A 142,894-nucleotide genomic window follows, 5' to 3' on the forward strand; every position below is an offset into this window, starting at 1 on the left:
GGAGGAGTGTGAGGCGATCAGGAAAATGATAGCTACGCAACTGCCTCGAAACGCTCAAAATCATATCCGATTTGGAGAAAGAGATTGCCGCTTTGGACGCTGAGAACACGGCAAGTTCGAGGATGCTGGAGCTCCGAAAGAAGCAGTTTGCTCTGCTGTTGTATGTGGTATGCAGCTCTGTTAAATTCCCCAATTTTCGATTATGTTGCCTGCATTAAGCAGTAGAACCCTTTTGAAATTAGATTTAATTTTGGTTGTATTTGGAGGTGGATGAGTTGCAGAACACCATAGAGGAAGAGCAGAAGAGTTTGGTTGATTAGAGTATACAATGCATCTCTTGGTTTTGCAGTTGTAAGATTGTGTTTTTCATGAATGGGTTTCTATCTATGCATTATCTCTCTTGAATCAGCGATATTTTGAAATTCTTAATTTTGTGCACCTTGTAGATTTTCACCAAGTTCACGTGATGGGTAGAACTTTGCCAGAACTTCTTTCTGGATCAATTTCAGTGTAGTTAATTGTATAAACCTAATACCTGTGTACATTGCATTTGAGTGTAATATTACAGTTTGCATCCAGATAAATATTGAGAAGTCGGAAATGCAATACTTTTTTTTGTTGGGTTTAGGGTTTGCATCAAATAAACAGTTGTATTTGTGTTTGCTTTACAAAGAGAAGGGTATAACTATTGATCACCAGAGAGGGTATAAGTGTTAAAAGTTATTTAGTTAAGTTTAATTAGTTTGTTAATTAAATAATGCTGACATGGCCATGTAGAGACCAAGTCAAGCTGAAATCCTAGAATGTAGAAGTAGTGGTTTAGTCTGTTCACCACGTTCAAATTTGCTTCCGTTGCTTAAGGTAGTTGAACTCCACAAAATCTGCACTCGTGTGTTAGTGGTTATTGTGGAGATTGTTATTTTGTAAGCTTTGTTATTTCAGGTATATATAAGAGAGGAAAACTGCAGTATTCTTGAGCTGTGAAATACGTTTGCTCAAAGAATCCTTTTACGTTCAAGTTAATTTCAGTTTCTCAACATCTGGTATCAGAGCCCTTCTGGGCCTGAACAAACTTGAAAAAGGTGAAAGATTGTGTCTTGCAGCAGCAAGAAACAGTGGCAACAGAGAAAGCCACTGAGAGTTTTATTCAACCAGCGATTCCACGATTTGATGGTCACTACGACCATTGGAGCATGCTGATGGAAAATTTTCTCAGGTCAAAGGAGTATTGGAATCTTGTGGAATCAGGAATTGACGCCCCAGCAGAGGGAGTTGTGTTGACTGAACAACAACAAAAGAGGGTTGCTGAACAGAAGCTGAAGGACTTGAGGGTGAAAAATTACCTTTTTCAGGCACTTGATCGATCTATCTTGGAGACGATACTCGAGAAGGAGACCTCCAAACAAATATGGGATTCTTTGAAGAAGAAATATGCAGGGTCAGAGAGGGTGAAGCGTGCAGTGCTTCAAACTCTAACAAAGGACTTCGAAACTTTACAAATGAAATCAGGAGAGTCCATCACTGATTTCTTTGCTAGAACTCTGGGAATAGCAAGCAAGATGAGATCCAATGGTGGCACCATGGAAGAAGTCAAAGTTGTGGAGAAAATTATGAGATCATTGACTCCAAAATTTGACTACATTGTCTGTTCAATTGAAGAGGCAAAGAACGTTGCTGAGTTACGAGTTGATGAACTACAAAGCTCTTTGTTAGTGCATGAACAAAGACTTAACCGCACCACTGCCAGTGAAGAACAAACAGCTCTGAAAGCTTCCATTGTTTCTGAGTCCTCAAGTTCTCGAGGAGGAAGAGGTCGTGGAAGAGGAGGACGTGGTAGAGGAAGAGGTGGTCGAGGTCATCAAGGAGGTGGACGGTCTGGACATAGAGATGACAGCAAGTCATCTCATGTTTTCAAAAGAGATGATGACTTTGAAGAAAAAGGAACGTACCACTTTGATAAGTCAAAAGTGGAGTGTTATAGATGTGGAAATTTTGGGCACTACAAGAATGAGTGCTACACGAAGTTACCAAAAAAAAAAGGTGAAAGATTGTTTCTTGCTGCTGCAAGACACAATCTTTCACCTTTTTCAAGTTTGTTCAGGCCCAGAAGGGCTCTGATACCAGATGTTGAGAAACTGAAATTAACTTGAACGTAAAAGGATTCTTTGAGCAAACGTATTTCACAGCTTAAGAATACTGCAGTTTTCCTCTCTTATATATACCTGAAATAACAAAGCTTACAAAATAACAATCTCCACAATAACCACTAACACACGAGTGCAGATTTTGTGGAGTTCAACTACCTTAAGCAACGGAAGCAAATTTGAACGTGGTGAACAGACTAAACCACTACTTCTACATTCTAGGATTTCAGCTTGACTTGGTCTCTACATGGCCATGTCAGCATTATTTAATTAACAAACTAATTAAACTTAACTAAATAACTTTTAACACCCTCCCTTAAACTGATTTTACGAAAAACAGTTTAGGATCTCTACACCATCACATAATCATCTTCCTGTTCAATGCTTTGAAATGAACAAACTCCCACCATCACATAATCATCTTCCTGTTCAGTGCTTTGAAATGAACAAACTCCCAACATGCTTCTCAGCTTCTCAAACGCAGGTTGCTTCAAAGGCTTAGTTAAGATGTCTGCAACCTGCTCCCCACTCTTGCAATATTCAAGTACAATCTTCTCATCACTGCACAGATCACGCAAGAAATGATGAGAGGAAAACTAATCGTGTCGTGCCTCGCAACTGGGGCAAACACCTCTTTGTAATCAATGCCATGCTTCTGCTTGTAGCCCTTAGCTACCAAACGAGCTTTGTGCTTGTCAACCTCACTTTTTTCGTTCAACTTTGTTCTAAACACCCATTTAACACCAATGGTTTGCTTTCCCTTTGGAAGATCAGTTAACTCCCAGGTTTGATTCTTCTCAATGGACTTGATTTCATTGTCCATTGCTTCCCTCCATTTCTCCTCTTTAACAGCCTCAGAATATGTGATTGGATCACTATCTACAAGTAATGCAAAGTGAGCATTTTCATCATCAGAACTTGAATAACTTACATCGTAGTCCATCATCCATGCTGGCCTCTTCCTTGAGTTCTCATCTCTCAGATTGTATCTCTCTTCTTCAAACTGTTGAGATGACTGAACTTCAGGTTGAGGTGGCTGCTGGGCTTGAGTCTCAGGAGCTGCTACCTCTTCATTGTCTGAATCATCATAAACTGGAATTTGTTGTTGAACCGATCTGTTCTCAGACCAATTCCACATAGTGTCTTCATCAAATATCACATCCCTGCTTACCACTATCTTCTTTGTAACTGGATTGTACAGTTTGTATGCTTTTGAGACTTCACTTACACCAAGAAAAACACATTTTTCACTTTTGTCATCCAACTTCTTTCTTTTCTCATCGGGGATGTGTGCATATGCTATGCACCCAAACACCCTAAAGTGATCAACCGCAGGCTTCAATCCACTCCAAGCTTCTTGAGGAGTCATATTCTTAACAGAAAATGTGGGACTTCTGTTTAAAATATGAACTGACCATAGCACAGCTTCAGGCCAAAACTTCTTGGGAATTCTTCCTTTGACTAGCAGACTTCGAACCATGTTGAGAATGGTGCGATTTTTCCTTTCACTTACACCATTTTGTTGTGGTGTATAGGCAGTGGTCAGCTGTCTCTTGATGCCTTTCTCTTTGCAAAATGCATCAAATTCCTTCGAACAGTACTCTCCCCCACGGTCAGTTCTTAGAATTTTAATCTTCTTTTCTGATTCATTTTCAACTAGAGCTTTGAAGCTTTTGAATGCTTCAAATGCCTCTGATTTTTCCTGCAAGAAATATACCCATGTCTTTCTACTAAAATCATCAGTAAAGGAGATGAAATATTTCTTGTTACCATTTGAGATGGGATTTATTGGTCCACATAGATCAGAGTGAACCATCTCCAGGATTGATTGAGCCCTTGCTGCCTTGCCACTTGGAAAAGAGTCTCTTTTGTGCTTCCCAGTGATGCATTCTTCACACATCTTTGATGGAGGAGTTATCTCAGGTAGGCCAGTGACCATCCCTTTCTGGTGAAGTGTTCTCAAGCCATTAAAATTCAAATGGCCATATCTGTAGTGCCATCTCCACGGGTCATCTTCTTTGGCAAATAAGCAAGCCTGCAGAGTCTTGATTTTCAAAGGAAACAATCTGTTGGAAGACATTTTTACAACAGCAATGGACCCTCTTTTTGGGTCGTACACTTCACACTCTCCTTTATAGATTGTAATCCTGTAGCCTTTATCTTGTAACTGACCAGCACTCAGCAAATTTGTCTTCAAATCAGGAATATAAAAAACATTTGAGATAGTTTCAATAAAGTCATTTTTAGTTTTGATTTGAATATCTCCCTTACCCATCACTTTCACTGTTGACTTGTCACCAAAACTCACTACCGTGTGAAAGCTTTCATCCAAATTAATAAAGGAAGACTTACATCCACTCATGTGATTGCTGCAGCCTGTGTCCACATACCATGTCTCCTGATCAGTTTCTGTCAGTGCATGAAAAGCCATCAAAAGTGTCTCTTCCTCCTTCTTTTTCTCCACAAAATTTGACTTTTCTCCTTTTTCTTTTGGTAACTTCGTGTAGCACTCATTCTTGTAGTGCCCAAAATTTCCACATCTATAACACTCCACTTTTGACTTATCAAAGTGGTACGTTCCTTTTTCTTCAAAGTCATCATCTCTTTTGAAAACATGAGATGACTTGCTGTCATCTCTATGTCCAGACCGTCCACCTCCTTGATGACCTCGACCACCTCTTCCTCTACCACGTCCTCCTCTTCCACGACCTCTTCCTCCTCGAGAACTTGAGGACTCAGAAACAATGGAAGCTTTCAGAGCTGTTTGTTCTTCACTGGCAGTGGTGCGGTTAAGTCTTTGTTCATGCACTAACAAAGAGCTTTGTAGTTCATCAACTCGTAACTCAGCAACGTTCTTTGCCTCTTCAATTGAACAGACAATGTAGTCAAATTTTGGAGTCAATGATCTCATAATTTTCTCCACAACTTTGACTTCTTCCATGGTGCCACCATTGGATCTCATCTTGCTTGCTATTCCCAGAGTTCTAGCAAAGAAATCAGTGATGGACTCTCCTGATTTCATTTGTAAAGTTTCGAAGTCCTTTGTTAGAGTTTGAAGCACTGCACGCTTCACCCTCTCTGACCCTGCATATTTCTTCTTCAAAGAATCCCATATTTGTTTGGAGGTCTCCTTCTCGAGTATCGTCTCCAAGATAGATCGATCAAGTGCCTGAAAAAGGTAATTTTTCACCCTCAAGTCCTTCAGCTTCTGTTCAGCAACCCTCTTTTGTTGTTGTTCAGTCAACACAACTCCCTCTGCTGGGGCGTCAATTCCTGATTCCACAAGATTCCAATACTCCTTTGACCTGAGAAAATTTTCCATCAGCATGCTCCAATGGTCGTAGTGACCATCAAATCGTGGAATCGCTGGTTGAATAAAACTCTCAGTGGCTTTCTCTGTTGCCATTGTTTCTTGCTGCTGCAAGACACAATCTTTCACCTTTTTCAAGTTTGTTCAGGCCCAGAAGGGCTCTGATACCAGATGTTGAGAAACTGAAATTAACTTGAACGTAAAAGGATTCTTTGAGCAAACGTATTTCACAGCTTAAGAATACTGCAACAGAAGCTGAATATGTAGCAGCAGCTGCAAGCTCCTGTCAAGCTATGTGGCTTAGGAAAATATTTGAAGTGCTTGGTAATGTTCAAAAGGGACCAACAACCATCTACTGCGACAACATTTCAACTATAAAGCTATCGAGGAATCCAGTCATGCATGGGAGAAGTAAACACATTGATGTACGTTTTCATTTCTTGCGTGATCTGTGCAGTGATGAGAAGATTGTACTTGAATATTGCAAGAGTGGGGAGCAGGTTGCAGACATCTTAACTAAGCCTTTGAAGCAACCTGCGTTTGAGAAGCTGAGAAGCATGTTGGGAGTTTGTTCATTTCAAAGCACTGAACAGGAAGATGATTATGTGATGGTGGGAGTTTGTTCATTTCAAAGCATTGAACAGGAAGATGATTATGTGATGGTGTAGAGATCCTAAACTGTTTTTCGTAAAATCAGTTTAAGGGAGGGTGTTAAAAGTTATTTAGTTAAGTTTAATTAGTTTGTTAATTAAATAATGCTGACATGGCCATGTAGAGACCAAGTCAAGCTGAAATCCTAGAATGTAGAAGTAGTGGTTTAGTCTGTTCACCACGTTCAAATTTGCTTCCGTTGCTTAAGGTAGTTGAACTCCACAAAATCTGCACTCGTGTGTTAGTGGTTATTGTGGAGATTGTTATTTTGTAAGCTTTGTTATTTCAGGTATATATAAGAGAGGAAAACTGCAGTATTCTTAAGCTGTGAAATACGTTTGCTCAAAGAATCCTTTTACGTTCAAGTTAATTTCAGTTTCTCAACATCTGGTAATCAAACCTGGGAGTTAACTGATCTTCCAAAGGGAAAGCAAACCATTGGTGTTAAATGGGTGTTTAGAACAAAGTTGAACGAAAAAAGTGAGGTTGACAAGCACAAAGCTCGTTTGGTAGCTAAGGGCTACAAGCAGAAGCATGGCATTGATTACAAAGAGGTGTTTGCCCCAGTTGCGAGGCACGACACGATTAGGTTAGTGATCTCTCTTGCAGCTCAAAATTCCTGGCAAATTTTTCAGTTAGACGTGAAGTCAGCATTCCTGCATGGAAACCTGCAAGAGGAGGTGTACATTGATCAACCACCTGGTTATGAGAGAAAAGGAGAAGAAGAGAAGGTGTTCAAACTAAAGAAAGCACTCTATGGACTGAAACAAGCACCTCGAGCTTGGTACAGTCGCATAGATGCTCACTTTGCTAAGCTTGGATTTCACAAATGTCCTTTTGAGCACACACTTTATGTCAAGACTGAGGAAGAAGGTAAAATACTCATGGTTTGCTTGTATGTTGATGACTTGATATTCACTGGAAGTGATGCTAAAATGTTTGATGAATTCAAGAAGTCTATGATGATGGAGTTTGAAATGACTGATCTAGGATTAATGCACTATTTTCTTGGATTGGAAGTCATTCAAACTACTGCTGGTAATTTCATCTACCAGAAAAAATATGCACAGGACATTCTTAACAGGTTTCAGATGGATGACTGCAAGCCATTTGGAACTCCAGCTGAATACGGCTTAAAGCTATGCAAAGACAAAGGTGGAAAGGAGGTTGACAGCACTTTCTATAAACAGATAATTGGGAGTCTCATGTATTTAACATACACGAGGCCTGACATCATGTATGCAGTGAGTCTTGTGAGCCGATATATGGAAAAACCAACTGAAATGCATCTCAATGCAGCAAAGAGAATTCTCAGGTATGTAAAGGGGACAATTGATTATGGTGTGTTTTATAAAAGGGAAGATGGTTCTGGTTTTGTTGGGTACACAGATAGTGACTATGCAGGTGATATAGATGATCGTAAGAGCACTTCCGGTCACATATTTCTGCTCAACTCTGGTGCAATATCGTGGTCCTCAAAGAAGCAACAAATTGTGACGCTTTCCTCAACAGAAGCTGAATATGTAGCAGCAGCTGCAAGCTCCTGTCAAGCTATGTGGCTTAGGAAAATATTTGAAGTGCTTGGTAATGTTCAAAAGGGACCAACAACCATCTACTGCGACAACATTTCAACTATAAAGCTATCGAGGAATCCAGTCATGCATGGGAGAAGTAAACACATTGATGTACGTTTTCATTTCTTGCGTGATCTGTGCAGTGATGAGAAGATTGTACTTGAATATTGCAAGAGTGGGGAGCAGGTTGCAGACATCTTAACTAAGCCTTTGAAGCAACCTGCGTTTGAGAAGCTGAGAAGCATGTTGGGAGTTTGTTCATTTCAAAGCACTGAACAGGAAGATGATTATGTGATGGTGGGAGTTTGTTCATTTCAAAGCATTGAACAGGAAGATGATTATGTGATGGTGTAGAGATCCTAAACTGTTTTTCGTAAAATCAGTTTAAGGGAGGGTGTTAAAAGTTATTTAGTTAAGTTTAATTAGTTTGTTAATTAAATAATGCTGACATGGCCATGTAGAGACCAAGTCAAGCTGAAATCCTAGAATGTAGAAGTAGTGGTTTAGTCTGTTCACCACGTTCAAATTTGCTTCCGTTGCTTAAGGTAGTTGAACTCCACAAAATCTGCACTCGTGTGTTAGTGGTTATTGTGGAGATTGTTATTTTGTAAGCTTTGTTATTTCAGGTATATATAAGAGAGGAAAACTGCAGTATTCTTGAGCTGTGAAATACGTTTGCTCAAAGAATCCTTTTACGTTCAAGTTAATTTCAGTTTCTCAACAATAAGTACTTGTGTTTGCTCATATAAGAGGACCGCCTTGAATAATCCAAAAGACTAGCTTACTTAATTTTAAAAAAATCAGTTTTGAAAACTGTTAAATGTAACTTTATGCAATGTTAAATCAAACATATCAAAAGAAATAAATATCATAAAACATGTGAAATTTGAAATATGAAAAAAAGTGAAATCATGCGATTTGGGGATTGGGTTCTATTGGGTTGGAGGCGAAGCGGGTTACGAGCTGCATTTTGGGTTTTAAAAGCCCAATTCCGGATTGAAAACCCATCCTTGACTGGAAGGTTGCAAATTTCTATATGGGGAATATTCGCTGGTAGATTCTTCATCCTCCTAAGTGTAGTAATGGAGGGGTGTTAGACAAAAGATCTCTTCTTAGCACAACGTTACACAATTATCATCTTAATAAGGGAGAATTTATGAACATTGGATTATAAAATGCACATCCATTGTTAATTCCTGCATAAGCTTCGCGATTGAGTTTGATAATTTTTTAATTCTCATTTGCATCATCGATGGGATTTGAAGTTTTGAACCCACATACTGTCTTTCTCTGCCATTTTGGAAAATAAATTATTATTCTTCCATTGTAATGGACAAATTTAAACGTTGCTCATCAAAATATGTCTCAATCACTGCCTTAATATATAAATGCTAGGCAAAAGAACCAGAGCAGCGTCCAGTTTATTAAATCAGATACTAGCTACAAGCCTAGGACAGAGAAAAGCAGAAGCTTCACGGAAGCTAAGCGGCTGAGCTCTTTGGTGGGAAAGTAGGGGGTTCAAAAAGATTTCAAATTCCTGCATAATGCGGCTCCTGCTACAATAGTGGGGAGACTAAACGTTTGCTAAACAAATCTTCCTCCATGGTAGATTTGCTTTCCCTGTTCCCCTACATTGAGAGAGTATGTATAGCTTGGGACTTTAGGAAGCAATGAAATGGGGATAGTTCGAGGCTTGGTATTGAATTTGGTGTTTATGTTCTGGTACATTTTTTTTTATTTCTTTTTTGTTTTAGATAGCGAATAATCCATTTTGCCTATGGACTCTGTATGTAGATGGAGTTTCGCTATGCCACATTAGATTTTGTTTCTTAGTATTTGTGATTGATCTTGATATTTGATGGGGATCGGGATCCGGACACAGGTCACCAACCACATACACGAGCACCGAAATCTAGGGCTAGTGCAAACTCACATATATCGTAGCAAATCCATGCCACAAATAAACTATTTTATTAATCATCAACATATCTCTATCCTACAACTATTACATTAGCCTTATTTATAGGCTTTACAAGACTTGGGCACCAAGGCTACTTGGTCCAAAAGTAAACTAATTAGTTATAAAATCACACATAAATAATAAAAGATATCCTAAAACTACCTAAATAAGAAAATAACAATATATCATAAAATAACTAATTAAATGTAAAATATCTATCTTGATCCACCACTATGCTCTTGCATCAGACTCCCATGGTTGGAAAGAATTCGTCCTCGAATTCAAGCCTTTGATTGAGGAAAATCCGAGTAGAATCTTCAATTGCTTCATATTAATTCTGGATCTTTTAGCATCCAATTGAAATCTTCCTTTCCAAATAAAAAGATATTTGGAATATTTCGTTATTCTTGGCTTCTTCTTACTCCCTCTAAGAATGCAAAAGTTTCTCTCTAGGATCTTCAACCGATTGACAAAATCAACTAGATTTTTGGCAACCTTCCAAGTGAAAATATTAATGCCCATAAAATCAATAATATCTTCAAAAATTTTCTCAATTCTCATCTCTTCACTGTGCTGGTCAATAAATTGCTTATCAAAATTGCTCTGAACACCCAAACAATTTTCATTGCAATTTTCACAGTTACAAGGATCAAATATTGGAGGTAAATCTAAATTTAATAACTTTGATGAATAACAAGATGCACCAAAATTATCAAATTTATTTATACCTTCAAAGACACAATGAGAATAACCGTGCCCCTCTTCACTTGACTCACACAGCGGAGCGCAATAATGAAAAGGGTTATCTCTCTCGTACTCCCCGTCGAGACTCTCACGGCTTAGAGTGTCGATGCGAGCTACTCGGTTCAGATAAGGGTTCACACATCCCTCCCCGTCAGAACTCTTACCTATCTGGGTTCGAGCTTCAATGCGAGCAATGCGTTCCGTAAGTTGCCGTAGCATCCTCCTAATTTCCTCCATGTCGTTGTAGTTGTTAAAACGACCCTCCATCCAAAAACGTCCCCGATATAGCAGATCTTGAGCCATAGCTCTGATACCAATTGATGGGGATCGGGATCCGGACACAGGTCACCAACCACATACACGAGCACCGAAATCTAGGGCTAGTGCAAACTCACATATATCGTAGCAAATCCATGCCACAAATAAACTATTTTATTAATCATCAACATATCTCTATCCTACAACTATTACATTAGCCTTATTTATAGGCTTTACAAGACTTGGGCACCAATGCTACTTGGTCCAAAAGTAAACTAATTAATTATAAAATCACACATAAATAATAAAAGATATCCTAAAACTACCTAAATAAGAAAATAACAATATATCATGAAATAACTAATTAAATGTAAAATATCTATCTTGATCCACCACTATGCTCCTGCATAATTGATGGGGATCGGGATCCGGACACAGGTCACCAACCACATACACGAGCACCGAAATCTAGGGCTAGTGCAAACTCACATATATCGTAGCAAATCCATGCCACAAATAAACTATTTTATTAATCATCAACATATCTCTATCCTACAACTATTACATTAGCCTTATTTATAGGCTTTACAAGACTTGGGCACCAAGGCTACTTGTTCCAAAAGTAAACTAATTAATTATAAAATCACACATAAATAATAAAAGATATCCTAAAACTACCTAAATAAGAAAATAACAATATATCATGAAATAACTAATTAAATGTAAAATATCTATCTTGATTCACCACTATGCTCCTGCATAATTGATGGGGATCGGGATCCGGACACAGGTCACCAACCACATACACGAGCACCGAAATCTAGGGCTAGTGCAAACTCACATATATCGTAGCAAATCCATGCCACAAATAAACTATTTTATTAATCATCAACATATCTCTATCCTACAACTATTACATTAGCCTTATTTATAGGCTTTACAAGACTTGGGCACCAAGGCTACTTGGTCCAAAAGTAAACTAATTAATTATAAAATCACACATAAATAATAAAAGATATCATAAAACTACCTAAATAAGAAAATAACAATATATCATGAAATAACTAATTAAATGGTAAATATCTATCTTGATCCACCCCTATGCTCCTGCATCAGACTCCCCTGGTTGGAAAGAATTCGTCCTCGAATTCAAGCCTTTGATTGTGGAAAATCCGAGTAGAATCTTCAATTGCTTCGTATTAATTCTAGATCTTTTAGCATCCAATTGAAACCTTCCTTTCCAAATAAAAAGATATTTGGAATATTTCGTTATTCTTGGCTTCTTACTCCCTCTAGCAATGCAAATGTTTCTCTCTAGAATCTTCAACCGATTGACAAAATCAACCAGATTTTTGGCAACCTTCCAAGTGAAAATATTAATGCCCATAAAATCAATAATATCTTCGAAAGTTTTCTCAATTCTCATCTCTTCACTATTCTGGGCAATAAATTGCTTATCAAAATTGCTTTGAACACCCAAACAATTTTCATTGCAATTTTCACAGTTGCAAGGATCAAATACTGGAGGTAAATCCAAATTTAATAACTTTGATGAATAACAAGATGCACCAAAATTACCAAATTCATTTATACCTTCAAAGACACAATGAGAATAACCGTGCCCCTCTTCACTTGACTCACACAGCGGAGCACAATACTGAAAAGGGCTATCTCCCTCGTACTCCCCGTCGAGACTCTCACGGCTTAGAGTGTCGATGCGAGCTACTCGGTTCAGATAAGGGTTCACACATCCCTCCCCGTCAGAACTCTTACCTATCTGGGTTCGAGCTTCAATGCGAGCAATGCGTTCCGTAAGTTGCCGTAGCATCCTCCTAATTTCCTCCATGTCGTTGTAGTTGTTAAAACGACCCTCCATCCAAAAACCTCCCCGATATAGCAGATTTTGAGTCATAGCTCTGATACCAATTGATGGGGATCGGGATCCGGACACAGGTCACCAACCACATACACGAGCACCGAAATCTAGGGCTAGTGCAAACTCACATATATATCGTAGCAAATTCATGCCACAAATAAACTATTTTATTAATCATCAACATATCTCCCCTACAACTATTACATTAGCCTTATTTATAGGCTTTACAAGACTTGGGCACCAAGGCTACTTGGTCCAAAAGTAAACTAATTAATTATAAAATCACGCATAAATAATAAAAGATATCATAAAACTACCTAAATAAGAAAATAACAATATATCATGAAATAACTAATTAAATGGTAAATATCTATCTTGATCCACCCCTATGCTCCTGCATCAATATTGGATGCATATGTGCCTCTCCTTAATCTTTTTATTTTTTTTTATAACAAGCGGTGCCGAAGCCCTATTCAATTGGGTATGGTTTTTCAGGGTTTAGTATTTGTGCTGTAAGAAGTACAGAAATAAGGTTGTAGGCTGCACTTTTAGAGGAGGTGAATGTGTTGGGACTTCCTCATTATCCAAGCATACTTATCCTTCTTTTAGTGGTAATTGGTCTTCGAAAAATGAACAAAAAGTATGGTAGTTTTTTCTGAACTTCTTGATGAGGCCTTAGTGGCTTACTGGAAGCATATTTTTTATAACGTATTTGAAGTGGATTTTAATGTATCGGAAGTATATTTTAACGTATTGGAAGAAGATTAGAACCATGTGCATGTTTGATAAGGTGTTGTGAGATGGTATGTATGGAGAGAATGTATCTAGGTTCCTCTCCAGAGCTTATTGGTTGAATTGAAGTAGATTACAACAAAACATTCCTTATGTTACAGAAAGGAAAACAGAAAAAAGAAATACAAAGTATAAAGTGCAATCTAGATCCTAACTCTTCTTTGCATCTTGGTCACACACACTATGATCATTACATAGAACATGTCTTGTACTTGTCTAGAAATTGGAAATATGCATGTCTTCATGTCTTAAAACACTAAAGGACCACAAACTCCCCAAAATGTAACACCCCGACTCCAAATTTAATATCTATTTTAATTGATTTAAAGTAAAATTACGAATTTACCCTTGGGGTAGGGGTAAATTGGTCATTTTCTCATCCAAAAGGATTTTGGGACAACGACTGGTATTTTTGGGTAGGTTGTACTGAGACGGCTTCGTAGACACGCGGTAGGCTTGAAGCGGAGTTGTAACGAAGATTTGGCGATCAAAACATTATCAGTGGCAAACCTGTAATTATTTTGAAAAGAGTTAGAGTAAAAATCTGATTTTTCATTTTTACCTCACTCTCTGATTCTCTCTCTCTCTCTGCACGCGCGACCTCCCCCTCCCCTTTACTGTTCACGGAGACGGAAACCACCGCACCGCCGCCACATCCGACCACCCCAGCCCTCGAGACCAGTCCCCTTCGACTCGTCCTGAAGCCCTAAACTAGAATCACCCAGTCTCCCAGTAGGAAAACTTGAGAATCGCTGACGATCTCGACTGGTTCAAACTGGAGACTTTCCATCGTCGCGCCGCCGTCTCCGCCGCCCAAACCCGGTGATTGAGGTGAGGATTCTTCCTCTTTTTCCGAGTTCTAGGTGACTGATGCATAGGTTTGGATCAATTTGCTGGGTAGAAACTGATTTTGTAAACCTAGGTTTTGGTCGGATTTTAAGTGAAATTCCGGCCAGCTGCCGTCCGAATTGGACCTCCCCGTAGTTGAATGAAGTGATCCTGACCTTGAGTAGAAGCTAGGATAGGAAGGGTGAGCTCGGGTGTGGAGTTTTTCCGTCACCGAAATTTACTCTACACACCCACGCGCTGCCGGCGCGTGAGGCGGCATGTGGGCGAGGCTGGTGAAGTTGCAATTTGACCCGATGAGATCTTTAGGTTGTTACGAGTGCATAGGATTCCACGGATCTCAATTCAGGTGTCGTTTGACTATCGAACGGATTTTCGCATATTGTGCGTTATCCGGGTTCGATAGGTTATAACCGTTAGATCTTTTTTCAAGTAAAATATGTTGTTATAGGTATTCCCAGGACCGTGTAGGACTTCACAGATTATGAATCGAAGCCCCGAATGTTTCGATTCAATAATGCAAAGTTTGTGGGTTAGCGATAACCGTACAATCGTGAACAATTCTTAAACCTGTAATTGAACCTTAGGATACCTCCTTCAACGTGCACATACTGGGAATTTGGGGATTTAAGTATTTAATTTGTGATTTTCGCTTCGAAGTAATTTTATATTAATTAAGGGTTCGTATCTCGAAATAGGTGTTCCGACTACACGTACTCAGCAGGCAGGACCCTCTCGTGGTCTGGCAGCGTGGGAATATTTATGAGTGGACTTTGTTTTCAATTATATGCATGATTTTATTGATGAAAGATTTATGCATAATGTTTTTAATGGTTTATTGAATATATTATATTCATGAGTTGAATTCGATGTTTGTACAGCGCTTTGGTAATATATTGTGGGTTGGGCATATTTGGGTATCGAGAGTATATTTTATATGGATTTTGGGGAAGTATATATATATATATTCTCTATAAGTGAGATACTTGGGTTGTTGAAGTGAGTTGTGGAAGAACTTGAATATGAGGGGTTGTTGAGAGAAGTTGTATGATTACACTATGTAAGTACCTTCCCCAGTTATTAGACTTTTCACACGTGGCGTTGGATGTTCCGGCGTGTGGGAAGAATAGGTTATCCGTCTCACACGCGGCTTGGATGTTCCGGAGTATGGAAAAACTATGTATATTGTTTAGGGTCATCACCCATGGCGTTGGATGTTCCGGTGTGTGATGATCCAGTCTGCGCGCGTATGACATAATTTGGGAGCTACACATGGCGTTGGATGTTCCGGTGTGTGAGCTATGGAGTTTCGTCCCCCGGTTGGACAGCTCATCCCTAGACGCATGATAGCACCTGAAAATCCTGCGGGCTAGTCAAACGATCCCCTAGTTGGATTGTTTCCCCGGTACCTAGGTAGTGTGATGAGTATATCATATAGCTATGTATAGTTGTATTTATATATATATATGTATGTATGTATGTATATGTATAGTTGGGATAGTGAAGAATTAGAGTTTTTCAGTGGTTTGGAAGGAGTTGCAAGATTGTAAGAATGAGGTTTATGGATGAGATGACTTGTGTTTTAAAGAATTTTAAATGAAATAAGTTTTGAGTAATTCAATAATGAATTGTGAACCTGCATGTCTTGAGCATTATTTTTACACGGTGGGGTTACTATATTGTTTTAAATGCAAATCTTGTTTTTGTCCACTCACATGTTTTCTGTTTTGCCCCCCCCAACTAGTAGTCGCTCTAGGAAGCGTGCAAGTGGTGTACGAGGCTCGAACCGTGAACTTTCCTAGTTAGGATTTGAGTAATTTATTTTACTCAACTATTCTTGTAATCTAAATTCAGTAGATGCTCTGTTATCGCCCATGGTAGATTTTAATTGTGAGGCCGGAGGCCATTTAGTATGTTTTGATGAATTATGAAAGCATGCTGCTGGTTAGGATTATTATTTTACGTTTATTGCAGGTTGAAATTTTTGTTGGGTTTGCTTAGTTTACAGGGGAGACTCTGCCAAAATTGTGGTAGAGAGTCTCGGTTTTTAGTAAGTGGGCCCGGCATCGGGAAGATGTCGGAACAAAGACGGGGTCCGCTTTGGCTTCTGGGAAATTCCGAAGCGGGTCTTGTCACAAAATCCCATAATAAATCCAAGCGCAAGTGAAATATAAAACCATGGGATTTCATACCTGCATCAATCCCATTAGTTCCCAGGCACTCAATTGGGAGGGGAGCACCACAAAGTTTCTGGTTTCCCTCAAATGCAGAGGCATTGAAGCCTTGGAGCTGAGTATTTGTTGGTATTAGTCCTTCAAAATTATTGTAGGAGACATTGAGACAAGAAAATAAGACTCCTCAATGATGTTGGGATTTTTCCAGACAAATGATTCATGGATGAAACACTGTAGTACACTGCAATTATTGAACCACAGATAAGTTGAATGGCTATTAAAGTAAGCGAAATCTTCCTCACCCAACCAAATTTTCTAATGAACATCATAGCACAATCCATAAAATGTAAACTCTCAAGAGGAAAAAGGAAATTTACATTACATGTGATGCCAAAACAATTTCAATAGAAAAGAGACTCAAAAGTCAAGGCAAGAAACCGAAGATTCTCCCTAAGAAAGAGCTCAATACGTCCAATACTCAGGATAAAGGACAAGGTGAAAAAAAAAAAAAAAAAAGGGAAAGGAAAAACATGAAAGTCTTTTACAAAATGAAAGGGCAAATGTTTTCCACCAAAAAAAAATAAAAGAAATTTCAAGAAAAGCTTCCGTGGTTTTGGGGAAGTATCATTTTTCTTTACCTTTTTCTTTTCCTACCAAAGTGAACTGGCTCTGGTCTGGTCCATGTTTGCTTACTAAAGTTAGTTAATTCACAAGAAAGTTTAGATGAAAGGGAGAGAAGAGGGCGCTGTAGAGGTGGAAAACCACATCATCCCACAATAAAAAGGAAATAATGAGAAAGGACTAATCACTAATGTTTTCCACAACACCCCACTGAAACTTCGCTGGGATGCGTTCTCTTTCTTCTCACCAAAGTGATTGTCCCTTTTTTTATGTTCTTTTTTTCTTTCTTTCTCTCTTAAGCTTATCAATTCCTTTCTGTGACCAAATGGGGTCTTTAGGACACACAGGAGGCCAAGAAATCCAAAAAGTCCCCACGTGTTGTAATAGTGGAGTCCCCAAAATGCCCCCTTGAATGCCTATAAATACTCCCCCCCTTCCTACTTGTAAATTGAACAACAGAAACGAGATTGAGAAAACATTCTCTTCTCTAATTCCTTATCTTGCTCTTTCTCTTTGCTCTCTACAATTCCCCCTAATTTATAACACGTTATCAGCACGAATTCGCTTTCAAAAATACCAGCTGAGAAATTCTTCAAAGCTTCCATCTTTTTCTTCCACCAATGAAGACTTTCCTGCCCAAATTATTGAAAAGACAGAGAGGCCTTCCAATCTCTCTCCAGAAATTTCAAAACACGGAATCGCTTCAATTTCCATTTCCTTTGAAGATTCAAAGCTGCAAACCCAAGATCACCGTCATCGACAACACCTTCACATTGAGTAACCACCACCACAAAAGCCAAAAGCTTTCGTTTCATTGACCCAAATTGGTTGTGCCCAGTTGTTTTGTTTCTTCGAATTTCATGGCTTCGGCGGCGATATTCTCATCGCTGCAGTGGCGAAGGTCGCCTCGCCGATTCCAAACCGATGCTGGCCTCCACAACCCGCCCAGATATTGAAGTAGCAGTTGTTGACATTTCTGTGTCACGGATCAATGCCTAGAATAGTGATCAGCTCCCCATATATGAGCCAGGCCTTGATGATGTGGTGAAGCAGCGCAGGGGAAAGAACCTATTCTTCAGTACAGATGTTGAAAGACATGTTATGGAGGCAGATATTGTCTTTGTTTCTGTAAACACACCTACCAAAACCCAGGGTTCCTGTGCTTGACCACCATGGGCGTCGTCGTCACCTTCTACTCCTACTACCTCATGTCCAAGGTGCTCGACCACTGCGAGAAGGCTGGCCGCCGCCACATCTGATTCCCCAGACTCACAGCCCTCCACCACCACCGCGCTTACCATGGACTTTCGCATCCGAGTTCGCCGTCTCTAAGGCTGCCTACTTCCTGTGGCTGCTGGTGTTATTGGGGGTAATGGGTCTTCTTGGAATCTGTTTAAGTACAAGCCCAGGAAGAAGAAGACGGTGAATAAGGTTATGGTGTCTTGTGTTTATTCTTCCGTGATGAAAAAAAAAAAAAAAAAAAACACTATGATTTGGTCAACTTCGCAGTCCTTCATCGGCAATTGATGTTTAAGGACCAGTACCTGGAGATTTCGACGGTGTTTAAGGACCCGACCTTAGCTCAGTTGGTAGAGCAGCAGGACTGAAGAAGGAGGGAGGGACTTGGTGGTTGCTTTTCGGGCCACGACCGAAATGATGAGCAGCACCCACTAATAAAGAACAGCACCCACCGAAATGATGAGATTCCCACCACTTTTCAATTATTATCATTCTATATTATTTAATATTAATATTAATGCGTGTGCTAATGGCAGGTCAAATGAAAATACAGTGACAAGCGTGATACCTTACAGCAAATTAGCACTAAGTTGCAGATGGCCCTGCTTCTATAATAATAATATACTATTTGATTGTGGTGTTGATATGAACCCACAAATAATTGCCTTTACTTTATCGCAAATTTACTTTTACTTAAAGTATGATGTGGAATTGACCCTCATACTTTATAAAATTTCATTTACCACACATTTATTTTATTTACTGTATGGTGTAGGTTTATTACCCATACAACAGTATTTATTTAAAAGGGTAGTGCGGGTTTATCGTCCACGCCTTTACTTTTATTTAAATGTATGGAGCAGAATTAGTGCACATACAAGCACATTTACTTTTATTAAAAGTATGATGTGGAATTAACCCTCATACTTTATGAATTTACTTTACTGCAAATTTACTTTTATTAAAAGTATGATGTGGAATTAACCCTCATACTTTATGAATTTACTTTACTGTACATTTACTTTTATTAAAAGTATGATGTGGAATTAACCCTCATACTTTATGAATTTACTTTACTGCACATTTACTTTTATCAAAAGTATGATGTGGAATTAACCCTCATACTTTATATTTCTTTTTATTTAAAGTATGGTGCGAAATTAACGTCCATACAGCAAGTAATTTATTTTATGGATTAAATGTGCTGTATGATGAGTTTTCACAGTATGCAGATCAGGACCAGAAGTTCCTTGATCCTCATCATACAATTACATCAGGACTTGAAGATCCTTGATGATGATGTTAATATGAGAGCTGGCAGTCTCTCCGGTACTATATTGGTAAACATGTGATTGGACTTGAGGATCCTTGATCCCTGACATGTACATAAGGACCTGGGGTTCCTTAATGATGTAACAGTACTGTATTGTTTCATAATGCCGTACACATGGATGATAACTGTACTAGCAAATGTACTGTCCACATGAATAGATACGTATTCATGACTTGATGAATAGTACCGGATATATGAATAGTGACATATACATAAATATTAACCATTTTGGGTAAACCGTCACTATATTCAAAAGGGAACCTGCAGTTCCTTAAACTCATGAATGAGCAATTAAATGAGATGCCAGAAGTTCCTCAAGATATGGACAATTATGTAAGGACTTGAAGTCCAGAAATGTGTACAGAAAATTGTAAAAATGTCCATACCATGAGAATATGTGATTTTGGCCCGAAGTTCAAAATCTAAGGGGATTGAATGTCCATACCATGAGAATATGTGATTTTGGCAAGAAGTTCAAAATCTAACAGTGTTGAGAACCTAAAGTTCCAACAGTTAAATGGACAATCCTTGAGGTATTATTGCAAATTGTGGTACACCACATATTTCTTTGGCATAAGAGAATGATGAATTTAATAAAGTTCGATTATGTTATAATCGACACCTCAAGGAAGAAATATATTTTGTGAATTCCGGTTGTTAAGAATACACCGTGAAATGGATAATATCAGTATAAATCTCAAATGATGAATTGAGGCTCCCCACATATTTTGATATATCTGGGCCGGAAGCACATGGATTCAAATATATGAGAAATCCAGAATTTGAGATTGTGGGTATATAGTAGTTAATGATCTTCACTACTATATTGCGATATTATCGTAGCTTTTACTCAATTCATATTTCATGTCCATTTGAAAAGGGTGAATAAATTTTGAGATTTGTGTTTAGCTCAGGCCAAAAGTTCCGGGCTACCATGCGTTAAAATATGAAATTTTGGAAAGTCGATGTGGTTATTTGAACCTATAAGGCACAAGGTTCCAAACCGTCATTTTGAAAAGACGTAAAAACCACAGATGCAAGTTTAAGAATGTGCGCAATTATTATTACAGGAACATACAACAGATAGATTTTTTCCTGCAATGAAGGTGCAGGCCCTGTAAAATCTATAAAAATACATTATGTTCTAGAAGCCTCTGAAGGAAGAGGACGACGCCTCTTAAGCTTAGCCATGAGCCTTTCATGGTCTCCCAAAATTCTTTCATTGGAGACTTGCAACATGTCTAGCCTCCTCAGTGTATCAACAGAGTACGAACTCACCAGTTTCAACAAGGCATTATTCTCTCCTTTAAGTTTCTCAACCTCCTGTTGAGACTCATGAAGCATTCTTTGGAGAGACGAATTTTCAGTTGTTAAAATCTGAACCTCGTTTGCTCTAGCACGCAAACGATCAGCCATGTTAGAAACAGAAACAACACTCTGAATGCTAAAAGCCAATGAGTCATCAATAGCCTCTTCCTCTGATCTCCCTGTCAACAACATTTCATCCATTGGAGTAATGAAATTCCTAGCTACTATGACAGCAGTAGCATCATTCATCATCACAGAATCATTAACTGTGAGATGACGATTTTTGGATACAAAGGATGGACGCCAAACTTGGGCGTCACTGGTTGTTGTGGGAGTATCATTTAAATTGAAATAATCTGGGCAGGAAGAAGAGGAAGCCATTTTTAAGAAAGTTTTCGAAGAAAGTCTTGAGAAAACTAAAGTTTCAGAAAATGAAGGAAGTTAAATTGCAACGCAGTTGCTCCAATCAAGTTTTGCAAAGGCAATATCTATAGGAGGAAATATGGCTACAGTTTTTCAGGATCCCAATATCTTTTCGGATCCCCATATTCTCTTTTTCTTTCCCAGATTCCAAAACTTCGCATGGCCTCCATTAATGTTTGTCGGCACTTTCGGCGTTTTCAAAGTATTATTTTCGTCAAAAGCCGATCTTGCTTTGCAGATTTCACGGAGCTACTTTTTCAAAAGTATCCCGAGTATCTCGCAATTTTCCTATGGTTAATTTGAAATTCACCGGTTCTACCTATTCATTATATTTGTGTATAAATGTGTTACTAACGAAATTCTCTTTGCAGAAGACATTCAGTTTTCTGCATACCTAGGGATGCGATATCTACTTGTTTTTCTTATTAGTGAGCACTTAATATGCCTGAGAAGCAAGACTATCTCTGATCATCCATTCAGGAAGCGAGACTATCCCTGATCACGTTTCCGCTACATCAGGGAACTGTGAAGGCAACCTTATACTCTAATCTCCGGAAGTTCTTCTAGACTAGAAGAAATGAGAGCTGGTTGTTTGCTCCCACCAGCTTCCTTCCTTGATTGCTGAGCTTGTTGTCTGCTCCCACCAGCTTCCTTCCCTGATTGCTTACCTTCTCTTGCAATCAATATCACAATTTTTTGCATTTTTTCTCTTTTTGTAACTCTCTGAGGATTATTTGTTTTTGACAGAGAAAAGAGTTGTGATGTTGCTCTTGCAGGATATAACTAGATCATTAAGCGCTACATTATATTTACTGGGCCGATACGAGCTTGAATGATACTTGAGAAAAGTTTCTCCCCCCTAAGGATGTAAGCAATACTTGTGTTATTATATGCTTACACACTTATTTGATATTTTATCTTGAAAGGTAACCAAATGGGGAGATAAGTCCGTTCCAAAAGAATGGCTTGTATGTATCCATGAATTATTAATTCAAATTTTACAGATTGCAAGTTGGATACATTGATAATACGCTGCACAGATTAAAGTCCCATAAGAACATAATATGGGTATAGCAGTGATCAATATGATGCACGCCTATTGCGTAGCAAATAATGTGGATTGAAGTCCCGAAAGGACAATCCTCTGACATGTCAATATTGATATTGTGCACGCCTAATGCGTAGCAAATTATATGGGTTAAAGTCCCATAATATGGGTTAAGGTCCCAGAAATTAATTGACATGTATGTATTAATCTGTGGCATGCCTTCAGCATGACAGATATATGGGTTCTAAATGTTCCAACTCCCTAAATGGAGATTATCCACGCCCTACTGCTAAATAACGCTCCAATGGAGGTTATAATCCACATTCTCACATAATAAAAGCCCCATGAAGTGGCTTGGGTACCCAAAAGCAAAGAAATGCTTATAATTGATGCATGCGCATGCAAATGAGAATGGTGGGATCATGAATTGATGAATGACAATTTTTGGTTATGGAGTAGCTACTCAAATCATCAATGGGCTGTGTTGATTGGAACCACGTTCAATTATTAAATGTCGACAATATCATTGGCCAAAATGGAGTGAGGTAATTCCATTATAAATGAGAATGAACGTGAAAGAACAAACCCACAATACGAACCCCAAAAGATGTTAATACTAAAATTTATACTTGGGTGTTCGGAATAAAAGGGAATATACCTACTTTGTCTGACACACTGTTTCTGGCATAAACAAGGAATGTTGGGTTTTTCTCCATATTTACAGATTCAATTGTGCCCCCTTATTACACAATTACGGAGACCAACATATTATCTTTAAGGGTTATTAAATGCACAGAGCATATCGCTAGAAGCGATTCCCTAAAGATGTATAAATAGCTGGGTTAAAGCTATATAATGTGTCATAAAGTTTAATCCCTTTTAAACAAAATCCGTTGAGAGGATTGACATTGCATAAAGCAAGTCCCTAAAGGACATGTGCTTGAAGCACAAAACTTGTACTCAATATTAATATGCATAAATTACCTCAGTGAGTACATTGATTATAATGTGATTGCAACACATTAAAGCTTCTGCAGAATTCAAGAAATATTTGTCTCGATCGAGCATTATGCCAACGAGATTCTTGCTTATACTAAGAAAGTATTGAAGCATTTTTATGAGTCTTATCCGTTGGTCCTTAAATGTTTTTCCGAAAGTATACTAGACCAGATAGAGCTCAGCTCCACACTGTACTCTTTTTCCTTCATCCAGGTTTTTATCCCACTGGGTTTTTCCTGGTAAGACTTTAACGAGGCAGTGTCGCTCAAGGGTTTAAGGTATACTATGAAAATTTTTATGGTCGCTTACTGGACAAAAGCTAGTCCTAAATTTTTCAGGGGGAGATATTCATCAGGGGGAGCGTGGTTTTAATAAAGACCTTCATACACTGTACTCTTTTTCCTTCATCCAGGTTTTTATCCCACTGGGTTTTTCCTGGTAAGGTTTTAACGAGGCAGTGTCGCTCAAGATTGACTCACAGAAGCAGTGTCAACTACGATATTCAGAAAGGTGATCAACAGTATGACTTAAAGATATTTTGCCAAGCATCAGGGGGAGCGCGCTATCAATAAAGATCTTCAAACACTGTACTCTTTTTCCTTCGTCCAGGTTTTTATCCCACTGGGTTTTTTCCTGGCAAGGTTTTAACGAGGCAGTGTCGCACGCACGTCAATATATATAGAATTTTATGTTACACGTTGTTATGTACTCCTTTTCCCTTTGACCAGTTTTTGTCCCACTGGGTTTTTTTTACTGGCAAGGTTTTTAACGAGACATATTCTGTATCATTTGTGGTCTCCAAGGGGGAGTGTTGTAATAGTGGAGTCCCCAAAATGCCCCCTTGAATGCCTATAAATACTCCCCCCCTTCCTACTTGTAAATTGAACAACAGAAACGAGATTGAGAAAACATTCTCTTCTCTAATTCCTTATCTTGCTCTTTCTCTTTGCTCTCTACAATTCCCCCTAATTTATAACACCACGCCATTAGTATAGATATACCTGTCCATTTTTAAGTAACATTAAAAACCTCACATGTGAAGAGGTCATAGTCCTATCCTAAAACGCAATAATTTGATCCAAAAATTCCTACAACACAATATGTTGGGGCTCAGTATCAGAGGTGTGAAGGAAGTTGAGGTTCTACATCAAAACTAATTGGCAATGAGAGGGTTGCCGAACTCCTTATAAACTCAAGTTATGTTCCTTTAACTTTTTAATGTAGGAAGCCTAACACGTGGATAAGACATATTGGCCTCGCTTGGTTCACGGAACGGATTTGAGGGGAAATCACTTCACATGTCATTTCCTAAGGAATGGGAAATGGAAGATTCCTTTTCTATGTTTGGTAATATTGGGAAAGTAACCAGGGGATATCACTTTATTTCATTTTTCATGTTTGTTTTGAGTAGGAATAGAACACAAAGTTCGTATAATTTTCCAAATATACCCATATTAAATCAAATAAAAAAATGCATTTAATGATATATTGTAATTCTAAATTGTTAATGAGGACCAAATGGGCATGAAAAATATGTATTTAATGTTGGCTCATTTCAAGGAAAAACATGAAATATACTGCCAAAGTGAAATGACCAAGACCAACAAAATGAAATGAAATTTCAAGGCAAAAGTGATCTAGTCCAAGCAAGTTCCCAACTTTCGTTTTATTTTTCTAGGGAGGAAGATATTTACATGACAACTTGAAGCTGTCCACTTTAGTAAGGAATCAAATCAATACGAACAAACACTTTAGTAAGGAAATCCACATCACCCCACTATAGAAAGGAAATAATGAGAAAGGACAAATGTTTTCCACAACACCCCACTTGGTGGGATGCGTTCTCTTTCTTCTCACAAAAGTGATTCGTTTTATTTTTCTAGGGAGGAAGATATTTACATGACAACTTGAAGCTGTCCACTTTAGTAAGGAATCAAATCAATAGGAACAAACACTTTAGTAAGGAAATCCACGTCACCCCACTATAGAAAGGAAATAATGAGAAAGGACAAATGTTTTCCACAACACCCCACTTGGTGGGATGCGTTCTCTTTCTTCTCACAAAAGTGATTGTGTCCAGCTTACTGATGCCGAGGGAATTGAACACATAATTGCTAAGTTAATGGCTTGACTTGAGTTTTAAGTAATTGCATTAATACTTACCTGCGTAGCTTCCTGGAACCTCTATCTGTGCTGATTTTTCTTTTCTTTCTAATCATTCTAGTTCCACAATCCCGTGCTCACAGAAGATTTCTTGAAACCACTACTTTCCAATGGCATCGAGCAGCCAAAGGGCCTTCACTTCAGCTACTGCAGTTTGTTCATGGAAATACGAAGTGTTTTTGAGTTTCAGGGGTGAGGACACTCGCAGGGGTTTTACAGACTATTTATACAAACAGTTGGACTGGCGAGGAATTAGAACTTTCAGGGATGATCCAGATCTTCAGAGAGGGGCAGATATCAATCCGGAGCTTCTGACCGCGATTGAACAATCAAGGTTTGCAATCATAGTTCTTTCAACAAACTATGCTTCATCAAGTTGGTGTTTGCGTGAACTAACCCATATTGTTCAGTCCATGAAAGAGAAGGAGAGAATTTTCCCAATTTTTTATGATGTGGATCCCTCTGATGTACGACATCAACGGGGGAGTATTGGGGCAGCCCTCGTTAACCATGAAAGGAATTGCGGGGAAGACAGACAAGAGGTGCTTGAGTGGAGAAATGCTTTAGAAAAAGTTGCCAATCTCGCTGGCTGGAATTCGAAGGATTATAGGTAAACATGAAGACCAGTTCTTGAATATTGCATTTCAGTTTTGCCATGCACTTTATCTACGATGTATTCACCTTATCTGATGATTTTTTTTTTCCTTCTACTTCTAGGTATGATACAGAGCTTATCACAGAAATTGTTGATGCAGTGTGGGATAAAGTGCGTCCCACATTTTCATTGTTAGATTCCTCAGACATATTAGTCGGACTTGATACTAAACTAAAGGAAATAGATCTGCATTTAGATACAAGCGCAAATGATGTGCGCTTTGTGGGGATATGGGGTATGGGCGGAATGGGTAAGACAACCCTAGCTAGATTAGTTTATGATAGAATTTCTCATAGTTTTGAAGGTAGCAGCTTTCTTGCAAATGTCAGAGAGGTTCATGCAACACATGGTCTAGTTCCTTTACAGAAACAGCTTCTTTCCGATATCTTGAGGGAAAAAAATATACAAGTTTATGATGCTTATAGTGGATTGACTATGATAAAGAGGTGTCTATGTAATAAAAAGGTTCTTCTCGTTCTTCATGATGTAGATCAATCAGACCAACTGGAAATGTTGATCAGAGAAAAAGACTGCTTTGGTTTGGGAAGTAGAATCATCATTACAACTAGAGATGAACATTTGTTCGTCGAACATGGGATAGAGAAAGTATATAAGGTCATGCCATTAACCCAAGACGAAGCTCTTTATCTCTTTAGTAGGAAGGCCTTTAGAAAAGATGACCTTGAAGAAGATTATCTAGAACTGTCTAAAAATTTCATAAACTACGCAGGAGGTCTTCCATTAGCTCTTAAAACTTTGGGGTCTTTTTTGTATAAAAGAAGTCGAGATGAATGGAAGAGTGCACTAGATAAACTGAAGCAAGCTCCTGACAGAAAAATTTTTCAAATGTTGAAAATAAGCTATGATGGACTAGAGGAGATGCAGAAGAAAATTTTTCTTGATGTTGCATGTTTCCATAAGTTTTATGACAAGGAAGAAGTGATTGAAATACTAGACAGTTGTGGTTTTGTTGGCACTCGTATTGTGATACATGTTCTTATTGAGAAATCTCTCTTGTCTATTTCAAACACGTGCCTGTCCATTCATGATTTGATACAAGAAATGGCATGGGAGATTGTTCGTCAAGAGTCTTTTGACGAGCCAGGTGGTCGCAGTCGCTTGTGGCTTCACAGTGACATCATTCATGTACTCACGAACAATACGGTAAGAAGTTGCACAAAAAATAAAATACCAAAGCCTTGGATAACATACCATAATTCCATTAATAACGATAAGAGAGACTTGATTATGACACTAACTTTTCTTTCATTCCTATTTACAAGGGAACGGAAACCATTGAAGGCATAGCCCTACGCTTGCATGAATTTGAAGCGGCACACTGGAATCCTGAAGCATTCACTAAGATGTGTAAACTAAGGTTGCTCAAGATTAATAATTTGCGCCTTTCTTTGGGCCCAAAGTATCTTCCCAATTCCTTAAGGATTCTGGAGTGGAGTTGGTATCCCTCCAAATGCCTGCCACCAAGTTTTCAACCTGTTGAGCTTGCTGAACTTCGTATGCAGCAAAGCAAAATTGATCACCTTTGGAATGGAATAAAGGTAAGACTTTGCAAGCTATTTCTTTTCAATCTCAATAAATTGTACGGTTCTTGGAAGTTTATTAATTTAATCTACCATTTTCATGTTTTGTACAGTACATGGTGAAGTTGAAATCTATTGATCTTAGTTACTCCGAGAACTTGACAAGGACCCCAGATTTCACAGGTACTCAGAATCTTGAGAGGCTGGTTTTTGAAGGTTGTACTAATCTTGTTAAGATTCATCCATCCATTGCCTCTCTCAAAAGACTAAGAGTTTTGAATTTTAAATACTGTAAAAGCATTAAGAGTCTCCCAGGCGAAGTAGAACTGGAATCTCTTGAAACATTTGATCTTTCTGGGTGCTCAAAAGTGAAAAAGATTCCGGAATTTGTGGGAGAAATGAAGAATTTTTCGAAGCTTTCTTTAAACTTCACTGCTGTTGAGCAAATGCCTTCATCAAATATACATTCCATGGCGAGTTTGAAGGAGCTTGATATGAGTGGAATTTCTATGAGAGATCCCCCATCTTCCCTGGTTCCAGTGAAAGATATCGAACTGCCTAGATCATGGCATTCTTTCTTCACTTTTGGCTTATTTCCAAGAAAGAATCCCCACCCTGTGAGTCTGGTGTTAGCTTCCTTAAAAGATTTACGCTTTTTGAAGCGTCTAAATCTGAATGACTGCAATCTTTGTGAAGGAGCAATACCTGAAGATATTGGTTTATTGTCCTCTTTAGAAGAATTAAATCTTGATGGAAACCATTTTGTTAGCCTTCCTGCAAGCATCAGTGGGCTTTCTAATCTTTGGAACATCACATTGAAGAATTGCAAAAGGCTTCAAAAATTGCCAAGCCTTCAATTAAACGGACTACTAGATATGTGTGTAAACACTGATAATTGTACTTCCTTGAAAATATTCCCAGATCCAACATCGACGTGCAATGGTTTAAGTTCTATGTCGATTAGTTCTTCCAATTGCTTCAATTTGATTGGCCATCAAGGTTCCAGTTCCATAATATTTTTAATGCTGAAGAAATTCCTTCAGGTACTTCTCCTTCTTCCTCCTTCCTCTTCCCTCTTTAGTTGTGTAGTACTATTTATATCCTTCCTTTGGTGCAGGAAATTCCTCGTTCTTTGGGCATCATCGATATTATAATTCCTGGAAGTGAAATTCCTGAGTGGTTCAATAATCAAAGTGTGGGAGACTCAGTAATTGAGCCACTACCTTCGGATTCTAATAGCACGTGGGTGGGGTTTGCTTTTTGTGCTCTATTTGTAGCTACTGCTACGAAACATAATTCAATCACTTTTCGTTGCCTTTGTCCAGAAGAGAAGACGTGGGTGAAGGTGAAGAAGTGTGGAGTCCGCGCACTATACGAACAAGACGCGGAAGAGCTCAACCGAACAATGAAACAATATTCCAACAGAAAGAATTCTTTTTATGAGGACGTCACAGATTGTGATTTTGACAAATCAGACAAGGTACAAGGTGCCATCACTAAGCGAACACGTGAACAGTACTGTACTGAGACAGGACCAAGCGGTACTGGTACCCTTGGCAAAGAATCACTCTGCAAAAGAATGAAAGAAGACTAATCGTATCCAAATTTGGTTGGGGGAGGAGAGTTCCGTCATCCGGAAGCCTAACGGGCGCATTTTACCGACTGAAGCATTTAAACATGGTTGGGAGACATCTATGTATGCTTAAATTGTTTCTTTCTTAGGCTAAATCTCACATGTGCTGTATAAATTCAATACGTTAATTAGTGAAGCCCTTTTGAGAGATTGACATTAACTCCAATATGACTTGTGCTGCAATTCCAGTACTTCATTTTTCCTTATACAAAAACTTTTTTTTTTTTTTTTTTCAGGCCTGTTATAACCCTTTCAAATGACTCATCAAATGTTACATTCATCCAAATAGTGACTTAATGACATTCAAAAATAGTTTCTCAAATTTAATTTTGCTTCCAAACTAATGGTGTCATGAACTTGAGCTTAATATCATCAACCGACCTTATTTGCACACATATTCAAAGAAATTATGTTTATATTTTATTTTTATTTTTTGGCATATGGAGAGAAGAGGAGTTGAACTTAGAACCTTGGATGTACGGATTAATGCTCTTAAATAAGACAAAATGGTCAATAAGATCTAGCCCAATGGAAAGGACTTTGACTTTGCTGACCAATGGTCTCAGTTTTGAACCTCCATGACACATTAACAGTATGTGTGTGAAAACCCTCCACTTCCAATATCGCTTGAATGGAAAAAAAGACAAAATTATAAAACGATGCTTCTACATTTATATAATTTACATAGTGGTTTTAAATTGGCCAAAATTGAGGTCGTACTTAGTATATATTTATACCCAAAAAATAAAAATCCACAAAAACTATCTATCCCCTTGGACGAAAATTTCCCAATTACTATCCCCTTACTAAAGCCACAAAGACTTCAGCCCGTAGACGTTCCCAATTGAAGGGACCCCCTTTTATCTTCCATTATTTGTTTTAGTTATTTATTTATTTATTGGTCTTATTTTATTTTATTTTATTTTCATAACTCTTAAAAATTCTGGATCCGGTGTAGGTGTAGAAGTGTTTTCCTTTGAAACACACTAAGAAACTACCGTTCGTGCAGACACAACAAACGTCATCCTTCACCGTTGGATCCCACAAACAGAATTAGGATTTGTGTTTCTGAGGATTCGAATTAGGGTTTGACGGCAAATTGCAAATCGAATTTATCCGACACTACAATCACCACGTTTGTATCGATGCTGGTAAAAGGAAGAAAGGTTTCTGGGCGGGGAGAGGCCGTGGCGGCGAACTACGCGTTCGGGCCGCTCGAAGATGACGTAATCATCAAGCACAGACTTCTCACTCGAACCACAACCACAAGAGGCGAACCCCCATTGAAGAAGCTCCAGAAGAAGTTCACATCCCTATTCGTCGAGCTCGACAAGAACGAGGACAACTATGGCGACTGCGACAAGCTGGCCAAAGCTTTCCTCCAAGAGCTCAGCACCTTCGAGATTCCGCTCCTCAAGAGCAAAGCGGTTGTGGATGCGAATCTCAGAGAGAAGCACAATTTTGACGAGTTGAGGGAGGAGATAAATCGGCAGATAGTGCAAGCGCAGACCGACATTGAATTGCTGAAGAAGCAGCTTGAGGAGAGTAAAATCGAAAGAAGGCATAAGGAGGAGTGTGAGGCAATCAGGAAAATGATCGCTACGCAACCGCCTCGGTCCGAAACGCTCAAAATCATATCCGATTTGGAGAAAGAGATTGCCGCTTTGGACGCTGAGAACACGGCAAGTTCGAGGATGCTGGAGCTCCGAAAGAAGCAGTTTGCTCTGCTCTTGCATGTGGTATGCAGCTCTGTTAAATTCCCCAATTTTCGATTATGTTGCCTGCATTAAGCAGTAGAACCCTTTTGAAATTAGGTTTAATTTTTATTTGATGTTTTTGCAGGTGGATGAGTTGCAGAACACCATAGAGGAAGAGCAGAAGAGTTTGATTGAGGAGAAAGAGCACAAACACGGAATGGAGGATGCAAGTGGGGGCTTGGAACCCATGCATGTTGATTAGAGTATACAATGCATCTCTTGGTTTTGCAGTTGTAAGATTGTGTTTTTCATGAATGGGTTTCTATCTATGCATGATCTCTCTTGATTTACAGGAACAGGAATGTGAGAGCGGTGCTTTACAGATGCAATATGTCAGCGATATTTTGAATTTCTTAATTTTGTGCAACTTGTAGATTTTCTTGCATACTGCTTCACCAAGTTCACATGATGGGTAGAACTTTGCCAGAACTACTTTCTGGATCAATTTCAATGTAGTTAATTGTATAAGCCTAATGCTTGTGTACATTGCATTTGAGTGTAATATTACAGTGTGCATCCAGATAAATATTGAGAAGTCAAAAATGCATACTTCTTTTTTTTGGGGTAGTGTCAAATAAACTCTTGTGCTTTTCATTTTCCATGTACAATGGCTACTGTGGCTTTACTCAAGTGGAGAAAATGCTTTCCAAAGTACCTTAGGATGCAACATTGATGCATCGCAGTGTTTTGACTATTTGATGCTAGTTTTTGAACATAAAACAAATATATATTTGTTGTCACATATGCTATCAAAATGCTAAGGGTTTTTGTTTTTATTTTTTCAATCACCCCAGTTGTATTTGTGTTTGCCTTATAAAGAGAAAGGTATAACTATTGATCACCAGAGTGGGTAGTGGGGAGACTACACTTTTGCTAAACAAGTCTTCCTCCATGGTAGATTTGGTTTCCCTGTTCCTATACATTGAGAGAGTATGTATATGTTAAATATGTTTCTTTTAGATGAGATGACTACCTGTTACATTCATGTTTCAAGTGAGAGGTTTTTGGCTAGTTCCTGGGAAGCAAAGTGGCATAATTTGTCCTATAGCTTGGGACATCAGGAAGCAATGAAATGGGGATAGTTTGAGATTTGGCATTGAATTTGGTGTTTATGTTCTGGTACCTGTTTTTTAGTTCTTTATGGTTTTAGATAGTGAATAATCCATTTTGCCTATGTACTGTGTATGTAGATGGATTTTCACTACGCCACATTAGATTTTATTTCCTTAGTATTTGTGATTGATCTTGATATTGGATGCATATGTGCCTCTCCTTAATCTTTTTATTTTTTATAACAAGTGATGCCACAGCCCTATTCAATTGGGCATGGTTTTTCAGGGTTTAGTATTTGTGAGGTCAGAAGTACAAGAATAAGGTTGTAGGGTGTACTTTTAGAGGAGGTGAATGTGTAGGGACTTCCTCGTTATCTCCATGCATACTTGTACTTCTTTTAGTGGTAATTGGTCTTCGAAAAATGAACAAAAAGTATGGTGGATTTTTGTGAACTGTTTGATGAGGCCTTAATGGCTTATTGGAAGCAGATTTTTTATAACGTATTGGTAGTAGATTTTAACGTATCGATTAGAACCATGTTCGTGTTTCATAGAGTGTAGATGATGTTGTAAGGTGGTATGTGTGTAGAGAATGTATCAAGGTTCCTCTCCACATGCATTGTGAATCATGTTGAATCAGGACTGTGTACTGCCTTGACTGAAGTTTAGGTTAGGTACTCAAAAGGGTAATCAAAAAGTCAAAGATATAGACAAATGTACGTTTATTGGACAGATGGTGAGGAAATGGTGATGATATTTTGTACAGTGGGTACAAAATATTGGTTTGGGTCGAGTGAGTGATGATTTTTTGCTTGTATGTTTGAGTTGGATGGCACTCTCGTGTTCAGGTGGAGTGCTACATAGAAGAAAGAGGGTAGTCTTGGAGATAGAATTTGTATAAAGCTAAAGATGGTGTTTAGGAATTTTGCTGTCTGGGTCTTTCATTGTGTGTCTTTCTTTGTTATAAACTGAATGGGTTTTGAGGCATAAGTTTGTGGGGTAAGCCATGGATTACAGTTAGGAGAGACAAGTCTGTAAGGGTTTCGCAGGTTTATGGAGATGCAAGAGTGAAGAAATGGCACCTCTAGCTCTGATTGATCCTTCAATTGTGATATATATTGTAAGTATCAAGCTATAAGGAGATTATAACATGTTTTTCTCTGTATCGTATCGTTTTTATTGTTCTTTTTATTTTTTGTTCATTAACATAAAGAATAGCCTGATTGCTGAAAAGAATTAAGAGATCAATACACAAAAAAGCTGAAATACATGAAGGATAAAGTACAATCTAGATCCTAACCCTTCTTTGCATCGCAGCCACACACACTGTGATCATTACATAGAGTCTGTCTTGTACATTGTCTGAAAATTGGAAATATGCACATCCCCATCTCTTCTTAAACATTAAGGGACCACAAACTCCCCAAAATCCCACAATGAATCCAAGCGCAAGGGAAATATAAAACCATGGGATTTCGTGCCCATTGTCCACATCTTGATTATTCTTATTACCTTATTACCTGCATCAATCCCGTTAGTTCCCAGGCATCCATTTGGGTGGGGAGGCACCACAAAGTTTCTGGTTCCCCTCAAATGCAGAGGCATTGAAGCCTTGGAGCTGAGTACTTGTTGGTATTGTCCTTCAAGATTATTGTAGGAGACATTGAAAAATGACAAGAAATTAAGACTCCTCAATGATGTTGGGATTTTTCCAGACAAATGATTCACAGAGAGATCCACCGTATCCATATTTTTGAGATTGGATATTTGGTCTGGAATTTCTCCGGAGAAGTTGTTGCTAAGATCCAACGCATGAAGAAGCTGCAGTCCACCAATCTCAACAGGTATGCTGCCACTAATGCTATTGTTGTGTAGGTATATCGATGGCGGCAAAAAAGACAAATAGGTGTATTGTAAAGCTTGAGCACCATCAGGTTGGATGAAGATAGGCAGTTCAAGAAAATTATGGTCTACTTGAGCTGCAGCTTGTTCCGAAACCAACATGGGTAGTTTGCATAGCTCCTTTGGAAATTCACCAGAAATTAGGTTGGAGTCAAAGTTCATCTAAAAGAGCCTTGGAACAGTTCCCAACCAACTAGGGATTGAGCCTGTGATTCTATTAAAAGGCATGTCCAAGATCCCTAGCTTTTTGAGCTTATATAACCACATAGGTATTTGACCAGTGAGATCACAATCACCCAAGCTAAAATTCGAAGATTTTCGAATCTGTCGAAACCAACCATGTCTTCATCAGTCGGCATTTCCTCACCTACAAAACTATACGGAAGGAGGGTCGCAAGACTCTTGGAACCCATTAATATCTTCATTGCCCCTGTGACATTTGTCAGTTCGTTGGGAAGGAGGGTCGCAAGACTCTTGGAACCCATTAATATCTTCATTGCCCCTGTGACATTTGTCAGTTCGTTGGCACCAAGCGAAAGGTAGGACAAGGATTTTAATGAAAGAATCTCAGGTTGTATTTGCCCCTCTACATAGCCTAATTGCTTTCAGGGACTTGCTTGGGTAAAGGCTTATTGGCAAGTGAGCACTGAAGGAATTACTTCCTAGGTCAAGTTTACTAAGTTGACTAAGTTTGGAGAAATTTAGGGTGGAGATTTCTCCTTCGAAGTTGTTGAATCCCAGATTCAGTTCTATAAGGCTTGTGCAGTTCATCAAAGATGGGGGCAGAGAACCTTCTAAATTGTTGAAATGAAGGAGCATGAGTTTTAGCGTGGAGAGTTACCTAGTATTTTTAGGTAGCTTGCCAACCAAGTTATTATGCTAGAGGTCGAGGACTGCAAGGTTGGTGAAATTGACAATTCTATTGCTAACGGGTCAGTTAAGCGAATTCATCGGTAAAGCAATTTCTTGAAGTGTTGTTGCATTATAGATATCATCCGGAAGTTCTCCAGAGAGATTATTGTAACCAGCATGAAAAACCTGTAGTTTGGAACATTCCTCTAGTTCGGGAGAAATTTTGCCACTACATTTATTCAAGGAAAAATCTAGTACCCTAATGAAGGGGGAAGAATGAAGACATAGAGGACGCGATAAATCTGGTGAAGGTATTGTTGCTGACAATGAAACTAGTCAAGTTCCAAGCATGTTGGAAAGAACGAAGATGGGATTGCACCGTGGAAGCAATTGCTGGACAAATCCACGACTTGGATATTACTACTGGATGGTAGAGAAAATGGAAGCTCTTCGGAAAGAAGGTTATGGCTCAAATCAAGGATTTCAAGGCGATTCAACGACAAGAGGAATCCGATTTCAAGTGAACCATAAAGTGAGTTGTGTGAGAGAACCAAGGGAAAAGGGAAACTCACCTCCTTTGAGCCCTTTGGAGGGTAAGAGCAATTGGGTTACCCATCCATCTTTACAAGTGATGCCTTCCAAGAGCAACAATTATCAGAATTCCAATTTAAAGTAGGAGAAGACAGATTGAGTGCCAAGGACAGGAGAGAGCTGCGCTCAGTTTGGTTGCATGCATGGTTCGTAGATATATGGTGCTAGAGAATACTAGAATTAAAAAAAAGCAAAATTGCTTTGAGTGATGAAGCTCAACTAGCATGCTTGTTCTTTGTGGAACTGCCATATTTGTTATAGATTGCTGAGAGGCTTGTATATATATACATATACATATACATATATATATATAGACACACACACACGCATTAATGTGATGACCAAACTATCAAGAAACAACGTAAGAAAAGATAAATGATATCCTGTAAAACTCATGGGTGCCATAGAGGATAAATAGAGATGTCTACCTCCACAAGCTACTGGAAATGTTGACATAAAATCTTAATTAATTGAGGAAATTTCTTGGCAGGTAAACCTTATAATGTATAATTTGCAAGCCTTTTCACTTCCCAAATGCCACTAGAACATGGTTACCAGAGAAGTTCTCGGATAATTTTCCTGTGATATATGCATATATGTATAGATTATGCTTTCGCATGTCAAAAATTCCAAGGCTTCCAAGAACTTCAAAGTGTTATTTGATTCGAGTTTTTGACTGGAAATGGTGGCGAGAGCAACATAACAAGGACATTAGTGATTAATTAGGAGTACAGGAAAAGGACTGGGCTCTGTATAATATATAGATAAATCAGCCCTTGAATGCCTTCTTTTCATCGTATGTGGTCCCTACGTACTTTAGTTTTCATGCCATCTTTAACGGCATATTCTTACGTACAGTTTAACGGCATAATCTCTATGTGCAGAAATTCGGGATCTCATTTGGACAACTAATTAGAATCAAACAGGTAGACTATGATAATGATAAAATAGTTAAATACTTTTAGTGAGCTGACGTTTTTTAGGGATGATTTCTGAAGGGAAATGATATTAACACTTCAAAATAGTGATCTTGCACTCCTTTATATTTTATTTTTGGCCAAAAGTCACTTTTAGTCACTGTAATTTGGCACTTCAATCATTTTTGACCTTGTAGTTTCAATTCCATCAAGTTTGCCATTGTAGTTTCATATTTGTAGAAATTCAAGGACATGTTAGTATTCTTGTCAATTTCTTTAACGATGTAAAGGGCAATTTCGTCAATTCAAAACCCTATAGCGTAAAAGCTTGTCTAAAATTCTCCCCATTTTATATTAGGACACAAAATTCAACCACTAATCCCAATTTTTGAAGAAACCTAAATCCAAATGACCAATTTCAAGCCTTAATATGAAATTAGGGGAGTTTCAGACGAGTTTTTATACTCAAGGATTTTGGATTGATGAAATTGCCCTTGCCCCGTCAAAGAAATTGATAGGAATACTAACTTATCCTTGAATTGCTACAAATACAAAACTACATGGTCAAAATAGACGGAATTAAAACTATAGGGTCAAAAGTGATTGAAGTGCCAAAACTACAGGGACCAAGAGTGATTTTTTAGCCTTTATTTTTTAACTAAAAAAGAGGAGTGCATAATATCCAACCAAAAAGAAAAAAAGAACTGCTAATAACATCTCCCTTTCTAAATGGAAAATACAAAAATAGACATTTCAGATTACTGAAGTGAACTACATATGACTTCTTTTTTTTTTTTCCCCTTTTTCCTAAGGTTTTAGTGCAGTAGAAAGAAAATTCAAGGCTCTAATTCTGTTTTCCTATATTTTTGTGGGAAGCCCTCTATGGGGCCTACTTTGCGCTTACATTTTAAGAATTATTGGCCTTTCAAGTAACGTAGACATGAAATATTTCTAGTTTCATTGTTCATGACTAGTGACATTTAGGTCTTCCCCTAGTTGGAAAATATCTTAAAGTTCACGGGATAAAAGAATATCAATATTCAGCCTCCATTTGGTACACCATGCAGTTTAGAGGCTTTGAGGAGGACCACGGGATATATGGCACAACCATTTCAAACACTCCAAAACAGAAGAAGCCCAAATCGAGAATCAAAGTTGCTTGAAACAAGTCATTCTATAATGAGGGCATTATATAAAGACCTTAAATAAAGTTTTATCTCATAATCGTTGGATTAAATTAATCGTTGCAATTTGAGAATAGTAAATTCGAGTTTTGATTTGGTACTACTTCTGAAAGGGTTTGACATACAATTTTAAAAGTGTTTTTGTGGACATAAAAGCGTTTTCCAGCACAGTAGAGAAAAAGCCTTGTAAATATGAATGGGCAGATGAGCCCAATAAACACTTTAGATTTTTTATAAATATTTCAACTTACTTGGGGCTTGTTGGGGGAGTAATTTTGGAGAGACCAATAATCACTGCTATAGAGAATCATTTTACCTTATATTCATTTAAGGACTTATTTAGGAGTGATTTTCGGAGGGCCACAATCACTTGTGGGGAGAAGCAACTCCAACATGCGTCTCCATATATCACTTTAAGTGGGTTTAAATGATTACGGAAAAAAACACCTCCTATATGCTTCTCCATAAAATCAATTAAAACCACTTAAAGTGATTGTTGACCTATCTAGAACTAAAATCAGTCCCAAACGAGCCTTTATAATACAAGCGCTCCTACAAAAATACTTATATGAGCACAAATGTCTTCTAAATGGCCCTAAAATTATCTACCTTTGGTAACGAGATGCATGTACTTTTCTTTTGTATTTTTTTTGTGATTTGAGCTGAAACAAGAAGACATGAGCTCTCGTGCACACATAGAAGAGTGTTAAACTAACTCCTTTTTGGAAGTTGATCCCCTTGTTGAATTCAAGGTGTATTCCACTATAATCCAATTGAACTCGATATGGATATGACAGGCCTAACCCACAAAAACATCACATACACCATGACCAGTAGTCTCCATATTATATTGTGGAGGCAATGCAGTCCCATCCCAGCAAACTCACTCACACAGTGGTGAATTAGGGCAACAAAAAGACGTGAAAGAAATTAGGTTGGTTTTATTTTTGTCCAACATATTGCATATGCTATTAGCTCAATGTTACCATTACTTGTTCTACATGCAGCTCCAGATCAAAGTGGGCCACCGCATGAAACACTAATGCTACGATAATGTTGCTACAATCGACCACCCAAAGGAAAGGACTTTCTTTTTTTAAGTATAACCTAAACAATGAAACGAAAATGAAAGACTTCGTATTAAGTATAAAACTAATGTTATGATTCAAGTCTAGACGATGTAACCCTCGACGAGGAGGAGGAGAAATTTTTGTGTGCGACCGAAGCCTTTAACCAAACGTTGATACACAGAGAGTCCCACCAAATACAAGGGCACTCTCTATATTGTTATAAGTGTGGGACAAAACGAGTTGGCGACACATGATAATCTGTTGTGCTCTCGAAAGTCTATAGCCTACACGAAGTATGAGCTGACTCCCATTTTTCACAATTTTCCATTCCATGCAAAAAAAAGTATATGAGTAACTATACATAGTCTTGTTTTATTTTGTAGTTTTATCTTTTAAGAAGATGAAAAGAGATACACAAAATATAAGTTTGGAGAAGAAGAGTGATTGAACGGAGAAGAGGTGCTCTGGTTTTGAGAGAAAAAAGAGTTTAGTTCTTTGATGCTAAAGGGAAAATCTACATGCATGATTTATAAACGATAAGGCATGATTAAAGAAAAAGTCAAGCATAACTTAAAGACAATCCTGATCTCTTGGACTATAGGGGTCCAAGAGATTAGTGGTCACTCACCGTTGAATGTAAATTCAACGGTTCACTCACTCTTGCACTTCTTTTAAGAAACTTTTTTGAACCATTGAATTAATATTCAACGGTGGGTGACCACAATCTCTTGGACTCCTGTGGTCCAAGAGATCGGTACAATACATAATAATTAAATCTATGATTTCATAACAAGATTAAATCCATAGTTTCACAACGAAAGTTTGATTTCGGAAATAATATGGTAGAAAGAGCGTATTCTATGAGTATATATGTTAGATATAACCAAAAAAGAAAGATTTAGATTGATATCATTCACCCATTGTTTGGGATAATGATTTAAATATACTTTTTCAGCTACCTAATATCCAAAGTTGTTGCTTGGCCATGATCAGGGAGGGGTTTTGGCTTCAAGTAGAGAAAACAATTGGGTGGTCCACTAAAAGAATTAAAACACAGACATTCAAAAAGCTTCTTTGGTACGTTGGCTGTACACAAAACAAAAGTCATTTATTGCTCCAAATAGGGCCATAAAAAAGCCATTTGAGTGGGATTGTGGGACGCTGAAAAGAAAGGACGAGAGAAGATAAAGAACCCTAATTCGTTTTCTTTGACTCAATTTAAAATCAAGGTGGTGGTGGCATTCGTATGGAATGCACACTCCCTTCCATTTTCTTATATTATCCAATCCCCACTCTTTCTTTATCGACACTCAGTGCTTTCTTCTTCAGCAATCCATTGCTCAACTTTTTTTTAGTAGGTTCTTCAGCAATCATACTTAGTATAAGTTGGTGTTCTGTGGCATACATATGATAGGAATTTATTAATCAAATGGTGGTGCAAAAGAATATTACAAAGCAGCTAATTAATATACTGCTGACATGGGAAGAGGGTTTACACAAATATCATTGGATGTCTAGGGTTCGAACCTCTACCCACATGGGTGGAAGTGGAAGAACTCAACCAACTGAGTTATACCCCACTGCCATTATCACATACTAACGCGTGTACTAACACATCTTTCTTGAGCAGATTTGGTGACTCTTGATTTATTGGAATCGATGAAATTTTGTTGAACTTCCACTACGATAATCGAGGATTTCGATTAATTTGGCAAAGCCTTATAATGAACTCTTTTACTAATGGACACTCATGATTATCATATAAGTCATATGAAACTGACAATTTGATGGTATAACATTCAATCTGTTTACTCTTTTATGAACAGATTGGAGCTTCTTTCTTTTTCACAAATTTGGGTTAACTGCAGCACATGTTTATATGAGCTAACATGTATAAATCCCATTGATTTGATGTCTATGGGATCAGGAAATAGTTTAGAATCCACAGAAAATTGGGTCAATTACATTTTATATGTAGTATGCTTCTGGCAAACCAAGTCATAGAAACCACGTCCACTTGATTCTTTCAGATAAGCAAAGCTAATATACCAAAATATAAACTATATAATAAGAAGACCATAACCGAAAGAGTTAGAAAAAGACATAAAGGGAAGGGAAAGCCTTGAATTATTGCATCCGTTTTGATAACCATGTACGAAAGATTGCATAAGGGTTTGTCTTTCCAGCTTTTGTCTGGTTCCATAGTCACGCTTTGCTCATGAACTCGGTTTTTTTTTTTTTTTTAACAGGTGTAACTGCTTAAAAGTATGTCTTTAATTTCCTTTTACGTTTCCTCTTAATCTTGGTGATCATTAAGTTGTTTGTGTTCTAGATCTTTCTATTATTCTTCTTGCTTATCAGTTTTATTCCTCTGATCACATTCGTCTGTTTGTTCGAATTTCCGATCTTGAATTTCTTCTTTATTGTCTTTATTTTGATACAAGCGATAGTCTAAATTAATCTATAAAGAGGGAGATTTGAACATGAGTGCAAGAAGACAGACTCGATCAACTGGCCTAACCCACATTTGCATCTTTAATTTTCTTCTTAATTTCAAATATTAGAAGCTTATGGAACAATTGGCTCAAAGCAAAGCTGGTCGAGATCCACCAGCAATCTCAGCTCAACTTTATTCGGCCCTCAATAATTTTATCAGCTATATTAAATCTATCTATATTACAATATCGTTCTTTTTTCTTTTTCTTTTTCTTTTTAGGTGCTACTTTTTTTTTTCTTTTTATCCTCTGAAGATATTGAGCATTCATACATTTAAGGTCAACACCTAGTAGGATTTGCATCACTAAAACTTTGAGCATTGTCGTGGATCACTTGTATAAGAGAACAAGGTATTAAGGGTATCTGCTTTTAAAATTATATCTTTCTAAAAAGTTTTATTCCCATATGTAAATCAAAAACTTAAATTAATGATTTCTGCTTTCACCCTTTTTATTTTAGAATTAGTTTTCCCTTTTATTTATTTCATCTTTCTCAGATGATATCTCAGTTAAATTCATGCTAATAGGGTTTCACTTCCGTACTGAATTAGTGGACATATCATATGAATTCCACTTTCTACCAAACTACGACGCAAGTCTCACCCATTTGACCACCAAGGCATTTAGTCAAATTAACTAATTATTTTTTAAATATTATTTTTTTTAGATGAAGCAAAAATAAACACACTTGTTCTTTGCTTTTTTTCCCATTAGTGGCTATCCCCCACCTTTGCCTCCCTCATAATTGAACCTTTTCCACCATAAATACCATAGTTGAGTGCGTGTGTCCTCCACACTTCTCAAATCTCTCTCTCCCTCATTTCAGAACAACACATCCATAATCCTTAATCCTTCCCCATTATCCACTTTTCTCATTCATTTTTCCATGGCGCCAAACAGCCAAACATCCCTTAACGAAGTCAAGTGTGCCATCCCAATCACCACAAACGACCTAGAACACCAACAAACCCTAGATCAAAACGAGTTCGACTACTCAAAACGCTCCCAGTGGCTTCGCGCTGCCGTCCTAGGCGCCAATGATGGCTTAATCTCAACGGCGTCGTTGATGATGGGCGTGGGAGCTGTCAAGGAAGACATCAAGGCCATGATCCTAACTGGGTTCGCCGGACTAGTAGCCGGGGCATGCAGCATGGCCATTGGAGAGTTTGTCTCTGTGTACTCCCAGTTGGACATAGAGGTGGCTCAAATGAAAAGGGACGATCAGAACAAGCAAAAGACTCCGGCACACGTGGCGGAAGATGGTGATAGCGAGGGAGACAATGAAAAGGAGAGCCTGCCCAACCCGTTGCAAGCTGCGGCTGCTTCAGCTCTTGCGTTTTCAGTAGGGGCAATGGTCCCATTGCTAGCAGCTTCGTTCATAAGGGAGTATAAGGTGAGGTTAGGAGTTGTGGCTGCAGCTGTGAGCTTGGCTTTGGTGGTGTTTGGGTGGTTGGGGGCTAAATTAGGGAAGGCACCAATTATGAGATCAATGATGAGGGTTTTGGTTGGAGGTTGGATGGCCATGGCTATAACCTTTGGGTTAACCAAGTTGATTGGCTCTAGTGGGCTGTGAAACACCTTGATCTCACATCCATTGTAACTGTGTTATTAGATGTTTCATCTTTTTTATGTTCCCTTTTTTTCTACTTTTGGTTTTTGTGTAATGAAAGATGACAAGATGTGTATAGGGAGTGAGTTTTGCTAATTTTCTTGGTGTAAGTTGAGTCTTAAAAGAAAGGAAACGCATAGTATTATTGGGGAATAAAAGTACTAAAGATCACGCACATAACTGATCATATCTTTTATTTTGAGGAATGTAAGTGGGATTTCCCGGGGCCTCTTTAATTTAATTAACAAAGAACTTATTCTAACACACACTATCAAATCAAATCAAGGTTTGTAATTTGAAACCACTAGTCTGCAAATCAAGACGCTTTTTCACGCGATGAGATTCGCTGTCTCCATTTTCCATGTCCCGTCGTATCCCTTGTATAATTTTTTGACACGTGTCCAACAACTTAACCCTAATATAACATTGTTAACTTGAATAAATTAGAAAAATAAAAACTAAACGTTAAAAGAATAAATATAACCAAACAGCCACCAGTGTCCAACCTGCCACAACCCCTTGTCCTCCTCACTGCAGACTAGCCCTCTCCCCTGAGTCTCTCTCAATCTCCTATCTATGGCAAGCTCACAGGTCTCACATCTTGGAAGGCTTGGGAAAAATGTTAGGATATTCCAATCCTTATGAAAGCAATTTGTGGGTTGATCTTCCCCATTGAAACCTTCACAAATCCATCACTCTTTGAAGAAAAATGGTACCTGGCTTCCCTCCTTCACGTGGCCATGAATTCCGGTTTAAGAGTTTAGAAATTTTTTATTTCTCATACATAATTATATAATCAATCATTAATTAGGATAGAGGAAAATTAGAAATCCTAAAACCTCCCTTTTCCGGTTTAAGAGTTTAGAAAGTTTTTATCTTTCATACATAATTATATAATCAATAATTAATTAGGATAGAGGAAAATTAGAAACCCTAAAACCTCCCTTTTCTTGAGATCAACGGTGAAAAATATGTCATCAAATCCAATTTCTCCAATTCCACTCAAAATATCAAAGGAAAAAAGTGGTGAATGTGTCAGACTTTAGAGAAGGTGGAAGGGTTAGGTGCAAAGTTGATATGATAGACAAGTCCAATCTTTGTGATTTCTTTAACGGCATCGGTGTTCAAGTGCTCTATCATCAACTCCAACGATCTTGACATAGGGGAGGAGGATGGGATGAGGTTGGCCGGCGATGAGGAGGAGAGGCAAATGTTGTTGGTCAGATGGATGTTATATTGGGTTTAAGTATAGGCACGTGTCAAAAAATTATGCAAGGGACACGAATGGGCATGGAAAATGGGGACAGCAGATTCCGTTCCCTTTGCCGCAGAACTAAATTTCGTTGGCCTCTTTATAGTTTAGACTATCATTTTGTATTAAAAAAACATTTGAAAGAACAATAGCACTAAAAAAATGTCATATATTTAATACGTTGGAGGTTGTTATTATGAGTTCCAATTTTAGAAAAAGAAATTACATTAAACTCAAGTAATATATTTAACATGTTGTGGAGGTTGTGAGTTCAAAATTTATGGATACTAGCCTCTCTGCACGCGCTTCCGCGCTTGCGAGAGGTTTTTTTAAAAAAATAAGTAAATTTATTTTAAAATTAAAAAAGATAATGGGTAGTTGTGTTTCATAAAAATAGGATCCATTATCTGCTTTTTCTTTTTCTTTTAATTTTTTTAAATATGAAAAAGTATGAATTTACCATATTATCCTCATTTAATTAATAATTTGAATTCTTAATGTTTGCATTAACCAAGGGCATTTTCTGGTATTTTGAATGTTTCACCATTCTCTGCCTTTTGCTTTATATATATAGATATACAAATTGTAAAATAAATAAAAATGTATGTAGCCTTACTTTTAAGGAAGTGCAAGTTTGCCCACTAAGCTCCTCTTTAAAAAATTTGACCAATAAAGTTATCCAACTTTTTAATTTTGTCATGCTCAATGTCCCTCAAATGAAGGGTGAACGTTCGTGTTTTTGATTTGGAATTTTAACTTGGAACGTATTTTAATATTGGTAAGTACAATTAAACTAAGACCTAATTCGTATTTTTAATTATTTCATATTGTTTTTGTTAGAAAAATTTAGGGGATATGCCTCTGACTCAAATCGGGACACATCTGTAAACTTTGTAACTTTACCAGTACACAAACTACAAGGACACATCTATGAACTTTGTAAATTTCTCTTCGTCTTCTTCCATATCCACTTGTCTCAATCAATGGGACAAATAATCATCACGATATCCGGCACATAGTGTCGCCAACAACACAAAAGTTTTGATAATGACGATATATATATATGACGTAGTGGATAGGGAAAAGGTAATGACTCGACTATAACCGAAAAAGCACCAATTGCATTATTGCAGTATGGGAAAGCCTCGAGTCTTTTGTTTTGATGGATTATGTAGGAAATTTGGGAACGGTTAGGAAAAACATGCCACCTCCATATATATAGGATGGTAATTGTTATATGGGTAACTCGAGTCCTTTTTTCTCGTCACTTGAAACTACAATATCATTAATATCATTGAATTTTTTACGAGTGTTACTAAATCAATTCTAAAATTAACTGAATACATCCAGGGACGGACTAGAGCAAAGGTGATCAATTGACCCCCATAACACCGGAATTCGACACTAGAGAGAAATTTGTTGACCCCTGCAACGGGCTCAACAGCTATGGTTGCCATGCGATGTAAGCTCTGTTCGGCGCCGTCAATGGCTAATTCCTTGCGAAGAAGAAGACCCAACCCTAACTCAGCTTTTGTTTTTCTTAAACGACGTCGGATTGAGATGTCTGAATTTTTTTTAATGAAACGATGTGTTTCGTGTAGTCTGGCTCATACAATAAAGACACCACCGTTTGGTTTGTGAAATCCCCTATTTGACCAAAACTCTGCCTTTTGATTAAATTCCATATAATCCCTACCATCTTCTTTTCATTCATCCAATAGAATCACTGCACTTAGCCTCTATTTTAATGTTTGGAACCTTGTCACTTCTGAGGTGATTTATTTCTAACCACAAAAAATATATTTTTTTATTTTTATATATTGTAATTTTTTTTTAAAAAAAGAGTTCTTTTGAGTTGTTTTATATTTTCTTAATTAAAATAATTTGTCAAAAAAGCTTACGTCTTAATGTCTCGACGCTTAGGTTTTGCCGCACGAAACCAAATGAGATATCAATGATAGTGTTCGCTTGGTTGTTTATATTAAGAAATATGATTTTGCTTGTATTGATAATCAAATCATAATACGATGTTTTCATAATATGAAAAATTGTTGTGGATTATTGTAGTTTGTATGAATTATGAATGCTAATACTAGATTTGTTTTTTTTAAGGGTCTTTTTTGTCTGAAAAAAATGTGAGCTTTTACACGTGATTGTAAAATTATTTTTCATATAATGAATTTTACCTAATTTATATAAGGCCAATGCCTAAAAAATAGGATGTAATTTTACAATCACGAAACGAAAAAACCTCAAAATTACAAAACTATTATTTCATTTAAACTCAATCACAATAACTGCAACTGCACCGTCAAACTCAATAAATGACAGTTGTCCTAAACCAATGCCAAAATTACACAAATTGTACAAATATAGGCCTTTACAAACACACATGAGTTTTACTTGCTGTATGGGTGGACATATGAAAAGAAAACATAAACTAGCTGCAAATTAATGCATGTCATTTTCTTTTTGATAGAAAATATATAGTTCACTACATTCAAAAATCACTTCGTAAAAACTCTCCCTTCCCTTCCAATCCCAATCCTGGCATTGGGGCAAGTATTTTCCATCATGGCTAACTAGTTCCAACTTCTAACCAAGCAAACCATCTAAATTGACTGGTATATATGAACCAGACAAGAAACAAAAGAGTTTTAACTTGGAAAATTAGTTTAGTTAACATAAAGATGGGTACTCAACACAAGTTCAATCAAGGAACTATCCCAAAATAACACACTCCTCTCCAGAGCATCAATGAGTTACCAAAGTTTAGGCTCATTATTTCATCCTCAAACTAGAAGCCATTAGTATATATATTATACATTATGTGGGAAGAGAGACAAACCAACCTTTGATTTTAAAGATCCTCTGTAGATAACTAATTTTGAAGTCAATGGCAATTGACTTAACCTATAATGGTCTATGTTTTGTCAAGGTTTCTGATACCCAAAACAGTAGACAATTATCTGTAGAAACATTTCGAGCTAGGAGAGTCGTGAGAAGGCACACCTAAATTTATATATTTGGCCTTCTATATACTGCAAGATGCTAAGCGATAGGAATACAAAGTAAATAAATCATCATAGATAAAGGGAAAATTACAGTGGTTGTGCGTGTGGCAGGAGGTGAAAATGCCTTCTCACTTGCATCCTTAATTTCTGGTATTAATTCTCGTTGAAGGTGCAGCAGTTCCAAATTTCATTGTCCACAAATGCATATTAATTTCACAGTGATTTTTTTATCAAAGGCAACAAAGCAGGATCTACTTCATCCTTCGACAGTAAATTAACTATCAACTCCATTGTTGATGCATCTGCAGAAAAACCCCTCTCTACCATTGTTTGAATAAGTACCATAGCCGTTGATGTCTGTTTATTATGGATGAACCCTCGGATAATTGTGTTATAGGTGCAACCTTCAGGAGAACAGCCTTTCTCTTCCATTTGGATAAGAAACTTTTCTGCTTCACTTGTTAGGCCCGCAATACAGAGTCCATTAATCATTATAGTGTATGTCCTCACATTAGGTCGAAGTCCTTTTGATGATAAACCACAAAAGAGATCCCTTGCAGATTCAATTTTTCCAGCTATGCACAAACCTTCAATAAGAATATTGTAAATCACAATATTAATATCCAACTTCTTCGCTTCCATCTCTCCAAACAATTGCATTGCCCTAGAAAGTTGTCGGTTTTTACACAGGCCATCCAGTAGAATAGAATAAGTTTGAACATTTGGAAGCTGGCCACAAGCTTGCATCTCGGAGGACAACTTTTGTGCATCACCTAATTTCCCCACTTTGCAACAACCATCCACAAGAATGCTATAAGTAACGGTATCTGGAACCAGTCCCTTACAAGTCATTTCCCGAAGTAGCATCATTGCCTCATCAATATTTTTACGCTTACAATATCCATTTATCAGTGTGCTGTAACTAACAACATCAACCATCGAGCCCTTGCTAAGCATTAGTTCAAAAACCTTTTGTGCCTTGCCTATTTCTCCTCGCAAACAGTAACCATCCATGAGTGAAGTGTACGTAACTGTATTAGGATCAATATCTCTTTGAATCATCATCTCAACCTCGCCTTCTGCTTCCACGACTCCTTACAAAGTGTGTCTACCAAGACGCTGAACGTGAACACATCTGGAAAGATATTTTTACTCACCATTTCATTCAACAACCTTGTAGCTTCTTTCCACTCGCCTAAATTGCATACTCCATGAATCAAGGATGTATAGGTAATGACATTTGGGGCAATCCCCTTGCTCATCATTTCTAAGAAGAGGTTTAATGCATCATCAACTAGTGTATCCTTACAAAGACTGTCAATGATGTTGCTATAGCAAACTACGTCAGGCTTACAAGCTCCTTCGTCCATCTTCCTAAGCACCTGGATAGCTGCACTGTTGTTACCCGTCATGCAGAAACCCCTTATTAGTGTGCTGAAAGTAACCAAATTAGGCTTACAATTACCTGCCTTCATCATTTTGTTGAAAATTCCTGCCGCCTCCGCCACTCTATTCTCAAGAAGAAAGCCGTTGATCAGAGTGGTGAAGGTAAAGACATTTGGTTCAAGACCAAGTTTGAAGAATTTTCCCAATACAGATAAACTGAACCCCATTTGATTCAAATGACAATAACAATTAATGACAATGGTTAGAATATAAACATCACGTCCAATTCTCGACACACCCATTTGGTTATACAATGAGATGACGGCTGAGTAATGTTTCAATTTTGCAACTTGACCCAATATTTGAGTGAAACGAACAACTGAAGGCCGAGGACGCATTTGGAGCATTCTATCAATCACATTGAAAGCATCCTCAACATTTGTGATTTTGGGTGAGTCTCTCACTGGGTTCTTGTAGATTTGATTGGTTTCGAAGGTTGAGAGTGAAAGAAAGCAAAGTAATTGTTGTCGAAAACAACAAGAGTAGAGTTAGAGTGAAGACAAGGCATACCTCTCCATCTCCGACTGCTGCAATAAAAAGAAGCAGCAGCTATATTCCGCATCATCATCTTCAGCATCTCAGTGAGTCAGTGAGTCTCAGCCAACCTTCAACATTTGGGAAGCGAGACCAAATCTCGAAAGGGAGCGGCGGAGATCTCAAGTGCGTGGATGATGATCCAGTCGACAAAAACTTTGTTTCGATGAGTTTCGAATTAGATTTCCTTTCTAATTGCATTTAGGCAACTACTTCGAGAACAATGCTATGTCGGGAAAGGGTTGGGCTTTTCTTTTTTCGTCATTTTTACAAAAAATTTATTTCAGTGGGTTAATTGTTACCAATGAATTAAATATAGAGGGTTAATTATCTCGAGTCGTCGTCAATATTTTTAATTTTTATCCTTACGGTGCCATATGTGGAGTTTTTTAATAAGCACGACATGTATGTTAATCGATTCCTTTTTCCAGTCCAAAATGTATAAATCAAATACTTTTTAACTAGATATGCCATCAAGAAAAATAGGAAAATAATAAATAAGAAAAATAGGAAACAATCTGTTTGTAATCGGGTTTGGATACAAGGCCTAGTTTTCAATTGCAGGGATGAATACTCAAGAAAGTAAAGTGGTTGATTTAGCCAATTCGTTGGGTACTGGACTGGGGAGTTGGCGTTTGAAATACAAGTCCCCAATTTAATCTATCAGCAGCGAGGTGAGTGCATCAACCATCAAATTTAAATTTACTGTTTGGTATTTGGGAGAATTGTGTTGCATTATATAGCCTAGTACATCAAATGCATTAAAACCCTATGCAAATTTTAAATCCAACTTGTCTCGCTAATTAGTGCCACTACTGATAAGAAGAACAAACACATTGTCTTTCGCCTACAAGGATATCCTATGCCTATCTTCCAACATTTGAGGAAATATCAAAGTGAGAGTAGAGAGAGATGGAGCCAAATCTCATTAAACGCCTATTTGACACCAGTTTTAGCCTCATGTTGGATTATTAATTTTCATTTCTTATATCTAAAATGGTCACGAGGAGCAAAATAACATCCTAAAGATAGAAACAGCCAAAAACTTTTCATAAAAGAGTCATGTCTCTTGAGGCAAAAATGAAAAATGAAAAATAAAATCCTTCAAGTATATGTATTTTATCATCAGCAAAACAAGGGATAAGATGCTTTTCTTGCCATTTTGCTAGCTTCTTCGCTGTCGATTTTCAGCTCTTTCCCGAGTTTTACCTGCCAGCCCAGTAGGGTTTTGAAGAGGACACAACTAAGCTTGTTTGCCATGAAAATTTCAATATTACTCTTCGAAAGCGAGCTCACGTGCACCTAAAATACATTTTCCATCAACAGACTTGTAAGGTGGGTATTATAACCTATAGAGACTAGAGTTCCAAAAAGATACGGATGCAAACTACAAGGGCAAAACAACGTAGTGTAGCCTAACATGATAAAAAAAAAAAATCAGAACAGGCCCAACTTTCAACTCTGGAAAAAGGACCTCATGGAAACACGAGCTGGAACTACTTTTGCTCCCTCTCCACTCTCCACATATGGCATTTGAACTTGAGTGCCTAAATGTATTGGTGTCGCTTAAAGATCAAAAATCTTTCCACAAGGAATCTCGGCATTCTCTCTGATTGCCGCTGAAGTCAGTAAAGCCCACAGGTGTTGTGTTATAAAAGAACTGCTCCGGTATCGCATGAGCTTCACTCATGGTATCTCGAAAAGTTTCTTCAATTTCACAACCAGCTTCCATTCGTCAATTGATAGCTCATCCTGAATATTTAAAATTACAATTAAGAGCCACAGTTGACATAGTCCGAAAAGTGAACTGTACATGAAATTTAAGCTTACCCGGTAATTCGCTTTTAGTATATCAATCGACCTCCTTGAGATATGACTGACAAGTTCATCTTCAATTTCAAAATGCCTACCAAACATCTTTTGCTGTTCATCAGAATTTGTCCCAACTATCTGCAAAAACACAAAGAAAAGACTGCGATAAGCACTATGCCAAGGAAAGTCAGAAGCAGACAGGCACCAGATCACCCATAAAGCAATGATGAGCATGGGTCAAATGCTAAAAGCCAACAAATAAAAGTAAAAGCGAAGGCCATTAATGCATCAAAGGGCTAGTTGCAAAATCAGAATAGTGCTTCTGTAGGACTTAACCTCAATGGAATCAAACCCCCCCCTCCCCTTCTCTCAAAACAGTAGTTATTAACTAGCTTGATGATCATAGGGAGTTTTTAACTGATGTCTAGAAATTCTTTTATGCCTTTCCTTCCAAATGGCATAAACAGCTTCCAAAAGGCAAAGTTTTTTTTACAAGAGTTTCCCTTTTCATTGAGCTACAGCCCCAATCAACGAGCCATGACCATGGAGTCTATATTTTCAAATTACTTAAGATTCTAATATTAAAGGACTACTGAACCCAGTGAAAAATTTAAGTTGCGCAGAAAATATGTGAGCAGTTACTTGTAATACATCAAATAATAGAACTTACACTTCCAATGATAATATCGAAAAGTATCAATCTGTGTATAGCTTTGCTTCGTCATTGCTTATACAAAAGAGCATTGATCTAACAAAAACCTATTATCTAGAACAAACTATTCATAACAAAAGTCATAAAGCCCTATAATTTTTGACAGGGCAACTCCATATATTTACCCGAGGCAAGAACAGCAACAGCTACAAAATTGAACTTTTCCGACTAGTGACACATGAGAGAGAGGGAGAGAGAGAGAGAGAGAGAGAGAATACGTATACATACAAGTGTCAAAAGTTATCATACCTTAATGGCTACCTTCAGCCCCTTCTTCGCTATATCAACAGGTTTGTGGTTATTTTCAATGGATGCAATTCGCCCAATAGTAATAAAATCCCTTTGCGGAATACAAATTGGAGTCCCAACCTGCACAAAGATCACATAATATAAAGACAGCCAGATTTAATTAACAAACATTTAATTGATCTTATAAAATAACACTTTCAAAAAGTTCCTGTGAAGGCGCTGAGCACTATCTACACCCCGGAACATAATACACATGCTTTGAAAGGTTGAGGAATGTAACACATGCTTTGAAAGGTGAAGGAATTAAACACATAATAACAGGAGTGGAACTTATTCATATTAAACCAAAAATAAACTCGCAAACTTTGATCATACATGATTCAAGAACTAGTATTAATAAAATGAAGATAAAAAATTAGGAAAAACCAAAAGAGCTAGCTCTGGAAACATCAAATATAATTTACCAGCATCTGGGGATGAGCTTTCAGTGTAACAATATCTAGAACGTGTACTAGTTGTCTGGTATTTCGGATGATAAAGCATAAATACCACACAAACTAAAATTCTCATGAATTTTGAAAATTAATTGTTGTGCACATTGTTTAAACAAAATATATTGCACGTGAAAGTGCATGAGAAACCTTCTGAGAAATTCCACTACTTAATCCAAGATAGTAGTCGGCAATAAAAGGGCTTTCCCGCTCAGGAGTTACATCCTTAGCTCCGCCAAATAATGAAAAGGGGAACCAGCAAAACATTGGCAGGTTCCACAGGAACACTCGAGCTTTTTCAGCAAGATCATTTCCACTGCCTACTTTAAACATTCAACAACTCTAATAATTCATTCGGTGAAAATTACAGACTATCCTTCTACTTGGGGCAATTTTCAACATTGAGGTCTCAGCTCAAGTATCTAAGCAAAATAGAAAGAAAAAAAGAATCTAGAACAGAAATAAAAAGAGACAGACACAAATTAAGATGGTAAAAAATTAACCAAACACTCCTAAACAGTACTCTGAGAATAAACACAATGGGCTCTTCCCAAATGTATAGACATGTCATGCCACGATAAACTTAAATTTCAGACGGTATATCCCACTAAAGAGAGCAAGGTGAAACAAATTCAATGTATATAATAGTACCTTCGCAATGCCTTCCAGAACATCAACTCCCAACACAATTGGATCCTTCTTGTTGAAAACACAGTTGGGTAAAATCTTGAGCACACAGGGAAAGACAGCTTCATCAGCAGATTCCTTTTTCTTTTCCTCCTTGAGATTGTCAATATAGGCCTTAAATTGATCGAATAAGTGATAGATGATATCAGCAATAAAAATCTTCACACCTAAATCATCTGCCATTTCCCGGGCCTCTGGTGTCACTTTGACATCAAATGCCAGGATGGTGGCATACTCCTTTTTCTTTTCGAGCATTACACTGGCCTTCATGACGTCCTTTTTATGTACGGGGCCTATGCTAATACCACTAACAGGAATATTAACTTCTGGAGTCTTCAAAAACTCTAGCAATGCTTCCAAGGAGCCTAGAGTAGATGCTTGTACGCAAACTCCCTCACCACTCTTGTCAATCCTGTTCAAGACTGACTTCATGTCTTCCATAGCTGCTTCCTTCACCTCTTCCAAGTCATCACGAGGCCCTACCACATATAGAGCAGTGCCAGCAATAGCATGTTCAAGACCCTGCAGATAACAAACATCAAAAATAAATAAAAAATCTCACAACAGGAGTTTACAATTAGTAGAATTGGATTGGCCTTGATTTCAACCAAAATTACCTGTGCTGTAATCTTGATACCCTGTGCAGCCTTAATTTCACTATGATGCAGATAAGTTCCCTGAAATAAAGAACCATTAAATCATTATCTGATGACAACTGCCTAGTCTCAGACATTAAGGGTTCATACATACAAGACATGAGAAAACAATATAATTTTTGGAGCTAATTCTTGTTATATCTTAAGTACTAAGTTCTAACATGAGAGAAGCAGAAGAATTATTGACACACTGAAATCAGAGTGCATTAGAATTCCTCAAATTTTTGAAAATTTGAGGATTGATGTGGTGGTTTAACCTTACAGTTTATTCTCCTACTGATCGTCTTTTTGTGATTTCAGCATAAAATCCAACAGCAGTTTCTGTTTTTTCCATTTGTATAATATAAACAGTGCAAAAACGCTCACCTAAGCACCTACAAATAGGCTCCTAACATCTATCATCCAGTAGTCATAGGACACCATTCAAAAGCTTCAATGATTAAAAAGGTAAATATATATTAACTTTGCAGGTGTTAGCAGGTGTTGGATTGAACCCAGCACCTGCTGTATTGAATCCCAATACCTGCCGGATAATAAGCACTCGACGATGCATTCCATAGAAATGAATCTCATAAGAAGTTTCAACTAAATTTAAATTTGAAAGATAAAAATAATAAAAAATAAAAGTAAAAATCTACTTCAATGTGCGTTTAACATTTTCAGCAATACTGATGCTGCTCCACCTATTCTTCAGTGGACTTTCACTGGGAGTAACAGATTTCATTCTCTTACCAAATCACCAAAAAGCTAAAAGCAAATTCGAGTAAAAAGGAAATGGAAGAAAACTCACCTTCACACGAAGTTCTTTCATCGGATGTGGTGTCAATAAAGCTCGAATTGAAGTAACAATAGGTCCCTAAAAGAGACAAAAAGAAAATGATATCAATAATGGCAATCACATGTAAACTTCTTCACATGCTGACTGCACCAGTTGTAAAATAAATAATCACAATAGTTTGTAAAAATTATAAGTCACAATTTACTAAATTGTCTTGTGAAAAAAGGTTTTAGATACTTGCCTGCATGCCACAAACAACTATTTGATCTCCTTCATGAAGCACGCCATTAACCAATACAACATCAATTGTTGTCCCAAGGCCTTCAATAACTTTAACCTCCAAAACCGTACACTGGTGCAGAAGATGAACCCCCACCAAATTACTCACATTTCAACTGTTATAAAAACCTTTACATTTCTGGGAAAAAGGTGAAAAGAAATCAAACCTGCACTTCGTTGCTGTAAGTAAGTTTCTCAACCATAGTTTTCTGGGTCCATTGAACCAACAGTAACAGCATATCTGGAATCCCTTCACCACTGCAATATTCACAACCCAAATTTCAGGACATATAGAAAAGATACTTAAAAAAATAACCTTCAAAGTGGAGACTAAGAAGAAAGACAAGGCCAGATTCCACAAGCCATACCTAATGGCACTTGTAGGTATAATACTGTATGTTTCCCCCATTTCTTTGTTCTTATAATACAATTCAGTATTTAACCCCTGCTCCTTGAATTGAGTGATAATCTGGCAACCCATACAAGAATTGAAGGTTTTTAATACCAAGAAAGTCAAATTAAATAAAGTGACACAAAAAGACAAGGTTGGAATACACAGGACCTGTACGAGCCTCATATTGAACTCATTTTGCACATCCTTAGTTTGTTGCTTCATTGCCTTAACAATTGGTGCATTGCGGCAGGTTTTCCACCCATAGAGTCTGTCCACCTAAAAATTGGACATTCAAGAAAAGCAAAAACTAATTAAACATTGACAATAAGACACTAGTAGGGATCCAGAGGGTGGATTTAACCATAAAGCTCACCTTGTTCAATGCAACAATGAATTCCGTATTCCTCATTTTCAAAAGATTGAGTGACTCTATTGTTTGAGGCTCTAAGCCATGCATGATGTCAACAACCAAAATGGCAATATCACATAAACCTGAACCCCGTGACCGCAAATTAGTGAATGACTCGTGCCCAGGGGTATCAATTACCAATAAACCTGGGACCTTCAGCTTTGCATCAGCTTTCAGTTCCTTAGTTCTCTCACGGATGTTCTCAGCAGGAAAATATGTTGCGCCAATCTGCTGAGTAATACCTCCAGCCTCACCTTCCTGAACATTTGTGCCTCGGATACAATCCAGCAGCTTAGTTTTACCAGTATCAACATGGCCCATAATACAGCAAATAGGAGAACGAAGGTTATCTTCACCCTCTTTAGTGGCAGAATCTGAACTTGGTGCTTCTTTTTTAGCAGTAGCCTCTTTCTTCCTACTTCTATCAGCATCAATCTCCGGTTGTTTTTTCTTATTCTCAGCATCCTGAGATTTTATTGGTTGAGAAGGAACGCTTCTCTGGGCATAAACTGCCAACTTGGAACCTGCACTCTTTATGTCTTTTCTCACGACAGGTTCAGGCTCAGAGTAAACCTCTTCATCAGAAAATCCACTTTTAAGAGAAAGGTTAACAACAGCATCATCCCAGCTCTTTGCATCCCATTCTTCATCATCATCTTCTTCTTCTTCTTCGACTCCATTCTCTTTAACAGATTCAGCAACTTCAGATTTGTCCTCTAGGTCCACTGATTCTACCTCTTCAACCTTGTCAAATTCCACAGAGTACAGCTCAGGAACGGTGTCTTGCTGGTTTTCTTCTTCTTCTATGCTTTCCACTGGGTTCACAGGAGCCACACCATTTGCATGATTGGGTACTGCTTTTGACTTCTTTTTCTGATACAAAGGTCGTTTAGCTTTTTTCTCATTGTCTGTGGTAGGGAGAGGCAAACTCCCTGATGCATTAGCTGCATTAGCAAGTATCTGGTTTCTCATTGCCTCCAGCCGACGGGCTTCTTCTTTTTGCTTTGCACTTAAAAGCTTGCCTTCCTGTCTCTTCTTTTGTAGCTTCTCCTTTTCTCTTTCTTTTTTCTTACGCCTGGCCTCTTCCTTTTGCCTTTCAAGTTCTTCCAGCCTAAGCCTCTCCTCTTCTTCTTTCCTCCGTTTCTCCTCTTCTTCCCTTTGCTTCCTCTCTTCCTGCTCCTTCCTCCTAGCAAGGGCCTCTTGCATCTCCCTAACATGCTTTGGCACTTTCTTGTCTGCTGCTTTACCTTTCACTTCATTCTTCTTGGATTCTTTCGGTTCAATTTTTTTTTCTTCTAGTTTTTCATCCTCAATGGCCACAGAAGCAGTAGCAGTCCCTGCAGCCGCTGCTGCAGCTGCTGCCTTTTTCTCCTTTTCCTTGTCCTTCTTCTTTTTCTTCTTCTTCGCCGCAGCAGACTCCACAGTCTCTTCTTCACCTTCCTTTTCACCTGAACCATCAACCGGGGCGACTATATCAGGTTGAACCTCAACTTTCTCCTCTTTCATAGCAGCAGCTGCAGGTTTCGATGCAAAAGACCCCTCACCTAGCTCAGCAAGAATCATATCCAAATCATCCTCTTCCTGAGCAGTCCTTCCACTTTTCTTCTTCTTTTTCTTACTTTTTGAAGTTTCTGGAACCTCTTTACTCTTGTTAACTTTAGCATCGTCAGCTTCAATTTTACTAGTTTCCTTACTTGGTTGTTCTGGTTCAACTACATCTGTATTTTCAGCCCCAACCTTAGTTTCTTCACTCGATGCAGTAATAACACTATTACCTTTCTTTTTGGAAGACTTCTTCTTACCTGTGAATGCAATCACAGATGCATCTTCGTCCTCAACTCCGTCATAACCAACTCTAGTTGATTCGGATACAGAAGTATTTTCATCATTTCCCTCGTCAAGCAATGCTGCGCTAAAAGCATTACCACCACTCTTCTTTGAAGCCTTTGATGACTTCTTTTTCTTACCGGAGAAAGTAATCTGAGGAACATCATCGTCCGCATCTTTCTCTTCATCCTTATCCTCATCCGCATCATCAAGGGCATCGAAGCTAGCTGCTGCAAACACACTCCCCACCTTCTTTCCACCCTTGGACGGCTTCTTCTTCCCCGTAAACGCAATTACAGGCTCATTTTCATCATCTTCTTTACTCTTATCCTCAGAGTCATCAACAACCTCACCATCACTATCGTCCTCATCACCAATGACATCAAAAGCTGACCCTGTAAACAAACTACCAGCAGTTTTCTTTGACGATTTAGAAGCCTTCTTCTTGCCCGAAAAACTCACCACCGGAGCATCCTCCTCCTCGTCCCCTGTTAACCCAGATTTCTCATCATCCTCAACACCCTCATCTTCATCACCAAGCAACCCAAAACTTGAAGCGCTAAACACACTATTCCCACCACTCTTCTTGGACTTTCCCTTCTTCTTTCCTGTGAAAGCGACTTGGGGAACCTCATCATCACCCTCGTCCACCTTTCCCACATCGTCTAAGTCCTCATCCCTGCGCTGTGAAGCTTTTGAATTTCCCTTTTTGCCCTTCTTTCCAGTAACAGCAGCTTTCTCTTCTTGGACTTGAGACTCCTCGGACAGCTCAGTTCCGATTGAATACTCACCATCTTCAATTACCAGCGCCTTCTTCTTCGATTTCGACCCTGCAGGTTGCGGGTTCTCTTCGTCGCGAGTAGTCGGCTTCTTCCGACCCATCGAGGTTTCGACTAATTATACAATCTTTTGGAACAATTGAAACGAAGCCCCTCCAAAATCCTAAATTTCAAAATCAATAAACACAATCAAGAAAAAAAGATACAGAAATGTATTTGTTTATGTATGTTTCAGAAGCTAAAGAATTAGATCTAAATTTATAAAATCAGAAAGCAGTAACCGCAAGAATCATTTCAGAAAAGTGGGAAAGAATCTGATCATATTTATAAGAAAAAACACACACATATATCATACACATATATATGTATATTATATATTGGAGAAAGAGAGCTCACTTGAGGCGGTGAGGAGAAAGCACAAGCAATAGAACCTAAGGGTTGCAGAAGAAAATGACTGTTTGAATGGATTGGAATTACAGGGAAGAAGACTGAGCGAGCTTCAGAGAGAGAGAGAGAGAGAGAGCAACAATAACAAATGTTTTCTCTTTTAAAGTTTCTAGGGTTGGGTTGGGTTGGGTAGGCTTGGATTTCTTGGAGAGGAAAGGCGGTTCTGGGCTTTCGTATAATTTTCCAGGACCTTGGGCCTTTGTCCAAAAATATTTTTAAGAAAATAATGGTTTTGGCAGACAATTTTTACTTTACCACTCGGAATTTTTTACCTTCATACACAAACTTTACACTCTTGTCGTAAAGAGAACCGAAGTCGTGGCATACCACAAATTATTTAAAAATAATAAAATGAATTTATTAACATGTATTGTATAAAAAATATATAAAAAATTTGTCAGAGTATAAATATTTTTATGTTATTGTATAATAGGCTTTAGAAATAACGGAAGCTTTATTTATATTAGCCCCTTTTTTTTCTTTTTTTTTAATCGACAAGTTTGCTGCATTCCAATACCGCTTCTTTTTTTCTCCTTTTTTTTTTTTTTTTTTCACAACTAAAAGCATTCCAAGGCAGCTTTAGTAATTATATATGCAGGGGAAAGCTGGATAATATTTTCGGCTGTAACAGCAAACAAAACATTTTCAGGTGTCAAAAATTTTGCAACAAAACTGTTAGCTCCGTCAAATACCAAATCAATCACCGGTATATATCAACAATTGGTTAGCAATAGCCTTCCACGCATTCATTAACGACTAACAGTCATACACGCGCATGTAGAGATTCCCTCAACCGCCACTAGCAAAATCCTCAAGTCCAAAGTGGAATACTAATCGTCATTCTATTGGAACTTGGACTCAATACTAATAGTCTAACAGGCTGCATAGGCCACCCATAATACACATGATGTAAATCGATGGTAAAGTTAATAGTAGTATAACAATAATTTAATGGAGTTAATCGTTTTCTGAATCTCTAAACTTAGACCCGATTTGCATTTGAGTCTCTGAACTTACGGCAGCCCAAACTCATTTGTTAGGATGCTGGAATAAAAAGACTCCTACAGCCATCACCTTCATTACTGTGTCCTCCTAGTACCTAATTAGTTGCAACGAATATTTTTTTTATTTTTTTTTATTTTGTTGTTTAATTTGGGAATTTAGCTATGTTTGATTGTTGAAAAAAGGAAGAAAGATTGGGGGGTGGGTTGCAAGGATGGAGGTATGGGGAGGGTTATGGTGGGTTTATTTTTTTAATTTGTTTTTATGTTTGTTTTTATTATTATTGGGCATTTTAGTTTTTATTTTTAATTTTTTATAATTTTTATAGATTTTATTAATTTATTAATATTCTAGTGAAAATTGACAATTTTAACCCTTAAATTAATGGCAATATTGAAGTAGTATAACAATAGGACAAATGCACCGAATAATAAAGAGTTGATGAACCATTTGAACGCATAATTTAGTTGAGAAATTAAAATACAACTCAGGTATAAGTTTGAGAACCTTCGAGTTAAAAAAACTCTTTTCTTTTTATTCTAATTCAATACCTCTCAACATCTTAACCATGTCGCTGAAAACAAAAACGACGAACATCATAGCACAAGTTCAAAAATAATATGCACCGTAAAACAGTAACGATTAATGGATGCGAGACCCTAAAACTGCCACTCAGCTACTTGAGTGCTCCGAATAACATCGGCGCAACCTACACGCCATAAGGCAATGATCAACACGAGTCTGAACAAAATTAATACAACATAATGAATTAAAATGAAAACTTACACATTTGTCAACACAAGATATGTAATCAAAGTATTGGCCTGTACAATGCTTCTCGCCATTGTTATCAGCTTCAACCCTCTTAACACATGCCTACAATAAATAAAAAAGTTGAACAATCCCAGTACAAATACGAAATTACATTCATTCAAACCAAATGTGAACAATCTCAAGTATACATATAAATACCAAAACAAAGACCTCTAACAATCATATTATTCCATTTCTTTTTTCTTTTTAAAAAAATTAAAAACAAAAAGAAAAAAAGATTAAAATTTTAATTTTATTACTCAACAATTATGGCAGGAGGGAACAGGGGTGCAAGAAAGTAGAAATAAAGACAATATGAAAGCCATATGTATCCACAACTTTTTAAGGTTGAACTATAACTGATGCTCAGCAGAAGTAGCTGCCTAATCATCTACTCTTTTGTAAGTAAAAAGATTCAATCAGTTTATTAAATCTAGCCCAAAAGTTCAAGTAGGGGAAATTCGATTGAGACCCAACAGTTTGCGATGTTAGGAGTCATTCTGCTGGTTTTAAACTGCTGCATTTAATAGATAACTATAGTATTGGTAGTGGCATTATATTCATAGAGCTACATACAACAGAATAAGTACCTACAATATAAGATTTGTTTTCCATAGCAAGTCCAAATTTCAACAGATTCAAGTGCAAAAGATTTTGATTGAGACTTCATAGTCTATGCAACACTTCCTCCAAAATAAACAAAAATAAAAAATTCCAGTAAGTATATGTTCTATAATTTTTCCCTGTTCTTAGCCTATAATATCAAAAACCTACAAACAATGGTCAAGTGGGAAATCTTGGAGTAAAAAAAGAAAGTACAGGTAGAGGTAGAGCCGAATCTTGATGTTGTCTAGGCAAGCGTCCAATACTAAGAGTAGTAGTTATGAACCTTGTAAGCCAACCCAACAATCCCATTAAAATATGTCAAAAGAGCTTGCTTAATCACTTTAGTATGACATCCTGAATCCTGATATTCTGATACTCTTATTTTGGCTATAACCTTTGTACAATTACTCTCTATAACGTTCTGCACGGCATACCCAACTAAATAACTTGATATTACTAAATTTCACATTTGATGATATATATGATTTCCAAATTACTTCCTCTTATGGAAAAACATAAAGAACGCATTCTAACTTGTTGGACCATGCAAATATATGGTTCCAACTTCCAAGATTTCATAGGAGAAGTAATTTTGGGAGCTTTTCTAGGTTGTAATTCCCTTTACCTCTATAGTAGGGAGCATGGATATGGATAAAACACACAGGTACAACAAAGACCAATAAGTTGATACGACTATCTCTCTAGTAATTTGATTTAAAAAAAATATCTGATCCAATTGTAAGTTCATATTAACAGCATCTAAAATTAACATAGGAAATAAATTTCATTACCTGATATTCAATCAGAGGCTTCACACATTTAGGCTGGCAAGACTCCTCAAGATACTTCTTCTGATCAACGAGTTCTTCATCCGCCCTTAGTAGATAAAATGAAAAGATCGATGAGAGAAAGAGAAAAGCTTTAGGTTTCAATCCAAAGAGAAAGAGAAAATCAATAGAAAATTTGGTGTTTTGACCCCTTGATACACAATGTTCGTGTCCACATTTCAATTTCTCTATGCCTAACATTCATGTGAAAAAGAAAAATGGAAAACCCACAAAGATTAATAACCCAGAGATACTCACATAGAAATGAATCAAAAAGCTCTCCAAATTCCTGCACCGAAATATAAATAAATAAAATCGATAAAAAAAAATTGAAACTTTAGTTCGATTTTTGGGGGTGAAAAAGAAGAAGAAAGGTACTTTCTGATTCGAAGAGAAAGATCAGCTCCTGAGTTGCAGAACAGAGAGAGAGAGAGAAAGATCAGCTCCTGAGTTGCAGAACAGAGAGAGAGAGAGAGAGAGAGAGAGAGAGAGAGGGTGGAAATGGGTAACTTGGCAGTTTGGAACAACTACGATTATGATGGTGGACCGGACCTGAGATTGTGGAGCTGTTGAATGGGTCTCTCAAGACAGATCAAGTATAGACAAAATCATTTTCTTTTGGGCTTGGGTCCAGACATACACGACGATTTACCAATCATGCTCAAACACAACATTTGTTATTTTATCATTATATTTATTTATTTATTTTTTTTTTTTAAAACTTCTAGACGTCACAAAATGATGATGTTTATTGTGGAACTGTGAGACTGTCCTTAATAGTTTTAGCTCCTACAAATTGTTTTATTTATTAAAGTTAATGAAATAATAAGGCATCGTTTGGTTTACGGAACGCATTTGAGGGAAAATTATTTCTCATGTCATTTCCTAAAGAATGAGAAATTGAAGATTCATTTTCCACGTTTGATAATGTTGGGAAAATAACCGGAAGATATAGTTTATTTCCTTTCTTATGTTTGTTTTGAGTATGAATGTAAAATAAAGTTCGAACAATTTTTCAATTATAGTCATATTAAATCAAATTAAAAAAATGCATTTAATAATATATTGTAATTTTAAATCTATATATATAAAGCAAAAGGTAGAGAATGGTGAAACATTTAAAATACCAGAAAATGCCCTTGGTTAATGCAAACATTAAGAATTGAAATTATTAATTAAATGAGGATAATATGGTAAATTCATAATTTTTCGTATTAAAAAAATTAAAATTAAAAGAAAATTCAGATAATGGATCCTATTTTTATGGAACACAAATATCCATTATCTTTTTTAATTCTAAAATAAATTTAAATTTTTTTTAAAAAAAACCTCTCGTATGCGCGTGCAGAGAGGCTAGTTGTTAATGAAGACAAAATGGTCATGAAAAATATGTATTTAATATTGGCTCATTTTCCAAAATTTCCCATGAGGAAGGAAAACAAAACCTAGGAGGATTCACTTTCCCCACTATATTCTTGGTGGCCTATTAATTTCAATAACTCGTCAAATGTGAAGAATTTCATACAAGTAAATAACACAATACTCAAAAGGAAAAAGAATTTCATTACAACCACCAAAAAATTACAATTCTGTTGCATTTGATTCCCTTAATCAAAACATTGCCCCTCATTTCTGCTTTGTTGTCTACTTTCCCGGGCCTTGAAGCAGCTTCATAATTCAAAGCTGAACTCTTCTCTGCCCTTACCATGGCCACTAAGGAAGACCAAGCTTCCCCGAGTTGCTGCTCGTGGACCGAACACATGATGAAATAAATTTTCCTCTCAGCCATCTTGAGCTTACTCCTCATTTCAACTCTTCTCAACTTCCATGATTTCTCGGGTTTCACATCCCTCTCCCCAGCCTGAACCATCCTCTGCAGATCACAAACCCTTCTTCTCGACTTTCATGATTTCTCGGAATTCACTTCCCTCTCCCAGGCTTATTACATCATCTACGAGACCATGTCCAAATTGCAAGTCACCCATCCATCTAAAAGTCGGAGAGCAGATCTGCTCCAGGCAATAAGACAGAGCTTCCAGGACAGCCTGGTTACCCACTTGACCCATTTCAGAGGACACATTGCACCACGATGGCTTGACCCTATGGCATCTGATTTCCAATTTCCATAGTAAAGACAGGAGTGTGAAACAGCCAAGGGCAGTGATGGCTTTGTGGAGCTAAGATTGCTCACTGGAGGCAGTGCGGAGTCAGGCCCAAGTGGTCCTTCCTTGCTTAAAGATATTGTTCTGGCAGAAGGCTTCAACCACCACCGCATCAACCTCCCCTTATCAGGCACCATCATCAAAGAGAACCTTATAGAATCGCTTTCTTTCTTCTGGGTCAAACAATCCTCCTCTATCTCCCTGATCATCAGGGTTAGACATCTCAGAGCTCCTGTCCTTGCCTTCATTTGGTCTACCCAAAACCATGCCTTTCTTTTTCTTCTTTTCTAGATTTACCAAATGGCGCCTGCGGTTATATTCATGAAGCCCCTCCTGCATAAGTTCTCCAAATTTCTCCTTCACAACAACAAGTGGATCCTTATCTACCAGTCCTTGCTCATTATAACCTTCTCTAAGAAGGACAGTATAAATCTGATACTTATTAGAGACATAGAATATGCCAGGGTGCTTGAGCAGCAAAACGTTCAGTTTCTCTGGCAAAAAAAATTCTCTCTGAAAATGTCCCAGCTTTGCAATTGATGCTTTCTTCCATAGAGTCAATGACAACAACTCATGCACCAAACCCACCGTCCTCTTCTCCATCTCCTTTGATCCCTCCACTAAGCCTTTGGAGTCCAAGTAGGGTGAAATATAAGGTGTCGCATTAAATTCATGAAACCTTTCCCACGACTTGACCCAAGTTGAAGGCAATGAGCATGTGAAACATGGCTCAGTTCCTTGCTTGTGAGCTGAAGCTTCAATAGCAGAAACCGCTAAATCTGGATTCCAAGACACCAGCTCAATCTCCATGGAACTCCGCCGCCCACTATAATTAACAATCTGAAACATATCAGAATACTTTGGCACAAGTCTAATCAAATAGTCATCTGGAAAACCTAAGTTCCGCTTTAGTTCATTAAGCTTGACAACATTTAGTCTTTTATTGGAGCTCATCATAAGTAACTTTGTTAATCTCTCAACAAACACATATTCCTGCATGTCTTTAACAGATTCTTCCTCTTCCACCAAACCCATCATTCGTTTTGTTAGCTGGCAGTAGTACTCATCACCCTGCAAATAGACTTGAAAGCAGCATGGGTACTTTTTGAGCCAATTGAGAGCCTTTCCTTGGAGATCAAGGGTCTTGAACTTCTTCTGAATGAATCTCACTGTTGCTACTTGATCAGGGCACCTCAGGATGATGTTTTTTATTTGATTATTCACTATCCATCGGCGATTCTTAGACAGCGCTGATTCAAGATATGGATCCTTCTTCATTGACCACAGAGAAAAGTTCCGAACGAAGTATTGAACAAGTCTTGGGTTCCGAAAGTGCATTATAACAACCATTTTTCTCTTCTATATGTAACTTCAACATCTAAGAAACAAACTAAAGAAAAATGTAGAAAAATTAATACATGTCCCAAACACACAAAGTGATGTGAACAATCTCAAGTATACATATAAATACCAAAACAAAGACCTCTAACAACCATATTATTCCATTTCTTTTTTCTTTTTTAAAAAATGAAAAACGAATGGAAGAAAATATTCAAATTTTAATTTTATTACTCAACAATTATGGCAGGAGGGAACGGCGGTGCAAAAAAGAAGAAATAAAGACAATATGAAAGCCATATGTATCCACAACTTTTAAGGTTGAACTATAACTGATGCTCAGCAGAAGTAGCTGCCTAATCATCTACTCTTTTGTAAGAGAAATCAAGCCCACTAGTTGATGTAGGAGAAATTCGATTGAGACCCAACAGTTTGCCATGTTAGGAGTCATTCTGCTGGTTTTAAACTGCTGCATTTAATAGATGTAGTATTGGAAATGGCATTATATTCATAGAGCTACATACAACAGAATAAGTACATATAGTGTAAGATTTGTTTTCCATAGCAAGTCCAAATTTCAACATATTCAAGTGCAATAGATTTTGATTGAGACTTCATAGTCTATGTAACACTTCCTCCAAAATAAATAATAATAAAAAATTCCAGCAAATATATGTTCCATAATTTTTCCCTGTTCTTAGCCTATAATATCCAAAACCTACAACAATGGTTAAGTGGGAAATCTTGGAGTAAACCAAGAAAGTAAAGGTAGAGGTAGAGCCGAATCTTGATGTTGTCTGGGCTTCTTCCGACCCATCAAGGTTTCGACTAATTATACAATCTTTTGGAACAATTGAAACGAAGCCCCTCCAAAATCCTAAATTTCAAAATCAATAAACACAATCAAGAAAAAAAGATACAGAAATGTATTTGTTTATGTATGTTTCAGAAGCTAAAGAATTAGATCTAAATTTATAAAATCAGAAAGCAGTAACCGCAAGAATCATTTCAGAAAAGTGGGAAAGAATCTGATCATATTTATAAGAAAAAACACACACATATATCATACACATATATATGTATATTATATATTGGAGAAAGAGAGCTCACTTGAGGCGGTGAGGAGAAAGCACAAGCAATAGAACCTAGGGGTTGCAGAAGAAAATGACTGTTTGAATGGATTGGAATTACAGGGAAGAAGACTGAGCGAGCTTCAGAGAGAGAGAGAGAGAGAGAGCAACAATAACAAATGTTTTCTCTTTTACAGTTTCTAGGGTTGGGTTGGGTAGGCTTGGATTTCTTGGAGAGGAAAGGCGGTTCTGGGCTTTCGTATAATTTTCCAGGACCTTGGGCCTTTGTCCAAAAATATATTTAAGAAAATAATGGTTTTGGCAGACAATTTTTACTTTACCACTCGGAATTTTTTACCTTCATACACAAACTTTACACTCTTGTCGTAAAGAGAACCGAAGTCGTGGCATACCACAAATTATTTAAAAATAATAAAATGAATTTATTAACATGTATTGTATAAAAAATATATAAAAAATTTGTCAAAGTATAAATATTTTTATGTTAGTGTATAATAGGCTTTAGAAATAACGGAAGTTTTATTTATACTAGCCCCTTTTTTTTTCTTTTTTTTAATCGACAAGTTTGCTGCATTCCAATACCTCTTCTTTTTTTCTCCTTTTTTTTTTTTTTCACAACTAAAAGCATTCCAAGGCAGCTTTAGTAATTATATATGCAGGGGAAAGCTGGATAATATTTTCGGCTGTAACAGCAAACAAAACATTTTCAGGTGTCAAAAATTTTGCAACAAAACTGTTAGCTCCGTCAAATACCAAATCAATCACCGGTATATATCAACAATTGGTTAGCAATAGCCTTCCACGCATTCATTAACGACTAACAGTCATACACGCGCATGTAGAGATTCCCTCAACCGCCACTAGCAAAATCCTCAAGTCCAAAGTGGAATACTAATCGTCATTCTATTGGAACTTGGACTCAATACTAATAGTCTAACAGGCTGCATAGGCCACCCATAATACACATGATGTAAATCGATGGTAAAGTTAATAGTAGTATAACAATAATTTAATGGAGTTAATCGTTTTCTGAATCTCTAAACTTAGACCCGATTTGCATTTGAGTCTCTGAACTTACGGCAACCCAAACTCATTTGTTAGGATGCTGGAATAAAAAGACTCCTACAGCCATCACCTTCATTACTGTGTCCTCCTAGTACCTAATTAGTTGCAACGAATATTTTTTTTATTTTTTTTTATTTTGTTGTTTAATTTGGGAATTTAGCTATGTTTGATTGTTGAAAAAAGGGAGAAAGATTGGGGGGTGGGTTGCAAGGATGGAGGTATGGGGAGGGTAATGGTGGGTTTATTTTTTTAATTTGTTTTTATGTTTGTTTTTATTATTATTGGGCATTTTAGTTTTTATTTTTAATTTTTTATAATTTTTATAGATTTTATTAATTTATTAATATTCTAGTGAAAATTGACAATTTTAACCCTTAAATTAATGGCAATATTGAAGTAGTATAACAATAGGACCAATGCACCGAATAATAAAGAGTTGATGAACCATTTGAACGCATAATTTAGTTGAGAAATCAAAATACAACTCAGGTATAAGTTTGAGAACCTTCGAGTTAAAAAACTCTTTTCTTTTTATTCTAATTCAATACCTCTCAACATCTTAACCATGTCGCTGAAAACAAAAACGACGAACATCATAGCACAAGTTCAAAAATAATATGCACCGTAAAACAGTAACGATTAATGGATGCGAAACCCTAAAATTGCCACTCAGCTACTTGAGTGCTCCGAATAACATCGGCGCAACCTACACGCTATAAGGCAATGATCAACACGAGTCTGAACAAAATTAATACAACATAATGAATTAAAATGAAAACTTACACATTTGTCAACACAAGATATGTAATCAAAGTATTGGCCTGTACAATGCTTCTCGCCATTGTTATCAGCTTCAACCCTCTTAACACATGCCTACAATAAATAAAAAAGTTGAACAATCCCAGTACAAATACGAAATTACATTCATTCAAACCAAATGTGAACAATCTCAAGTATACATATAAATACCAAAACAAAGACCTCTAACAATCATATTATTCCATTTCTTTTTTCTTTTTAAAAAAATTAAAAACGAAAAGAAAAAAAGATTCAAATTTTAATTTTATTACTCAACAATTATGGCAGGAGGGAACGGGGGTGCAAGAAAGTAGAAATAAAGACAATATGAAAGCCATATGTATCCACAACTTTTTAAGGTTGAACTATAACTGATGCTCAGCATAAGTAGCTGCCTAATCATCTACTCTTTTGTAAGTAAAAAGATTCAATCAGTTTATTAAATCTAGCCCAAAAGTTCAAGTAGGGGAAATTCGATTGAGACGCAACAGTTTGCGATGTTAGGAGTCATTCTGCTGGTTTTAAACTGCTGCATTTAATAGATAACTATAGTATTGGTAATGGCATTATATTCATAGAGCTACATACAACAGAATAAGTACCTACAATGTAAGATTTGTTTTCCATAGTAAGTCCAAATTTCAACATATTCAAGTGCAAAAGATTTTGATTGAGACTTCATAGTCTATGCAACACTTCCTCCAAAATAAACAAAAATAAAAAATTCCAGTAAGTATATGTTCTATAATTTTTCCCTGTTCTTAGCCTATAATATCAAAAACCTACAACAATGGTCAAGTGGGAAATCTTGGAGTAAAAAAAGAAAGTACAGGTAGAGGTAGAGCCGAATCTTGATGTTGTCTAGGCAAGCGTCCAATACTAAGAGTAGTAGTTATGAACCTTGTAAGCCAACCCAACAATCCCATTAAAATATGTCAAAAGAGCTTGCTTAATCACTTTAGTATGACATCCTCAATGCTGATCTTCTGATACTCTTATTTTGTGCTATAACCTTTGTACAATTACTCTCTATAACGTTCTGCACGGCATACCCAACTTCATAACTTGATATTACAAAATTTCACATTTGATGATATATATGATTACCAAATTACTTCCTCTTATGGAAAAACATACAACGCATTCTAACTTGTTGGACCATGCACATATATGGTTCCAACTTCCAAGATTTCATAGGAGAATTAATTTTGCGAGCTTTTCTAGGTTGTAATTCCCTTTACCTCTCTAGTAGGGGTATGGATATGGATAAAAGACACAGGTACAACAAAGACCAATAAGTTGATACGACTCTCTCTCTAGTAATTAGATTTAAAAAAATATATATATATCTGATCCAATTGTAAGTTCATATTAACAGCATCTAAAATTAACCTAGGAAATAAATTTCATTACCAGATATTCAATCAGAGGCTTCACACATTTGGGCTGGCAAGACTCCTCAAGATACTTCTTCTGATCAACGAGTTCTTTGTTTACACCATAATGAACCGAGCAGACCCAGCATCAAAGCGACTAGCACCAAGGCAGCCACGCCTTCTCCCCTGCCGAAGGAAGACACACTTCCGAGGTGCCAGACACCTGCCGAAGCTCCTAGCTGCCAAACGTAATCTACAGGACACGTGTCGCCACCACGACGACTTGCACAAAGTCCCACATTGGAACTTTGTGCAAAGCTCCTACTTTCACCTCCCTATAAATAGGGAACAGTACCCAAGTAAAAAGGGTAATTATTCTCCCACTTTTATTGTTACTCTGCCAGAATTACTACCTGTAACTGACTTAGGTATCGGAGAGCCTTCGGCCAGCACCACACCGGTGTCCGAAGCTTAACGATTGCTTCTACCACTTTGTCTTCTGCAGGTCTCCCACCAACCTATTTCACCAAAGGCCTCAGCCCTCTTCCCTGCTGAAGACCCCGCATACCTAATCAGTAAGTTGGACTCAATATTGGCCGGGTCATTTTGAGCATCAACAGTTTGGCGCCGTCTGTGGGAAGTCGACACTTGAATCCCCTCTTTCTCTATCAGCCCAGCTGGCTCCTTCACCCATCAGGCCCCGTCGCCTCTTATTCACCCCACACTCTGCTATGCCAACCGAGGATAGCCGCGATACCCAACACCATACCCCCCGCGAGGGTACTTCCAGAAGGAAATCTCTGGGAGATGCCACTCTCCAGGCAGAAGTGGAGCGCCTCCGCGACAGTATTACTAAGATGTCGGAGAAATACGTGCATCTTCATTGTCGGAATGCTGAGCTAGAGCACGACTATCGTGCTCTAAAGCGGAACCAAGAGAGGACTCGCGCCCAAGATGCCCAACAAGACCTCACCCAGAACGTTGGGCATACTTAGCCGAACCAGCCAGCACATTCCAGCCACATTGCCCCGACCAAATCTAGGCTCCGCAAGGGTAAAGACCACCTTCATCCGGAGCTAACCCAGTCACGACTCCTTTGCGTTCCCCCACCGAAGGACCGGCCCCATGAGCCAGTCAGGATCTACCAAGATTGCAAGGATCGCATCTCGGACCATCAGCCAGGACCGATCCCTATCCCTGTAACCTCGAGGACCCACGGGTGACACACCTAGGCCCTTCGCCAGGCCCCGTCCGCGTACCCGATGGAGAAGGTGTCGGGGACTCGGATAGTTGGGAATTCTATAATTCAGAGACCTGGCCAACTTACCACACTGAGACGCTGGAAGATTGGGAACATTCCCCAGCCCCTGTTTGCCCCGTCCCCAGGCCTTTAGCACCTGAAACTCTTCCTCATGCCGACCCGACCATGAGGCTTCTCTTTGAAAAGGTCCGGCGCCTGGAGAGCAAACAACATCGCAGCCATCAACCCCTCTGGGCGAAACCACGATCGGAGCCTTTTACTGAACGTATCCTCTATTACCACCAGGAGAAAGATATCCAGCCACTCTGCATCCCTTTCTACACTGGCACGGAGGACCCTCTCACCCACATCCACTTCTTCCAGTCTGCCCTTGGGTGCAAAGGCCTCACTGATGAAGGCATGTGCCTCCTTTTCCCTTCCACCCTCAGCGGCGCGGCCCTGAATTGGTTCTATAAGCTCCACCCCCGCACTATCAACTCATTCGATAATCTCAAGCAGACGTTCCTGGATCATTTTATGATCCAGACTGATCGCCTATACTCTGCCGACGACTTGTATATGCTTCGGCAAGCTGAGGACGAACTCCTTCGGGAATATGCAGCTCGGTTCAGTCACGAATACTCCCGCTGCCCGGACACTGACGACCGCGCTGCCTTTGGCACTTTTAAGAGCGGCCTCCGCGAGTCCAACTTCCGCTACCTAGTTCATAGCAACAGTTGGAACACATATGCAGAGCTAATGAAACAGGCAGCGATCCATGCTAAGACTGAATACTTCAATTCCAAGCGTGGCCCAGCCAACCTGGCGCGCAACACTTTTGCCGATCCTCCACTTGCTTCAGCACCCGCTTCAGCCCCACCTCAGCACTCTACCCCTGCCCCGAGTACCCAGGATACTCAACAACATAAATGGAATGATAGCTACTAGCATCCCTTCAGCAATAACAAACGTGGCAGACATGGCAACCACCACCACTCTAGCGGAGGCAACCCTCCTAAGACTGGTGATCGGGCCCCTCTTCCCTTCACACCCAGGCCCAGGTTCGAGGTTTTTACTACCCTCAACACCACCTATGAGAATGTCCTGGTGCGTGAAGCCCCTATCATCCCCAAGCCACCCCCCGAAGACCATCCAGCAAGCCTATGCCAAACACGGGGGTCTTCTGCCGCTTTCATCAATTTAGCGGCCATGACACCGAATCTTGTGTTGCGTTGCGCAACATAATTGAAGGGCTCATCCGTGAGGGGAAGCTGGACAACTATGTGCGTAACATACCGCCCCCGCCTAACCCTCACCAACGACAGATCAACATGATCTCTACCATCAGTGGAGGTCCTACCCTGGCTGGCACCTCCAACAACTCCATCAAACATTATGTCCGCTCCACCTATGCGCATCAAGTCTTCAGCACCGAGCAGGGACGCTTACCGAAGAGCCAGAGGTCTGGCTGGGCCCCCATTACCTTCTGCGAGGAAGAGGAGCGTGGTGTTATCCTCCCCTATGATGATCCACTCATTATCTGTGCTGACATTTCTAACTTTGACGTTGGGCGTATCCTGGTGGACACTGGCAGCTCGGTCAGTGTGATGTTTGCTGACGCCTTCAATGAACTCCAGGTCCCATCTCACCTACTCGACCGAAGCATCACACCCCTTGTGAGCTTCTCGGGTGATGTGGTCCAGCCAATTGGCAGCATTCATCTCCCTATATCAGTTGGGGCCTCACCCCAGCGGACGACGATCACTACCCCCTTCTTTATCGTCGATTGCCCCACAGCCTACAACGTCATTCTCGGTCACCCAGCCTTGGCCCAAATGAAGGCTTTTATTTCCACGCATATGCTGCTGTTGAAGTTCCCTACACCTAATGGCCCAGGCACGGTGCGCGGCGACCAACTCGGGGCCCGAAGCTGCTATGCTTCAGCAGTCAAATCCACCAATCGCCAACATAGGAGTGAAGCCCTTGCAGTGACCAAGGCTCCCGCCCCTCCTCAAGCTGGCACAGAACCACCTGAGGACCCAAGGGAGGAGTCCATCACACTGCAGGCCGAACCTATGGAGGACCTGGAACTGGTTACCCTTCATGACGACATCCCGGATCGACAAGTCCGGATCGGCACCTCCATCTCGCCAGAGCTTCGCTCTAACCTGGTCGCCTTCCTCCGCCTCAACTTCGAAGTCTTTGCATGGTCATACAATGACATGCCTGGCATATCACCAGACATCATATCTCATAGGCTTAGCGTCAATCATGCCGTCCGACCTGTCCGATAGAAGCGTCGCGCTTATGACCCCGAGCGCTATGAGGCCATGAGGGCGGAGGTGGATCGATTGAGCAGCACCTCGGACAGCCCCCTCGGACAGCTCCTGCCGATCGGCAAACACTCCAGCTGCTGCGCCGAAGACCACCAACCCAACCTTGCCGAAGCAGCCTGCCGAAGGACAACCCAGCTTTTGCCGAAGCAGCCTTGCCGAAGGACAACCTAGCCTTGCCGCAGCAGCCTGCCGAAGGACCGACGCTGTCTCGCCCCGACGTGAACAGCCGCTCGGCCTTGCGACACCTACAGAATCTGCACAGCAACAACTCGAGCAACAAGTCGAAGCTTTCCTCCCGACAGCTTTCTCGAAGCCTACCTTAACTGCGAACTCAAACTTGCCGAACGGCAAGATAAGCAATCCCAAGCTTTTTTCTACTCCCAATCCCAACCCTACTCTAACTGCCAAATCTACTTGCCGAACGGCAAGACATAACAATTCCAAGTTTTTCTACTCCTCCCAATCCCAAACCCTAGGCCCAAACCCAATGTACAAGGCCATTACTCAAGCCCAGAATCACAATGAGCTATATTGCCAAAGGACCCAACTCCAAAACCCTCCTAGCGCCAAAGGGAGCTAGACCCTTGCCTAACAGCAAGGGCCATGGAGGAAGTGTGGAGAGTCCAAAATTTTCAAAGGACCCGGCCCCTCGAAGGTCTAGCTCCCGAAGCCAAAAAAAAAAAAAAAAAAAAAAAGGGGGCTAGACCCTTGCTGAACGGCAAGGGCCATGGAGGAAGTGTGGAGAGTCCAAAATTTTCAACGGACCCTGCCCCTCGGAGGTCTAGCTCCCGAAGCCAAAAAAAAAAAAAAAAAAAAAAAGGGAGCTAGACCCTTGCCGAACGGCAAGGGCCATGGAGGAAGTGTGGAGAGTTCAAAATTTTCAACGGACCTGGCCCCTCGAAGGCCTAGCTCCACCAAAAAAAAAAAATGGCTAGACCCTTGCCGAATGGCAAGGGCCATGGAAGAAATGGAGATCCCCTGAAATTCTCCAAAGACCCGGCCTGCCGAAGGCCCAGCTCCCCAAAAAAAAAAATGGCTAGACCCTTGCCGAACGGCAAGGGCCATGGAAGAAATAGAGATCCCCCGAAATTCTCCAAAGACCCGGCCTGCCGAAGGCCCAGCTCCAAAAAAAAAAAAACCTACGGACCCAGCTCCCATCCTATCTGCAACACGCCCAAGTACCCAGGTACCCAGCTACCAGCAGTTCTAGAGGCTTACACAGCTTGTATCACACATTTCATGTGTCGATGCAACTCCTAGCTTGCCAACTTGGGGGAGTAGGGAGTGCCCTAAGGCTCCCAATGAAGCTGGAATGCTCGGTTACAATTACAAAAACTCACAAGTTCCCAACCCAGAAGTTACTTCTCCACCGCGAACTTGGGGGACTACTGTTTACACAATAATGAACCGAGCAGACCCAGCATCAAAGCAACTAGCACCAAGGCAGCCACGCCTTCTCCCCTGCCGAAGGAAGACACACTTCCGAGGTGCCAGACACCTGCCGAAGCTCCCAGCTACCAAACCTAATCTCCAGGACACGTGTCGCCACCACGACGACTTGCACAAAGTCCCACATTGGAACTTTGTGCAAAGCGCCTACTTTCACCTCCCTATAAATAGGGAACAGTACCCAAGTAAAAAGGGTAACTATTCTCTCACTTTTACTGTTACTCTGCCAGAATTACTACCTGTAACTGACTTAGGCATCAGAGAGCCTTCGGCCGGCACCACACCGGTGTCCGAAGCTTAACGATTGCTTCTACCACTTTGTCTTCTGCAGGTCTCCCACCAACCTATTTCACCAAGGGCCTCAGCCCTCTTCCCTGCTGAAGACCCCGCATACCTAATCACTAAGTTGGACTCAATATTAGCCGGGCCATTTTGAGCATCAACATTCTTCATCCGCCTTTAGTAGATAAAATAAAAAGATCGATGAGAGAAAGAGAAAAGCTTTAGGTTTCAATCCAAAGAGAAAGAGAAAAGCTTTAGGTTTCAATCCAAAGAGAAAGACAAAATCAATAGAAAATTTGGTGTTTTGACCCCTTGATACACAATGTTCGTGTCGACATTTCAATTTCTCCATGCCTAACATTCATGTGAAAGAGAAAAATGGAAAACCCACAAAGATTAATAAACCCAGAGACACTCACATAGAAATTAATCAAAAAGCTCTCCAATTTCCTGCATCGAAATATAAATAAATAAAATCAATATAAAAAAATAAAAAAAACATAGAAAGTTGAGTTCCATTTTTGGAGGCGAAAAAGAAGAAGAAGGGTGCCTTCTGATTCGAAGAGAAAGATCAGCTCCTGAGTTGCAGAAGAGAGAGAGTGTGTGTGGAAATGGGCAGGGGCGGACGCACCAAGGGACAAGAGGGGTCAATTGACCCCTTGGGATGCCAGCGTTTGCTGTGGAGGTCGCAGGAGAACAGTTGCAGACCCCTTGGCCAGCAGCTTGTTGACCCCTTGGATGCACTGAACGTGCTCGATGAAAGTCCCCAAAGACAGAGAGAGAGGTTGGTTGATGGGTTACCGCGATGGTAACGGGTGTGTGAGTTTTAATTTTGGATAGAGAGAGAGAGAGAGAGAGAGAGAGAGAGAGAGAGAGAGAGAGAGAAGGAAAGACAAGGTAGAGCATATCAAAAGGAATTTGTGTTGCAACCCAGAGGAGCAAAATAGTCACTGGAAGAAAGCCACAGACAGAGAGTTCGACTGCAGAGGGGGGAAAAAGAGTGTATCTTTGATTCGTGCTGTGTCGTGAGCTAGTCTTTTTTTTGTGTTTTTTTTATACTGAAGGCCTATTTTGCTTTGAAAACAGCCCTTCCTGTGGCTGGGCGCATTGGGTTAGATTACTGGAAAATTAATTCATGTCCTCCTCAGAAGTCCAATGGGTTAATTAACATAAAGTGGCAGCCTCCACCTTTGGACTGGATTAAAGTGAATTTTGATGGTTCGGTGCGTGGTAATTTGGCTGCAACTGGTTTTGCAATTCGTGACTAGAATGGTAATATTCGGTTAACTGGCGCTAAAAACTCAGGTCAAGTGTCAATTACAGTTGCGGAGTGTTTAGCTCTTCGGGATGGCTTGGCCCGTGCCATTCATAATGGTTAGAGGAAGATCCTGGTGGAAGGCGATTCAAAGCTTATCATTGATTGTGTCAACAATGTGGTTTCGGTTCCTTGGAGCATCAGTCTCCTTGTACAAGACATTCGGATGCTGAGTTCTTATTGCAAAGAGATTTCTTTTCAGCACATCTTTCGGGAGGCTAATTTTATTGCAGATGATGTTGCTAGTTTAGGCCATAATCTTGCCCCTTCCCGGCTGCGGGATCGTGAGATTCCTCTAAGTTGTTCGGTTCCATTTTATTTTGACTTAGTGGGGCTTGCGTGCCCGCGTGGTTTCCGATTGTTGTTTATTTCATTTTCCTTATAAAAAATAAAAATAAAAATAAAAAATTTAGGTTTTAGCCATGAAAAAACTCACTTTTAAAAAAAGCTAAAGCTTCTTCAAAAAAGACAGAAAAACCTCTCAACTTTCAAACCAAAGATGACAGGACCCGACCCAATTTTCGCTTTGAAATTCGAGCCAAGTCCTGTGCGTGTCTGACACCTGGCGAATGTCGGGCACAAAAGACCTTCTTACCCTTCTCGTTCAAAATTCTTTTAAAATTTCCCTTAGACTTCTGCCGAAAATTCGGCAGAGTCTCTCCTGTAATTTGACCAAACCCAGATTTTTCCACCTGTCCAACAATCAAATAAATCTACACCAACTTCCAGAAGAGAATAACTAAGTATTCACCAGCTCCAGTTTTCCACTAAAACTAGATATCAGAGCATTTTCTATAGTTTGTAGGGTTTCAAGGGCTTTTCTACAAAACTCTACCTTACTTGGTGGCGCGGAAGCTATGAATGGCCCGGTGGTGGATCCTGCGTACTTCTACGGCCTGGGGGCGAAAAACAGGTTAAAAATGTGAGTGGACCAAACATAAGATTCTGGAAAACAGTTTACAATCATAATAACCCCCATAGTAAAAATAACTTGATAAGTAAAGCTAAAGTTCACCTGTGTTTAATATAAAGTATTCCTCTAAATATATATATGTAACAGTATGTATATAGATTCGTAAAGCTGATGAACAATTATATGAAGAGATAAAACATGCACGTTTATTGAGAAAACTGATATAAGATGATTGAAAAACAATAGCTGCATAAAAGTGCTCAAATTGCTTTAAAACTACCACCTAAGTGTACCCCTGAAAATCCGTCAATTCCCCTGGCAGGTCTCGGGCGTCACGCAGGCTACCCGAGCCGCAAACTGGCGAAATCAGGGGACTATGGTCAGCCTGATCCGCCGGCAGGTCCCGATGACACCAAGTCGACTCGAGCCGCTCTGGCAAGATACAGGGGACTGCAGTCAACCTGATCCGCAATCCTGACAGGTCTCGGGGACACAGAGTCAGCCAAGCCGCAAATCCTGGCAGGTCTCGAGGACACAGAGTCAGCTGAGCCGCAAATCCTGGCAGGTCTCGGGATACCAAGTCAGCCGAGCCGCAAATCCTGGCAGGTCTCGGGGACACAGAGTCAGCCGAGCCGCAAATCCTGGCAGGTCTCGGGACACCAAGTCAGCCGAGCCGCAAATCCTGGCAGGTCTCGGGGACACAGAGTCAGCCGAGCCGCAATCCTGGCAGGTCTCGGGACACCAAGTCTGCCGAGCTGCAAATCTTGGCACTCACAGTCCGAGCGTCCCCGAAACTCGTGAGGCAAAAGTCAAGTGCACTGACGTAAACTGAAATCAGACTAGATGTCCGTAGACATCGGTCCGACTGTGGGTAATCACCATAAATAAATGGGTACATGGTGGTCTAACTAGAAAATCTGATAATTTTCTGAAATCTGATAAATTAACTGTAGCCTCAATGCTGCTGCTATTTTGTTATGTAAAGCTCAAGTTCTGCTGCTAATATAACCTCAATAATATATATATAACTCAAAATAGTTAACAGTATAAAACATGCTCTAAGACATGCAAGAATACTTATTCAAGATCAACTAATGAAATTTTCTTATAAAAACTTATTTATATAAAATCCTTTATGAAAGAAAGTCCACTCACAGTTGGTCCGAGCTAGCTGGACCTCTTGAAGGTTCCTCCTGTAGGTCGACTGGACTTCTAGTGCCTTACTCGATCGATTTGGTGGAGAATTGAAGGAGAAAACTGAGCTGGAAGTTTGAACTGAAAATTCGGCAACAATGGCGTTTTCCGGCGAGGTCCGGCCACGGCAAGGGCGGTGGCTGGTCAAGAAATGACAGCGGTCAAGTGGTGGTTCGTTTGGCACCGGTCTCGTAGATCGGCTCCAAGTGTGGTGGCCGGTGCGACGTCGGGAAGGCGCGGGGGTCATGGGCTGGGGCGAAATCGGGAGGAGAGAGGGAGAGGAGAGAGAAATGAGGAGAGAGAAGGGGAGGAAGGGATAAAAATCTGACTTTTTGACCAAATTACCCTTTTGCCCTTCGCGGTATTTTGATCGTATTTTCTTCGTTACAACTCCGATTCGGGTCTACTCCGTGTCTACGGACTCATTTCGCCGTGCTCTACGCAATGGCGCAAACGGAATTCCCAAATTCTTTCTCGATCAAAAAGTCAATTTTTTCCCCTATTAAAATATGCGAGGGCAAACTTGTCTTTTTGCTAGAAGATATTAATCCTACTTTTTAGATATTTTATTTCTTTTTAGATATTTTGTTTTGGGTTATTACAAAAGACATGCAAATGTAAAGGATTCCTTAGAAAATACAAAATAAATAAAGGCAATTTTGTCCATTTTGGCTTCTTTTAAAAAATTTATGTTTCCTTTGGCATTTTCCAAAATCTCCTTAAAAAATACATAAAAATATAATATTAAAAATATTAAAGTGGGGACGCTAACAACAACAAACATGTTATATTATATGTAGTATTTAAAAAAATAAAAAAAAAGAAAAAAAAAGAAAAAGAGAGCTTCTTCTTTTTTTTTTTTCTTTTTCAAAGTAGGGGGTTGGGTTTGTTTCATTTTAAATTTTTTTAAAAAAGATAATTGTAGTCTTTATACATTATAATTTTATTCTTTATTAAAAAAATGATATTCTCTTTTAGATGAGACATAAACAAAAGTGCCTAAAATTATTAAAAAATAAATGATTTATGAAACTATAATGCAAAGTTTTTAATAAAGAACTCATCGTGTACAATTGAAATTTGGATGGAAACTATTTTTCTGTTTTTCTAGGGTTATTTTCTTCTAGAAAATTTTTGAAGTTTTTACGTAGTGACCCCTTGGCTCGAGAATCCTGGATGTACCACTGGAAATGGGGAACTTGGAAGTTTGGAACAATTACTTCGTTTTTTTAAATTTTACCCTCAAAAATTTAATAACCATGACCTCATGAAGCTTGAAGATCAACTTGGGCTTTACATTGTTGATATGCAGAGCAGAACAGAGTTTTCATCATTGAACAGAATTACTGATTTGACAAAAATATTGGTGAATACAGAAAGCAGTAGAATATACAACTATGTGTATTTACTTCTTACATTAGTTTTAGTTTTACCCGTTGCAATTGCTTCAGTTGAGAGAACTTTTATGTCAAGGTGAAAACAAAAATGTAAAATTCAATAAAATGTTGAGTTAACTTATAGTAAACGTATGTGTATTAAAAAAAATATATAATAAAACTGAGTTACAATGTAGATATAGGTTTCGTCAAATTAATTAGAGCAGACGCCATATATAATGTATTTTCTATTATTCCTTTCTGTTTATAATGCTGGGACATCGAATGTGAGAAGATATATATATATATCTTAATACTAATATTGAGTTTTTTGGTTGTTGCTGGAATAGTATCGAGTTGCAATAGAGTCATCCTTGCTTTATTCTCTTCCAACCGGAAACGGCTTTGCTCCCATGAAAGGAAAGTATCACCGGCCACTTTTATTTGATCTATCCTTTTATTTAGTCGGCAGTCCCGAATTGGCCAAAATACCCTCATCTTATCTCCTAATTACTCCTCTCATTCTCCTTGGTAAAAGAAACTACAAGAGCATGATAGTCATTTCAGGGACTAAAATGCCTACAAAATGGACCCACGGTGGGTTCCCTTAAACGACCCGTTTGGCATCGTAATGGGGCAGCCTGGAATTTGTTTGTCTCATTATTTTCACTTCCGTTTTTAACTTTTTTTAACGTTTAATCCTCCAATCGAGGGTTTTGAATTCCATTTCCGATTTCATTCTTCTTCACAATCTCAAAATTAGTTTACGAATCGTAATCGGAACCCTAATTCTCGAGGTTTGGATCTAAAAGGTCCCAATGGCGGATCACGAGGAGGAGGACCTGCGAACGGCACTACGGATGAGCATGCAGAATTCGCCTCCGGAGCCCAAGCGCAGCAAACCCAGGGACGGCCCCGCAGGAGCTCCCACCGGGTTGCCTGAGGAGTCGTCGGACGTGAAGACCCGGAGACTTCAGCGAGAGCTCATGGCTACTGCAGCCGAGAAGAGAATGCTGGATGCCAGAAAGGCCTCGCCTTCACCTAGCTCGGTCTCGGGGTCTGCGGGCTCCTCGGGTTCGGCTTTGGCGGCAAAGGTCGTGAGGAAAGATAAGGAATTGAGCTTGGAGGAAGTGAATTTGGGAAAAGGTTTGAGCGAAGAGGATGCAAAGCAGTTGTTTTCGATGGTGTTTGGTGCTGAGGTTACAAAGGGCATTCTTGCACAGTGGAGTAATCAGGGTATAAGGTGTGTATAACACTCAATTTGTACTTATGGCCTAATTGTTGCCTTCATATCTGGTCATGCTCCTATTTTGCTACATATGGTGTTGCTACTGGTTTAGGATATAATATATTGATATAAAGACAATTCAATTTAAGTTTACTTTGAATCGACGCGCAAGTTCTGTTCATCGTAGTTTTATGATTCTCTCCTCAAACTTTATGTTTCTTTATGCATCATCCTGTTATAGCGCCATAATTTTTCTGGTTATTTTAACTGCAGCTGTAAGACATCAGTTATAGAAATATTGAAATCACTTCTTGAAACTGCTGCCTCATTAAAAATATTGCCTCCATGCCTCCATTGTTAACAAGTTTCTTGAACTCACTTCTCACTTTGAATTACATCACATCCTTTATATGGTTTCTATTCTTTACTGTGTTTGTAATATTTGAAATATGAATTGTGGTTGTTTCATGTACTTGCCCTTGGTTAGCCATTATAATTTTTTTCTCTCCATAGGTTTAGCCCTGATCCAGAAACATCTATGGGTCTAGTGCAGCATGAAGGTGGGCCCTGTGGCGTTTTAGCAGCAATTCAAGTAACTTCCTGATTTCTCAACATATGTGTTTTGAGTGTCCCATACTATTTGCCATGGTTAGATTTTGAAGTTTAATGATTGATGCTGATTTGAGAATGAAATTCTGGTTACAAAAGTTGAACTCTGTGGAGTCTGGACTCCTGTGTTGTATAAAATTCTTTTCATTCTTTGCACACAGTTACCGGTGCATTACGATCTGATTTTAGTTAATGTTCCCTTTTCTGATATATTGGTTCATTTTATTCTGAAAATTTTGGAAGTCAGTTTGTTTCTATTAACAGAAGCTTTTTTAAGATTATAGTTTAAAAATAGGTTGTTTTTTTTGGCCTCTTAGTTACTAGTGATGGGGGAGAGAAAGTAGGAGTTGTGGGATAAGGGAGAGGGAAGATGAGAGTAAGATTGGGGAAATGATGGGAGTTATATAAAGGTGGAGTAGTGGGATAAAAAATAAGAATTGTTGTTTGTTAATTACTTTTTATTTTCCAATTTAACCCGATTTGTTTTATAGAACACCTAATAGTTTATTTTCTTCATTTTATGGAATAATTGAAGGCCTTACTCTGACATGACTAACTCACACAATAAATTGGTATTTTTTTCGTCTATTGGTACAGAATTATACGTTGGCCGTGAGGGGCTGAGTCAAAAACATTGGTTTTAAACATGTAGTACATTGGTAAACACGTGGAGTGATAATATGATCTGGTTCAACCATTGAATAAGCATTGTTCATTGGTTGTAACTCATTTAATTATTTAATTGGTTGGGCTTTATAGATTATAAAGCATGGCGAAACAAGTCATAGCATTTGATATGGTTTCCCTTTTCTCTAAATTTACAAATAATTATCTGTTACTCTGCGTCCTATAGCAAATTGTAGATTGACACATCTGATGCATCATTTATATGAAAAGAGAAACAATACATCCAATGTATAAGGATGTCCATTTCACTTTTGACCATTTAGCATCTCTTTAATTGATAATGTTCTTATATAATGTAAAAATAAAATTTTTATGGTATTGGTGAATTGTGGTCGATTAACAGGTCTCCAATTGTGTGTGCAAGGCCTAATAGAAAGGTGATACCACCAACCCTATTTTAGGATGGTGTTGCCCAAATGCCGAATCAAGCTTAATGTGCTTTGTCTTATCTTGGATATCTGATAAGTTTGTAAGTGGCATGTTAATTGACTTAGAATGTAAAAATAGAATTTCTTTGTAATCAACATAATTACTGTTTTCTAAATTATAAATAGTTAAAAATTTATATCATAATTACAAAAAGTGAAGCATTCTATGTCTGAACTCAGATGGGTTTCATTGGCTTAGCTCCCTGTGAAAATCAGATGGTCCTAGCATTACCATACCTACCTGTAGACCACATAGGTGTATCCTTAATGATGAAAAGAACACTAAAGAGTTTCTAATACAAAAATACATTTTTAAACCCCAAATTGAAGTGGATGGGCTAGTGTAGTCTTTGAAGTGGTCCAATAACCTCTAGCAAAATTGGGTAATGATGCCCTTTATTGTTTCTCAGAAGATTTCTAAAAAAATAAGGTGGTATTTCACTTGTTGAATTTAAAAAAAATTCTTGCTATATTGTAAGTAAGATTTTTGTCTCTTCAATTTTAATGATGTGGATGAAATTACGATGGGAGGAAAGAAAAAGATTGTATTGTGCCTTTTATCGTCCTTTCTTTCTAGTATATATGTTTCACATAAGACTGAGTTTTTTTATTCGTGATGTCTTTGATGTAGTACTAGTTATCGTGGGATTGCTATCATCATATGTTAGTTTTTGTTGCTGTAATGAGATACATTTGTTTGCTTCCACCCCTAGGTGTTTTTTATCTTTTCTTCTCTCTGTTTTATTATTATTGTTGTTGTTGTTGTTGTTGATGTTACTGTTTTATATTTCTTGGTGTTGTGTTAAAAACTGCTATTGACTTGTACATGGATGTCATGATTCTATATTTACATTGGTTACAGTATTTTCTGTTTGGTTGTGCAGGCATTTGTTCTCAAATACCTCATTTTCTGCCCACCTGAATTAGGTAAAGTTGTACCAAACATGCATCACAATATGGGTTCAAGGACACTGTCTAATAGTCCGTGTGTTGCATCGAATAATTTTGCCTCTCTTACTGAAGATGCAAAAGCAAGGTGATTAATCATTGCATGGTAAATTATACATCTGTGTTTTTAGTTGATGATGCCTATGCATTATGTTATTAGTTTTGGACTTTTACTGTTTCATAGTCCAATCTGGGGAGAATCATAGAAATCTGGTTAAAGCATATGATCCTGTACATCCTTTCTGGTTTACTCGTTTCTGTAGCCAATTGTTTAGTTGCGTGTTTACACACTGCAAACTGGTGTCGTCCTTTGTAACTTTACACTAATTTTACTGTCCTAATGCTGTTTAACTTATGGTTATTACCGTAACTTTGAGTATGGAATTTTTTTTGGAGGATGTGCAGAATGCTTTTTCAGTTGTTTTTGTCCCACTATCATCATTTTAACCTGCACAATTAGAAAGTCTTAACTTTTCATAACTGTTTTACTTTTATATGTCAAAGTTTTGTAGTATTTACTTTCTCGTTGTATGTTGTCTCCAGAAATCATCTATAACTTTTTGAACTTTGTTTTACGCTTAGACACAATATACTCTTTTATGTACAAGGCTTCCTGCTTATATGATTATTATTTTCTCTTAAATATGGCAAAAAGTCTTTGTAGAACCTTCATTTATATCAATACCTTCACGTCTGTGATGACCCGCTTCAGCTAAAATTGACGTTTTGTGCTTTATCATATGCCTATAGTCATGGTTTTCGTTCAGTTTCTACTTTCCACGCAGTCACAAAAACCTTACATATAGAACAAGCGGTGTCTTTATTCTGGGATAGATTTTTTACTTCTGTTTGGGCTTCACCATCTAGTATCTAGGCATTTTAAGGATGCTCCTTTCAGTTTACTCGTTCTGTATTGGGCTGATTTTGTGGGTTAATGGTTCTGATAATTTTTGACCTAGTTTAGTTCTGTGAGGCTTTTGGTGTTCCTGATGGACCACTTTTCCATCCTGCTTTGCACTCCTTTTTTGTTTTTTTGTTTTTTTTTTTCTCGTTTTAACAATATACTCATTCTAATTAATTTCGTTGGTCCCAAATCAGTCTAAGATGGTATCTTATAAAGAGGAAAAAGAAACCAGTGTGTAAACACGGTAATGATATCTTCTGTGCTATTAACATATCTGACTCTGATTATAGTCTGGAACCGACGATATTTATTTATATTGGTAATTTGATTATTGTTTTTGACGATTGATTTAAAGTTTTTTTACTCATTGGGATGCTTGTTGAAATCAACACTTGATCTTTTTGACAGAGCACTGATTAGAAGTATGGGTGAAATATTGTTCTTATGCGGAAGTAATAAAAGGGCTGTGATTGCAACTTTGAGTGTTATTGGTGATGACACTGAGAGGTCTAAAGACAATCTGGATGATGAAGTAAGTGAACTGAAGCTTGTGGATAATGCTCTGTTTTCTGATAGGAATAATGTATGTTGCACTTGCACAGCATTTATTTGGATTTCTAGGTTGAATTGAATTTTGGACCTTTATTTTTCCTGCTAACGAATATAAATCTCATTCCACAGGTAATAACAAAATCACTTGAGGGTCTTTCAATTGAATCAGCTGCTGATTTGCATAAGGTGCTAAGAGTTAACACATACACAACACGAGAAAGTGCATTTAAAAGGCTCCAAGCTGTGATTCCTGTTTTCCAAAGTCGTATGGGGGCATTGCTGTTCCTTATTTCTGCTTTACTTTCTCGAGGACTGGTATGCTTGTTAGCTTAAAATTTCTCTTGAAAACTGTACACTTCAGAAACAGTCACATTATTTCTTTGTTAAACTTTCTCTTTTGCAGGACTTAGTTCAAGCTGACAGGGATGATCCGAGCCTACCTCTTGTCACTGCTCCTTTTGGGCATGCCTCACAGGTACAATTCTATATTAATGAATTTCCACTTTGGACCCAGTGCTTCAGTTGTTGATCCATTTGCAGCTCTTTTTTTGAATTTTGTGCATTGTTTTACCTTTGTATTTTATGGGACAGGAAATTGTGAACTTGCTGCTCTGCGGGCAGGCAGTGCCCAATGTTTTCGATGGAAAGATGGATTTAGGTGGTGGCATGTCTTTAAAGGGTGTATCCAGACCTGTGGAAGTTGGATTCCTCACTCTGTTAGAATCCCTAAATTTTTGTAAGGTTGGCCAGTATCTGAAATGCCCAAAATGGCCAATATGGGTAGTTGGAAGTGAGTCTCATTATACAGTCCTTTTTTCCCTAGATACCACTGTTCAAGATGAGAATGAACTGGAAGGAAGGGAATCACAGATTCGAAAAGCTTTTGATGCGCAAGATCAGAGTGGAGGTGGTGGTTTTATTAGTGTGGAAGGCTTTCATCAAGTCCTTAAAGAAACTAATGTAGAACTTCCAACTGAGAAGGTTGACCTCCTATGCAGCACAGGATTTATCGTATGGAGCGAGTTCTGGCAGGTCATTTTGGAATTGGACAAGAGCTTAGGAGGGCTGAAGGATTCAACTGGATTGATGGGTAAGAAGGTGTTTGATCTTTACCATTTTAATGGAATTGCAAAATCAGATCTGAATGGAAGCCAGCTAAGCTCTGGAGGCGAGACTCCAGTTCAAAGACCTAGGCTCACAAAATTGAAGGTGTCAGTTCCTCCAAGATGGACTCCTGAAGAATATATGACAGATGTGGCGGTGTCCTCTGGTTCTGGTGGTAATGAATCTGGAGGGAAAGTCACAGAAATTGCCAAGCCAGAGCCTTCTCAGCATGCACCTTTGGTGGACTGCATAAGAACGCGCTGGCCCCGTGCTGTCTGCAATTGGATAGGGTACCCGCCTAGTATAGTCTGAAATGTTTGCCAATCTTATTTGGGCACAGTTTGTTGTACTTTTATTGTTGGAAGCACGCAGAGCTCATTATTTAAGAAAGCTAGAGTGATGAGCTTGTGTGGATTGGAGTGCCACCATCAAGATATGGAGAGGGTTCGTCTAATGTTTTCTTCAGTCTCAAATAGGCGGACAGTGCCGATGGCATTCTCTATGTGCATGCCGCAGCTTCAACAATCAATTCGATTTTGATTTGTCAACATGTTTTCGGAGGGGGAAAAACTCTTGTGAAGTTTATTGTCAATCCAAATTGTAAAATTAATTCATAATTATCCTTCTTGGGTAGAGTTATCAGTTCTTGGGAAGGTCTTCAATAATCAAACATCAAGTTTGTCTCGGCGAAATTGTTGTAATGATTCTTCCTGAATTACTGTTGTTACAGTAGGAAGTTTTCCTTGTCTTGATATGTTACATATGTATTCCTTCTCTTGAACCTTATTCCAGTGTTAAAAGCTATATGCTTTTTTGATGAGGTATTAGGTATTACAATTTTTTCCAGTGGATTTGTGGAGGTATCTACTTATTTGAACCCCAATTATAAGAATTTTGAACTTTCACCAATTAGTTATTTTTTCGGTTACATAGCAGGGTTTCGAACCCGGGTGCCAGTTGGAAGGGGGATGGGGGGAAGATGCTGCCAAACCACCGCAGCTAAACTCCATTGGCACACCAATTAGTTATTAGTTGAAACTGAAGGAGAACATTTTAACCAAGCCGACCAGAATCTACAGACATTTTCATAGTTAAATGTATGAATGCAGCAGAAATTAAGGTAAGAAGGCAACACCAATATTTTACTAGAAATCATTGAACAAGATTTGGAGGCTTCAAATTCAACATGCAATTTTCAAACAATGCCCTTATTTCATGGGGGGAGGATGGAAACAATCCACTTGGCACCCCATATATAACTACTACTTGAATCCATCTGCGATTTATTGTGCTACATACAAGCCTTAATTTTGTGTTGACCAAAAAAGCCTCGAGGAATTTCTTGATTTTTTAATTTACTAACATATATCTCATTTTCCAAGTTTTGATACATTGTTAGGATGGAAGTGTAAGAAAATGACACTAGTTGGGATAGAGAAACCTTTTAACTTGCAATGTGCTACAATTGTTTGGACATCTATCAAAGAACCCCCACATCTTGTGCATAGCCCGTTCTCTCTACTTTTTTTTAGCTCAACTTCCTTCTTTCTTTGGCATGGCTTCAAGGTGTTGCTAAATCCCAATTATTTTATCTGACTAAAAAGAAAATCCCAATTATTTTATTTGACAAAAATGAAAATCCCAATTATTTTGTACTTGATTGATGTGGAGTTTTCCCTGAAAAAAAAAAAGAAGTTTCGCGATAAATTGACAATGTCAATATAGTTTAGAGAAAAGGGGCATTTGATTTTAAAATTAAATATTATTTTTGTCATCACTTCCCATTTGGTATGAAACATTCTTATTTGGCTCACAACAAAGCTCCCACATTTTTATTTGGTGGAGATCGAGCTATTGGTTGTTTTCTTAAACTCTCACTCATATTTCAAAGCAGTCCCGTCTTGAATTCTATAAAATTGGTAAATCTACTCCTATTATTAAATTTTTAGAAATTTCATTTAAGACGTTGTCAAATAGAATTTCGTGTTCAACGCATTATTCGCTTTTGAAGGTCTCTTAATCATGCCACTCCATATTGGTTACAAAAAATAGACTTAAATGTCATTTTGAAAAGGTACGTGCTTTACACTTACTCACTTTTGATGACATGCAGAGCCAGTTTTTGTAAGAAAAATATGCCGTGAGAAATCAAAATAGCAAGGTTATTTTGAGTAATTCAATCAAATTTCAGGGTCAACAAACCAAATACCATAAAAGAAAAGAACCTATATGCAACAAGGCACTCGCTATCAAACTTCAAAAAGTTTGCTTGAAATCCACACAACCGAACCTCGTCCACTTCATCCTCCATCTCCAGAGACAAGACAAAAACCTGATAACCGCCGAATCAGGGAGAAAACGACGAGAGGCGTTATCTTTAGTGACGGCCACAGAGCTCCCTGCCCCATCCCAGGCCCTCCACGTGTCCTCCGAAACTTCTGTTAGTACCAGATTAGCCCCTTCCCTTCCCAATCCATTAACACCTCGAATCGAGTACCACCACCACCATCTAATCCAAATCTAAACGACTATTTTGACTCAAAAAAAGAAAAAAAGAAAAAAAAGGACTGTTTATTTATTTTTCTGTAAATGTTTTTTAGGGGATAAATATATATATATATATATTTATTTGGCCATTGGTGGGTTTTGTGTTTTTGGTTTCTGAAGTTTTTAGTGACAGTGGTGGTGGTGGTGGATTGTGGAGAGAGAGAGAGAGAGAGAAATAGGCGAAAATGGATCACGCGGCCGATGCTCACCGTACGGATTTGATGACCATAACGAGGTTCGTGCTGAATGAGCAGTCCAAGCACCCTGAGTCTCGCGGAGACTTCACCATCTTGCTCAATCATATTGTTCTTGGCTGCAAGTTTGTCTGCTCTGCTGTCAACAAGGTCTCTCTCTCTCTCTCTCTCTCTCTCTCTCTCTCTCTCTCTCTCTCTCTCTCTCTCATTTTCTTGTTACACAGATACGTATTGGTTGTTTTTTCTGTAAAATTATATCGAACGGCAACCTGGGTTTTGTTTTTTATTTGATTTTGTCATGGAAATGAAGGTTTTTTTTAATGTTAATTTGGCAATTATAGGTTTCTCGCAAGGCTTTCTCTGTTTTAGTGCTGTGATGTGACATGGGTTTTTTACATGAAATTTTTAACTTGTGCAGGCGGGTCTGGCCAAACTTATTGGGCTTGCTGGAGAGACCAACGTTCAGGCAAGTGTTTGATGCTTAATGGGTGTAAAGTGATATCTGTTTACATTAAATATTTTCTGTTGGGTTATTCTTTATGTGAGTTTGATTTGCTGTTTTGGTTAAAGGGTGAAGAGCAAAAGAAACTGGATGTGCTTTCAAATGAAGTTTTTGTTAAGGCCCTGGTTAGCAGTGGCAGAACTGTAAGCCATCACATTTCCTTTTACAGTTAAACTGAATTTTGAAAGACTTCATTTCTGCTAACGATTTGGGTTTTATGGCAGTCTATCCTTGTTTCGGAGGAAGATGAAGAGGCCATATTTGTGGAGCCATCCAAGCGTGGAAAGTAATTGACTATGCTTTATGCTGGTTATTTGAGCTTGTTGCAATGGATTTTATTTTTTTTTATTTTTTTTCCAATTTCTTTTTTTTTTTTTTCCAATTTCTTTTTTATGAGACTTTTAACTATAGGTTCTATGTGTAAATAATTCTCTAAACTTATACTTGGGGCAGGTACTGTGTTGTATTTGATCCACTGGATGGTTCGTCTAACATTGATTGTGGTGTTTCCATTGGAACGGTATGATCCTTCAGTCTGAAGTATGATATCTTTTATGTTATTAGCATTGAAAGTCCGTGCTGACATATGTTCGCAAAGCAATTATTTGTTCCAGAATAACTCAATATTGTGGTGGGAACCATTTGTCTTCTCTTTCATCTAGATTTTTGGGATTTATGTGGTAAAAGATGGCATTGAACCTACTCTGCACGATGTCTTGCAACCTGGAAAGAATATGGTTGCAGCAGGCTACTGCATGTATGGAAGCTCTTGCACGGTATATGACACATCACCTTTCTTCTAATTCAGATGCATACATTTTGTTTAGTAAACCCATCCCCTTTCCTGGTTTCCCAATTACTGGCTATTCCGTTTCATTAAAGTAAAATTTCTTATTTCGTTACTTTATCGGATTCCTCTGAGTAGTGTGCCTGACTAAATGGCAATCTTTATTTGAATCTTTCTTTTGATGGTAGGATCTAGGATTTTCTTTGCCTGCAGTCTAGATTTGCAAGACAGTGCTTTAATTATTTGGGAATGTAATGATTTTACAGTTTGTATTGAGCACTGGAACAGGGGTTCATGGGTTCACTCTGGATCCATCTCTTGGGGAGTTCATACTAACTCACCCAGACATCCAGGTATATCTCTTTTTATATTCCTCAACCAGCATAATCCTTACTGTATTCTGTTGAGAATCTACTAAGGGACATATGTTATCTTTGAGATTGGCATTCTTTTCCCTTTGTTTTGGAGCCTCTAACATTCAGTTTATGTCTACTTCTTTGCCCAGATTCCAAAGAAAGGAAAAATCTATTCAGTGAATGAAGGGAATGCCAAAAATTGGGATGGTCCGACGGCCAAGTATGCTAAGCTCAATTTATAATTTCTTATTTCTAAAACCATCATTGGAGATGTCTGACCTATTTGATTTTCAGGTATGTGGAAAAGTGCAAATACCCGAAAGATGGTTCATCACCAAAGTCTCTAAGATACATTGGAAGGTATCCTATATTCTCAACTTAGCAGTCAATGAATTTCAGGTGTTTAAATTGTTTGATTTGGTCTTTCAATCCCAATCCGAAATTGGTGGTGAACTAAAAGTTTATTTATAGGTCAATGATTTTTAGCGTTCTTTCTTCATCATTTTAGTTTCTCTTTTCGTGTTTGTGTTCAACATCTAATGTCGTTCTGTTTCTTTCAATAAGAAGTTATATAAGTTATGATTTTATCATGTTTAACAGCATGGTTGCTGATGTTCATCGGACACTGCTTTATGGAGGTATCTTTTTGTATCCTGCTGACAAGAAGAGCCCAAATGGGAAACTGCGGTACGTTAAGCGCGATTATAGCTATAATTATCCGTTTAACAGTCTATTTTCAGATTGAAGTTTAAGGAATTTAGTGACTCAGTTTGATTTAACCTATCTCAACTAGTGTTCTCTACGAAGTCTTCCCCATGTCTTTCTTGATGGAACAAGCAGGCGGTCAGTCATTCACTGGCAAGGAACGGGTAACATTTCTTATTCGTTATTAACATGCAAGATATGCCAGAGCTATTCTCTACCCTGCCATGAAGTTTTGTAGGAACAGAGCATACTCTATACAATACACACAGGCATTCTCGTAACTGCAAAATTCGAAGATATTTCATTTACTAGGGAAGTAGTCAAATGAAATCGGAAATTATTAAAAAGGGTAATGTTCTCTTGTCCGGCAATCTGGGATGCTATGTTGTTTTGCTATTGGAACAATTGGTTCATTGTTGAAATTGATAATCTAGCAACTTAACATGCAAACGGGCATGACAAGAGAACATTTAACGTTGCTTGAAATTCGACAAATTTTATTTGATAAGATTAAGTTCTTGCTAGTTGAACTTTTGAGTCTCAATTGGGGGTGTATTAACATGTATCTTGGCAGGCCCTTGACCTAGTTCCAAACAAGATCCACGAGCGCTCTCCAATCTTCCTTGGCAGCTATGATGATGTTGAGGAAATCAAGACGCTCTACGCCGCAGAAGGGAAGAAGTAATGAACTTATAATTCTGTTTCTGTTACAGTAATTACATAAATGTTCAGCTATCTGAACTTCCATCTATTAAATCAAGCTGTAAAGAGAGCGTACAATAATTTCTTGACGTGTACAACTCTAACAAGGTTATATTCTTATGTTTTGAATTATAGCCTCACAACGTTTTTTGGCTCAAGTTTTCTTAAAATATGATATATTACAACATAAATTATAAAGTAGCATCATTATATTTAATTATATTTATAGATTAAATGGAGAAAAATAGAACTTGATACGAGAAAATTCTAAACTCTAATCCTCCCAAACCTCTGTTGCTGAAATTAGAATTCTGCCTCATTCAATTTTTATATTCTAGTTTCTTTCCTTATTTTCTCAAATTAAAAAAATGAACTCGAAAAAACAAAAATCACAAAAAAAAAAGAAAAAAAAAATAGAGGGGGGGGGGTTTAAAGGATAATGAAAAACAAAAAAAATAAAAAGCTTAAAGGTATGAGGAGTAAAAAACGCAGCAGTATTGCAAACTATTGGAGACTAGATTATTTCATGGGAAAATTTTAGATCCTAACTAGTCAATTCCTTAGGAGTATATAACGTCAAGATTTCTATCCATACTTGTGAACATTGTTGCCTGTAGTCACAGAACTGGATGCAGAAATTTTTTTGAGAATAAGGGTGGGCCCCCATAACTAATTCCTAATGGGACTGTGTAAGTAAAGATAACAAGAAGAAAACAATAACAGTAAGAAACCATCAAACTGAGATTCATCAAACTCCAAATTCTTTTATGGCGACCTCAAAGTACAGCTGAAAATCTGATCCTAGATAGCTGGGATTCAAGAAATCTCCATGCATTCAAAAATCTAAAAGTAGAATAACATTGAGAGAGATTAGTTAAACGTCACGACAATTGATTTCCCAGCAAAAGTATCTACATCAAGCTGTCCTCAGAGGAGGTGAAACAAGGATGACACCGTCTCCTCTAACAAAGAGAAAAGGAACATTCCGCTTTGTAGTCTGCGATAGAAGAATGAAAAAGAAGTCATCACCTAAAAATCTAATACAAGAGCAAGCTAGTAACAACAGCCAAAACATACAAGACCAAACAAGTAAGGATCTATACTAAAGCCAAATGCAGCTCAATATAGGTCATGAAAATCCAACCATATATTTATCATCCTTTGTCTTTTTCTTCGTTAATTATGTTTTGGGGGTTTTGATTGCCTCTGGAACTATCCGATGGTACAGTCCTTAAAGCAGTTCTATGCCATGGTTTAAATTTATGCATCATTTTTGTTATTTATGCAAATTAGTCCTCCAAGAAAACAATATTACGCGTTAAAAATGACTGGAATATAAATTTACCATTTTTGAAAATAAAAAAAGTGATAAAAGAAAAGAATGAGTAACATACCCGGACAATCTCTTCATAAGTTTCATCATCAATTTCTATAGAAGTAACAACTTCTTCAACATCACCAAGAATCATATTTAAGTGTTGATCATAAGCCTGCAAAGCCAGATTTCAAAAAACAAAATAAGAATCAGACACTAAGCTTTAAAAGCACAAATACTATGCTTTTAAGTACCAATTAACAAAATCAACTGACATAATTGTACACATACAAGAAAATTTCTCATCACCCTCCATCCCTAATGTCATTGCATCAGGTTCAGACAATTGGTCCTTGCATAAAAATCTTCGGAACCAAACATCTTAGTCTTTTTTTCCGTTTCTTTACCACATATTAATTTTCTGATAGAAGAATTCCATTCATTTACACATTTTTTCTTGCAATAGATGCAGTTAGAAGACTAGTGATTCCGATTGGAAATACTTTTGAGGAACATGGAAACAAAGGTGAAATGGAAAAGAGAGATGGTTTGGAAAGCATCAGTGATTGGCTTAGCATAACTCTTACGACAATTTTGGTGCTGGCTAAGAAGTATTGTTTGGTCAAAAAGACAACTAAATAATACTGGGATGAGTTGACTAGACAATACATTTGGAAGCTTAGCGCTCGATCTAGGTAGAGCATATAACGCTCGACCTAATCCTAGGTTCAATAAAGATGAGTTCACAAGTAGAAGTGCCATACTTAACATTGATTTCAAATGCATAATTTAAAATTTGAAATCAGTAATAAGAAAAGTGAGGATTTACCTCTGGAAAAATCATAAAGATGGCTACAGAATTCTTATACAACCACACAATTGCGGAGAATACAGTAGAGTATAATTTCATGCTATGCTAAAGCACACAGCAATCGAAACCATCGTTCAACTTTTTGTTTTCTTTTTTTTTTTTAAGAGAATACTCAACAATTAAACTATATGGTAACCACCAACTGAATCATTGCCCTAATCAACATAGTGTCAAAGTACCCATTGTAAATTTCTTTCCATATTCAAAATGCAGTACATAAAAACTAGCTCAAACCTTCAAAGGAAAATACAAAAATTCAAAAAAAATTCAAAAAAAAAAAAAACACCTTAACGCATACCATAAGAAAGCAACCCTAATTTAATTTCCATTGAAGACGTAAACACTAAAGTAGCATACTATAAACCCTAACTTTCTTTTGTCTTTTTTTGTTTTTTTATTTTTTTGTTTTTTTGGTTTGTTCCTCCCGAATCTTAAACCCTAATTCGAACACCCCAGAAAGTAGGTAAAACCTAATTTAGAACAGAGTGAGAGACATGGAAGGCTGTGGAGACGTACATGGAGTTTACCGCGGAGCTCACGGTCGGAGCGGAGCTTGACGTAGATGCGCTCGTCGAGGCTCAGCCTTATCAGATCCAACGGCTCCTTCACGGCGCTCTCTTCCTCACTCGCCATCTTTTCAGTTTGCTCTTAATCCAAATGGGTTTGGTAAAATATGCGGGTAGCTGAGCAGAGGGATTCCCTAGATCCTCTCTCTGTTTCTCTGTATTGTTTGATTGTAGTTGCCGGGCCTGCGTGCCACTGGGTTGTTGCTAGCTTGGGCCTTCGGCCTTTGTATGCCTTTTTGTCTTTGTCTTGCAATGAAATTGCCTTTGGGCCGAAATAAAAAAACAAGAATAAGCTCCATTATTGTTTGTTTTGTACCTTGTTCGTAGTCAAATAACCTTTCTAAAATATTTATATAAAATAATTTTTACTTCACTTGTGTCATGTCATCATACCTAAACAAATTGTTTGACAATCTTGACGGATGCGAGTGAATTAAGGGGTTAAGTGAGATTCAACTCTGAGTTGCAAAACAATAGTTAAGTCAAAGGAATGAGAAGTTCTTATTTTACCCCTGACAAATAAAAAAATCTTATGAAAATAAGCCCTAAAGACGATCATGAGATGTATTATTTAGGGATATTCCGGGCATTAAACATAATTATTCCCACAAATATATGATAAGGGCAAGTTATTCACACATAATTGTATATATTAATTAAACATATAAATGAGTGCATGACTTTTAAGTGGAGCCCAATTCTAACTTTTAAAGATTTTTTGCAAGAAAGTTACTTTTATAGAGTTGACAGATTCTTAATGATTTTTTCATACTTTATAAAGTTAAGTGATATACTTTCATATACTTTTATCATAGAGTTTTACATACTTTTATCTACTCTTTTTTAAAAAATAAAAATATATATATTTACTAGCCTCTCCACAAGCCCTTCCGCGCTTGAGATAAACTTTTGGATCTATTATCTGAATTTTCTTTTAATTTTAATTTTTTTTAAATGAAAAAGTGTGAATTTACATTAACCAAGAGCATTTTCTAATATTTTGAATGTTTTACCATTCTCTGCCTTTTGCTTTATATATAAATTTATGAATAGTATTTATTTTTTAAAAATATTTATCATAGAGTAGTATAATGAAAAAAGAAATTGCTTCTAATATTTATGTTTTGTAAGGTGAATTAACTAGTCCACATATGGAACAGGTAGCCCAAAAAAAAAAAAAACAATTGGATACAATTGTGTAAAAGCGAAGAAATATTTTTCCATGTCTAAGAGCTTTTCACTTGAGAATAGTCAAGTATGGAGAAAATAAGGTTGCTGCTGTTGGAGACAACTCAAATACAAGGTGTGTCATCAATATTATGGATTTAATTAGTTTAGTTTGTAGAGCTGGGTTGTTGCTGGAACGAAGTTGAAATCCTTAAGACCTTCTAGAAGTATACTCTGTTTGGGTGGGAGATACCAATAAAGTGGCATGGTGATAAAGCCTAGCCAAATAACAGCACCAGAATGTAGGGTTAGCTGTAAACCCCAGGATTCTAAGAGCTAAATTGCTGTTGAAGAATGTGAGTTTTGTAACAAAATCATCTGTTCCTACAGATAGGCCTTAAAAATTGCAAATGGAGGCAAAAAAAAAAAAATTATGGAAGAAACTAATGCAGTCCCACCATAGCTCTTAGTACGTAGTACTTGTTTCAAACATTGAAAAGAAAAAAACAAGCAAGAAACAACTCATCATCATACCAATTCACATGACGGATAATGGAAGAAAAAAACAAAATCAAATTGGCAGTGTAGTAGGCCATCTCTTGATAGTACATTGACCAAAGAGGGAGGGGGTCTAGAGACCCAAACATGGTGGCACACCCTCGCAATGGCCAAAGCTACAGCATGATCGAATTCATTGATAAGGTCTTGGGTAAAGTAGCAAGACTTTTGGTGTTAAGAATTAGGCTTAAAAGTATTAAAAAGTCATTAATTTTGAAGATACCACAAAACTTTTAAAGATTTTTTAAAATCACAATTGAGTACCAATAAACTTTTAAAGACTATTTAAAAGTCAAAGTTGAATACCTCCAGACTTTTAAACTCATTAAAAGTCAAAGTTGAATACCTCCAGACTTTTAAATTGTCTTTGGGCCGAAAGAAACAAACAAAAAGAAGCTCCATTATTGTTTGTTTTGTACCTTGTTTGTAGTCAAATAACATTTCTAAAATATTTATATAAAATAATTTTTACTTCACTTGGCTTATATGTAAGCAAAAAAAAAGAAAAAGGATTACACTTGTGTCATGTCATCATACTTAACAAATTGTTTGACAATCTTAACGGATGCGAGTGAATTAAGTGGTTAAGTGAGATTCAACTATGAGTTGCAAAATAATAGTTAAGTCAAAGGAATGAGAAGTTCTTATATTACCCTTGAAAAATAAAAAAAATCATATGAAAATAAGCCCTAAAGGCAATCATGAAATGTATTGTTTAGGGATATTCCAGATATTAAACATAATTATTCCCACTAATATATGATAAGGGCAAGTTATTCATACATAATTGTATATATTAATTAAACATGTAAATGAGTGCATGACTTTTAAGTGGAGTCTAATTCTAACTTTTAAAGACTTTTTGTAAGTAAGTGACTTTTATAGAGTTGACAGATTTTTAATGACTTTTATATACTTTATAAAGTTAAGTGATATACTTTCATATACTTTTATCATAGAGTTTTACATACTTTTATCTACTCTTAAAAATATATATATATATATATATATATATACTAGCCTCTCCGCACGCCCTTCCACCCTTGCGATATTTTTTTTTTAAAAAAATTAAATTTATTTTAGAATTAAAAAAGATAATGGGTAGTTGTGTTCCATAAAAATAGGATCCATTATCTGATTTTTCTTTTAATTTTTTTTTATATGAAAAAGTGTGAATTTACATTAACCAAGACCATTTTCTAATATTTTAAATGTTTTAACATTCTCTGTCTTTTGTTTTATATATAGATTTATGAATAGTATTTATTTTTTTAAAAATATTTATCATAGAGTAGTATAATGAAAAAAGAAATTGCTTCTAATATTTATGTTTTGTAAGGTGAATTAACTAGTCCACATATAGAACAAGTAGCCCAAAAAAAAAAAAAACCAATTGGATACAATTGTGTAAAAGCAAAGAAATATTTTTCCATGTCTAAGAACTTTTCACTTGAGAACAGTCAAGTATGGAGAAAATAAGGTTGCTGCTGTTGGAGGCAACTCAAATACAAGGTGTGCCATCAATATTATGGATTTAATTAGTTTAGTTTGTAGAGCTGGGTCTTGGGGAAGAAGGGACAGATTATCCGGTTGCTGGAACGAAGTTGAAATCCTCAAGACCTTCTAGAAGTATACTCTGTTTGGGTGGGAGATACCAGTAAAGTGGCATGGTGATAGAGCCTAGCCAAATAACAGCACAAAAATGTAGGGTTAGCTGTAAACCCCAGGATGCTAAGAGCTAACTTGTTGTTGGAGAATTTGAGTTTTGTAACAAAATCATCTGTTCCTACAAATAGGCCTTAAAAATTGCAAATGGAGGCAAAAAAAAAATTTATGGAAGAAACTAATGCAGTCCCACCATAGCTCTTAGTACATAGCAATTGTTTCAAGCATTGAAAAGAAAAAAACAAGCAAGAAACGACTCATCATCATAACAATTCACATGACGGATAATGGAAGAAAAAAAACAAAATCAAATTGGCAGTGTAGTAGGCCATCTCTTGATAGTACACTGACGAAAGAGGGAGGTCCAAACATGGTGGCACACCCTTCCAATGGCCAAAGCTACAACATGATCGAATTCATTGATAAAGTCTTGGGTAAAGTAGCAAGACTTTTGGTGTTAAGAATTAGGTTTAAAAGTATTGAAAAGTCATTCATTTAACAAAGTTTTCAAAAGTCATTAATTTTGAAGATACCACAAAACTTTTAAAGATTTTTTAAAATCACAATTGAGTACCACTAAACTTTTAAAGACTATTTAAAAGTCATAGTTGAATACCTCTAGACTTTTAAACTCATTAAAAGTCTTTAAAAGTTAGAACTGAATACACCCCCTTAAGAGTTAGACATGAAGACCTATTCTTATAATATCAATTTCATATTTATATCTAGCTTGAATTTCAAGAGTGTTCATTTGTCGATCGTCATATTTCACGGTTTCTTTTTCAACAATAATAGAATTCTCATCAGAAACTTCTTTTTCTTAGTTCTGTTGTATTATAAATATGACCTCATACAAGAAGAAGAATACACAGAAAATTCTCATAAACAAATATTCTCATATTTAGATTTCATATTTTAGCACTAATTTCTTTTGGATTTTAACTAACTAATTCAAACTTCTTTTTTTGGTTGTAATTAATTATGCGATATTTTGAATTAGATGTTTAGAATTTTTTTAAAATGTTTTTAGCATGTTTCAATTGTGGATTCTAGCATGTTTAAAAATCGTCCAGGATGTGGTATTTTAGCATGTTTACAAATTGTCAAGGATTTCACCATGTTTACAAAACTGTCTCAGTTTAGCATTATATACAAATTGTCCAGGATGTGTAAAATTAAAAGAACAAACTGTCCAAAATAGACAGAAACAATGTCTAAAACACTACCTAACAAAACTATGCCTAAAAACTGTCGTGAATCCCAAATTGCAGCCATGAATTTGAACTGGGTTAAAAAAATTGGGCCAAAAAAAAAGCCCAATCTGTTTGTTTCGGGATTACCGACAACGGGTTACGGTCGGCGGCGGTTCCACTTTTGCATACACTGACTAGCATCGGTCGGTCATGGTTGGGTATATTTCATATCAAATGGTACCAACTCTAATTTGTTGGCTATTTCAAAAGCAAATTTTAAATTTAACGGTGAAAAGGACTTGGGGTTATCAAATTTGATTCATATGAACCCACCGAATCTTCCCATACATTGAACCTGCTAGATCCTTGGCTCTTTTCCAATACAGCGAGAACCAGACAGATTAGAAAACTATTAAAATAAGTGAGGTTAAAATAGAATTTAAAACTTACCAATTATTATTATTATTATTATTTAAAACTTACCAAATAATAAATAAACAACTTTTCAGTCTCTTTTGACATAAATGGGAAAAGGTAAAAAGGAAATTTTTTGGTGTCTGTATTATATAGGCTGTAGCGTTACACAAGACCAAGCCCTTTTTATTTTATGTAGCGTCTGAGCCGGAGCTAGAATTTTTTGGGGTCAGATAAGCCAGAGCCAGACAGGAGGTGTATTTTCGTGATCTTTCGCCCTGGAATCTCGGCTTGATTACTGGAAGGTTCTCAGATTTGTGGGCATTTCCTGCAGTTAAGTTGCTTTGCTTCTTTGCTGTTGATCTTTGAGGAATGATTTTATTTTCTGGGAATTTATTGTCTTACAATTTCTGCTGAACTGGGTAGGTTTCTTAGTTGGTTGTGAATGTTTCGACGGAGCTTGTAAAAAATTGTGCTTGGTATTGAAATTTTGCAAATGGGTTTCTGTTTGGTTTTGGTGTTTTGGGGAATTGGACATGCATGTACTTGGTCTAAGAACAGGTGAAAAATGTTCTAGGAGGGGAAAATAGATAATGGGCAGGATTGATTTTGATCTATGAGTGCATGAGGTATTTGCAAATGGCTTCTACAGAGTATGGATATGCATGTAAAGTATGGGTTTAGGCTAAAGAATAGTTCTTGATCTGATTGTTGTTTATAGTAAGGAATGGAAGGGCACTTATCACAGGGAGGTATGGTTCCTGGTGGGGCTTCCTACGGTGGCCTTGATTTAGAAGGATCGATGAGGGTTCAACATCAAACCCAACACCCACACACCATACACCAACACCATCCTCATCCTCGTCAAGGGTCCTTGGCCCATCCATCGATTCACGAGGGTTTTCCTCTCAAAATGGGAACCATGCATAATTGTGACCAAACCATCTCCATGATGGATTACAATAAGGGAGAGAGGTCCAAGAACTCAGCAAGCGATGAGGATGAGCCGAGTTATACGGAGGAGGGTACTGATGGCCATGCTGAAGGAAATAGAGGGAAGAAGGGATCACCATGGCAGCGTGTAAAGTGGACAGATCAGATGGTGAAGCTTCTGATCACTGCTGTATCTTATATAGGTGAGGATACAAGTTCTGATTGTGGTAGTGGGGGAAGGAGGAAATATTCTACTTTACAGAAAAAGGGAAAGTGGAAATCTGTTTCCAAGGTCATGGCAGAAAGAGGTTTTCATGTTTCTCCGCAGCAGTGTGAGGATAAATTCAATGACCTGAACAAAAGGTATAAGAAACTTAACGACATGCTTGGGAGGGGCACGTCTTGCCAGGTTGTTGAGAACCAGGCACTTTTGGATGTGATAGATTACCTAACAGAGAAAGAAAAAGATGATGTTAGGAAAATATTAAGCTCAAAGCACCTATTTTATGAGGAGATGTGTTCTTACCATAATGGGAATCGTTTGCATCTGCCTCATGATCCAGCATTGCAGAAATCCTTACAGCGGGCTCTTAGAAGAGATGAGCATGACAATGATGATCCGAGAAGGCACCACCATGATGATCTTGACGAAGATGATCAGGATATGGAAACTGATGAGCATGAAGACTTTGAGGAAAATAATGCTTCACATGTCGATAACAGGGGAATATATGTTTTAGAAGACTCTGTAAAGAGGTTGAGACAAGGCCAGGGCCGTGAAGAATTTAACTATGGTAGTTCATTGAATCCCCAGGACTGTAACAAGAGTTCTTATTGTCATCCACCTATTCCCCCAGCTGATATGAATCAAGTCTTACCCGATGGCACAAAAGCTGCCTGGCTACAGAAGCAATGGATTGAATCTCGATCTCTTCAGTTAGAAGAACAGAAGCTGCAAATTCAAGTTGAGATGTTAGAATTGGAGAAACAGCGTTTCAAGTGGCAAAGATTTAGTAAGAAAAGGGACCGTGAATTGGAAAAGCTGAGGATGGAAAATGAGAGGATGAAGCTTGAGAATGAGCGCATGGCATTGGAATTGAAACGGAAGGAAATGGGGGCTGGATTTAGTTAAGTGGCTGTTCTGATCAGTATTTATTGCAATAGTGGGACTTGCAGGCAACATTGCTTCTGTTTTAAATTGGTAAGCTGCAGTCGGTTCAAGTATCACGTATTGGTTGTGGGACCTTTCTGGAAACTGTGACCTATCTGGATGTACTCTGTAAAGCTTATGATTTTGGTAGTATGAATGACTAGTTTTCTTTATTTTACGTCTGGTAAAATGACATTTTCCTATTGTTGAAACTTTTTGTGGAAAATTGTATGAACAAGGTCTAAATAGCGTAATGTATGCTGGTGCTTTGCTTAATTTAATCAGCTTTTTATTTCTTGTATCATTGTTTGGTTTCCTCAAATTGAACATTGGCATTCATTTTGTTGTCTTTTACTTTCAATAATCCATATTTTACCGGCAGCTTTATAATATTTTGATTCAATGTCATTGCTGATGTTTTTCTTTTGAAAGAGCAATTTGTACTAGTGAGTTACATGTCTGTATCCCAAGTAATATAATATTTTTTTCAATAAGTAACAAGAGTGGGTTGGTAATTAGGAGGCCGCAGGAGCAGGTTCTGCAGTCCATCCTGTAAACCCTACAAAAATGTACACATGTCATGTTCAGTGCTTGAAACAACTGCTATCATGAGCTTTGTTTCTCACTCATGTTCATGTTACTGTATACCTAGAGAAACTCTGGTCCTTTGTCTGATTTAAGGTCAAAGATTATGATTTCCTGGCTTAAATGTTGTATTTTTCATGTCACCTTAAGTTCTAGTTTGTTATGCGAGTGCAGAACCATGATGGTTATTCTGAAACTCTGATGGGAAACCTTCAAGGTGTTTGACATTATAAGTTGGATAGGTCTATTATATTTTCTAGCTGGAGTCTATGCTATATGTTTATTTGGTTTGCCCACTCCCTGTCCATACTATTTTATCATCTTGCAGGACTGGATTCTTATATTTGTTTTCTTCTAGTTGATTTAGTCAGCAATTCTTTGCTTCAGCATCTCAATTTTTTCTGCCATTTAATTTAAATATTTTGTAACTTTGACAAGCATTTTGATTTAAGGTATGTACCAGCCAGTTGTCTTTACCATCATAGAGAATACAATGCAAATCTTGAAAGCCAAGAGCTATATATGGTTTCTCTTTGTAGGAATTAAATGTACTGGAATGCTTCAGATATGTGGTGCGAGTTTCTGCACCCTCTGGGCTCAATCCACTTTAGATGCTGATTCCTCTCTGGCTTTAGACCTCTCCGTCTCTGTCTGTTTGTCGGTCTATATGTTTCCATTTTTTTTTCTTTCTAAAATACTTTATGTTCTCAAATGATCTTGTTGTAACGTTGTCTAAACGGCATTCAATATTTCATCCTCAAGTTTTATGAGTTTATCTTTAAGACAGATATGACTTATTACTGATTCAATAATAGCCACAAGTAATTTGCATCTATAAACTACTATATTGCAATACTAGAATCAGACAGTATATAAAGGTTTTGCTAGTCAGTTATGTTCTCATTAAGCTCCTTTGGCAAATTACTACTAGAGGTTAAAGTGGGTCTTCTCAATAACATCCTGTTACTTCCAATCTTACTTGATCTCTGTATTGATCATTTTGTTAAAACACGGAGATACTCAAGTAAAAAGTTTCTGCTGAGCTAAGAACTAGTTTGTGCTAATTTCAAAGCAGGCTGTAGCTGTGGTTATCCCATTATTCTTCCCATGAAGATCTTTGGTTGTTGTCCTGTCAAATGACCACTGCTCATTTCAGGTGCGCTCCTCCCTCTGACTTTGTGGCTCTTTTGCCTGGGCAGTGGTCAGTGAATGATTGGATTGGTTGAGAAAGAGATTCCTTGCAGCAATGATGGGATGGTTGTTGGGGCCATAAGAGACTTAGTTAAATTATCAATTGATAGACTGCAAACTGCAATGTTCTTTTTAGCTCAAAATGCTTTAAACTGCGAAGGAAGAAAAAGAGAACCTGTGATCCCTTGTTGAATGTGAATTTGAACGTGCCGTTAGTTCACCAAATAACTAAGGGACCTCTAATTTATTTGAATTGATGATAGATTATTATTTCTTGCAGCCATAGAAGTTTCAGGTCTTGTTTTGTAATTTCTGAAGGGCCTGAGTCAGCATATAGCTTTCATCTTCTAAGGATGTATTTCTGTATGGCTTGTTTTGGTGACAAGCCCATGTCACTAAAAATATTGGAGTTATCAGATGCGTGTGAAGATTCGTCTCTGTGTATCTTTCCTTTGTGATGTCAGGCTACAGGTATATTTGGTTGAAGTTGCTTTCTGTAATCTGCCATTGCAAGTGCCTTTGTAACCATTATTAGAAAAGTCAAATCCCTTGTTTTGTATATTATCTCTTACAATAATTTTACCCTATTACCAAGTGAGAGGTTGTGCAATACCTAATATGTAACAAACAGTAATAAGGTATCATGCCACCTTCAATTAAAGGACTGTGGTCTGACTGTAGGAAGATAATTTTGATACCTGGATGATATGGGTAGGCTAGGGTCGAAGACTATTATGCTTGGGGATTAGAGATATCAGGTAACAAACAGTAATAAGGTATCATGCCACCTTCAATTAAAGGACTGTGGTCTGACTGTAGGAAGATAATTTTGATACCTGGATGATATGGGTAGGCTAGGGTCGAAGACTATATATGCTTGGGGATTAGAGATATCAGGTTACAATAAATTTATGATGGCTATAATACTGTAAATTTATTTTTAATAGAAGAAAGAGAAACTAATTTTTTCGAGAAGGATTATACTGTTATTAACTGATTGGATTTCATGTGTTACTTGATTGGTGGCTTTAGGTAATCTTGACAATATTGGATTACTACATTCTTGAAATTAAGAGGCCTGTGTCGGTTTCATGTTGGTCCTTACTGCATCGGCTGCGATTGGATTTGGCAGTTTTGGGTCTAGAATAATTTTCTACCTGGCTATGTCCTGCCTAAACAAGATGGATTTCCAAGCGGGGTTGTGTTTCAAATTGGTAGTATTGGGGTTGGCATGAAATCTACTTGACAAATTCTCCCCGGAACTGATGGATTGCCAGCTTTACTAGGGACTGGTATTCTCATTTTACAATACGCATAGTCTTTTTTATGTCCCTGCATGCTCTCTCTCTCTCTCTCTCTCTCTCTCTCTCTCTCTCTCTCTCTCTCTCTCTCTCTGTGTCACATGTGCACATCTGCGTACAAGGGCAGAAAGTTCACGCCATAACTAGGGACCTTTCATAACCTCTCCTTAGAGCCTAAGTGCTAATGTTTTTTGCATTCTTTTTCAGTGAGGAATTTTTTGCATTTGTATAAATTGCAACTAATTTTTATATATATCAGAATGTTAATTGGGAATTCTTGCATGAGCAGATAACTAATGTTAATTGGGAATTCTTGCATGAGCAGATAACTATGGCATTCATCACTATTTTGATGAGATTTAACAGTCACAGACTAGTTATATTGCTGGGGCCATGATAGCTGCGGCCACTCTAAACTTAGTAGTGACGGAGCTCACAAATTCTAATTTCTAATTTGAACATATGGTCTTTAATGTTCTGGATCTATAACATTAGGCGATCAATTGCCTTCCATGTAGTGCATGAACTTTACCAAATCCTTCTTTGCATTTAAAGGAAATTTTATGAGATGATGCAAAAAGAAGACTGTCAAAGATGATTGGATGCTATCCATCCCTGCTACATGTGTCTGGTTAGTGTTTCTACAACACGCAAAGTTGGGTTCTGTATCACTTTGATATCCATGCAAACCGGTCTTGTTGATGCAAGATAGTAACAAATGGGAAACTTTTAATTGGGAAGATGTTAAGAAGGTATCAAAGCATAGAGATTTACTGTCCATAGATCTTCTATGACATCTATCATTTTCTTATAATGATTTCCATGTGGAGTTAATGCATTTTTAACTGTAACATACTTTGAATGACTCAGGCAATAAGTTCACTTGCCTGAATTTTTCATATGTTTGGAATTTCTTTTATGCTTTATTCATAATTTCCTTTGAATTATTCTGTATCTTAGATTTGGATCTTAACAGGTTGATATCGAAGGATATATCACCTTCATAAGCTTTGTGTATACATATAAAATCATTTCTGATTAGAGTTATCCTTTCATATTCTTATTCTGATCATGCTTAGTATGACGTGGACAACGACGATGAGCTGGGCCGGCGAGAGAGACAACGATGGAAGCAGAGGGAAGAGAATCGGGAGAGAGTTTTTTTGTTTTAGTATGACGTGGACAAAAAGTACAGGTGTTGTCTTTTAATTGGGTTGGGATGCCAGCTCAGTAAACCTCAAGTGACAGACAAGTTTTTCTCCTCTGACAGTCCGTTGATGTGCTAATTTTTCTTAAAACATGTATCAGACAGCCATTGTAGGTGTCTAAAGGCTGAAATGATTGGTCCAGAATTTAACAAAAATCTGGATGAATGGATGTGAGAAGGGTTGACCGCAGCTAAAGTTTAGAATGGAAAATGTGCTCAGTTGGGGAAAGAAGCACCGTGTGCTAGACTCAAACTATGCTGATACTGAGATAAGTTACAGTTAATGGCCAGTTAGTGTCAAGTTTCTTTAATTTGTAGCTCTTAAGTTTTACCTGATTACTGCAAAATGTCCTTTTGACAAGCATTTGTGTTTGCAGGATGTATCTTGGAAGTTGGAGGATTAGTACTCTAAGAAAACTATGAATTATAACTGTTGCTTACAATACTTCTGTTTCAGTTATATATCTTTGCCTTCAAATATTTTGTCAACTTGTTTGGCCTTCATTTAGAGACTCAGATTAGTGCTAAATATTTTTCACACCGGGGTAGGCTCATCTAGTTTGATATTTACATTGATCCACCTAACCCATACGTTTATCCTGCTCCTTAGCTCTCTCACTTAATAGGCCTCACTTCTTGTGTAGAGAGTGCTAGAATCAATGACCCTATCATATTTTAACAATTCAAAATCTCAAGACAGACAGTCATTGGGTTCATAGGGCCATAATTTTGCATTGTTGACTTCTTTTTTTTTTTTTTTTTTTTTTGGGGACCTTTCCTATTGAAAGGGGTGATAGCATATTAAACTCACACACACAACACGGATGCTAGGACTCGAACTTAGGACCTTGCCTGAGGGAGTAAATACTCCAAACCACTACATTAGTGGGTCCCTTGCTTGTTGACTTCATTTAAAAGAAAACCAAAATAGAAAATTTATGTAATGGATGTACATGTACCAATATTTGTTAATAGCAGAAATTAATTGTTGAAGATTAATATTTATACTTATTTCATGAAGCTATGGGGAATAGTTGTGCAAGAAAGAGCATCTAGCGTCTATTAGAACTTGCTGTGTAAGTAAACCTTAGTAGATTTATAGATGTTGGTCAAATTGAGTATTGGTGTTCAGTTTCTATTCAGGTCGAGTTGATGTAGATAGTCTTGGTTTTGGGATTTATGGTTTGTCTGACTTAGAGGACAAATGTGAATTGTGTAAACATTTTGCATAAGGTTTCTAGGAGAGCTGCTGTATACTGTATAGGTTGCTTCCAAGGTGGAAGTTGGCTATAGAATATGAATGAAACTATAATAGCTAATAGGCCAATATGGTAACTGCAGTGTTATCTGGTTGTGGACATTTTGCAGTAATCAGGTAAAACTTCCAAGATCATCCATCACTTGCCCTTCACATTCCTCCTTCAATGGAAAGTTTCTTTTGTCATGCTAAGGCCAGATTGTAGCTTGTTGTCTTCTATTAGACCGAAAAAAAAAAGCTTGTTGTCAACATTGCCAAATTTTCATCCCACCCTTGCACTGCCGCAAGACATTGAAAGCAAGGAAGTGAATGGATTCCTAGATAGCCTCCATAACATTGATGTCAAGAATCCCTTTGATGTTGGTTAGTCAATGATGTTCAAGCCCCTCACTTTACTCGCCAGAGTCGAGTTCTTGTCACTGGGGGAGAATGATTCTGAATAATAAATTAGGGATATTTTAATTTAGTTTCCTGTTTGATTTGTTATTTTTCTGTTCTTATTACTTTCTTGTTTCCAGTAGGAGTAGGATTACTTTCCTATTTGTAGTATTTTTTTAGCAAGGTTAGGTCATTATAAATATTAAATACATGCTATGTAATTCAGTAGAGGCAGAATTGGTTGATAAATGAAAATTATCTCTTGCTTCAATGTTCTTCTAAACCCTAATCTCTCATTCTCTTACGTATTTCTGTTTCTAATCCTCTGTCTTCTTCTTCTATTCTTCTTATTCTGTATGGTTATTTCTCGTACTTACCCTCTATTTCTATTATCTTGAACCCCTAGTTCTTCTTTTATTCTAAAATGCCTCTCTATCTTCTAAACCCGAAGCTCCCTTTGTTTACTAGTTTACCTATTGCCTACCCATCAAGTCATCAACCTACCTGGAATCTTAGGCTTCTTTTTGAGATATTGTTGGGTAGTCGGGTTTTCACAATTTTTTAGTCAATGGAAAAGTTCAGATTGGCAGCAGAATCTCAGAAAAAAGAGGACCATTCTTATAAGAACAGCCAAAGAAGTGATAAAACACCAGAGTGCTCTGGCAGTCCTTGAAGTCGAAAGATATCAGCCAGATGGGATCCAGACGAAGCATGCAGGCTTGCTATTGATGAAGCACCTGTATTTTATCCAACTATTGAGGAGTTTGAAGATACACTTGGTTACATAGCAAAGATATGCCCAGCAGCCGAATCCTATGGTATATGTAAGATTGTCCCTCCCCCTTCCTGGACTCCTCCCTGCCCTCTTTAAGGAGAAACAGATGTGGGAACGTGCAAAATTTTCTACGCATATTCAGCAAGTTGAGTTACTTCAAAACAGAGAGTCCATGAGAAAGAAAAGTAGAGGTCGGAAGTGAAAACGAAGGAGGCACTCAAGAATGAGAACCAAAAGATGTTCAAACGTTGCTTCTGAGACAGATGAGATGTTCGGATTCCGTTCAGGATCAGACTTTACATTTGATGAGTTTCAGAGATATGCCTACACTTTCAAGGAGAGTTACTTTGGAATACAGGATGCTAAGGAGGGTTCAAATGCTGGTGAAACTAAAAAGAAAACATGGAAACCCTCTGTGGAGGATATTGAAGGTGAATACTGGCGAATAGTTGAGCAACCAACAGATGAGGTTGAGGTTTATTATGGAGCTGACTTGGAAACAGGAGTATTTGGAAGTGGGTTTCCTAAGGCATTGTCTGTGGTAACCGGAAATGATTCGGATCAGTATGCAATGTCAGGTTGGAATCTAAATCACTTCCCACGTCTGCCCGGTTCTGTACTAAGTTTTAAAATCAAGTGATATCTCAGTAGTTCTAGTCCCATGGTCTATGTGGAGATGTGCTTTTCTTCATTTTGTTGGCTTGTTGAGGACCACCACCTCTATAGTCTATTCCCTAACTGGGGTGATCCAAAAGTATGTTATGGAGTGTCTGGAAGCCATGCTCCCGCTTTGGAACGTGCAATGAGAAAGCATTTGCCCAATTTGTTTGAGGAACAACCTCATTTACTCAATGAACTGGTCACTCAGCTATCTCCTTCAGTTTTAAAGTCTGAAGGTGTTCCTTTGCATAGAGCTGTCCAACATTCTGGGGAGTTTGTTCTTACTTTTCCGAGGGCATACCATTCTGGATTTAATTGTGGCTTTAACTGTGCTGAGGCAGTCAACGTGGCCCCTGTTGATTGGTTAGAACATGGGCAAAATGCAGTTGAACTCTACAGTAAGCAATGTCGCAAGACATCAACTTCACATGGCAAATTTTTACTGGGATCAGCTCGGGAAGCTGTACAGGCCCTTTGGGAACTATCAGTTCTTGGAAAGAAGACTACAAGAAATATGAGCTGGCAAAGTGTTTGTGGCAAAGATGGTATGCTCACGAGAGCAGTTAAGACGCGAGTGCGAATGTTGGAGGAAAGACTAGATAGTCTTCCAATTTGTTTGAAGCCGCAAAAAATGGAAAGAGACTTTGATTTGAACAATGGGAGAGAATGCTTTTCTTGCTTCTATGACTTACACTTGTTGGCAGCTCGCTGCAAGTGCTCTTCTGACCGATTTTCATGTCTCAAACATGCAAAGCTTTTTTGTTCATGTGACATCAATCATAGATATGTCCTTCAACTTCACACTATCAATGAACTAAATATGCTAGTTGAAGCATTGGAAGGGAGATCAGAAGCCATAATATGGGCATCCGAGGACACTACTGATATGCATACAACTAGACTGGATCATGAAAGTGGCATGTTTCATAAAAGAATCAAGTCTTGTGATCCAAGGGAAACTTGATCTTGTTGCCTGTTTCGGAAGAGAAGATGAACGTAAATGCATCTTGCATTTCGTCTAGTCAGGTTTCTTCTGCATTAGTCCAGTCAGGTCACATCAATCCCGTCTTCCATGATGTTTGTCCGATGATTTTCATGCTCTGAGTCTGAGTTATTTGGGTAACAAATTATCAATTTAGCATGAAATGAATTTGTCACTCTGTTATTATTGTCAAGAGATGTTAAAGCCAAGTCCATAGACTTCCACTGACATAAATCTTCGTTATTTTTCTTCATCATGAATAATACTTACCTTTATTAGATCATTGTTGTGATATATAGATGCAAGATGGATTGCTCTGAATATGTTGTGCTCCGGTTATGATCAAGGTATGGAATTTACTTTAATTTGTGTGAATGTTTCGTTCTTAGATTAAAAAATGTCTGAACTGAACACTGATGTGTGTTAATATTTACAACTACTTGTGTTGACTCTGCTGGTGCAGCAACTCTTCAACCTTATCAATCAGCTGTTGCTATAATAACGGGTATACGTGGTTCAGTCGGTGCCAATCAATTGAAAATTATGTTGTGAGATATCAGCTTGTAAAATTAGTTCTTGTTTCTTCCCCATTATTTATTGACAGACATTGTTGTTAAGAATGAGAAAATTAGGTGAAGGGTAAATGGAAATATTGCACTTGCAAAACCATCTTCATATGTTGACATTTCCTTAATTGTCATTCTTTTCCAGATGTACATCTGGGACTGTTTATCATTTTGTATCTCAGAAGTTGAAGGTCTTTTTCTTAAAGGTATGCAATTTAAATAGACTGTAAATTACCCAGTGGACATGCATTAAAGCTATAGCCTTTGGCAACTGAAACTGTCTCTGTGGTCAGGTCAAAGCTGAAACAAAGCTTGTGTACAGGCCCCCTATGTTGGTAAATTGATGGAAAAGGCCCCCTTATATTGGCAAACTTGTGGTAGAGGAGAATTCAATTTTCACCCCTCCCATTTTTTTCCTGTTTCATTAAGTTGGCCGTTTCTTAAGTGACTCTATTGTATTCATTGATTTTCATGGTTCTTAAAGGTAGAGCAGAAGAGGATGGCAGGAGAGGGGTCCACAGTCAATTGGAGTATGCCTTCCATATTTGTATTATCTTTTACTTCAAAAGGGGTGGATTTCAATTTATGGATGATGCATTTTCATGAGAAATACATACAATTCTCTATCTGGTTCATAGCTTTGTATGGATATGGAAAATAACCAGGTAATACGGCCAACACATTTCTAATGAATATTGTCAATGGTTTAATATCATGCAGATCCTTGTATTTTTATTTGGTGGCCTGAAATTCTTATTCTTTGATGGTGTGGACATGGATGTCATTGTAAAGAGGGAGGAAAACAGGGATGGGTAGTATAAAATACATGGTGTATGCATGGTAATAACGTTCAGACGTCCGTATAGGAGAAAATCTGTCTGATTCCCAAATGATTTATTATTTTGAATTCTCATTCCACTCCTCAATATATGTGTTGAATTTAAGACCTCTTTTTATGTTGTTGTTGCTGTTGGGGTATTAAGAGTAAGATGGGGATGGGAAAAAAGACCTTACCCTAGAAGCTGTGGCTAAAAGTTCGGTGCTATTTTATTGCATTAAGACATTGGAAGTGAAAATAAAACTCATGGAAATTATAAGCTTGATACTATTTGGAAATGTTCTTAATTCATCACAGAAATTGATCTGCTTCGGATTAGCTGTGTATATTATGTTGTGGGATTATTATGGGTTTGTTGTTTCATGGGCTCTGTTTGGAAGATAGATAATGTACAAAATTGCTTATATAACCAACATTACTCTAAAAAAGCGTTATTGGCAAAGGCTTATCCTGTTATCCATTTGGGTCTTAACATAACATCAAAGAAGTGGACAGGAGTAACAAAGGGGAAAAAGCAAAGAAGTGGACGTGAGAACGTGGTTTTTTCCCAAGTACTCTCCCTTTCTTGCCTACTGTTAAGTTGTTGCTTGTGGGCACATGGGGCCTCCACTCTTTCTTGCTCAATATGGGCTTTTTGAGTGCTTCGCTTTGCCCACATGGGGCCCATCCTCAATCAACCTCTTAATGTTATCATGGTAAAAAAAATCAATTCATCTATAACCATTTATTCCATCAACGCAGTTTAGTCCAATAGAAAATAGTCTTGATTTGCTGACCAATGCTCTCAGGTTCGAAACTCTATAACACCTTATCAGTGTGTGAGAAAATCCTCATTTCGTTTCTTGAGTTTGGCAAAAGAAAATAGAAAGAAAGAAAGACCATTTGGTCTAGTGACATTCAGTGTTATGTCGTTGAAGGAAGAAGTCTTTGGTTCAAATCTCATGTGTAAACGGTTGATACATTAATTATAAAAAAAATAAAAAAATGATTGGGACTTCTATTGCAATTTCTATGCACATGTTCTCATGTTCCAATAATATAAATGCTTCGCAACATCTGGTTTTCTTTGGTTATATTTGTATCTGTAAAAGGTGTAAGTGAGCATGCATAAAAACATCATTAAGGATGGTAGTTTTTGGCACATGGTTGCAATGGCTTTCAATTTACTCAAACTATCATCTTTCAAGTAATAATTTACAAAGGGCTAAACTCAAAAGGTCTAATTATTATACGCTAATAAAGGATTCTCAAGGAATATTATGAATTTGGGTTGTACAAGGAAGGTTCTAATGGAAAGGCTTATTTATAGTAAATTAATTATAAGCATTGTTGGTAAAGAAGAACGGCGTCACTTAATACAATTAATCATTGTAACGCCTATTGCTTTGTTTCTTTCACCATTAAATTTGGGTACTTTCTCTTTTATAAGATGAAATGAAATGGTACAACTTGCAGGAAAAAGATCATCAAGTGTGATAAAAGTGGGAATTATTCTAGCTTGCTAGCCTTGTTGATGGGTCACATTCAAGTAATTACCTAGCTCCCACATGGAAAATTAATATGTTGAAAAAGAAAAGAAAAGTATCATTAATTCCACGAGGTTGAGTGACATGAGTCTTAAATTCTCCTTGGTGGGCTCCTTGAAAATTAATATGTGATGCATAATTTTTTTGTTATTAATTCAAGAAAAGGTAAAAAGAGAGAGAGAGAGAGAGAGAGAGAGAGAGAGAGAGAGAGAAGCTTGGAAAAAAAAAGAGAGAAAGAGAAGAATCAATTGGGTTGGGTTGCTTAGCTGTTGACAGATAAAATCTATGGGTTAAACCACATGGAAGACAGGAGATGTGTGTACATTCACACCACATGCCGACCCATGTGAATTGTAAACCCTTTTGTCTACATGTAAACTTTATTTTTCCAAATGGGCTGTAAATTATAAAAGTCAGCCATTATTTTGCAAACGTATATTTTCAATTTTCTGAATTTCAGATAAAAGAACTAATGGGTGTTTGTTGGATTCTCCGAGGCCTTTGGTGTGCTCCGAAGAATTCAAGTTTTTATGGTATCCGTGTGTGTGAGTGAGTTTTTCCCCCTCTCCTTCTTAGCTTTGCTATAAATAAATAAAAAATAATAATAATGATGACATTGCACCAGAACTTTTTTTCTTTCTATTTTCAGGCATTTGTTTGTCTTGTATGTGAGGTAGTCAATACTAGAATAAATATATTACAATCACAATATATTTTGGTAATTTAACCGAAGCAGCAAACTGCAAAAGTTGGATTTTATCGAAACAACCCTGTGGCTGTTCTTGTATATTATTAATTATATCAGTTTGTTAGATTTTAAGCCCGAAGTTGTGCAGCGGGATCTGGTTGCTGCTCTCACAAGTCACCTAGATTGGTTTTTCCTACAAGTTGTTGCAGTAAAAGACAACTCTGAAAAAGGTAATTCATTTTATATCAAACAAATGACAACTCTACACCCGATATACGTACATATACATATACACATACATATTTGTATATACAAATTAATATTTTTTTCTCAGACTTATAATATATGTATTTTTCTCGATTCATATTCGAAATTAAAGAAAATATTAACCCTAATAAAAGAGGATAAGATTATGATCTGTTACTCTATGTTATTCATACTAGGTAGCATCCGAACATGGTATATGTGATTGTCCTCAACTTGTTCTTAATTACCAACGATCGTCATAATTTTGTGACTGCTTTGTTAATTATATAATGGCTGCAGGCTGCTGCAAATGATTCACATATGCATGCATGCCCTCATTAAAAAGCAAAAATAAAAAAATGTCCGCGAGAGAGAGAGAGAGAGAGAGAGAGAGAGAGAAGTGTAAATACAAAAGAGTGGGCAGGCAAGGCATAGTGGAGGAAGGCATCTCAGTCCAGAGGCCAGCTAGCTATAGCTTAGAGAAGTTGTACAAGGCATCTATATATATCTTCCTATCCACCTATTCTACGCATTAGAGATATGTTCTGCCAGCTCAGCACACCCCCACATATATATATATATATATATATATATATATATATATATATATATACAAACCAGTAAATCGAATTGATGATTGTAACACAAGCAAAATTTGATTTGAAGTAGGCAAAAAAAGGTTGCCAGAGAAGAGAGTTTGTGGGCAATCGGTTGTGATTCTGTCACATCGTTGTTTTCTAATAAAATACTATTACATAATTGGATTTGACAATCACTAGTTAGTCGATTATGGCGTACCAGTATCAACCACCGTCTGGTGTGCTACCATCAATATTACTAATCTAGTAAATGCATAAATGTATATTAGATTATTATGTACAATTAGGATAAAAGAATTCGACTCAAAGACGCGTCAAAGTTTAAGAGTTCGTAAGTGTTTTATAGCTCAAGTGGTTAAAAACGTTTATTTTTGTATATGTGATCTTATATTTTGTTCAAGGTCTTAATACATGCTCATACATTACTTAGTTTAATCAATTTTCTTATAAAGTTTAACATTGTGAAGAAATTAACTAATATAAATAATCAGTAGCGCTTAAGTGCTAACCACTTGTTTTAGCTTAGTGCACTTAATTTTATAATCCGAACTGTTCATTTTCAGGTCCTTATTCAAAGATCATCCTTTAAAAAATACACCCAAATCGAAAAATCGTTTAGCAATTTGGTTATTGAGATGAACATTTCATTGTTTGCTGACAACATTATATTCGCATTTAGAAATGAATGGTTTTGATCATGAAAAATATTATGGAGTGGATCAAAATAAGTGACTATTGTCGTATTAACTTGCTAACTGGTTAGTGCTCGAGCGTTACTGTATAAATAATAATTTTTTGGTTGATTGTGAGTAAAGTCTCAACATCGCGAATCATGGCGAAACGAATTTTTTTTAATTCTGAATTTTTAATTTATATTCTGTCTGTCTATTAAATACATAGTTTAAATGGTGAATATAAAATCGAAAGCAGAGTTTTTGGATCAAGACAGACATTTTTTTATTAACTATTATGGAGGCTGTAACTAATTTTATCATTATCATCAGTTACGTAAGATTCACCCTTGTCCCAAATAAAGACCAAAATATAGACGGTGTTCGTTCCCTTGACGTCTACCTTACTTGCCACTCCCACCTCTTCCTCCTCATTTTACCAAAATACCCTTTCCTTTATTGCTTTTACTGATGGCGTACGCTACTCGGTTGGCCCAAAATTTACCCTTGGGGATGTGGTGGGTAATTTCCATATTTAATTTGCAGTGAAAGCTAATCATAGTGTATAAATACTTTGCACACAAAAGTTGATCTTCGATGATTTGTGCATTAAATTGGTTATTGATTGAATAGGGCCCCACTCACTTGCATTATATGTGCTGGGCAAAACCACTTGTTTCTTCAACTCAATAATTGAGTTACTGAATTGACTGCAAATTGTAAAAAACTTTTCAAAATTTTAAATTTATTTTTATTGTTTATGTGGATCTATTTTCTCCATTGCAATTTACATGCATGGGTTCTTCTCCATTTTGTTTTCAGAACATTTATTTGATCCAAAAGTCCACCATGAGCATTAAAGAGTATTTGGAATTTTCAAAAAGATTATACAGTTGCAAGGGCTTCAGCTCAAGTGATTAAAAGTACTAGTTTCTGTATTCGAGATTTTAGATTCGACTTCAAATCTAATCATGATTCTTAATTTGTAATGACTAATAAAAACTAATTCTCTCAAAATTTCAACTTCAGAACTCATTGAAGAAACCCATTGAAAATACTAGTCTAACTTCTCAACTACAACCCAATTAAAAAATACATTTCTCAACCTTTTGGCTCATCGAGTGAGCATATGAGGAATTATTTGCTCAAGTCAAGGATGAACTTTTCATTGCTTGACTTTGATTTTTAACAATAAATTATACCTTCAGTATCTTTCGAATGTTATATAATTTGACATGCTATGTTGTCAGATTTATAAACCATAATCATTCATTATGTGTATACTTAAACATACATATATGGTTTAACATGTGAGTTCTTAACATGACATATAATCATTCGTCCCTAATTACATCTTTTGAAAGCATGGATGGTCTAAAATGTTAATCCATTATTACATATTAACACCAAATGCAAGAAGAAAAAAGAAGCTTGAAAGTCACAACAACCTTATCCCAAAAAGCAAGTCACTTTCAAGTTTAAGTGCAATTTAAAATACGAAAAAGAAACGTAACGTTTGTATACAGTCGTGTCACAAAGTATATGTATGGCTACAATGCTTGATCTTGACAGAATTAGAGAGAAACATACATTATATTACAAAGCTAGAAGAAGCTAATGGTCCCAATAATGCCCAATTATTTTCACATCATGGGTGATGATTAGATCACAGCCATCGAAAATTCCATACAATTTATTAGGGTAGGTTGATAACCCAACTGAAATTGGCCACCATTTACTTCTTTTCATAAATGGCTTGGCCTAATAACATGACCTACATCTAACCAAGATTAATTCAATTCAACAGTGGATCCCACTACTCAAAATGTCTCTTTTAACATCAAAACTTTTTCTTGCCAATTTTCTTTGCTCAATTGTGAGAACAAGATTTTGTCAAACTTCGATTGTCACCATCACAAGAGGCCCCTTACGCCACAAAAACTACAGTCCCATTTCCACCCAACAAAGTTGAAAATTGGAGGATTCTTTTCTTGTTACAATTTTGAAAATTCTACATTTTTATTTGTGGACATAATTCAGTTCGTTGTACATTTTTACCTCTATTTATGTGATTAAAGGTTCGAAACCTCACCCAATGAATTTGTGTAAACTCCCCTCCTCCAATCGTTTATACTAAAAAAAAAAAAAAAAAAAACTATTTTGTAGAACTTTAGGGTCTAAATTTAACATTCAAAGTAAATTTACATAAAATAAAATATTGGTTACAAATGGTATAGTTTAAACAAGATGGCTCACTTACATAATTATGTACAGATGTGAATTGTTAAGTTAAAAAAAAAAAAAAAAAAACCAAGGGCATTTTGGTAAATACAAGATTAGTCAATTAAATATAAAAACATCTGAATTACATAAACAAACCCAGATCTCTAATATACCGATCCAATAAAATATACGTGAAATTAGCTTTCAATGATTAAAGGTCAATGGGACTCACGTTAGGAGTAAAATAGTAATTTCATGCCGATTGTGGGCAACGGCCACTGAAATCCAAAACAGCCCCCAAAAAGCAAAGACGAGCCTGAGCCTCACTTCTTCATCTCCACGAAAAATAAAAAAAATAAAAAAAATAAAAAAATAAAAAAATAAAAAAAAGCTGACGTACATGGGCCGGCTTTTAACTAAATTTAGCTGGACAGACAAAAACCAACTTATTATCATCATCGTCTCTTTGCGCAGCTGTTAAAAAATGTCTGTAACACTCAAAATACGTATTTTTCTTTTTCTGCAATGTATTTATTTATTTCAAATTTGAAAGAATACAACAAAAAAGACTAAAAGATTCCACAGGAAAAAGAAAGAGAGGAAGGAAAAAAAAAAGGAGTTATATATATAAGTGTATATATAAAAAGAAAAAAGAAAAAACAACTTCCTTGAGATCGACAAGCAGATCCCCACCGAAATAAATTAATAACTTCACCCTACAACCCATCTTCATAAAACCCTTGTAGAGAATTATTCACCATCGCTCTCTTGTGTGATATATTTTTATTCTTTTTCTTTCGTATCCCCCTCAGCTGTAAGTTGTAATTGTTTTGTTTTTGTTTTAGAGAGAGAGAGAAAAAAAGGGATAGTTGAAGAGGAGGGAGAGAGTAAGACTACTCGTCGTCCTATGCTGGGGGACTCTAGTGTGTTAGGGAGCGCCATCAGCCGCGATGCTACCACCACAGCGGCTGTGGCGGTTCCTGAAGGCGGTGGGGGCGGTGGTGGCTCGAATTCAGGTGAGGACACTTTTAGAGGTGGGGGTGGTGGTGATGATTTGTTAGGGAGTGGTGAGAGGAGCTTTGGCGGCAACCGTTGGCCTCGGCAAGAAACTCTAGCTCTCTTGCAGATACGGTCTGATATGGACGTGGCGTTTCGTGATGCAAGTGTGAAAGGTCCATTATGGGATGAAGTTTCCAGGTTAATTACTATACTAGCTCAGCTAATTAAGACTAATTTTGTTTTTTTGTTTTTGTTTTTGTTTTTGTGGTGATTAATTGGAGTGAGAATTTTGAGCTCTTATTAAATTTGTGTTCATGGGGGTTTGAGATCTGGGGACTGATGAATTTTCATTTCTCTGCTGTCTTTTGTTTGCTTATGATCTATTTCGAGCTCTTCACCTAGTTTACTCTTTCGGGTAATTTATCTTTCTTTTTATTTATTTATAAAATTTTGAGTGTCTTTCCTCTGAGGGAAATTACAGCATGAACAATGGGAATTCATTGCCATGGAGTTGAGATTAAATGATTTTTACTTTTTCATATATTACAGAGAATATTATTGTGCTGAAATGAATAAATTCCACAAACATGGTTTAATTTCACTCTTACCAAGTTAATTAATACAGAATAAATTAATTCTTCCAACTTCCAGGAGAGAGGCTATACAATTTCCATATGTATATATATATATGCTATATATCTGAGTTTCTGGCTTGTATTTTATGTGTGCCAATGCTTTGTTTTGTTGCTGAATTCAAGATGGCAAGTGTACAAACAGATATGGAGCTAATTTATTTTGTGCGGACTGTTGTTTTCATCAGGAAGCTAGCTGCGCTTGGCTATCATCGAAGCGCCAAGAAATGTAAGGAGAAATTTGAGAACGTCTACAAGTACCACAGGAGAACCAAAGAAGGCCGGACTGGCAAGTCCGAAGGCAAGACTTATCGGTTTTTCGATCAATTAGAAGCCCTCGAAAATCAACCTCAGACACCGGGAACTACTCACCATCATCAAGCAAAGCCTCATCATCAATCTACAATGGCTGCGGCCGCGGCAACAATGGCAACAATGGCAAGTACTATTCCATCATCAGCTGCACCACACCCTATAATTAGTAATGTGTCCTCTCAAGCTATTGCCGCACCAACACTCAACCTCGCAGCTCCCAATTCATTCCCACCAACAAACCCTATAGTTCTTCCACCACCGCCGCCAACAACAACAAACCCTACGAATAATCCTCATCATCATCATCACAACACTTTCTCATCCTCTTTCCCAAATATATCCGCTGATCTTTCGACCTCTTCGTCCACCTCCTCTGACGAGGATTTGGAAGGGCGGGCGAAGAGGAAGAGGAAATGGAAGGACTTCTTCCAGAGACTAATGAAGGAGGTGATCCAAAAACAAGAGGATCTTCAGAAGAGATTCTTGGAAGCTATCGAGAAACGCGAACATGAAAAAATGGTGAGAGAAGAAGCTTGGAGAATGCAAGAGATGGCAAGAGTCAATCGAGAACGCGAGATTCTAGCCCAAGAGAGATCCATCGCAGCAGCCAAAGACGCGGCAGTCATGTCATTCTTGCAAAAGATATCCGAGCAGCAGCAAAATCCAAACCAAACCCCGCCACCGGGCCAATCACAAATCAATAACAATTTGCTGCAACTACAGCCACCACCACTAGTGCCTCCTCCTCCACGGCAGCCTGCACCCCAACCACAACCACAACCACAACAGCCCGTGACGAATTTTGACCTTGTTACGAAACCAAACAACAATGGGGAGAATAACAATTTGAGCTCGCCGGCAAGCTCATCAAGATGGCCAAAAGTGGAGGTACAAGCATTGATCAAGCTAAGAACGAGCCTCGATTCAAAGTACCAAGAGAACGGGCCGAAAGGGCCGCTATGGGAGGAGATCTCGGGGGCCATGAGGAAGCTTGGATACAATCGGAGTTCGAAGAGGTGCAAGGAGAAGTGGGAGAACATAAACAAGTACTTCAAGAAAGTAAAGGAGAGCAACAAGAGAAGGCCCGAGGATTCCAAAACGTGTCCCTACTTTCACCAGCTGGATAGTTTGTATAGAGAGAGGAACAAGTTTGATCACAACAATGTGAATCCTAAGCCCGAAAATTCGGTGCCTTTGATGGTGAGGCCAGAGCAGCAATGGCCACCTCCTACTCCGCAGCAGCAGCAGCAGCAAGATCATCAGAACATGGATATTGTTCATCATCATCATGATCATCAGAACCAAGAAGATGATCATCATGATCATCAAGATAAGGAGAATATTATTGGTGGTGATGAAGATGAAGAAGAAGAAGATGATGATGATGAAGAGGATGAGGAGGAGGATGAGGGGGATGGGAACTATGAGATAGTGGCAAACAAGCCAGCTCCAGTGGGTGCAGCAGCAGCTGAGTGAGTTGAGAAAAAGGCCAAGATGGATTGAAAGAAAGAAAGTGGGTCTCAATGTGGGTCAGGTTTTGCAGGGCTTCCGGACGGGTAAGTGGGTCAAATGCATTTGGCGGGTCCTGAATTTTGGGTGGAAGTCTCGATAAGAAAATATACACAAACTGGGAAAGAAAGTTAAAAAACGAAGAGACATGGTGAGGGAGGGAGAGAGGAGGGAAGCTAGGGGTTGATATAGTCAGTGAAATCATAGTTTGTTTATTTTATAATTTATTTTATTTTTTTCTCTAATAAATAAGGTCACGAAGAGGAGATAAAAGGGTCATCAACTTCAAATAATAGACACTGTTAACTAGTGTTGTAATTTTGCTTTTGCTTTTTTTTTGTTCAGGGGATTGGTGGTGTGTAAATGTGAGAAATAGTTATAATTTAGTCTTTGTCGTGGTCTTTTTGTCTTGTTTAATTTGTTTAATTTTCCTTAGCAACAAATCCATTTTTATTTTCTTTCGCATAAATTTTAATTTTTTTCAAATTTGTTACTACTTATTAGTTTCTATTTAAAAAAAAAACGTATATATTATCACAATTAGACTATTTAATTATCTAAATCAATCACATTCTATCACACGTAAAACGAGATTGAGATGGGTGATGACTGAGATGATTCAATAATCACTCTCTCTCTCTCTCTCATATTAGGTTAAGGGTTTGAGTTAATGATGTTGCAGACAAGTCAGAAGATTACAGGGAAACCCTCTATTTAGGGCAGTGATTTATATATATAGTGCAGGAGCTTAAAACGAGGGGACAATTAGGTAACCCTATGGCAACAGAACCTATCCACAGTATGCCAACAGCACATGGAGCCATGGAGCCTTTCATATATAAAGGGGTCCACCAAAAGGAATCTTCATCCTTTCCTTGGTTCGTAGGCCTTACTTATTTACACTGCTGTCTGTCGATGTCGTTTAATTTCAATTCAATTCATGGATGTCAGTACCAGAAAAGGACGAAGGTTCATAGTTTAATGCGCTCCTGTACCTTGTCCTTTTGTTTATTCAATCATTTATTCACTTTGCTAGATGCCTCATCTCAATATCCCTACATTTTCTAAAGAAATTCAGCTACATTTTAGTTTTTTATATGGTCACATGATGAGTCGGTCTCATTAAGTAACATTTTAATTCTCCACTTCAAGGAGTTTGAGATCCAAAATTTCAGTCTAGGCCACAATAAAGAGGAGTTGGGAATTTGGGAGGAGTTAACAAAATATTTCCTAATGTAGTCTAAGTATTTGTGCAAATCATCTACATAATATGTATATATTATCGGTCTAATAGTATTTTTCTTTCACAATTTTGAAAGAGATTTTAAGTTCGTATACTCCTTTTTCAATAATTAAAAAAGAAAACTAATCATCTGTCAGAGGACCGTTATGCTGACTTTTGTTGTTGTTGTAGGTAAAAAATTATTTTTAACCAAAAAAAAAGTAATTTGGGGATTCATAGCTCTCTCTAGTGGAATAATATTACCCTACACTCATGGTAGTGGTTCAATTCTTACTCTTGTTGTAGGTAAAATATCATTTTTTAACCAAAAAAGTACTTTGGGGATTCATAGCTCTCAATAGTAGAATAGTACTTACCCTACATTCATGGTAATATAGTAGAATAGTACTTTGGGGATCTTACTGCCTTCATTAAGAAAATACCGTAAATTTCTGGTATTCGAAGATGTGCCCCACAAATTGATTGGCCTGGCCATACGGATATATACGAATAAATATTCTATTGCCCAATGCTACAGTCTAAGACATAAAAGCTAATGTTATCACCATACATGCAGAAAAGTCTTTCTCCCTCCTCAAATTTAAGTGACAGCATCAATCTCTTTTGGAACGTTATTCACTTTATTGCAGATTGTGGTTCTTTTGATGCAAAAGAAACTCTTATGGCTTTCATTGGTGTTGGTTCCATTTGCGAACCACTTAACCTTACCAAGAAGTGATAGCCTGTAGTCTTGCAAACGTACGTTAATTAGGCAAATTTTGATACATAAAAAACCATCAGAAATATTGTGTCTTCAAACAATCTTACAACTTATGGATTGCCAAATTCTTGTTTGAATTTATTGTCCAAATCTAACATAGAAATAGAAGTGATGATAACACAACTTTATCTAGTGGTATCTGTCTCCATTTGATTGGAGGAGGTCTCATGTTCGACTCACATGAATGACGGGGAGAACTGTATAATATATTTATGATGAGTTTGTTGATACATGGTTATGGCTAGGCTCAGCTTTCTTGTGGGTGTATTGACCGGTTGTAAAATCTTGTAAATAGGTCGTTTATGCAACAAAACAAAAAACTTATTTCGGAAAAATTAGAGAAATATCTCTTAGACTCATTTTTTTATTGTGCCTTGTTTCGGAAATTGATTGTCTTGTGCCTTAGACCCATAATTTGAAGCATTAATTTTGTTTCATAATGATAGAATATTCTGATAGGAGTCTTCATAGAAAACACATTAATGGCAGGGGTGCCAAACAAATTCTTTATTGCTTCCATGTGTTTGTACATACATGACCTGCAGGGAAATGGAAGAACAAAGAGGATTAGATTGGGTTTTCTATTTAAATTAGTGGATTGAGTGCAAGTTTAAGATCTGGGGGAAAGGACTGTAGAAAACCCTCTTCACAAGGTCACATTATATCTGTCTGTGTAAGTCATGATAAAGAAGTAGAACACATATGCACACAACAAGCAAAGCATCTATCACCACATCTCACGTCCTAGGCTTAGAGTACCCTAAAGATAAGCAAAATCCATTTGGCAAAGGTGAAATTTGTTCAGATTATTTTTCACCAACAGAATCTGTAGATATCTATTGATGTGTTTGATCTTATGGTTGTTCAATCTGTCACGAAAACCAGTACATCCTTTTGAGTGATCAAGCTGTAAAGATCCCATCGTCATCTTATGTGCACATAGTTTTTCAATGTTAAGAATTTCTTTATTATACTGTCTTTCAACGATTAAAACTGTCTATATTTTACGTCATCTTTCAAAAATTATCTATACAAAAAATCATTCCCACCAGAAATTGTTTGATCACTATAATATGTACACACAAAAAAGTAGTTCATTAGATAACATAAAACTAATACAAAAAGTGGATATGCTTAGATAAGTTTTGAAAGAAAACCTAAAAACTTAACAATATTCTAATCATTAGTTTATTGGCCAGATATAAGATCTTCTTATTTTAATGGATTTTGCTTTCCCCACACTCAAAATGGGTTATTGTCATTGTCCAGTGGAGGGTAACGTGAAAGTGCCATGGATCATGTGGGAAAAAGGGGCTTGGAATTGCATGGAGTTTAATAACTTGAAGAAAATAGATACATATGTACAAGAAGCTTCAAATCCCACAGAGTTTTAGTTTTGGCTTTTTGTGTGTAGGGGTGGGACTAGAACACACACATATTTCTTTTCATTATACACGCACAAAACGGTTCAGTTGCGGACTCGTGAAGTTTTAACAAAGACAACTCCAAATGAGAGTTTATAAATGTTAAGCAATGATCAATTAATTTTCTGAGTTTGTTAGGTCGATATCTGTTCAAAAATGTTCTCTTGTTAAACTGTTTGATAACATAAAAATATTTTGTTATTAAATTGTGAATTTGAATCATTGATCATCTAGATTCTTGCTTGTGATCCAAATTAATAGCTTGACGACATAGACATCTATTTTACATGCGACATTATTAACATTGCTGTCCTTTGGTGGAGAAATTGTGGATTGGAGATTTGTCATTCAACAGAAGTTTTGTCAAACAACATGAAGGTGTTATAATTGCAAGATATTCAGTCACATTCTACATTCCATTTAGGGGGATTGGGATTTGTTGGGAAGCTTCATCTAAAAGTCCTATATATGCAAATACTTGGACTATTGACCAACTCATTTTAACCAAGCAAGTAAGAGTAAGAAAAAAAAAAATTTCAAGCTGTTCTCTTGCTCGTCTTTTGAATATTACTTGCTGCGAGATCTATGAAATCAAACGATCATATTATTTTAGTGTCGAAGTTTTGTGAGTTGTTCTTAAGCTGTCAACAAAGCGGTAACAAAAAAAATTTCCATGCGCCGACATGGATGGATAAATATTTCTGAACTTTCCAGTTGAAACTGGAAAATATATTTTATGCACCACACGTGGAACCCATTGTGGTGCCCGTCCATTTGATCTTTTCTTATTTTAATCAAATATTAATATTAATATTTTTTTTTTTATAGATGAAATCAAATTATTCATATTAATGAATCTTATTTTGATTGAATTAGTGGAAGTTAATTATAAATTTAATTTTAAAATTTTCTCATTATTGTATGTATGTGCTGTCTATGCGAGACAAGTGGATGTGGTAACAACAAACTTGATGCTCCTCCTGAAAGATGCCCATTTCGTTGGATTGGCTCAGGTATTTGGTATGCTTACAAGTGGTCCTGAGTTCAAACCTCATGATACCCGTGTGTGTGAGTTTCACGTTTATTCCTTTTTAACTTTAACAAAAACAAAGACAGATGCCCATTTGGCGCATTTGTTTTAATATTCACACGTAGTTTTTGCTATTTGCAAAGCTTGAAATTCGAAATGGGTTTTGATACGATTGAGTTTAAGATATCAAAGACAAGGAATAATCAAAGCCACATGTACAGCCAAATATGGAGTCGACGGCTGCAGTTTAAACTAAATTGAATTGAACACCAAACTTGGCTTAAAAATAATACAAAATTAGTGAAACACCCATTCCTAGACATGAAACTATAAATATACCCTACGCAATTTAAAACATAGAAACACACCCAAAATAAACCCAAAAATCAACAATTGTATATTTTTTAATTTAATTAATAAGATGAAATATCTTTATTACCCTTTTTAGCATTAAGTTAGTTTTGGATCTCGTTTGAAGCCTCCCTCAGGTTTGAAGCATCAAGCCCTCCCTCAGGTTTGAAGCCTTAAGCCCCTCTCCTGCTTCAAACCACCATCTCTCCTTTGTTCTCTCCCTTCTTCCCTCTCTATGCCTTCAAAGTAAACCAAATAGTCTCAAAGCCATGGACCAACACAAGACCGACGACAATCTCCGTTACGTAGGTGGCCTCACACGTGTTCTCGCCGCCGATGCCTCCATTTCCTTTGCAGGTTTGTTCCATCTGCTTCAATTCGTTATTTTCATTTTGATTTTTGCTAAATTTACTTGAATTTCTACTTGATTTCTCTTTCGCATGCACCAACCCCGACGGATCGCCGATGTCCACCGACGATATATTCCAAAATGGCCAGATCTGTCTTGTGTTCCTGATTTTCAACCTGGATCTCTTCTTCGCAGATGCCGTCGACGATGATTTTTCCATAGCCAAAGGGGCTGAAGCTTCCTCTTCCTCTCTGCGGCCGCCATTGAAGAAGCTCTTCTTTGAAGAGCGGAATACGCCGAACTCGGCAATGTCGTTTTAGTATACAATTTGTTATCTGTAAGTCATATGAGCAGTTGTTAACTTCCAGTAAGTGGTATGAACAGCTGTTATACTGTTCATACCCTGCAACTGAGTTGATTTAAATAACATAGTAATAACAGTGTACTTCTATGACATAGTATTAACAGATTTTCAGTAACAAAGCATGCTCTATATTTTGCTCTATATATGGCTGTGCACTTGAAGTTTATGATATGCAAAATGTGATTTTTATATTAGGACAATAGTTCTATGACATAGTATTAACAATGTACTTCTGTGACATAGTATTAACAGTGTACTTGTTTTTTCCTTGTAAAGGTATTTCCTTTTGCCTTTGCGATTGTATCTGGTGAAACTATGGACAATTGGAGGTGGCAGCAAAGGATATCGAATCTCTTGTTAGGGTTTTTTGGATTTTTTGTATGAAATGGTATTTACAATGTTTTTGTATGAAATTGTATTAAGAATGTTTTTCTATGAAATTGTATTAACAATATACTTCTATAGCATGGTATTAACAATGCACTTTTATGACATGGTATTAATAATGTACTTTTATGACATGGTATTAACAATGTACTTCTATGATATGGTTTGCGGAGGTTTGATGGAGAATGAAGGGTCGTGGGGACAGACCCTTGGTTTTCGTGATTTTTTATTTTATTTTATATTAAGTTTGGGTTTTTTTCAAAAAAAATCTAATATGGGCTCGCTGAGCTTGTTTTGGGTTCTTTTGGGAATTTTGTGTTGGGCTTATTTTAAGTTAATCAATGGCAGAGATGTAATTTATACGAACTTCAATACTAATTTTATATGTAGTAAATGGTTTTTGGGTGTGTTTCTAAAGTGCATTCTATGTAGGTTTTTTTATAATTACAGCCCCTATTTTGGGTATATTACTAAAGCTCCCAAAAATAATGACGACGGCAGTGAACAATTGTTCATATTTTTCTAGATTTGCCACAGTTTCTTGTTCATATATACATATGCAAACCCATAAATCACATTATTAATAATATATAAAGGATTTTGGGGGTAATTTATATTGTGTAGTTTGCAGTACTGTAAAGATTCTTTACCTTTTGGAATTAATGTGAACGACCATATATCATGATCAAGTATAATAAGGCGGCTTGCCAGCTGACCACCACAAGGCTCCATTGCAACTTGCAATTTCAAGTAACATTATGATGTGTGAGTGTGGATATATATTGTAGTGAAATTCATGAGTTCTTAAAGGGTTTAATTCCAAGAGTTTAATTTGAATTGATATGTTGTGGGACATATAAAAAAGGTGTTATACTCTTAAGGATAATTTAATTAATGCAATCAAAAGCCCCCACCCCCACACTACCCCACAAAGAAAAAAGTGAAAAATAAAATTTATTTCATGAAAAGAGGTATTCAAAGTAAAGAATGGTTGGCCTTATAATTGAAAAAATAAAGAAAAGAATTACGAAAATTCTAGCCCCCTCTGTCGTAAAAAACATTCTACATTCGTTTTCACTTTGAGGAGGGAGAAAGCCATTGTTCTTCCTCCCCTTTCCTCTTCTCCCTTCCTCATTTTTCCTCTTTCCCCAATTTTCAAAGACAGAAGGTTTCCCTTATTTGTTTTCGTTCTGTAAATATTTTTCTCCACTCATTGAAGGCGGATGCGTCTCATTATTAGATTTCCACTTGCGTTTTGGTGTCGTATCTCTTCACCGTCCTTTTTGCAATTTCTTTATGTTTAGAATAAGTCGCATAGACTCTTTGGGTTTTCTATTTAGTTTTTGCCTCTCCTTTTGTGAGAGTTTTTCATATTTTCTTTGTGAGAGCTATTCATCTATCTTTTGTGAAATCTTTTCACCTCTCCTTTGTAAGAATTTTATTTGTATTGTTATGACTTGATTTTTTTGAAGCTTTATCTTCTTTTTTTTTTGCTCTGAGTTTGCACTCTTAGAGTTTCTTCAACCCTGCGTGATCGTTAGTAGAGGAGCCCCATAGTGTCTTAATTTTGATGTTAGATTGCTCCATTATTGTAATGGTTCATTGTGGCTGGTTTGTAGGCCCTTTGTGGTTAGTGACTTTTTAAATCGAATTATAAATGCAATCCCATAATTTTTAGAAAAGAAAAAACTGTCCTTATATTAAAATGGTCATTTTGTCCCAATAATGCAATATTTTTAATACAAAAGGTTAGCATTATTCCCTATTCTTTAATGCTAACAAGCCTTTCACTTCATATCATTTTCTGCCTACAGTTTCTGAGCTTGCCTTCTTTTATAATAATATTATCATATTTAGGTTGTTACTTGTTCCCACAATTTAGTGCATCTAGGTCAAATAAAGAGGCAACACTATACATAGCTTAATTGGGACCCCAAACTCAGGTTGAGTTGCAGATCATATATGATGGAAATGTATACACCTTCCAATCAAATAGGGTCATTCTAAAGGAGAATATTTTGGCACCAAGGATTGACCAAATGAAAATTGATCAAATCTTGATGCTATCCAAGAGTCACTTCAGCAAACAATGTTTTGCCTCAGGAATCAAGACCATAATCACTTTAGCTATAAGCGAGAGTTTACTTAGGTAGATGCTTAGACCAGTTTGTAATTCAACTTTGATGACTTTGAGGCATCTAATTATTTACATAATATGCATATAACAATTAAACCTGATGACTTTGAGGCATTGAACTAATTAATCTTCTTTTTTTAAATTATAATTGGTGTGCATAATTTAGAAGCTAGCGGCCACTTCTACGCGGTATAAGATCAAAACAGGCTACCTTTTCGTGGTACTATCTACTATGTAGATGTGTGATGTGTGAAAATGACTTGTCTCATTATATATCCAGGACTTTATTATAAACCATCAAGTTTAAATTAGGACAATCACAGTCAGCCTGATGCAATATGATTGCTAAAAAACATAACATTATGCTTCACTATCTAAAGGTTGACTCAACTTTCAATCCACTTGCTGGTTTCAATCGCTAAATATTAAGAGTAATGTTACAATTATCACATTTGTATTCCACATTTGTATACCACATGATGTGGCATGTTCATATCATATGCCACATCAACTAAATCAATGAAGTGTATATTAATAAAGAAAATTTAATTAACAATTTTTTTTAAGTGTTAATAAATCATAAAAGAAAAGAAAATGTTAAATAATTTTAATTGATGTGACTGTCTGTTTGTGCAAATATTCTCACGCGAGAATATTCGCTTGAAGATCCTTCAATCTTTGAACTTCCTTATCTTTCTTTCTCAATTCCAGTAAAAAAGACCTGAGTAAATAAACTACACCTGAGGGGTGTTGGCCAAAGGTCGTTCGATGCCTAAGTTTAATTGACTCTAGGTGAAACAATAGCTAAAAAGGGTATGGATAAGATTTCTCTAGGGTGAGAACCGGGTGGCCGGATTCGTGTGTGGTGGTTGGAGCTTTGTGGAGAAAAAATGGAGAAAGGGACGGCATGAGAGAGAGAGAGAGAGAGAGAGAGAGAGAGAGAGAGAGAGTGTGTGTGTGTGTGTGTGTGTGTGTGTGTGTGTGTGTGTGTGTGTGTGTGTGTGTGTGTGTGTGTGTGTGTGTGTGTGTGTGTGTGTGTGTGTGTGTGTGTGTGTGTGTGTGTGTGTGTAGGCTTTTCTCAAGTAGAAATTGGATTACCTTGAATGATAAATGAAGCCATGTATTTATAGGAGCCTCAGAGGCTAGGGTTTTGCAAAAAATAAAACTTTTATTATGAATGAGTTTATTCTTTCCCCAAATTGTAGAGATTGAGTCCATTAGAGATTTGATTGGGATCAAATCTCCTAATTTGATGATGACAATATCTCTTAATTAGGATAATATTTAAATTGGTGGTATTATCTTATTAAATAAAGATAATATCCCATATTTAAGATATTATCCCTACTTTTAGTATTAATTATGTCATATTCCGGGATCGCCTCCGCCGTAGCACGATATTGTCCACTTTGGGCCCCTCTATCTGCCTCACGGTTTTGTTTCTGGAAGCTCACGAGCAACTTCTCAGTGGGTCACCCATCCTGGGATTACTCTAGCCTCAACTTGCTTAACTTCGGAGTTCTCATGACTTCGAAGCCAGTGAGCTTCCAAAAGGCCTCGTGCTAGATGGAGATGGGCATATACATATAAGGCACATCACTCCCTCTCCGTTGGTCGATGTGAGATGTAATAAATTAATTGGCTCAATTAATTAACCTAATGGATATTCTTTTTATCCACGTGGCGTCTTGCGATTGGAGACGAAAATATTTGCTCCCACAAATGCCCCCTAGCTTCTGCATGATGCTTATGTGACATGTATGAGATGAAATTATTTTTCGAACTCTCCAAATGTGTCTGGGCTTTCTTTAGTGAGTTGGACTCCTTTTGCAGATTGGGTTCTCAATTAGAGTGGGCTTTTGACTTTTCTTAGAGTTGGGTTCCCAGTAAGAATGAGCTTGCAATTCCTTCTTGACCCAGGTTGCCCAACCAATATAACGCATGGCTCATTTTCGCTCTTCTACAAATTATGAATTTTACTTCTCTACTTTCTAGCTTGAGAGATATCTTGGAGAATTTGCACTGCATGTTGAAGAGTGGAGTTGCCGTGCATCCCAAGGTAAGTTGAGCACGTATATATATATATATATATATTTTTTATTCTTTGTCTTATCTTTTTTTTTGCGGTGAGGACTAGCTGGGTAGGACCTGGCAGGTTGTAGTCGTGACTGGCGATCGGAGACAACAGGAGCGGTGATGGTCACTAGTGGGTGGCGGAGTGGTCGGCTGGTTGCTGCAGTGAAGACCTGGGCAGCGTCTTGGAGGGCCAACGTGGTGCTAGAGCAGTGCGACACAGGCTTGGGCTGGAGGGAGCGGGCCAGGCAGACGAGATGGACCTCGTGTGCTGCACTGGTGGGGGGTGCGTTGGATTGGAGCTGGGACTTGTGCGCTACATGGTCCTGGCTTTACATTTATTGCTCCTTGCGACTTAGGCTGCAAGCTCACAACTTGGGCTTTTTTTTTTCTTTTTTTTTTTTTTTTGGTATTCTGACTTACATAATTTTCTTTTCATCTTGTAGTTGTCTATTCATTATGTCTTCTGAAGGTGGTAGCAGGTCACCAAGCTCTCAAGTGCCTTTGTATTTGCGGGGAGGTTACAAAGTGCACAAGAAGAGGTTTGTGGCTAATCTACACCATGTGACATCTGAAGCTCAGTTGTAGAAGTGGAGGGCCACTTATGCCTCTGCCATTCTAGATGATGTGCATGTTAAGCTGATGGAGCCTTTAACTGATGATGTGCCTTGCATGGATGTGAATGATCCAAATGCTAGAATCATCACCTTCCATCCCTTTTATTTTTTCTTGAGCTTCACGTCCCCGCTGTCAAAGCTTTTTAAAAAGATGTTCTACGCCATGGAGTGTGCTCCAAGTCAGTGTACTCCGAACATTTATCGGGCGATCATGTGTTTTGAGAATCTGAGCCGTTTCTTCAAGCTAGAGCTGACGGTGCGAGAAGTAAGATGCTACGAGAAGTATGCTCAAGTTCGCATTTGCCATGCCAAAGTATTTGACAACTTTAGCCAAAGAGGTCACGTGTGGCATGACAATGTGCTAAAAGTCAGCAGACGGTGGGAAGGCAATGTTGGCGATGGTCTTTTTGTTCCCATCACCTACTGTAACAGTACGTTATTTTGTTGTTTTGATCTGCTTCTTTTTATTTGACTTCATTTAAGTGTGACTGACTAACTTCTATCTTCTGCTTGCAGTGGATGACATCTGCAAGAGGCTGGACCTTGGGCTAGACATGTCTAAGGATGGCCAGGCTCTAAACATTCCTGCGAGGATCCGGAGGAAATTGGTGGTCTGCTTCCTGCTCAGAATGTCGAGAGATGGAAGCAGAGTGATTCAGATTCTCTTGATTTGCCAACTGGACAGGATGAGTGTTCTGCAGAACCCCCCTTAAAAAAAGAAAGCTGATGTCAAGTCTTTAAGAAATTAAGCTGCTTCATTGTGGGCGAATGATGTGTCTCCGTTGAGGAAGAAGCCAAAGCTCTCATCTACTGAGAAGACACAAGTAAGAGCTGCTCCCCCTTCATCTGCTAGGGTTAAGCACCTCGTCGAGGCAGACAACAAGAAGGTTGGCTGTATGTGAAACATTCGGGACGTTCCACTCAAGCCTTCTGCTAATAAGTTTGGAAGCCGTGATTTGCTCCGTGAAGTGGTCCGCTTGCTAACTAGTTCATCTGCTTAGAGGCAAAGAGATGCTGATATTCCTTTCCGAGGTACAAGTCGTTTGCACTAGTCAGCGGATGGAGATTGAATTGGGAGGTCTGCTTATCCACCTAACCATCACAATCGAGCTGTTGAGTCATGAGCAATCAAGTGTGGAGTTAATTCAGTGTCGTTGACTCATTTGAAGGTGAGGATGGCAGCGGCTAAAAAGGTAAAAGAGTCATCTGCCCGAGCGAAGGTTTCCTCTGCAATGTCAGCAGTTGATCCCAAGGTGGACAAGTCCAGCCCTACAGGGGATGCGGGTATGTTTGGTCTACTGAAGATGAACTTCCTGTCAAGCTCATCTACTTGTGTCAAGCTGGTTGATCATATCCATCAGGCTGGCAATCTTGATACCTTTTTAAGTATTTCTTTGGAAAAACAAAAGTAAGCGACTGTTCATTTGCTTAAAAAAAATGAGTAGTTTTTGCTGTTGAGACTATCCAAAACTTATCTGTTGTTGCCCCCTCTTCTGCTTAGCTCAGTGAGTTGGAGAAGAAGAATGCTGTTTGAGTAGCAAGCTCTTGGCTGAGCAGATCCGTTATGAAAATAAGACGTCTGAATTAAGTGTGATGATATATGAGCTGAAAAGTACCCTTGTTGAGAAAGATTCTGAACTTAGCTTTTATGCTACTAACTTGGTTAGTCGAAAAGATGCATACTTCCATCTTGAGCGCAAGAATGTTGACATCTCTCTCAGTTATGACAAGCCTCTGGCTAGGTTTGGCGCATATCACAAGACTTCTGAAAAATCCAAGCTTGAAGCTATCACAGATGTGTACAAGCTGGGCTACTTGGATTGCACAAACGGTTTACTTTTTTCTATGCCATTGGAGGTGAAGACATCAAGGCACTCTGCCCTGACTTGCTCCTAGTTCAAAGTGAACAAGCCAATATTGCGGATGTGGAGGGAGCTTAAGAGCAGATGGCTGAAGAGACGGTAGTCAAAGAGGAAGAAGCAGAGGAGGGCGCAGCTGATGAGATGGCGGCAGGTGTCGCGGAGCAAATAGGTGGAGCTGCTGAAGGCATAGCTGATAATGTGAATGCCAAAGAGACTGCAGATCAGGAGTCTCCTGCCGGTGTCTCAAAGTAGATGAAGACTCCTTTATTTTTTCAAATTTTTTAGTCTGCTTTCTTGTTTAGAATAATTGGTCTTATTTGACAATATTTTTTTTATTGCACTTAGCCGATTGGTCACTTTGTATAGATATATATATATATATATATAGTTTTCGTTGAGGGATCTCTCAAATAAGTTTATTTGAGGGACACTCTTGTAGGGCCCATTATATATTGTATTTCACTAATCCAAACGGTCTATTTTGTAGATATTCATTCAAAGATCATCTTTACAAAAAATCACTTGAATCCGTTATCATTTGACCATTCAATTAAATTATTAAAATTTAAGTACTTTCTTGAAATACCGTGTTCATTGATTTTGTTGGTCTCAATTAGATGCCTTAATGATTTTCAATTTGTCTGATTTTTTGCAAAGATGATCAATGAATGTAGACTTGAAAAATAAACGGTTTGGATCGTTGAAAAAAAAAAATCGTAAAGTACTCTAAAGGTTACCCCTCAAATAAAATTATTTGAAGAATCTCTCAATGGAAAGAGACTATATATATACATATGTCATATATAATATGGGTTCGATTAATAAGAACATGATTATTAATTTGTTCCAAGTTTTGTTCATTTGGCCACATGATGGGAGCTTTTGTTTTTGTTTTTGCAAGTATTGCAAGCATATAAAATATTATTAATTTTTAGTAAAAAAAAGTTAACTATATTGTTAGAAAACTGAACAATCTTTCATTCCTAATACTACACAAACCAATATGGGAATGGGAGAACAAATAGTTTTTTCGATCCTTATTTCTTAGCGTTTCCAAATATGGGAATGAACATCTTCCATTCAAATCTTATGAAATTAGACATGGGAAGTTCATTCCCAATAAGTTTAATCCGGAAACCAAACAAACCATTAGAATTTAGGAACTGAAAGAACTCTAAAGAAACCCAAAGTTCTAATTCTTAACCATAATAAGTTGTGCCCTTCCTTTTTACTGCCCCTTCCATACCTGTTAATTAAAAACATGATGTCTTGGTTGATCAAGATTCAGGATCGATGAGGAAAACGGTTATGTCACTATGTGGGGAAGTCAACAGATGTGGATACATTGATATATAATTGAAAGAATTATTATTTGAGAGCACAGAAGATTCCTTCCATATGGTGGTAGGGCCTTTTAAAAAGGGAAGCTGATGCTGGCATGCTGTAAGAAGCCACCTCCTGGAAAGTGGAAAGGGCTCACTGCTTTGTCCCCCTCAATTTAAACTCACTACATATCCAGAACAAGGAAACTCATGAATTGTTAATTTCTGCATTCCCAATCAAAACCCTTAAATAGCAAATGTTAGTGTATATTCTCACTCTCATAATGTTAGTGACAAGGCCAACAAAAAATATATATTTGGACAAGTATTTTAGTCTGACCATGGTGTTTGTTTATTCAAAACACATTCAAATGGAAAAAAGTAACCAATTCCCCCCCATTTACATGAACACACAAGGAAAAATACAACTTTGGTTACCTTACTTTATTTAACATGAGGATTGGGGAATCTCCATCTCCCTATTAACACAAAGATACATAACAAACAATAAATACAAAACTATATATATATAGCTTCTTCTTTTATTCTTTGCACGCGAGCTCTCTCTCTCTCTCTCTCTCTCTCTCTCTCTCTCCCACTAAAATTACAACCCATTGGTTTAAGACCTTAATTAATTGGGTCTGTGATTTCAAAATTCTCCACCTTAAAACACTCCCCTTACTGAAGATCGTTCTTTTGCTGCAAACAAAACCGACTTGATGCTTGATTGTACTTCCTGCCATACTATTGATCGAGAGAGACCGTAAGATAAGTTTTTGACTTGATAAAAGACAAAAAAAGAAAAACATTATACTTTTTTTTTCTTTTTTCTTTTTTGTGTATTTGCCTTTACAGTCATGTGTTGGGACAGTTTTGGGATTGACATTTTACGTCAACTGGATCTGAAAAATTAACAAACTTGCGTTATCCTGTCTCACTCATCATGACTCCACCATCTCCATTGATGACTCTTTGTAATTGGTCACTATCCCCATCTGTTCATCTTGATCATCATCATTGCTACGATCAAGATGATCTTCTTCCTCGGTACTTTCTCCGTCTTCGTCTTCTTCATTTTTATCCCCGTTTTCCCTTTCGATAGCTTCGAAGACCGGCTGATCTGGCTGGACCTTGATCAATGGCTGCAATATTGCTTGAGGAAGGGGTTTCTCCACATAACCAACATGACTAGAATTATTCATGTTCTTCTTTCTGTACAAGTCCTCCAGCTGGTTAAAATATGGACATGTTTTTGAATCTTCAGGCCTTGTTTTGCTGCTCTCCTTCACCTTCTTGAAATACTTATTGATGTTCTCCCACTTCTCTTTGCACCTCTTTGCACTCCTATTGTATCCAAGCCGCCTCATCCCCGCCGATATCTCCTCCCAAAGAGAACCTTTAGGCCCAGCTTCTTGGTACCTCACATCAAGACATGTCCTTAGATTTATCAAAGCCTCAACTTCAACTCTTGGCCATCTTGTAGACCCTGGAGGAATAGTTGAATTATCGCCTTTATCCAGTCTTGGAACCTCGAAACTTGTTGTGATCACCGCCACCGGAGCTGGAGGCGGTGGTGGCATTAGTACTGGCAATGGCTGAGGCCGAGATGGTATTGTGCGGTTGACCTCAATCGCTTGAATATTATTCGTCACATTTTGTTGTCCCGAAACTTTTTGCAAGAATTCAATAACCGCAGCATCTTTTGCTGCTGCTGAAGATCTCTCTTGGGCTAAAATTTGATGTTCTTTATCTAATCTTGCCATCTCTTGCATTCTCCAAGCTTCTTCTCTCACTGTTCGTTGGTGCTCACTTTTCGCTATAGCTTCTAAGAATTTCTCCTGCAGCTTCTCTTGCTTTTCTAGCACCTCTTTGGTCAGCCTTCTGAAGAAGTACTTCCACTTCCTCTTTTTCTTACCGCTCTGTTGAACTTGAAACTCTTCATCTGAGGCGGTAGACGAAGTAGAACTCGAAAACAGATTGCTTGTTGCCAAGCTTGGCTTGAAACCATTAAGATTTTGATGATAGAGATTCACAGGTTTTGTAACTTGTGGTGGCAAAGAATTTATTGGTGGGGGTGAGATGTGAGAGCCATTTAGATGAGAACCATTTGTTGTGGCCATCATGTTTGGTGTTGAGGAAAGAGGAACAACAGAAGTGATCACATGAGAGACTACAGTTGGGTTGTTTGGATGGTGGTGGTTGTTGGGCCACAAGAGCACTTGAGGTTTTGGTGGAACTGAAGGGTGATTGTTTTGTTGATCAAAAGCTTCAAGTTCATCGAAAAATCGATAAGTTTTTCCTTCTTGTTTCCCAGATCGGCCTTCTTTGGTTCTCCTGTGGTACTTATAAACGTTTTCGAATTTCTCCTTGCATTTCTTGGCACTTCGGTAATAACCATGCTCACCTAGCTTCCTGCAGATATTAATAATAAAAATTAGATTCCAAAAAGCTAATGAGCTGCTGTAATTTTATTTTTTATTAATCTTGTTGTTGTAAACTCAGTAACTAGGGAAGTTTTTACAAGAATGGACTCATTAAATAACTGAAAAAAAAAAAAAAAAAAAAACAAGATAGGATAATGAAACAACAAAATTTGGTTCCATCCTTCATCCTTGAATTAAAAACACATACAAAATCATTCATCTCCATGTTGCATGCTACTGCTACGTTTAATATTAAAAACATGACAACCCATGTTCATCTTTTGAATCATAATTCATATGCTTTTTCATTATCACTTAGTAAACAACTAACTCTGGGGTCAGAAAATAATTACCCTTCCAACATATGAAACTAAATTCGTCAGACTTAAAAAAAGGCACCCCGTTTAAGCCCAAAACTAACAAGCAAAGCAAAGTAGCTAGATCGCCTGCAAAAGTATGAACTTCTTACTGATCAAAACATACAAAAATTTGTGAAAGCTTGTAGCTCCGGTGATTAAGCGCATTTATTCAATCTGTAAGTAGCTAACCGAAAAACATAAACAAAAATTTACCAAAAAGATGAAACGAAAACAAGTAAACAAAACAAAAGAAGAAGAAGAAGAGCATGAAGATCGACCTGAGATGCATAAAGTTAAACCTAGACTAACTACGTAGCTTTCACTTTTTTGGATCAAGACAACAAGAGAAATTAAATTCACCTTGAAACATCTTCCCATAATGGAGCTTTGAGACTAGAGTCACGAAAAGCAGCATCCATTTGCGACCGTATCTTCAACAGCGCCAGGGTTTCTTGGCGAGGCCATCGGTTTCCTCCATATAAATTCCGGTCCCTCAGATCATCAACTCTGCCGTCCTTGTCTTCTTGGACTGAATTTGACAAAACGGCAGTCGTTTCATGACTGCCTTCACGAACTACCCCCACCACGCCTTCGCCGCTGGAGCTCCCTGCCGCCAGCATAGTGGATGAGCTGTCAGGCACAGGCACATCAACTGCAGGCATCTCCTTGGCGCAATTAGAGTTGAGAAATATATGACAAGAAAAAAGTGAATTCTCTCTTGGGTTTTATGAAGGTGGGATTATATATCTATGTTTTATTAAGGAATTAATTAACTTATTCTGGTGGGTTTTTGCCTGTCATTCTCAATAACCCATTTCTTGTCTCAATTAAAAATTATGAAACTTTAGTTGTACACATAGGCTATGGAATCTTCAGTCATTTGTTTTGGTTGTTGTTGGTTAAAAATGTACATCACACACTCACTTGGTTCCCTTGCAGACATGTTCTTAGTAATAATAGGAGTGCCAGCAAGATATAAGCTAAAATACATTTTAAATAATAATAAAAAATACCAAAATGTTTTACTATTGTATATTAGTTTTCTTATTACGGTCATAAGAATCAACTTTATAAATAATTTAAATTCTTATATCGACACCGTAACATATCAAACAGTTAAAAATATTTGCACTCTTACTTATTATACAATTAATAATAAAAAAATATGAAATTGTATTACTATTGTATATTAGTTTTCTTATTGCGGTCTTAAGAATCAACCTTATAGATAATTTAAATTCTTATATCGGCACCATAACATGTCAGATTGTTAAGAATATTCATATGATTATACAATAATAATTGTATTTGCTATTCATATAGATTGATCATTTATCACAGGGGAGTGGCAACAGCTGCAGATAGCGATGAGGATAATAAGTTGGCCCATTGTAGGTCAGCTTTGCCATTGCCTCTTGAGTTGGTGTTTTGGATTTCAGTGGTCGTTGTGTACACTCGTAGGTGAAATGACTGAACTACCCTCACCCATCAACATGGAACCCATTGACCTTTAATCATGCAGGCTAATATACAGGCACTATTCTATTGGGGAAATGACCTAATCAATTCTGTGAGATTGTCTCTGTAATTCAGATTTTTTATTAATTGGGTACTTCTCATAATGCCCAAATTGCCCTTCATTATGAAAATTAATCAATCACCCCTGAGTTTATTTTTCCAACTTTTGGACGAAACGTTGGCGCTCGTGAGGCCACGTGGGCAGGCGGGCCAGGCAGAAGTCGGCCATTAATTTTTTTTTATTTTTTTATTTATATTTATTTTTTTTAAGAAAGTCATACAAAAATAATGTTCATAAACTTATCTTAAAGATGATTTTTTCTTAAATGCAAGGCAATTCCAATTTAATTAGCTAGGCAAAGACATTTATGAGAGGAGGCACAGACCGATTGGGTTAGGTTGCGACCCACCATACATAATTATTGGGATTGAAATTTTGGTATTTGAATTTTGGGGACCATATTTGATATTATTAGGTCATAATGACAGTTTTTCTGAGTGGTTAGTTAAATGTTTACAGTCAGTGAAGAAGATGAAGAACATGAGCATCCCCTTCTTCTGTCAGGGAATGGCTGAGTTTTATAGTTTTAATCAAGTTTGCTGTCAAGGGGCTTCAGTAAATCTAACGTACGTACACTTGCTATGTTAATTCAATGACTTGCATGCCGTTTATTTAAAGGCTCTGTTTGACTTGAGGTATTTGAAATAAATTATTTCGATTTGAAAGAGAAATTAGAAAACATTAGATTTTATATGGTTTATTCTAAACACGGTTATAAGATTATTGAGAAAGAAGAAAGTAATATATTATCTGATTAAAACTAAAAAAATTAGGTGAGCACTTCTACACATAATCCTTAATAAGAAATCAACAATTAAATAATGAGGTTCCTCAAATCACGACCTAGCAGTCCCAATTTCAAAGCTAGTTTTGCAAGACAATGTGCTACTTGATTGGCACTGTGAAGGATATTGGTAAAACCTCCTGCGGTGATCCTAGTCAGCAAAAACTTATGTTTCACCACTAGTCTTTTTGGAGGTATGTATGTACTTGAAATGATTAGATGTAGTTTGAAACAACATCAATAATTGACTTATAATCTAAAAATATACATTTTTTTTTTGTTGAGAAAAAGTAATAATAATTATGGATGAAACATATCATAGTACAAAGTCATAAAAGAGTCAAAATGGGTACAACATCTTCAGTGACCAAACACACAATACGTTGATTTGATCTAGAGAGAATTACCAACAAATACTCAACCCCTTGATTGAAAATCTCTAAGGACTCGTACTCAAATTAACAATATATCTCTATCGCCCAACGGTAAATCTGTATTGCAGCCGAAAATTAGAATACAAAACATAGCAAACTCCTAAAGAGTTCTGGAGAATTAAAATAAAAAACAGCGAACTCCTAACGAATAATATACTTAAAACAAGAAACAGGAACACCGCTCCACATCCTCTCTTGCAACCGAAGACATCCATAATGTCATACCGGCTAAACCCCAATCCAAACAAACAGGTAACTTTCACTATTGTAACTCCAAAAACTGAACTATAGCAAAACTCTATATATGTGGACCAAAAACGGCAACTAAATCATGGCGACAATGGTGTTTCGCAGTGTCTGCTTCCACATCACATATGAACCAACATAGTAACCGTTACTACCTCTACCGACATCGATTCCACCGCCTCCGTTGGGATAGATAGCACCACCTGTAACTCTTATTACAGCCAAGCAAAAAACACCCAAACTAAAAAAACTTGTAGCCATAAACAACAAAACAAAAACAAAACCAAGATTCAGGGGAAAGAAAAGGGAAGGAAAGAAGAGAAGAAAAAAAGAGGGGGATACAGAAAGAGAAAAGAAAGATAGAGACGAAATGAGAAATTAGGGGAGGAGAAACAGATGACACCTAACCCCCACCCTATGCGGCACTGAAGGGTGAGGGGCAACAATTTTCTTTTTAATGTACGGTAATATATACCTTTTTAATATCTAGTAATATTTCCCTATCTCATGTTAAAAAAGTATCTAACCAAAAAACCAATCAAGACAATGCTTTGAGAGAGAGATACGATTGTTTCTACAATTTTGCTATCAACCAAGTAACTCAATTATTTGTCTTGTACATATTAAAAAAGAAAGAAAGTAAAACAAAACTCAATTATTGGAAAGAAATGAAATGGGCAAGCAGACATTATGCAAGGTAGTGGGTCCAAAGTCACCCAACTAATCAATTACATATTAAATGTTTGAATCACAATGTAAACCCCATAGCTTGTGTTAGCTGGAGCCTGGATCTTAGCTTAATTATAATTTGCCATTTTTAGCTGGAAAATATCATCTATCTAGTTATCAAATTTGAGGAATTTAAAGCAAGATTAATGATATTGATAAAATAGAATACAAGGGTTACATTAGAGAAATCATGAGAAAGAGGATGTGGAGAGAAGTGAGGTAGGTAACATATGTGGAAGGAAATGGGAACTGTTTGATGGACTCACATCCTCTCTGGATCAATCAATCCTGGTCGTTCTCACGTAGTAAATGGGATGGGGGTTACATAATTATGATGATTGGACTAGTCATTACATTACAGTTTGTTTTTTATTTTTTTTAACAAGCGACAGCGCCAAAAATTGCTTGCTAAACCCAAGTTCAGGTGTCGCGTAATAGTAAATCTTGGAAGTCGAGTATCGTATCCACAAAGAGCGGTGTTAAAGTGCACAAAATTCGTAAGATATATGTAACAAGAAGAATATGATTAAACGAGTAGAAGAAAAATCAATAATTAATAATAAACACCAAGACATTGAGGTTCCACCTTCAAAATACATACGTAAATCTCATTAGTTTGATTCTCACTATGACTGTACACAATTAAAACCCAATTTAATTTCGTTTAGAAAGAATTTCAAGCATAGCATGTACCTACGACAACAACCTATCAAGAAACAATTTCAACGAAATCAAAACAATCTACTAATTTTCTGCAAATCTCATCAAAAGCATGGATGTTTTTACTATACTATAGGAAAAACATGATTAAACCTTTGAATAAGATTATCAAGCACCCATCAATCGATGAAAGAGAAAAACTAGAATTAAATTGAACAAATCCATAAATAAGAATTTAACAATGAAGCTCCATTCGAATCAAACTAACAAAACAACATAGTATCTCGAAGGCTTTCCCCCTGGCCTTATCTAGGGAGTATGTTCTCCATAACAAAGAAAAATAACTCTAGATTAAATGGCCAAAAGTCACTTTTGGTCCCTATAGTTTGGCACTTCAACTATTTTCAACCATGTAGTTTCAATTTCTTCAATTTTGCCATTGTAGTTTCATATTTGTAGCAATTCAAGGACATTAGTATTCTTGTCAATTTCTTTAATGATGCAAGGGGCAATTTTATCAACCCAAAATCCTTAAGCGTAAAAGCTTGTTTGAAATTCTCCCCATTTCATATTAGGGCTCGAAATTCAACCATTAATCCCAATTTTTAAAGAACTCTAAACCTAAATGACCGATTTCAAGCCCTAATATGAAATTATGGGAGTTTCAGACGAGCTCTTATGCCTAAGAATTTTGGGTTGACGAAATTGCCCCTTGCACCGTCAAAGAAATTAACAGAAATACCAACTTGTCCTTGAATTGCTATAAATATGAAACTACATTGTCAAAATTGACGGAATTGAAACTACAGGGTCAAAAGTGATTAAAGTGCTAAACTACAAGGACCAAAAGTGACTTT

The 142,894-nt window shown here is 37.5% G+C and overlaps 14 protein-coding genes and 3 pseudogenes across 17 annotated transcripts; 11 read left to right on the top strand and 6 right to left on the bottom strand.

The window, feature by feature from the left end:
* Positions 1 to 438, top strand: part of LOC18767839 — a 1,056-nt pseudogene extending 618 nt beyond the window's left edge.
* On the top strand, positions 669 to 2,150 carry LOC18767867. The gene has a single exon (XM_007200827.2). It carries the CDS (start codon positions 1,194 to 1,196, stop codon positions 2,148 to 2,150), a length of 957 nt encoding a protein of 318 aa, XP_007200889.2. The 5' UTR covers positions 669 to 1,193.
* On the top strand, positions 6,573 to 8,359 carry LOC109950541 (uncharacterized mitochondrial protein AtMg00810-like). Its single transcript, XM_020569576.1, has 2 exons — positions 6,573 to 7,932; positions 7,984 to 8,359. Exons 1-2 carry the CDS (start codon positions 6,990 to 6,992, stop codon positions 8,031 to 8,033), a joined length of 993 nt encoding a protein of 330 aa, XP_020425165.1. The 5' UTR covers positions 6,573 to 6,989; the 3' UTR covers positions 8,034 to 8,359.
* LOC18766959 (TMV resistance protein N) lies at positions 25,313 to 28,905 on the top strand. Its single transcript, XM_020569565.1, has 4 exons — positions 25,313 to 26,073; positions 26,181 to 27,282; positions 27,402 to 27,677; positions 27,773 to 28,905. The coding sequence occupies exons 1-4, from the start codon at positions 25,574 to 25,576 to the stop codon at positions 28,811 to 28,813; spliced, it is 2,919 nt and encodes a 972-aa protein (XP_020425154.1). The 5' UTR covers positions 25,313 to 25,573; the 3' UTR covers positions 28,814 to 28,905.
* LOC18766511 (THO complex subunit 7A) lies at positions 30,216 to 31,647 on the top strand. Its single transcript, XM_007200318.2, has 2 exons — positions 30,216 to 31,031; positions 31,135 to 31,647. The coding sequence occupies exons 1-2, from the start codon at positions 30,438 to 30,440 to the stop codon at positions 31,249 to 31,251; spliced, it is 711 nt and encodes a 236-aa protein (XP_007200380.1). The 5' UTR covers positions 30,216 to 30,437; the 3' UTR covers positions 31,252 to 31,647.
* LOC18766610 (receptor-like protein 2) lies at positions 33,506 to 34,105 on the bottom strand. Its single transcript, XM_020570220.1, has one exon. The coding sequence runs from the start codon at positions 34,103 to 34,105 to the stop codon at positions 33,506 to 33,508; it is 600 nt and encodes a 199-aa protein (XP_020425809.1).
* On the top strand, positions 41,895 to 42,901 carry LOC18767957 (vacuolar iron transporter homolog 4). The gene has a single exon (XM_007201752.2). The coding sequence runs from the start codon at positions 41,999 to 42,001 to the stop codon at positions 42,683 to 42,685; it is 687 nt and encodes a 228-aa protein (XP_007201814.1). The 5' UTR covers positions 41,895 to 41,998; the 3' UTR covers positions 42,686 to 42,901.
* On the bottom strand, positions 46,415 to 49,458 carry LOC18768032 (annotated as a pseudogene). Its single transcript, XR_002272779.1, has one exon. The product of XR_002272779.1 is annotated as a putative pentatricopeptide repeat-containing protein At1g12700, mitochondrial (transcript).
* LOC18767245 (eukaryotic translation initiation factor 5B) lies at positions 49,994 to 58,586 on the bottom strand. The gene is made up of 12 exons (XM_007199618.2): positions 58,437 to 58,586; positions 55,399 to 58,203; positions 55,194 to 55,301; positions 55,000 to 55,100; positions 54,799 to 54,889; positions 54,594 to 54,704; positions 54,365 to 54,430; positions 53,536 to 53,595; positions 52,883 to 53,440; positions 51,741 to 51,860; positions 50,798 to 50,917; positions 49,994 to 50,719 (listed from the first exon to the last, which is right to left on the bottom strand). Exons 2-12 carry the CDS (start codon positions 58,141 to 58,143, stop codon positions 50,654 to 50,656), a joined length of 4,146 nt encoding a protein of 1,381 aa, XP_007199680.1. The 5' UTR covers positions 58,144 to 58,203; positions 58,437 to 58,586; the 3' UTR covers positions 49,994 to 50,653.
* Positions 63,182 to 66,577, bottom strand: LOC18767779 (protein ROOT PRIMORDIUM DEFECTIVE 1). 2 transcript variants are annotated; one of them, XM_007200992.2, is made up of 2 exons: positions 66,346 to 66,573; positions 63,182 to 65,287 (listed from the first exon to the last, which is right to left on the bottom strand). In XM_007200992.2, exon 2 carries the CDS (start codon positions 65,245 to 65,247, stop codon positions 64,024 to 64,026), a length of 1,224 nt encoding a protein of 407 aa, XP_007201054.1. In that variant the 5' UTR covers positions 65,248 to 65,287; positions 66,346 to 66,573; the 3' UTR covers positions 63,182 to 64,023. The 2 variants fall into 2 exon arrangements, 1 of the variants encoding a protein (XP_007201054.1); XR_002272901.1 differs by lacking the exon at positions 63,182 to 65,287 and adding an exon at positions 65,726 to 66,112 and having other exon boundaries at positions 66,346 to 66,577.
* LOC18767542 (ubiquitin carboxyl-terminal hydrolase FAM188A) lies at positions 80,280 to 86,976 on the top strand. 2 transcript variants are annotated; one of them, XM_020570300.1, is made up of 7 exons: positions 80,280 to 80,913; positions 81,412 to 81,490; positions 83,507 to 83,658; positions 84,883 to 85,057; positions 85,156 to 85,341; positions 85,430 to 85,501; positions 85,618 to 86,976. In XM_020570300.1, the coding sequence occupies exons 1-7, from the start codon at positions 80,489 to 80,491 to the stop codon at positions 86,440 to 86,442; spliced, it is 1,914 nt and encodes a 637-aa protein (XP_020425889.1). In that variant the 5' UTR covers positions 80,280 to 80,488; the 3' UTR covers positions 86,443 to 86,976. The 2 variants fall into 2 exon arrangements, with proteins under 2 accessions (XP_020425889.1, XP_007201189.1); XM_007201127.2 differs by having other exon boundaries at positions 84,883 to 85,006.
* Positions 88,420 to 92,081, top strand: LOC18767702 (fructose-1,6-bisphosphatase, cytosolic). The gene is made up of 12 exons (XM_007200302.2): positions 88,420 to 89,021; positions 89,290 to 89,337; positions 89,442 to 89,516; positions 89,598 to 89,659; positions 89,827 to 89,893; positions 90,036 to 90,149; positions 90,427 to 90,513; positions 90,666 to 90,736; positions 90,811 to 90,876; positions 91,117 to 91,203; positions 91,310 to 91,385; positions 91,796 to 92,081. The coding sequence occupies exons 1-12, from the start codon at positions 88,863 to 88,865 to the stop codon at positions 91,904 to 91,906; spliced, it is 1,023 nt and encodes a 340-aa protein (XP_007200364.1). The 5' UTR covers positions 88,420 to 88,862; the 3' UTR covers positions 91,907 to 92,081.
* On the bottom strand, positions 92,641 to 94,826 carry LOC18766595 (sm-like protein LSM3B). Its single transcript, XM_007200581.2, has 3 exons — positions 94,626 to 94,826; positions 93,318 to 93,413; positions 92,641 to 92,920 (listed from the first exon to the last, which is right to left on the bottom strand). Exons 1-3 carry the CDS (start codon positions 94,740 to 94,742, stop codon positions 92,840 to 92,842), a joined length of 294 nt encoding a protein of 97 aa, XP_007200643.1. The 5' UTR covers positions 94,743 to 94,826; the 3' UTR covers positions 92,641 to 92,839.
* On the top strand, positions 99,846 to 102,058 carry LOC18767768. The gene has a single exon (XM_007200802.2). It carries the CDS (start codon positions 100,400 to 100,402, stop codon positions 101,735 to 101,737), a length of 1,338 nt encoding a protein of 445 aa, XP_007200864.1. The 5' UTR covers positions 99,846 to 100,399; the 3' UTR covers positions 101,738 to 102,058.
* On the top strand, positions 108,244 to 111,606 carry LOC18766934 (annotated as a pseudogene).
* LOC18768412 (trihelix transcription factor GT-2) lies at positions 118,037 to 121,362 on the top strand. Its single transcript, XM_020570145.1, has 2 exons — positions 118,037 to 118,646; positions 119,269 to 121,362. Exons 1-2 carry the CDS (start codon positions 118,357 to 118,359, stop codon positions 120,869 to 120,871), a joined length of 1,893 nt encoding a protein of 630 aa, XP_020425734.1. The 5' UTR covers positions 118,037 to 118,356; the 3' UTR covers positions 120,872 to 121,362.
* On the bottom strand, positions 135,140 to 138,437 carry LOC18767703 (trihelix transcription factor GT-2). Its single transcript, XM_007200025.2, has 2 exons — positions 137,966 to 138,437; positions 135,140 to 137,235 (listed from the first exon to the last, which is right to left on the bottom strand). The coding sequence occupies exons 1-2, from the start codon at positions 138,265 to 138,267 to the stop codon at positions 135,765 to 135,767; spliced, it is 1,773 nt and encodes a 590-aa protein (XP_007200087.1). The 5' UTR covers positions 138,268 to 138,437; the 3' UTR covers positions 135,140 to 135,764.

This window comes from Prunus persica, chromosome G8 (assembly GCF_000346465.2).
Source record: "Prunus persica cultivar Lovell chromosome G8, Prunus_persica_NCBIv2, whole genome shotgun sequence".
Classification (NCBI taxonomy): domain Eukaryota; kingdom Viridiplantae; phylum Streptophyta; class Magnoliopsida; order Rosales; family Rosaceae; genus Prunus; species Prunus persica.

Coding starts and splice junctions, on each gene's coding strand:
- LOC18767867 (XM_007200827.2), top strand. CDS start 1,194: ATGCTGATGGAAAATTTTCTCAGGTCAAAGGAGTATTGGAATCTTGTG.
- LOC109950541 (XM_020569576.1), top strand. CDS start 6,990: ATGGTTTGCTTGTATGTTGATGACTTGATATTCACTGGAAGTGATGCT. Junction 7,933..7,983: donor GCTGAGAAGCATGTTGGGAG/TTTGTTCATTTC, acceptor TGATGGTGGGAG/TTTGTTCATTTCAAAGCATT.
- LOC18766959 (XM_020569565.1), top strand. CDS start 25,574: ATGGCATCGAGCAGCCAAAGGGCCTTCACTTCAGCTACTGCAGTTTGT. Junction 26,074..26,180: donor TGGAATTCGAAGGATTATAG/GTAAACATGAAG, acceptor TTCTACTTCTAG/GTATGATACAGAGCTTATCA. Junction 27,678..27,772: donor ACCTTTGGAATGGAATAAAG/GTAAGACTTTGC, acceptor TGTTTTGTACAG/TACATGGTGAAGTTGAAATC.
- LOC18766511 (XM_007200318.2), top strand. CDS start 30,438: ATGCTGGTAAAAGGAAGAAAGGTTTCTGGGCGGGGAGAGGCCGTGGCG. Junction 31,032..31,134: donor TTGCTCTGCTCTTGCATGTG/GTATGCAGCTCT, acceptor ATGTTTTTGCAG/GTGGATGAGTTGCAGAACAC.
- LOC18766610 (XM_020570220.1), bottom strand. CDS start 34,105: ATGTTGGTTTCGGAACAAGCTGCAGCTCAAGTAGACCATAATTTTCTT.
- LOC18767957 (XM_007201752.2), top strand. CDS start 41,999: ATGGCGCCAAACAGCCAAACATCCCTTAACGAAGTCAAGTGTGCCATC.
- LOC18767245 (XM_007199618.2), bottom strand. CDS start 58,143: ATGGGTCGGAAGAAGCCGACTACTCGCGACGAAGAGAACCCGCAACCT. Junction 54,705..54,798: donor CTTACAGCAACGAAGTGCAG/GTTTGATTTCTT, acceptor CTTCTGCACCAG/TGTACGGTTTTGGAGGTTAA. Junction 54,431..54,593: donor TAGTTGTTTGTGGCATGCAG/GCAAGTATCTAA, acceptor TGTCTCTTTTAG/GGACCTATTGTTACTTCAAT.
- LOC18767779 (XM_007200992.2), bottom strand. CDS start 65,247: ATGGTTGTTATAATGCACTTTCGGAACCCAAGACTTGTTCAATACTTC.
- LOC18767542 (XM_020570300.1), top strand. CDS start 80,489: ATGGCGGATCACGAGGAGGAGGACCTGCGAACGGCACTACGGATGAGC. Junction 83,659..84,882: donor ACTGAAGATGCAAAAGCAAG/GTGATTAATCAT, acceptor TCTTTTTGACAG/AGCACTGATTAGAAGTATGG. Junction 85,058..85,155: donor TGTTTTCTGATAGGAATAAT/GTATGTTGCACT, acceptor CTCATTCCACAG/GTAATAACAAAATCACTTGA.
- LOC18767702 (XM_007200302.2), top strand. CDS start 88,863: ATGGATCACGCGGCCGATGCTCACCGTACGGATTTGATGACCATAACG. Junction 89,022..89,289: donor TCTGCTCTGCTGTCAACAAG/GTCTCTCTCTCT, acceptor TAACTTGTGCAG/GCGGGTCTGGCCAAACTTAT. Junction 90,737..90,810: donor TGGGATGGTCCGACGGCCAA/GTATGCTAAGCT, acceptor TTTGATTTTCAG/GTATGTGGAAAAGTGCAAAT.
- LOC18766595 (XM_007200581.2), bottom strand. CDS start 94,742: ATGGCGAGTGAGGAAGAGAGCGCCGTGAAGGAGCCGTTGGATCTGATA. Junction 93,414..94,625: donor AGCTCCGCGGTAAACTCCAT/GTACGTCTCCAC, acceptor CTGGCTTTGCAG/GCTTATGATCAACACTTAAA. Junction 92,921..93,317: donor CTTATGAAGAGATTGTCCGG/GTATGTTACTCA, acceptor CTTCTATCGCAG/ACTACAAAGCGGAATGTTCC.
- LOC18767768 (XM_007200802.2), top strand. CDS start 100,400: ATGGAAGGGCACTTATCACAGGGAGGTATGGTTCCTGGTGGGGCTTCC.
- LOC18768412 (XM_020570145.1), top strand. CDS start 118,357: ATGCTGGGGGACTCTAGTGTGTTAGGGAGCGCCATCAGCCGCGATGCT. Junction 118,647..119,268: donor TTATGGGATGAAGTTTCCAG/GTTAATTACTAT, acceptor TGTTTTCATCAG/GAAGCTAGCTGCGCTTGGCT.
- LOC18767703 (XM_007200025.2), bottom strand. CDS start 138,267: ATGCCTGCAGTTGATGTGCCTGTGCCTGACAGCTCATCCACTATGCTG. Junction 137,236..137,965: donor TTATGGGAAGATGTTTCAAG/GTGAATTTAATT, acceptor TAATATCTGCAG/GAAGCTAGGTGAGCATGGTT.